General features: G+C 38.6%; 6 protein-coding genes across 8 annotated transcripts; 2 read left to right on the top strand and 4 right to left on the bottom strand.

The window, feature by feature from the left end:
• Positions 1-4342: 4342 nt before the first annotated feature.
• Positions 4343-31526, bottom strand: VWA3A (von Willebrand factor A domain containing 3A; the record flags this gene model as incomplete). Its single annotated transcript, XM_084296311.1, has 31 exons — positions 4343-4444; positions 5032-5158; positions 6289-6440; positions 7484-7628; positions 8053-8197; positions 9503-9611; positions 10317-10469; positions 10617-10714; positions 11189-11299; positions 12406-12496; positions 13279-13437; positions 14382-14452; positions 14869-15067; positions 16057-16201; positions 16897-16971; positions 17851-17970; positions 19445-19539; positions 21399-21475; positions 21713-21820; positions 21910-22048; positions 23459-23584; positions 24047-24112; positions 24754-24862; positions 26167-26292; positions 26582-26688; positions 27728-27826; positions 28574-28628; positions 30021-30095; positions 30170-30294; positions 31109-31229; positions 31462-31526. The coding sequence occupies 31 exons, from the start codon at positions 31524-31526 to the stop codon at positions 4343-4345; spliced, it is 3495 nt and encodes a 1164-aa protein (XP_084152437.1).
• Positions 31527-32567: 1041 nt separating this feature from the next.
• Positions 32568-63527, bottom strand: MOSMO (modulator of smoothened). 3 transcript variants are annotated; one of them, XR_014618873.1, is made up of 5 exons: positions 63276-63527; positions 44857-45069; positions 41670-41827; positions 40653-40701; positions 36301-36381 (listed from the first exon to the last, which is right to left on the bottom strand). XR_014618873.1 is itself a non-coding variant. In XM_084295681.1 (3 exons), exons 1-3 carry the CDS (start codon positions 63379-63381, stop codon positions 36197-36199), a joined length of 504 nt encoding a protein of 167 aa, XP_084151807.1. In that variant the 5' UTR covers positions 63382-63527; the 3' UTR covers positions 32568-36196. The 3 variants fall into 3 exon arrangements, 2 of the variants coding, with proteins under 2 accessions (XP_084151807.1, XP_084151808.1); XM_084295681.1 differs by lacking the exons at positions 40653-40701; positions 41670-41827 and having other exon boundaries at positions 32568-36381; XM_084295682.1 differs by lacking the exons at positions 36301-36381; positions 40653-40701 and having other exon boundaries at positions 41661-41827.
• A 3423-nt stretch (positions 63528-66950) lies between these two features.
• Positions 66951-70845, top strand: PDZD9 (PDZ domain containing 9; the record flags this gene model as incomplete). Its single annotated transcript, XM_084296165.1, has 4 exons — positions 66951-67062; positions 67501-67677; positions 69202-69397; positions 70527-70845. The coding sequence occupies 4 exons, from the start codon at positions 66951-66953 to the stop codon at positions 70843-70845; spliced, it is 804 nt and encodes a 267-aa protein (XP_084152291.1).
• Positions 70846-71406: 561 nt separating this feature from the next.
• UQCRC2 (ubiquinol-cytochrome c reductase core protein 2) lies at positions 71407-81880 on the bottom strand. The gene is made up of 14 exons (XM_084296351.1): positions 81725-81880; positions 80241-80333; positions 79983-80132; positions 79026-79090; positions 77988-78044; positions 77492-77616; positions 76876-76973; positions 76395-76452; positions 76137-76232; positions 75080-75279; positions 74732-74812; positions 74101-74177; positions 72471-72624; positions 71407-71648 (listed from the first exon to the last, which is right to left on the bottom strand). The coding sequence occupies exons 1-14, from the start codon at positions 81758-81760 to the stop codon at positions 71565-71567; spliced, it is 1374 nt and encodes a 457-aa protein (XP_084152477.1). The 5' UTR covers positions 81761-81880; the 3' UTR covers positions 71407-71564.
• Positions 81881-82406: 526 nt separating this feature from the next.
• On the top strand, positions 82407-93109 carry CRYM (crystallin mu; the record flags this gene model as incomplete). The annotated part of the gene is made up of 8 exons (XM_084296259.1): positions 82407-82579; positions 82823-82973; positions 84030-84092; positions 86400-86501; positions 87031-87214; positions 89360-89481; positions 90172-90256; positions 90922-93109. The coding sequence occupies 8 exons, from the start codon at positions 82407-82409 to the stop codon at positions 90984-90986; spliced, it is 945 nt and encodes a 314-aa protein (XP_084152385.1). The 3' UTR covers positions 90987-93109.
• A 3522-nt stretch (positions 93110-96631) lies between these two features.
• ANKS4B (ankyrin repeat and sterile alpha motif domain containing 4B) lies at positions 96632-101056 on the bottom strand (the record flags this gene model as incomplete). Its single annotated transcript, XM_084296296.1, has 2 exons — positions 96632-97682; positions 100893-101056. The coding sequence occupies 2 exons, from the start codon at positions 101054-101056 to the stop codon at positions 96632-96634; spliced, it is 1215 nt and encodes a 404-aa protein (XP_084152422.1).
• Positions 101057-104340: the final 3284 nt, after the last annotated feature.

The following is a 104340-nucleotide window of genomic DNA, read 5'->3' as shown; positions in this document are numbered from 1 at the left end:
ACAAATGACTAGTCTAAACTACTGCAAACAAACAAGAGATGAGATGAGTATTAGTATATGTTGTACTGAACTGAAGATTACATAGATCCATTGATGATCAGTCTATGAGACACTGTTTAAACCTCATTGTTTTGAATTAGTAAAATCTACAAAAATTAACAAATACCATACAGAAAAAAGGCTGTGAATGAGAGGTGTGACAGACTGCAATCTAACACAACACACGGAAATGCTCTGATTCGCAAAATTTGTCATATGCATTACTATCTTACTTCATAGAGAGTCTATGATATCACTTAACATAGCTGCACAAGTGTATTACCTTTTAAAGCTCTGTATAACAATATCAGAATATATGCTACAGCATTGTGACACTTCTTAAATACTCCAAGGAATAAATAAGCATCTTTCCATCCCTTTTGTCATTAATCATCATCTAACATTTAAATACATTCAATAAAAATGTAATCAGTCCTATTGATTTACAGCCAAGATTTTCATATCAAAGCATCCTAGTAGTTACACATACACCAACACATATAAAATATACTAATAAAAATTACAGACAGTGATACTTAGCATAAGGCACCTTGATAACTGCAGTATTCCACAGTAGGTTGGTACTAACAAGGAAGGCAGAAAGCAGGTGGTGCAGAGCATACAAGGCTAAAAAGAGACTTTTATGATAGAAATAAGTTTTAATTCTTTACGGAGACAAAACAGATAAAGGAAAAGAAAAGAGAGTATCTCCCATATTAAGTCATTCCCCTCAGCTGGCACTGAGGACATGTGAATAGCTCCTGAATAAATTCAGACCGTGTATCTGTATTTTGCATACTGGATTATTTTTCATTAAATATTACATATACGAAAACCTGAGATGAATTCCTAGCCCTCTGAAGACAACAGTAAACACCTACAAAATGCTACTGAAGTGTCATCACTGAATTCCTCATTACAAAAACGTATATTTCATAAATAAATTGGAAAAAAAATGTGAATACTGTAGTTATTTTAAATTGGATTTTCTTGTAATGGTACTGGAAAAATTTTTAATCTTTCTATGACAGGAAACATGTAAGAATTTAATAGAATTAGTTAGAAGATGGGCAGTGTCTGGTTATACAAACATAACCATGCTTTAAGAATATCAAGATATTTCTTGTTTGCATGTCTGAAGATTTCTGAATCATCCACTTTAATTCCTTCTCTACTGCCAACATAAAATGAAAAAAGTAGAAATACCCATTAGCAAACTTCTTTTGGCAAAAACATTTGTTCCAAGCTTTGTTTTCTACACTAAGGTTATTTCTTGGACTTCCTATTCAAAATTGGAGTAAAGAATTCCCTTTCTAGTATCATAACCATCTGTCACATCTGTTAGGTATAAGAGCACCAGCCAACAAGTCTCAAAAAAACTGCCAAAAAAGACATCTTTGACATAACCACCAATTGATTGAAGCAATTACAAGGATGATGCAGTAAAATATTCTTTCCCTGCCTGAGGAGACACAAGAGTTGTGATCCCTGTATAACTACTATATATAAATTCACTGTGTTTTCTAAAATTTGTATTAACCACATTGGAAACTATCCTTTGCTTTTGGCTAGACTTTGGTTTACTTCAAGTCCTGCAAAACCTGCAAGTGAAGTAAATTAGTATCACTTATCATCTGTAATCTCTTCTCTGCCAGAAGTTTAGAGACAACAGAGTACATCTTTCCTCCTTCTGCTTGAGGCTGGAAGCTTTACGCATACAATTAAAGAGAAGCAGGCTAGTGGTACCACTCCAATCATATTCAGCATCCTTTGTTGGTATAAAATTTAATCCTACAAGTCAAGAACATGAATAATTTTTAAAATACAAAATCAAAATACATGAATCACATAAGCTCACCATCACAACTGAAAAAATGGCATTGGAAATACAATATGAATTAACTTGAGTAACTTTAAATCTTCCTTATTTATGTGTTTAATTGTTCTACAATGTTATGTAGTTTCTGAAGTACATTAACAGGAATGGCTTCCTATACACTTTACTATCAGTAGTTTACCTCAGAAGGCTGAAAGACAAATGATAGCTGTGGGACACTAGCCTGTGCCTCACCCAATCCTTGACGAACATCTCATCAGGCCTGAGTTTTTTACTACAACTCTCTCTGTAGTTGTTTGCCTGTCCATTTTTCCCCTCAAACAGCTCTGTGACAAATGCTTCTGTCAGCTCTTGCTTTTCTTGTTTAACCCTGAGAAAGCACTGTTGCATGCACAACCAGCAATTTCTCTTTTCCTGTATTTTTAATTTGCTAATTTAGAAGTAGCGGGTTGGCTCTGTGAGTGGTTTGGTTTGTCCAGCTGCCTCTCCTACAATCTTGTAATAATAGTTCTGTGTTTGTTGAGGTTGTCTTTACTATTAATGCAGTCTTTTTCCGATCAGTCTTGCTCATTTAGCTGATAAAACGTGCAGCCCATGTAGCACTTCTTATTACAGCCATTATATCTGGTCCTAACTCTCTCTGTAACGTGCTTAGCTGCTTATTCTTAGAAGAAACTAAACCATTAATAATAAATACACATCTGCCTAGCTTCACTCACCCCAAACAACATACTTCTCTTTGAAGTGTTCTTTGTGTACTAGGTTATACTGTGGAACTATTTCAGTTAAGCACTAAAATCATTACAATGTTTTTAGGTTTGGAAGTGTCACTCCTGCAACTTAATACACTTCGTATTAACTTTACAAAACGTTATCCTTCTATTGAAATACTTAAACTATATGTAAGATATGATCTATTGTGGTGACTGTTTACCTGAGCACTTTTTTTAAAGACAGAATTGTCCTTTCGGTTCATATTCCAATTTTCTAGTAATAACCTGTTTGAAAGAAAAAATAAAAAACAAATAATTACAGCAGCTTTTCATGAAGATACACAGTAGCTTTGTATGTCTGCTTAGCCATGTCCTTGTGTGACAGAAAATCTTTTTATTGTAGAGGCATAATGCATTTGAAAGCTCTTTAGAAATACTTTTGCTTGCTATTACTAACAAAGTGGTGCTTTCTGATTCTGAACTGGCAGTTAAGAAGCATTAATCATGAAGGAACGTAAGGATCAATAAAATTTAATTGTCCTTCCCTTTTTGTTTCTAGGCAGGTATCAAACCTAGCTCTAAATGACACTAGAAACAGCAGGGAATGGTGTGTCACCTGAGCCAATTCAGTCTACTGAGATACAGTTGGCATGCAGTGCTAACACAGTTATATTGCTCCAAGGAACTGACTTAGCTCATTTGGAGTCCACAGGGATACCTCTGCCTAACATCCCATTGTACTGTTATCTGTTACATTACTGTTAACAGAAAAAGGTAAAAGAAACTCCATGCTAAGGGAAGATAAGGAAGAGAAAACAAAGAAAAAACCTGAAGAGTGCTTGGCAGGACATGCAGAGAGATAAGATAATTGAAAATTAGAGTAAAGAAGACACAGGACAAATTCTGGCATGTCCAAGACTTAAAGGGGAAAGGAAAAAGTTTGAGTCTTATTATTTAGGAAAGCAGAAAAAAGACAGATTAGGAGGTGAGATCTTTGAGAGAACAACTTTGCAAATCCTTTGGTAATTCAGGACATGTAAGAGTGAAGAAGGTGGTTTAGGTAATCCTGCCAGGAAAAGGTTAGTGGAAACTTCACAGGTCTTTAGAAGCAAAGAGAAAAGGAAATGGATGGTAACTTGAAAAGTAGATGGGTTGAGATGGGATTATTTCAGAACAGAAGATGTTACATAATTTCATGCGACAACACAATTCTAGCAGACAGAGAATGGATGATGATGCAGTTAGAAAAGTTAGGGTAAGGTAGGATAGAAGGAGTCCATGCAGATTTCAGAAAATAAAAAATAATTTGTATTTCAGAATAAGAGGTCAGACTAAAGGAAGAGGTACTAAAAAGGATATTTTATTTTTTCATAATATATACAAAGAGAAATACAAAGATTTGGTAGGTGATAGAACTCAGCAAGGAGATGAACAACTTCATGTCATTTCCCTTTGACATAGGAGATGGAGGAACCACAACTGAGAAAAAAACAATAGCCTGTAAGTTTAACACACTGTTACACCACTGCTCAGATCCTTTACTATGATGGTTGCTAATACTATAAGATTGCAAAACTAAATCTCTCTAAAGCAGACAATTCATTTGTATGTCCTTTCCCAAGCCTCAAAAAAACCTCTAAAACTGACAGTACAGGAAACAGCATTTCTTTTGCAAATAGCTGATACTGACAGTCAGATATTCTTGCCTCTACTTTGTGAATTAAAAATGTAATTATTGAGAGATTCTTGATACTCACCTCAAAGATTTTGCCTGCTTTAAAAAACTTCTAGCTTTTGCTACTTCTTCAGTAAGTTTCTTTAAATCATCTCCTTCAAAGTAAGGGAAAACTGGATCCTAAAAATAGAATTAAAATATTCTGCTTTATCATGCAACTACTTATTATTTTCAATGTCTACCAATTTAATTAATTGAGCTAAAGCTCTACACCTCCTTGTCCCTGTCTACTTGCAGAGTCCTTCGAATTACAAGTGGGAGGGGCAGAGCAACTCTGGATTCTCACTAATACTCTTTCCTACCGTGGCAATCACTAAGGCCTCTTAAGGTGTAGCATTAATGTGCTATGTAAGGATTTTACAGTGACAAATGAAACAGAAGATAGTGAGGATAAAAAGGCACAGTAAAAGCTAAAGCTAGCTTAAAAACAGCGTCCAGAGATAGGATGATTTTGCTTCTTTTTCAAAAACTAAGTTGCATTATATACTTCTTTCAAAGGTTAAGCCACCTGGCCAAGGCAGCTTATAGACATACAAAACCAGATATTAGGATTTCTCCTTTTGGTTGCAATATAACATATCTTAAGCTGAGTCCTGTATTACTACTTCTAGTGATTTTTCTTTTTTAAAATGCAGTTTTACTACAGATGAAGATTAAGTTGGAGAGAAACAAAACCAAGCCTAACAAAACCAAACCACTTAACATACATCTTCATCATCAAACCCCTCCATCAACATTCGGTGTGCTGCTAGTTGGCCATCCACATCTCCAAAACTGCAGTGGTAGCGCCCTCCTGTTTGGGACGCAAGCTTCTTCAGAAATTCATTAGCTTCTCTGTTAACAACAAAGCAGTAAGTGACTCATGAAAATTATTTCTCTGAAAGCAGCAACAATTAAAAAAAAAAAAAAAAAAAACAATTTCTAAGCATTCCTCAAAAAGTATGATAACTAAACAAGCAGTTTGGAGGACATGATTATATATTTCGGTATCATTTCTAATCTTCAAGAGCTAATGAAGAATATACTCTACCTAGTTATCATAACCTCCAAAGACAGGTTATTTTTGAACATGAGGTTTAGTGTAATAACAGAATCAAAAAAAAAAAAGAAAACAGGTTGGCAAGGAAAAGGCAGCAATATTTCACACAGGGTAAGAAAGCCAAAAGCTGGGAGACTCCATAAGGGGAAGTAACATTTTTGCATGCCCCATAACTTGTTCTCTTGTCTAAGCCCCTATTGCTTGCCATTGTCCAACATGTCCAATGGCTAATACAGTTGCTATTGTATTCTTATTACAAGTATGCTAAATAACACACTTTTACTGCTGTGTCATTTTAGAGTCCTTTCTAGAGTCCTGAAGCACTAGCATTATAATAGTCTCAATTTAAGACCACAACGGCTGAGTTCTTTAAGACCTGCAACAACTGCTGCATTTTGAGGTGGTGGAATGTACCTTGTAGAAGTGGTCTGTTTGGCTGTCTGCTCCCTGCATCATACAGCCACCATGAAGGTGAATGTAGAAGAGCACACACTTCGTGGTATTGTTGCATGGTCTCCAATTCTGGACCATGCAAAGATCCCTCCAGAAGAGTAACCACCAATGTATTTTCAACCCAGACTCCATCACGGCTGGCACTAACACTTTCCCAGTGCTCCTTATTCCAATTCAGCCTAGTCTATTATTTTTCTGCTGCAGACTAGGGATGCATATCACAACTCCATGTGTGTGAAGGCGGTTCTCTCAAGGACAAGCTGTGGGAGATACAGGCCATGTGGCAATTACCTGTGTCAGAACAGCTTGCCCAGTTCCCACCTGAATGAATGCCTAGCTCAAACCTGTTGTTCAGTGAACTGAGCATATGGCATGCCCTGAGAATGCAGCCCTCTGACAATAAATAAACTAATAATTTTCATGATTGTTTTGATCTTGTATCACATGATTGTTTTGATCAAGTATCACATACCTGTCCGCACAGCTAAATGAAATGGTGTGGATTTTAGTATCTTGTTTTTTTCTCAAACTTTCAATTTCTTTCAAAATCAGACTGCAACTGGTATCTGGTTTTCCATCAGTCAATACATACAGTGCCTCTATGTCTTGGAAACTGAGAGCTTTCTGAAAAGCAGAAAACAAGCTAAAATAATTAGAACATTTATATGAAAAGTAATTCTTTAAAATGAAAACACTATTCCAATGATTTAAGACAGCTGTATATTTACCACTTCATTATGAAAGTTAGTATTGTCTTTTTCTTTTCACCAAATATGAGAGATCAAGGATATAACTTTGTAAAAATAAACAAGTAGATAATTTGTAGCATAAGGCACTTTAATCACAAAAGCAGGGCACCACCAAAAACTGACTCCTTTAAATAAGCTAAATAGCTTCAAGTAAATAGATTCAGTTAACTGTTGTGGGAGTAAAAGATGCTTAATGTCTGAAAATCAGGCTCACTCTAACCCGGCCATTTTATATTATGAAAACTTGCTATGATAATTAGCTCAGTGGACATTTCTGCAATATAAACATGTCTTCTAATTCTACTGCACTTGATTTGCCAAGAATTCCAGAAAATTTATATGAAGATTCTGTAAAGGTATCTAGAACAAGAATCACTCATTTAGGGCACAATTTCTCTACTGATTTAAATTTAAAATCTCATGAAATTGCAAGTTCTTTCAGCCTCTGTTTTAAATTGTTATTACTAGTTAATTTCTACACCAAGAATTTTTATGGAAGAAAAGTTCCTTCACCTGTTACTGAAGTCCAAGAATCACACTCAATGCTCATTTGATTCTAACCACCATTGCTTCTTTAAAATTCATGTTTGGTTCATACCAAATATATCATAACCACAATTGTACACAACCATCATTTTGAGGAATTAGCTATTTTTTCTCTCCATGGCTCCTTAAATGCAAAGATTGATGAAACTATTGACATTTCACATTTTTCCTAAACTCAGTATGAACAATGAACATTGTATTTTTGAGCCTTGTGGGCAGGAACAGTGGCTTAATTCCAGATCCATTTGGTGTTTTGAATACAAGAAGTGTTGTATAGTATGTTTTACCTAAATGTTTTATAGTACATTATCAATCATATGATCAGCACAAGACACTCTTTCTTCTCCAGACTATAGTATATAATTTACTAACCTGTAAAGCCATAAGGATACATGTATTACCATGAGCGTGGAATTTGGACACCCACTGTACAGCATCATGACATGTTTTATCAGTTGCCTCTACAAGATATTCCCTCCAGCTCTCTGTATTTTCTGAAAATCTCAGCAGGTTAAACCTGAGGAGAAAAATGGCCAAAATATTTAAACCTAATCAATACCAATCAATAACAATCTCATTGGATAAGCTAGTTTTGAAACAGAAACAAAACCAAAAAACAAACAACCAAAAACAATCAAGAACCTATTATTGGAATAAGAAAGTGTCAGAAAGTTTAACTCATTCTGCATCAACAGAAAGTCAATTGGAATGCTAAACCCAAACGTTAAACAGCATCAGCCTATGGCAAACATGGCACAAATCTTAGAGCTGAGAATTCCAAGCTGCTTAAAATGAAAAACAAAAAAAAAATCATTTATGCCATGTGCATACTATGCACTAACATACTGTGTTTCAGTACTGATTTTTAGTAATTACTAAATAATCTTATTACATAAGAATAAGTAGTGCAGGTTTCAGCCTGTATCAGTAGTCTATCATACCTGACTTCATTTTTTCTCAGCTGTTCCCAGATAAGGGATGCAAGTTCTTTTGTGATATGTGGCAAATATGGGTCCATGGAACCAGACGTATCAATTAAAACACAGACATTTGCTTCTAAAATGGTACCAAACAATCTTCGGCTTCCTGCACCAGATCATTCAAATGTCGTGTCATTACATAAGCTTATTTTGTTGAACATTAAGATTTTATTGAGCATACAGTAAAACCTTCAGTCTTTAGGAGTTATTCTGGACACACCTCTACATAATAAATTCTAACCTGTGTGGAAACTAAGCAGTTCAAGGGTTAGTGATAGAAAAGTTTTCTGCTATTACAAATCTAGTACTATCAACCATTAATTACTAGCCAATTGTTACAACTTGCATTAAAAATGCGTAGCTCCTACTTTGCAACACAGAAAAAAATGAACTATTTCCTAACAAACATACTTATGAGCAACAGAGGGATCAAAATACTTTTCACCAGCAGCGATGCTAAACTTCTAAATATGGCGTGTTCTTAGTAAAAGAACCAAAAAAGCTATTTTTCGTATGTACATGATTGTGTTTCTTCTGTTGATGGAAAGCTTCTAACACTACAGACATCTACCTTGTATTCATGAACACAATGTGTAAAAATTAAAATTTTGCATCATAGCCATAATTATTTCACTGCAAGCTGGATGTATATCTACTGCATAGGTGTTGAATTCTCTTATAGTCTTATTTTATCATCATAAAAACACTTTTTAAAAACAGTTCAACAAAATAATAAGTTAATTATAACAATAAAACAGAACTTAAATTATTTTGATGACAAACTTACTTTTACCTTTACATTTCTTGTGCAATTACAGTGTACAGACCTTTTTTATGATGACTGTCATAAACTGCACTAAAGAACTTGCTAACTTTGGCCTACCCTGTGTTAGATACTTTGTCTTGCCCTGCTCCTAGTGTTGGACACTAAATGCCAAAGACTTCTAGTGCAAAGGAGTCAAGAGGAAATGATTTGCAATTACGACATTAAGTTATTAAACATGTATTAGAAGGTTAAATAATTAGCACCATCATTTAACCTACCACATTTGGGTTTGAGGTTAACAACTCATGTTAAAGGAGGCAGCTGGCATAACTCAAATTTATTGTTTAAAGCTGTGTGTCAAGCTCACACTTCATTAATATTTTGTCCACAAACAAAGGCTCACTGCTAAAATATACATTTTTTAAAGAAACAGAAAACTTAGTTTCCAATGCATAGTTTGAAACTACAAGCAAACAAATGGAATTTTAGAATTATGCAGTTACAAATCACAGAATAGGCACAATAGCTCTTTGAACCTCATGTCTGAGGTCCACATGTATTCAGAATTAACCTCACTGAAATAGTAGACAAGAAGATTTTATAAATGTTTAAATTCTGTTTTACAATAAAGATGCACAGCACTACCTGACAGAAGCCACTGTATTCTTTGTAGATAGCGTTGCAACACCTTCTCCATTTGTTCAGTGTAGATTTCCAGTTCTTTAGATTGAACCTGCAGATGTTTCACAACCCCCTGGAAAATTCAGTTTGTACAAAAGCATCTTACGTCAACAGGTATGAGCTCTGTGGCTATATATGCAGTATCAGCAACAGAAATCAGGGTGATTAGTTGTTTGCCTTTTTTTTTTTTGTCTTTAACTCTATGAAATAGTGTAAGAAAATTTCTGTGGCTCTGTCACTACTAAATAACTGGTATACCCAAATTAGGAAAGCCTAGTTCTAATCTCAGCCAGGTGCATCGAGCAACAAAATTATATAACATGGCTGGACAGGTGCTTATGTTGCATTCCTTCTGACATTTTTTGTAGATATAATAGACCAATAATACCCTGGACTTAACTTGCTATGTTTCTCTGGTAATTGCACAAACCAAACCAATCAATATCAATTAGTTTCCTAGTTTCCACTCTCATGATATTCCAAAGCCTTACGTACAAAGAAATTTTAAAATTATTATTCATGCTGGATGAGCAGAAGAGTTGCCATACATTCCAAAGATCCCATGTAGTTTGCATTTCAAATATACTAAATATTTTTGTGGTGAACAGAAAGCTAGAGAAAGTCTTCTATTAGCAAGGTGGTTTAGAACAGAAAATAATGGAGGAAAGTGGAAAACACACATTACATTCGCATTCCACAAACACTGATTATCATGTACTATCTTTAGCAAATATAAAACATTTCAGCAATGTAGGTATATGACATCTGCAAAACTTACATTGACTTCTACACTAGGGAAGATAGTGCAGTATTTTGCTGATACTTTCTTGTGCAGAGACTCCACAATTTTCTTTCGGTGAGTACAGCTTGGACCAAACATCAGTCTGGGCAACTCCAGTTTAAGTTTTTTAATACTGTACTTATTCAGCCACTTGTAAGAAAAACAAATGGAGCAATTGTTTTTTTGTAAATATTAAAACTGCTTAAATAACATGTTGTACATAATCACAATTAACACATTCAAATAATTCATGTTAAGAATTCTAAAATGGCTATTTATTGATAAGGAACAAAATACCTCTTTGCTTGAACAGATTTCCTCTTTTTTTGGCAATGTAACAGAAGGAACACTCTTTCTTGTGCACATTGTCTTTGGATACTTTCGGTATACTGTACCTAGCAAGAAAATGAACAAAGTAGTATTGGGAACCTTAGGTTACCTCTTCATAGCCCTTCATACATGACTTCATAGCCCTTTTGAAGTTACATATTGGTAAAACAAAACAAAACAAACAGCCAAACAAAAAGACACCTACTATTTCACACACAGTTTTTCATTTTACAAAAATGGAAAGTTTCTATAAAAAAGTGACTTCTAAAGAAGCCATTTAGCTTTAAAAATTACCTTAAAAAGTAAAATCTTCTATTCACCTAACTCGTGGCATTTTTTCTTAAAACATCTTTGACCAGAAGATCTCAAAGTACTTTACAAAAAACGATTAAAACACTCACTACTATTTGATAAATGAAACTCAATTCCATTCACTATTTAAAGCTCACTGATCATATGTGACTTTGCATCCAAACTGTTTGATAATACAAAGACTGATAATAAAAAGGCTTCACCAATAATATCATGGTAACACATACCCACATTTCTTCCTTTATCAGTATAGAATACTGACACAGAACACTCTGTCTGTTTCCTTGATTTATGTTTTCTTTTATTCTCAGTCTGAGGCCATTTTTTTATTGTTTGTACTACAAATAAAAAAAATACAAATTCTCATTTAATTTAGCAAAGTGTAAAACTGACATGTAACCCAGTTCTTCAGTTCATAACTTCCTATTGCCACAATTATACATACTTAATTTTCTTAGATACTGGTCAAGAAAAATCCATATTATAGAACTAGTCATGCTCATTTCATACAAATGGAACCGTAATCTTTACAACTTATAAATTAGCATCAGGAGGAATGTCACATGGTATAACCTGAAAAGATTAGGGGCTCAGAAGAAGTATAGTATGTATTAGAAAAGCCAGTCGTCGTTGCACACAGTAGCTCATATGCAAATATGAATCCAGATTTGTAAACACTGCTGTTTAGCAATGAATCAATAGATATCAAGGCCCAAATTTAGTGCAAAAATTAAAAACAAAACAAACAACAAGAAAAACACCTCTGCAGATGTTAACAAAGATGCAAAGAACAAAGAGTGGGAAAATTATAAAAATAGGGGAGGAAGGAATTGGACTTTAATTAACCAACAGTGACTGGAATAAATTTAAGAACTGTTCTATACACCAGTAGTAGCTGCAAGAGAGAGCACTGAGGATAACCTGATGTTTGTGTTGGAGTTTTCTTTCATTGCTGGATCATAAAGAGAGCAGCATATTAAGAACAATTGGCTACAACAACACTAACAGAAATATTATATATTGAACTAGTAACATAAATCTCTGAATTGTTGAGCCTTTGATAAGAATGGAGTGTGAATTAAAAACCAAGATAAGTGAGGTTTTAATTGTCTTCAAAGTTATGACAAAAGGGGGGCTCTACTTTCTGCCACACACACATTTCCTGCTACAGGATGAACATTCAATCAAAGAACCTGGAAATAGTTATGTATGTGGGCACTGTTCCTTCCTCTCCCAACCTATATGTAATCTAGATACATTACAACTAAAACTCATACAGAATTATTTCAAAAACAACTCCAATGTCTCCTGTCACTCTGACTACAGGTTAAAATTGCTAATGTTTCTAAAAGTTTAAAATAAAATCTCTCAATTCTAATTTAATACTTTCTTCTAAGCAAAACCCAAACAAACTAAAGACAAAAAGCTCCTAATCCATACAGACCTGGTGGAATTTCTGCTTTTGCACTAGTAGGACGCCATGCCAATACTCTTATGGAAGAAGATTTCTCTGCACTGTGGTTTTCTTTAATATACTACATAAGCATAGATAATAAAAAATAAAAAGTATTTCAACCATATCGTAATTACATAAATTATTAAAAACTGGAACTATCCTTCATAATTAATTCTAATTCTTGTTTCATTCTGTCTCTTCTGACTAGTCAGTAGTAATTTACACTCCCAAGTGGTAAGCACTGGCCAGATTTGCCCACTCTTTCAAAACAGATACATACATGTACATGTACGCTGTCAAAATTAATGAGGAAAGCAACAGCAAAGCCCAAGGGTCTCAGAAGTAGTATAACTCAATGGAAATAAGCACAGGGAGCAGGAAACAAATCCCAAATCCTATTTCTTGCTTTTTATTACCTCTCTGTGTGGCCAAAGACACGCTACTCAACTGCAGCTGTCTCATGTATACATGAACAGGATACCACAAAATTCAGTACTTCCTAGAAGGTCTTGCTAAATAAAAGTAACTTGGTAAAACACATTTCTGCTTTGCCTTTGCTTGTATTAAACACTAATTTTTTAAGGTCAGAGGAGGAATTATTTAGATAATTGTAGATACTACAGTATTGTTTAATTACTACAATTCTATTTAATTAGCAGGATTTATTAAGATGTACTTGTCTGTTTATGTAGCACCTTGAATGCAAATTAAAATGTAAATTCAGAGTAGTATCACTGTACTGTTTTTACTTCCTTCAAATTTTCAGCTTAAGCACTTCTTTCACAAAGACCAGCATGAGCTGGGCAGAGTCATTAATTAAAACAGACAATCTTAAAAATAAGACTTTGAAGAATTTCAAACCATTCTAGCCAGGCTCAGAGCTGTGGGTTTTGGAGATAGCAGCTTCTGTGACTTTCTTTTCTCTTTTGTCACAAGCATGCTTGAGCTTGCTTCTGGTACAAATGGGTTAGCAGACTGATTTCCTGAACGTTGCTTTAAGGATTCCACTAAGAATGCACACTGAAATGGAAGTTCACACTGTTCAGTAATTCATATACATGAAATTTAAGTAAATGACATTTCAAGGACAGACACCCTGTGTTTATTATTTTTATAGTAAATAATACAAATAGAAAAAGTACTAATCTGGTAATGCTTAACGCCTCTAACTTCTTTGTACTGTGTTTGCTCAAACACACAGGAGGAAAAACCTCTGTGGTCTGAGCAAACATTCTAATAGAAAATGCAATGCTATATGCATCAAAACCAGAACAAATAGGAGGAAGATGAACCTAATACATTCAACTATTAAACTATAATATCAAATATGTCAAGATCCTATTAAATATCCATTAACTTTTCTTTAAAAACAGAACCAAACAAAACAACAACAGATTTTTGTCTCAGACTTGCATTCAACAAATTGCTATGACCTCTAGACAGATAATCTCACTGTGTATACCTTTCTCATCACACTTTTATAAGAAACAGCTGTCATAATGCCAGTCTGGCTGCACCACCTCAGCAAATGTGTTGGATAACTTTAGAAAAAGTACATTTAATATTGAGAGAGGTTGTCTAGTTCTACACCTTTAGTACACTTTTGTGCCAATAACGCAATAACACTCCCTCTGCTGTGCTTTGTAGGAGTAAATGAACAATTAATTCTACTTGAGAAGAACTCATCATAGGGCTAGCCACAAAGATGAGAATTGCTTCAGTCGTCAACTCCTTGTATTTGCTAGGAAACCACAGACAGTCCAACATCATTCACTGCAGTGCTACTGTATAACTGCTTTCTACTCCATGTTGGCTCTACAGTGACAATTCTCACATTCTAGAGCATTCCTCCCCATCTTACAAGGGTTTTCATTTTGTCCAATCTTCTGCAATGACAGCTACACGAACACTGTGGATTTTTTTTCTGAAGAAAAACAGAATTTAAAAAGATATATAATTCATACCTTTTGGGAGTAGTTGTTTGCTTTTTCAATTTCAGACACAATAACAGTGATATCATCACTTTCAAAAATACCTGATAACCAAATATATGCTAATCAGCATTTTAAAATGTTATATATATAAAGTATACAACAATTTGTAGAACATGTCAAATATCAATGAAAAGAACCAGAAAGCCTTCTTTTCCAGTAGGTCCAGGCAGTTTGGACCTACTACATTAGTAAATACATTTTAATTGTATACCTTAAAATATCTAGCAGAAAATAGTGAATTTTAATAGAAAAAAACAAATTCCTGCATTAATGATGCATTATAATATTCTGCAAGACAGCTAAAAGCCTTAATCAAACTAAGACCTGTTTATATCTCAATACTACTGTAGTATTATCACATCCTAAAAACTAAACAACTTGTTTGGGGGAAAATACATTAATGTATATTATTTGCTTAATGAAAAAGAACTAAGTGCTGGCTTTCTTTTTCACATACCTGCTTCTCCAAACCAATGAAATCTCCCATTGGCTGCATGTACTATTTCTTTAAAAGCGATGGCAGTTTCAGTTGGGTTAGCATAGCGGGCTGGAATAATCCCACTGGAGTCAACATCTTCCATTACACTGAACAGACAGACATGAAGCTGCAAATCAAAACCTCTGCAAGCCTCAGCCATATAGGTACTGATTAAGTGCTGCAAAGCAAAAAAAAAAAAAATAAAAATCAGTAGCAACCCTGTACCTCAGATGAGCTTCCATCTATTCCACTGTTTTCTGAACTGATGAACAAACAGTGCCCAGCATGTGCAATTCAGTGCAGGAATACACCCTGAGTAGCTGAATGCATCCTTAAATCATGTATATATGCAAAAGCTAATGCTGTTATTACTAGTGACAACACCAACTGCACTGCTGCAGCCAAGAATTGAGTTGGGGTAGTTATAAGAATCAAAACCACAAGGTGATGGTCTTCAAGCTACCCATGCACTGTAGCAAAGAAGTAGGGATGGAAATTATTCATTTGGACTTTCTGTATGCATCTGTCATTCTCTTGTTTTCTCCATAGGCTTTTAACAATTTCTTGTGTTTGCCCAGAATTTCCAGAAGTTTAGTAACAAAGGCAAGACAGGCCTACGGTACACACATAGTTAAGCCAATTGGACTACTCTGAGTTCCAAAGTTCTAGGCAGTGCAAGTGGCTCAACAGCAACAGAGCACACACACTGTGAAAATACAACCAAACAGCTGACTATTGTTATTAAAAATAGAAGCTGTTTCTATATAGTGTACTATGAAATTTCACTGTAAAATTATCTGTGGCTTTTATATCATTTTATCATAAGGAAATGATATAATACAAAAATCTGAGTGGGCTTCTTCAAATTAAGAAATATGCAGTGAAATGATAGCCACAGCTGGAGTGAGACAAAGAGCTTAAAAACACTTCTAGAGTTTTCTGATTCACATACTATTAATAGTTACTACCTCCAACACATAAATAGTGACTGCAGAAAGAAGGGTCTGAGATACCAACATTTGTGCTGGCTTAGATAAGTAAAGAAGTATTCCACCAACAAGCTATAGTAAGTAGCCAAAAAAAAAAAGAAAAAAAAAGATAAATACAGTTGAGATTAATTCTGATAGGAACTTTCAGAAGAGCTGTAAAACCTGTGATGATACTTACTGTTTCCTGATCAGGTATTCCAGTAGTCAAGAGGTAAAGTCCTTGTGATTTGTGTTTATCTTTATATTTGAAGTTTACTTCAACAGCTTGCCTGAGAGCACTCATGAAATTTCTACTCCCTCTGCATTGCAAGCTCAACACCCACCTAAGAATAAGTTTACAGTTCAAAGAATTAATCTAGAAAAGCTTTTGTTTCTGCATAAAGCAGTAAGAAAACTAAGAATCTTTACTAACACTGCTCTGGAGTCTGAAATTTTTGACAATGACATCCAGTAAAACCAGATTATACAAGGATCCAAATCACTTGTTCTAGTTTCTGTATTAGAACCATGACAAAGTAGTTTTTAAGATAAGATTCGAAGCACAGAGATGAAGACAAAATGTAAGAGAAGAACTGACAGGAATAAAAGAAAACCACAGATGTATAATGAAATCACTGAAGATATAATTCCACAGAGAAATGTGGGATTTGGTTCCAGTGTATGAGGGGAAAAACATGGTTTAAATTCCAGATCTCAACTGAATTTGAAATAGTTTTAAATTCTTCATGTAACCTGTGCATTTCTTAAAAACTTCTCTAGTCATGTACATAGGTATTCTGGATACACATGAAATACAAAGTCACTAGGACATACTGAACTTTATGACACTGCTTTCACAACAAACCATCATAAACAATCACTGTAGAACAGTTCATGTCAAATTATTTTTGTGATATGGTAAACATGACAATTTTCTAAACTGTTTGCAATACCAATTAATTATGTTTCTCTGTTACATCTGTTTTATGATATCTATGTTCACTTAATTCAGAAGTATAAGAAAGTTATTTCATCCTACCTCCAAGCTTTTTGTAAGTTTTCTGGTTGAGAAGGAACTAGTTCCAGCTGCCAAGGCACAATGTCACTCCCAAATCTTTTACAGAAATATAATAGCAATTAATTTTCATAGAACAAAGAAAAGGATTGAATAAATTCTTAAAAAAATAATAATAATGGTTTGGGTTATTAAGAGGTAAAATTTTCTGTTTCAAATCATTTAGTTATTCCAATTTATCCATCACTCAGGGGTTGTCAGAATTTCAAAGCAGCAGGCCAGATTGCATTTTTCTTTCTTGAACAGGATGCTAATGAGCTAGTAAAAGTTCAGAAGAAGACAGAAAGGCTTGCAATTAAAAAAAAAAAAAAAAAAAAGAACACCCACAAAACCAAACACCCCCAATACCCCAAACCAGTAACACTGAGACGCTGCCTTCATTACTCTGCTCTCCTCTCCTACCAAATTTGGAACTCCACGAGTTGTTGTCTCTTTTTTACCTGTTATTCAGGAACCTGCCCAGCTGCTGTTCAGCAGTTGTGCCATATATTTCTCACTACCAACATGAGTATGGATTTTTAGTACTATTAAACAGTAAAGAAGTGTTGGAGTTACTGTAAAATTTAAAGGGCACTCTCAATAATACTGAGACACTTCCAAAACCCTCATCCAGTAAAAGTTTCTGCCATGTGAATTGATACTGTTGTTATGAACAAAATAACAGAAAGAGAATTTGATTCAATCAGTTTCCGTGCCCCCCCACCCCCCGCAAATGATTTTTAATTACTAATTTGGTCTCTGTACATCTGGTCCATAAATCTATTCAATAAAGTTATATCAGTGTTCCTCTCGCAATTACTTCATCATAAAATCTGAAATACTACCAGTAATCTAAAACATGCCCATTAGTAATGAGTCTATCAGCATCCTTCTTTCATTGCAAAGTATTTTAAAAGACAGTCTTAAGTAGCTGCTTACGCTATAATATTGAAGTAATCCTTATCTGACATTTGTTCCTCAAGTAAAAGTCGCAAATAATGTTGGATATGGATGATGTACATAGAGTTTGTCGCTGATATATCAACAAGTATAACCACCCTGTGTAAGAAACATGTTATTCGTCAAAAGAACTTAATTACATTTTTTAAATCTTCACTGCACTCTTTAGCTCACCAAGAAAAGCATCTTCTAGCTATGTATAAAAATAAAGACGATCTATGTAAGAAAAAATAACCTGCAGAACATCAGGTGAGTTTTTTTTTAAAAACAATAACAAAAAAATTTGTCTTCCTTAAGCTGTACAGTAATCAGGGTACTGGCACATGTAGTGCTATATTGGCTGTTGAACCCTGAACAGCTCCTCTTTCTTCTCTGTAATTGAATATCCAGAACATGGCTGAAACATGTGGGTGTTATCCAACAAGAAGAGTTGTTGGATAGTTCATTTTTCTTTCTCCAACCATCATTCAACAAACATATAATATCATTCCAAAGATAAATGGAATGTTTTCTCCCAGTAATTCCATGATAGACAGGCTGCTCAGGTATCGACTGATTGATGTTATCTGGTACACGTTACCTATTTTGAAGAAAAGTGTTAATGATGATCACCTTCAGTATGGTCACATATGAGATTGTGCTTGTAAACACAATGCAGGATGGTCAGTGTTAACAGACAGGAGATACCTTGGGAGCAGTGGTTATGAAAAGAATCACAGATGTGATAGACAGTCAGTGGGACAAGAGTTCCCAACACAATACAATCACCAGATGGACCAGAAGGGCTAATTCAGTCCTTAATGAATGAATGAGGAGATCTCTAGTAACAGAGGCCTCAGCTATCTTGTCTGAAATTTCATATTCAAAGTTTGTAAACCAAACAATAAGAGCATTTATGCAACTGATGTTGGATGGGAGACCTCTGGTAAAGACTCAGACACAATGTAAATAAAAATAAATGTTGTTATTATTATTGAGGATGATCCTCAAACAAAGTTAGGTACAGATCTCAAAACACATTCAGAGAAAACTCTTTTTTTTTTTTTTTTTTTTTAATTGGTATATCTACACTGACATTTGTCATCTGGCACTTGAATGCACCTTACTAAGTGGTGGAGGCAGAAGGTATTTGGCAAGTTGAAATTCATTTTCTGATAAGAATCCATAAGAGGATGTGAAGAAATACTCTGGTATAAATACTAATAGCATGGGTTGAAACCTGATGTAAAAACTACATTTGTCCAGAAACAGCAGTTTCTGTTTGTACATGTGTGTGATTTAAGACAGAAGATGTCCCTAGATAACTCAAATTTAAGAGCCTCATCCTGTTTCTTGGAAATTGCACAGTTTTCTTAACTGACAATCATTGGATTCAGTAAATTCACTACATTATTAAATACAAGAGTATCAGCATCAGTTGTCAAACATGGATTGCTTGCACTGGTTGTATCTGCAATTACCACTTCTGCATATGATTTTTTTCTGCCCTGCAGTGCTCACTTACACAAAAAGGAAAGGTTGACAAATGAGAATTATCACCAATATACAGAATACAACTGTCAGAATACCATACCTCTTTTCATAAACACTTCCCCATATTCTTCTGCTAGCAACGGACAGCCAGTTGATTCGTTTTTCATAGATTCTTACCATTTTGGCAAGGAGTTTCTGTGAATAAATATAGAAAGCTTACGATTTCTTCAACAGCATTTTAAGTAGTTTGTTAACAGATCATTTCAACTAAAAACATATAATTCTTTAACACAATATCAATTTGAAGACATTAGGGCAGTTTAACCAAACTCTACAGAGTATGAACTTTTCAAGCATATGCATGCACTACATGCATGAGGTCAAATCAATCTAGAAAAGGACATGAAATTCAGAAAACAACTACAACATAGCACTGTTTTGGTGCACAAAATACGAATATCTACCAGGAATCAAAAAATCAGATGCTGCTTTCACGTCAGCCAGTTAGACTTTACAGTCAGACCACAAAATGGAGTTCTACAGATTTCTTATCCCTCCTCCCTTTTAAAGGAATATTTGTCCTGCCTGGCAGCATTCTCATAGCCCTTCCTCAGCAGAGTAGTATGGAAGAGAGCAAAGAGAAAAGAACAAACCACTATATAACATCTTGACTACCAATATCCCCAGGCAGCTTCTATTTCATTAAACTTCTACTCTCTGATACTCTGCATTCTTACCAAGGAGGAAATGCTCAAGAATCACTACTGCCTGTAAGAATTCCATCTGCCTTCACTGTGTTACCTGTATATATAATCTCCACTTCTTCCACACTCACAGGAGTACTCAAAGATCTTCAATATCCCATACAGTGTAAAAGTTCTCCTGGCATGACAGTAGTTTTAAGACTACCTATACAGTAATATTGTCAGTGGCAAATATCTAAAAATCCTAATCTAAATCTAAAACTCCCTAACCTAATAATGTTCTTAATTCATATACAAGCTTGAACAGAAAACTCTAGTAACGGCCTTGGTATCCTCTTGAAGAAAGTCTGGCAACTGCCAACCAGGCTGAAGGCAAATGCAAAACTGGATAAGTTTGTGCAGCCAGTTCAGAAACTTAAGGTGAATGTGAGGGATGTCGGAAAACAATGTGTAATGCAGCTGGAAGGAGGCAGAAGGAAAATAGTAAGAAGACATGTTAGAGCATTGTCTTAGACATCAATCTTATCTGTTCTTCAGACTGAACACAATTCCAGTTGTGCTTAACACAAATGAAGAACACCTTTTGGAATAAAGAGCTGCTCTAACCTGAGGCAATGCAATCAGTAATTAAATATTTGGTGTCATTCTAGAGGGAAGCTTTAGAAGAGAGCTTCACAAACAGTGCTGTACATGGTGTCGCTGGTGAATTCAATAAGAACAGGGAAATTCCTGATTAAATCTTGTTTGCCGCTATAAATGCCTTTGTGCATAATTTTTCATACCATGCAACAACTTTTATTTCATGTAACAATCATCCACACTTGCTGCTACAGTACTTCCTAGAATGCTCTTCTTGTATGCCTCGAGTCCTTCGTGGCCTAGCCAGTAACAATTAGCCATTCTTTTTCATAAGACTTGTTTGACCTCCAAAGAGATAAAATAGAAATTTATTTTTTAATGATTAAACTAAGATAAAATGGGATAGTTTTGTTAAAGCAAGGAAGAGTCCTCTATTCCACTATATCCTTTCAATGTACAGGTTAAAAGATTCATATATACGGTATGGGTAAAATAATGTAAATACACCCTTATACACAAATCACAAAATGCACGTTGCTATATTTATGAGTAATAAATAAATTATGAGTTCACTGATGAACTTCTTCTCTCACTTACCCTTCTTCCTCACTACATCAAGCTAGGTCCCAAATCCAGCCAGATGGCTGCAGACTCTCATGGACAGCTGTCTGCATGTGAATCCCTGCAGTACTTATGTATCATGAAAATTCACATGAAATAATTAGATAGTAATCCAGCCCTGATGAAGCCATGTCACTACAGACAACTCACCTGATAGTTGTATAATACTGGCAGGTCAACATGGATATTTTTCACAGTTCCATCATGCCATTCAAACTGCATCATCACTTTCTAGAAAGATAAATAATATTTTACATGTTTACAGAAACCTATAGGCTGCACTAGCATGGAATTCCTTCCTGGGTTATTTTTGAGAATAATATAAGCATCTGGTTTGAATACACAACTCCAATTTCAGTTAAAGCCTGCAGGATTTCATTATCTCATAAAGCACCAATTTAGTTGGAAAAATGTAGCAGTACAAAGAAAAAAAAAAAAAAAAAGAAGAAACAGGTCCCCATCACTTGCCTCATGCAGAGTTGATGATACTGTTTTTTGAAGAATTGGTACAAATTCTTCCACAGGAGAGAAAGCACTGGGAGCCAAAACTTGATAAAGGTTTAACTTCTTAGCTATAGCAAGGAACAAAGACATTAAATAAAACATGTTTTCCATCTTTAATTCCTGTTTCATACCTGTTAAGCTTTCCTTTCTGTGCTACCTTTCAATCCATTTGTCTTTAACCAGTCTGTTGAAGTTTCGGCCAGGAAGCATGGTGTTTGAATAACTAATGGTCCTTCATGCTTTGGAGGCTTTGGTAGGAAGCTGGAAGTTGCTGTATTTGCAAATTCTGTGGAAACCTAAAATGGATTTTAAGAAAAACTCTTACAAGTTTTAGTATACTTTTTTCTCCACCTTAATCCTAAATATCCAGCATAGAATATTTGTTTTACTTATGCTCACTGGAGTGCTGAGATCTCAATAATCAAAATACTTCAAAAATTGCTACCATTGGTTCTCCAACAAATAGGTTTTGTGGAACAGTGCTCCATTAAATTGACTGTATTGGCCACAATGCAAAAATCAGCAGGGGAAATGAAAACATCATGGTCATATGTACTGGCTGGAAAATAGCCAGTTGTTTCTCTAAGACAAGGCAGAAAAAGATCTTCGTTGTACACACACCAAATCATTCTCCATTTCCTACTCATCCAAGCATAGAGTCAAAATGAAACACATTCTACTTCCATTCACACCAATGGAAACAAGTCAACAAACTCCTGTGAGACATTATAACTCTTACTTAAAAATGGGTAAGAGACCTTGCTTTTATGAGTGGATGGAAGTTTGTGGAGATGCTTTTTCATACAGAAGGCTTGACTAGTAAGTTTCTGAAATGATGTGCTTTTATTTGGGGATATAGGATCTTCTAAGTTTTTTCTAGATAACTTCTGTTCCCTGTTTAGTCTATATGGTCTTTAGTAATTATGAGGTTGGAAGAGAGATAAGTCTATGCACTTTCACTATATACACCCAAAAGGCAGGATGAGAGGGAACAGAGCTAGAAATATTATTCACAGACGACACGTATGCCTCCAACCTGGAGGCATAGAGACATACAAGGGCACCTGATGGAAAATTTCACTCCCTATTTAAAAGTAAACGTCCACTTCACACAATTGCTTTCACACAGTAGTGACAGAGTAGTGATAGAGACTATTTGTTGATATAAAAATTCCTCCACAGCCATAGATTTGTAGAACAGTGCTGCCAAATTTTTAGCATGAAAGATTGTCAATCATATGTGAACTCAGCAAATTTCTAAAATTCGAGGCTTACGGATGTGCAAAGATGAGAGTAAGGCAAAAGAGAGATGCATATTTCCATTTAAGACCATCTGCCCAGGGTCAAAGAAAAATACAAATAAATAACCTATCAAAACAAAACAGAACTAGAAATTCACCAAACACTCCATAAAAAGAGGAAAAATCACAGGAGATTCTTTTACTTTCTCATCCAAAGTTCATCAAGAGCACTTTGAATTTATTTTATTGAAGAAAAGACATTTTGGAGAACATCTAGCAAAATGGCTCCTTTGCTAGTTTTGGCCTTATTTTGCTCTTCCAATGGATGGCCAAAATACAATATCCAGGCTTTACTTATCACAATATCCAAGTAATCACATTCATTTTTTTTTAATATTGTGAATGCTAAGAAATTCTACCTCTAATACTTCAAAGTACATTTGAAAACAAAATATATACACATACATCTGCTATTCTACTGGTAAGTGAGCCACCAATTCGCCTTTGAAAATTTTGTTTGATACTCTTGAGCAGATCCTTAGCCTTCTGGCATTCTTGAAGTAGCAGATAAAGATCACTACTATCAGAAATCTGTATATATGAAAAAAAGGGGGAGAAAATAAGTTAACTGCTATTCAAATACCAGCTAAGCACAGCTTTCTTATTTGATGGATATGCATTCATATAAGACTGCCTGGCATTGCAGAATAGAACATAAATGTACCCAACACACTACATATAGAAGTTATTCAAAAAAATATATAATTTGATTATTGTTTTGAGTCAGTGTACAATAAATTCATCACTAGTTTCATCTTATTCATCAGCTTTGAGTCAGTGAGAAGTATTTGCAATTTACAAAAACACTTTTAGTCACAGAAAGAATTAACCACAGGTTTATTGACCACATCCTCAGCACTTGTCAGACCAAGAACTTTAGAACCAGGTATTGCCATAAACTTCTATGAAGATGATAAGTAGTTTACCTTCTAAGAGTAAAGAATCATCAAATAGATGGGAGAAAAATCCTTTACCTCTCTGGCTGTCACCTACCTCCCCCTTTGAAGAGTAGCAATGATAACGGCCTCTTACATGTTCTGCAAGGTTCTTTAGAACTGCCTACATATATAAACAGGAAGAAAAATAATTACTCCAATTTGGTAATCTCTTTTGATAACATGGGTTGTTAGTATTCAATTCTCAACTAGAGATAGAGAAGAAATCTTTTAAGATACATGTAGCAAGAAAGCCAAAGAAGTAAGATGTTTCCATTGTTTTTTAAAATAGGAGATGTTTTCACTTCTACTTTAAGAGCATGGCTGAAAAACTCAGTAAAGACATTTACAAAACAGGTAATAAGGGGCAATTTCATTCAGTGTGTTTATTAATAAGTTTATTCGTTGCATTAAAATGCCAGTTACTTCCTGTGAAGGCAGGCTTGTGCTAGTCAGATCAAAAGTATATCACTGAAGTCAAGAAGTATAAATATTAGGCTCTGCTTCCCCAGCCCACATTTACTTCTAAATTGTATGCTGTTTTTCCACATCATGGTTTTGTACGAACCAAGATGAATAAACAGATGCTCCAAACAAGTTACTTCATTTGTGCAAATCTGCTCTGAAGAAAATACAACTCTACATCAGGAAGTCTTTAATGAGTAGTTTAGCATCTCCACAAAGTATATGAGAGAAGACATTGCAGCTGGATAGGAAATAAATGAAAGGACACCGGAGGAAGTGAGTATCAACACAATTACTTACAAGAGCAGCAGGACTGCTGCAATCATATATAACAACATGAGCCAGAAGTTTTCTCCCCAGCATACATTGCTGAGCATAGTCAGCCAGTATTTCCAAAGGCTGATCAGTGCTGATGTTGATAAATAAATAAACAAGGAGGAAAAAAAGAAAAAGATCTTAGCAATGACAGCAATCAAACAGTGTGGGGGGAAAGGCCATACTGTAGAAGAAAGGGAAGACAACAGTAAGGAGAAAGAAATTTGACCTCCCCTTCCCCTTTCAACAATTACTGAGGTACAACTACTGGAGTTTGAGTCTGTCCTGAAAGTCTGAATGTTAATAAGAGCACTAGGATTCTGTTTTGCTTCATAATGACCTGTGGATGAAGTGAGTTCTAAGTTGTTCATTGCTAGCCATGGAAGCTAAAAATCAGGAATTATGTTTTTGCCCCTTCAACAAACTTCAATAGAAAAGTCTTCAACACAGATGTTCAAGTGTATTTACTTAAGTGTATGTCCACTGCTTTCCAAAGGCACCAAATAAAGCAAAACTTTTGCTTTGTGATTAGAATTTACTGACCCCCACAGCTTTCATTCCTGGAATTTTGGTGGCTCTCCATGGCTCATAAAAGGCTTTCCTTCCAGCTACATTTCTGCCAGGGACAGAAATTACTGAAATTTTCACTTGTACATACTATAAACTTCTGCTTTTTGTTCAAAGCAGACCCAAGCAAAACTTGGAACCTTTTAAATGAGCACTTTGTATTCAATAAATTAGCTGAAATGTAATCTCAATAAACTCTTAAATATCCAACTTGCCAAGCTTACACCATCCCTTTTTTGCACTTTTAAAATGAATACAATATATAAATACAGAGTACAGTAAAAATCCCAGAGCCCTTACTGCAGCCTTTTTCTTGTATCATGGTAAGGCAAGTTTTCAAATGACAACAGTAGAACTGAAGAATTCAGTCCATAATTTATCTAATCTCAGCAGGGCTTGTTGACTGGTTTGTTGTAATCAATCACACATTTCAAGTTTTCCACCAGCACCACTAAGACCACAGAGTGAAGACTGCCTTCCAAAGTTTAATGCTATTTTACAGCAAAATCTAGCTACTCATCTAATCTTCCCAGAAATGTGGACCCTTTCAGTTAGATCCACTGAAGAATTTTTATTGATGTAACACTAGAGCTAACAAACGCTCGCAAGATTACTGCATTAGCTGATCTGCAAATGAAAACAGTGACTTTACAGTAGAAGAGATCAGATTTATAAATAGCAAAAGTGGGAAGAATTATTAAAGAAATTCAGTGGTACCAACTTAAAAGATGTAAGACTTGAAACTTAAATTTTCTATTTATTTTTGTATCAAGTTCATATTCTTGTACTGATTCTGTTAAAACTGGTTGTTAGAACAAATAATGGACTTACCAGCTTCCTACAATAATAACCAGAGAATTCAGCTTTTTCATTGTAAGGACATGTTTTAAGGCTTTCAGTAAATTGCAGCCTCCACCAGGGGCCAGCTGCTGTACCCACTGTCTTGCTTCATGTAGCCTATAGGAGAGAAAAAAAAAAAAAAAGAATATGCACACTCTATCTGCAGATACTGAATAAAATGGACCATGAAGATTACTATAAACCACAGGGGCTGCTAAGATATTTTATATATGAACAATCAGTGTGAAATCACTAACTGCACTTAAAATTCATTTTTTTTTCCCTCTTACGAATCACAACAGGCACAAGATGATGAACAGTAATTATTATCTCCAGGAGATTGCTTTAATTACACGAAGACATTGTCTGAAACACCTTTATTTTATAGAGAAACTAAATTACTTACACATGAACATTGATGGGTTTTGGACTCTCCCACAGAGGTGAAATTTCTGTACCAAATGAGAGGCAATACAATTGCTTCTTATAACACAGCTGTTCATCTATTAAACACTAATGAATACAAAGTTTATTAATACATTACTATCCATGCTGCTACTAGTAGTTATTATGTAAAAGAATAAAAACAGAAATTTACTAAGAGTAGTTGCAGTAATGTTTTCAGCTCTCGCAGAGAAAAGCTTCTACAGGAAGTCATACAGATTAAAGTATTTCCTAAGGAGTACTCAAACAAAACCTGCAAACTTATGATAAACTAGCCAATTTGTTAATGAAGGCAGGGAATACTTGTTCTACTGGTATTTTTTTCTCTTCAGTTGATGTCCATATAAAATAGAACATACTGATCTAGAAGGGGCATGTTCACCCACCAATAAATTACAGAAAATGTTGAATATAATATATTCATGGATAGGGCTAAACAACAGATCAGGCATTAGGGCTAAGCCAACCAAATTTGAGTTTTCTTAAAGCAGCTTTATTTAAAATGCACAAGTGAAAAATGCAGAAAATACAAATCAATTTTAAATAATTTCTGATTGCAGTACATGAAGTTCTACAGACAAAGTTTCAAAATTAGAGTAAAACAGCTACATGATACATTCCTTACTGTAAAACATTTATAAAAGAAAAAGGCACAATAAAGGATAAGTTTGTTTGGGGACTTTGGGAAGCAATTAACTCACCAAATTTTTGACCAAAATTGTGATGTGCATCTTGTTTCGACAAAACATACAGGCATAAAAAACCTACATTTAATATACATAGCTTTGTGTACATCTTGGTTCTCACTCTGAAGTTGTTTCTGTTAGTCAAGTTTAGAATGTTAGAGAATGCTGGTACAAGCACTGAGAAACTTATAAAAATTGATATTATTATTATAGTAGGCAATGTCTAGATCCAAACAAACTCCAGTAACAAAACCTGTAATTCCAAAGACATTTAAAAAATACTTCTTACTACAGAAAAGTTCCACTGTATTATACTCTATGAATTCAAGCAGATTTTTCCTCCCCTTAGTTCTTTACCTGTAGTTATTCCGAGGCTTGATTATCATGTTACAATAGCCAAAGTCTGCTTTGCTATTACTTACCAAAAGGTCTTTCTGAAAATCCAGTAGTCGAGGTCTGTAGTTCATATCAGACACATCAACCACAAGTCCAACTTTGGTACCTTTTACAAGGCCAAACACCTTCAACAAGAAAAGTCACTGTAAATACTAAGCTTACCTAAAGTTCAAAAATGTTTCTGTTTGTTCTGTACAATGCCATGGTAAATTCAAATACTACGTATTTACTTTCAGTTTAGGCTCTCTAGCACAAAAATGAGACAGTGACAAAGACAAGAAAACAGGAGAGGACTACCGCCTCACAGTTTATCCTTATCAGTGAGTCACATTGCCTCCCTTCCAAGACAATGTATTCATCGTTTGGGACAATAAAATCACAACTTCGTGTATAGCTTCTTGGTCAGGTTAAATCAAGCCATGTTGTGGAAGCTGGATTTTGGGATGCTGCTCATTTCCCTGTCCTCTCTGAGAGGGAGTTATGTCTTTACCCATTTTTGACCATTAGAACTGCTAGGCACAGTAAGTGATTAACCAGCAACAGAGGGCCCACTTGACTGAAAGACAGCTGCGTTCCAGTCAGAAGTTAAGCTCCCCTTTGTCTGCTTCTGTTTAAGTGGCACTGAGAGGCCCCGATTAAGATTGCTAAAAAAAACGATCAAATCTAGAAAGCAAAAAACTCACATACCAATGAAAGATCACCAAAAGTAATAAATTGTCAAGATAAGGAGCGCTGCATATAACGTGAAGCAGTAAATAATGAAAATACATAACCTTTCTGGAGGCCACTTTTTACTAGCATTCAAAGGTTAATTTATTCTTTAATACTATAAAGAGTTCCCTTCTAAAAATATCCTGCAAAGTTAAAGTTACCTTTCTGCTGTCCTTCAACAGCCACTGAATTCGCTGCTGATAAAGTTCAATCACCCTGACAAAAGGCATAGCACAGCTTTAGCCAAGACATTTTTTTGCATTCTGTATCAATGTAGTATTGCACAATCTGTCTTTATCATGTCCTTTTTCTTGCAGATGCAAAATCACGTTTTAAAAATACTGTTTTCAGCATTTATATAAATAGTGGTTGCAGGGCTAACCATTTAAATACCTCTTCCCCTTAAATTGTTTAATTGACTAACTAGCTGGCTGAAAAAATGGATCACTGAAATGTTTTCTTCTCAGTTTTATTATTTATTTATTTATGTATTTATTTATTTTTCTACTGAGAGGAAGGAGAGGCGTGTTCACCATGTGTATGCATGAAGAAAAAAAAGTTCAGGCAAAATTGAGCTAGTTCATCACACATAGCTTATTGCCAGGAGATATATTTAATGTAAACTACACAATTGTTTAAATTGTTTAAGACACTCATGAAATACAACTTTGTGATTGGAAGGCAGCACATTCACTGAAGTTTTGGACTAGTTGCAGCACAACTTTCAACAATTTAATTTTAAAATAGGTATAAACTGAGGTAAAACAAAATACTTGCTGTCCCCAAACATTGCTTTATGTTAACCAACTTATTTTTAACACCCAGTGCTTTGTTTTTACTGTTTGGAGGTTTTAATCAGCACTTCAAAGTAGGAAAAAATCTTTGCCTTGAAACATGAAAGCTACTTTTTTTAACCAGATTTGCTGAGACTTTGTTTAGATGGCAGAGTACTGAAAAGGGACCTTCTGAAGATTCTGGATCTTCATGGCTGACATGGTGAGGTATGCTGAAGTAACAGCACTTCTAGGAACAGTCTAACAAATATTGTGAAGACCAGCAAAATTATTACTGTACAGATTATTGAACCTATTCATTAAATGTCTTCCTCAGTTTAAGTTTTCTTCATTTTATACATTTAAAATTCATTTGGTAGTTAACAGTTTTCTATATATCTGCTATACAGGCTTTTTCCCTCCTGGTTCCAATTCAAACTACTTTCAACATTCCATTCCTTGAACAGAAAACCGAGCAATACTGTCTTTTGTAACTGGACACATGATTTGAAACTACTGTAAGTTGCAATAAACACAACTCACATATATTAGTATTACCTGCAAAAAAACAATTCATTATCTGCCTTACAAAAATCAGCTTATTGCTTCATTTCAAAACTTGGTTGATAGGCATCTTCCCCTTCTCAAATAAAAAACCTCAGCTATACTGACACATAATCATCGCCTGCCTTGAATCTCGACAGAAAGGATTTAATACTGATTTAATTCACAGAGATTACAAATTAGGATTGAAGAAAGCATTTGTAAACACCTAAAGAAGGACAGGGATATGGTATCATTTAGTATCAAAATTATCAACAAGATCAAAACTTACTCAGAAAGTCTGGACTCAAAATCGGTAACAGTCTCCTCTGTAAACTCTACCTCTTCAACACCGTTTCTTGAATCCCTGGAACACTATGCATAATTAGCATCAGAGACACACACAAATCAGGACTAATTAAAGGGCAACATTATACTTACGAAATAACATTGCCTTCTTTCATCAGATGTTTTAATGTTAATTTCAAGGATTCTAAACTGTAGTTTCTTAGCCATTCTTCTGTGGTTTGTACCTTTTCTGACTGTATTTTCTTCATTTCAACTTTCTATAGATCAATTAAGAAAAAAATAAATGCAGTATAAAAAATGAAATGTGCTGTTCAAATGCAACAAACATCTAAGTCCCAAGAATGGCTGCTGTGAGGCTGTACATATTCAAAAACAATGTAATTTTAGGTACTGCTACATAGCTACATTCAACAACCAGTAAATTTTAGGACAGGGGATAGAAAAAAATACTCTGCAGTTGGGATAGACCTACTAACTTATTTGTATGAAATGTACACTAAGAAAAATAGTGCTGGAAAGCTCAGTATTATCAGCATGACTGAGTCAACATAGTCCAATATAATGCAGTTAGTACACTATCTTGAATTTGGGATACAAAGTAAAAAAAGGTTTCAGAATACTCCAGATAGAGAGCTAAAGGAAAGAAAGAGAGAGCTTAGTTTGGAGGAGGTAAAAAGGAAGACAACAAATAGTTCAGTAAAAGAAATAAAATAATATACCCCTGTGATTAACAAGAAAGGGAGAAAAATAAAGCATCTCCAACACTTGCCTCACAGATTCTGAAGGGGTATATACTGTATTCCATTTTTCTAAAGAAAAACACAGCAGCAATTTCCAATTTACTTTTATCATTTTGCCTGACCTGTTCACATACTGATTTATCTCTGCAGAAAAACTTTATGTGGATTCATGACTTTTGTGATTTTATCTATCACATTATCTGTATATATATATGCCAATATATTTAAGGAGACTTATCAGTTGTATGTCAGCTTATTTATTCCACACTCTGTATTTACAGTGCGTGTGTTACTTCTCTAGTTGCTCCATTTAGCAGGAAAACTTGCCTACCAGGAGATCTTGTGTCTCGTTAATATGCATTACCAGCAATCCATTGTCCGGTCCTAGATCAGACAGAGTAAAATCTTGCCATGGTGGATGATCACTCTGTACACTGGATTTTGTGGTCACACTACAAGACAATGAATTTTATGGGATGACTTAATTGCCAAGAATATTCCTGTACTGTCAAATAAAATTTTTAATGAGGGAAGTGTTTTTATATTTTGCCATTTGTTTACACACTCCATTTGGTATCTGATAAGTGTTTTGGAGGGACATATTGCATAGTTTATACAAGCTACAGTTATTTACTTTATATATACTTATGAAGTCCCAATAGAATTTTGTAACAGTACCCTTACCCAACTTTTTCCAAAAACTGATCATTGTCCAGCAATTGTGCCGTTTTCCTGACATGTGTATCCATTATATGAACAGACTTAGCCTTCAAAAAAAAAGTGACAAGTGACAGTATTACAGCAAACTGCTTAAAATATACTATTCACAAAAACATTAAAATTGACATCAACTTTTATATGATAATTACATTGCATGTAGGACATCAGAAAATTAAAAAGCAGTTGCAAAGAGGAGTTACAATTAACCATCTATAGAAAATGCATTTAGAAATTACTCTGGAATAGTTATTTGTTCAGGGACTTTATGAAGCTAATTATATATATGCACAGCTGCTGGGAGATAAGTGACAGAGCTCAAGCAGAAAAAAATTACCAAAAGCAAAATCCAGGGCTCTGAGGGTGAGCGTGAGCTGCAGGGACAAGGGGCAAGGAGTGGGCTGTGAGGCACAGAGGTGAGTTGGGAGGGTTAGGTTGACAAAACCGGCACAGGACAGTCCACCATAAAACCATCTAGGCTGGAAGAGGTCTTCGTGATCACCAAGTCCTACCATCAGGCTGACCTGTTGAGTCCTATTGCCGTTCCTTCACTTCACCGGGCTCTTCCAGCTCGCCCCGTCCCAGCAGGTTCCAGAGAGCCCCCTCCCCAACACCTCCTCTCACCACAGGCGGCAGAAAGACCCCCTCAGCGCCCTCACCGGCCCGTTCCCTCCAGCGCCTCCCCTCACCTCACGGGGAAGGTTCCCCAGCCCCTTATCCCTCCTCAGCACCCCCGAACAGCCCGCATCCCCTCCACGCCGCAGCCAAGAACCCCCCGCGCCCCCTCAGCAGCAGCACCCCGAGGCGCCTCCCGGCCCTCACCCGCCCGTTCCTCCGTCAGGCTCAGGTGCCTGCGGCGCGGAGCGGCCGGGAGCACCCGCCCCCCGGCCCCAGCGGCAGCTCCGCGTTACGGCGTTGCCTGTGGAGACGGGGCGGGCCCGGCGGGGCCGCTGCCGGCCGCCAGAGGGCGGCGATGGGCGGGAAGCGCCCGCGCGTGAGGGGAAGGCACCCGCGCGCGAGGCGCTCGTTCCAGTCAGGGCAGCCGGGGCCGATGGCTTTAGTAGACAATTTATTTTGATAAACTTGCTCAATAACAAAAATACAAGTGAAGAAAATTATGTTCATTTTATACAGTTTGTATTAACATTTGTTCAGATATCATTAATTGGAAAAAAAAATAAAAGTGTTCTAACCGATTAGAAAACAATCCTCGGTAAGGGTGGTGCGGGGTGGACGGAGGACTCAGACGGCCAGGCCTCGAGCGGGACAAGCGGCTGGCAGACACTCTTTCCTTCATTATTGTCATCCTTCACAAAGCTTTTAAAGGACAGCTTTCAATTCCCCCCCCCTTCATTTGTTGGGGCACACAGTACTCTACAGGTGTGTTCTGGAGTGGTTAAACAACAGCTCTAAACACAGGTGTTACAGAAGGGCCCTCATCTGGCCACAGTGACAGCAGCCAGGGGGTCAGGCTCAGGTGATGCTGCACCCTGCCAGCAGCTCCAGTAACACAGGTAGCGCTTGCCAGCAAGGTAACAACTGAGTGCAGAATATTAAATGGTTAGACTCATGTACTCGAGCATCCCACCCTCCTCTGAGAGGAATGGCTTCCAGCTTCCAAAGGCTTCCAGCTGAGCTCAACCATAACATTTATGCAGACAAATTAACTAGTTTCCCTTCTGAAGGTATTTTAAGCTTCTGATTTCACATGTTGTTAGGCAAATAAGTGACAAAGTGTGCACAGTGTGATGGGACATGAAATGTTTTAGAGAATTTTGAAGCGTAAGACTAGTCTAGTGATGCATGAAATGAGCTGTCCTTCAAGAAGTTAAATATAATGGCTGACAGAATTAGAAAAGTTTATGTAAACACTCAACATAAATATGGGATTACCTTTGGAGAAGAGTCATATGGAAACATTTGCTTTTCATGAACTGAAAAAGTCTACAGATGTTTAGGCATGTTCAATACGAACTTCTTGTAGTTTAAAATTAAACCTTGTGCAAATAAAACCTATAAATAGTATTCAGCAGATTTTACAGTGATGCTCTTAGGTATGAAAAAGAATGCACACATCTTTCAAACAAAAGTAACAGACAAAAGTTTGACAAATGATTGCACCATAAGACAGTGTTTTATATACAGCTTACAAGATATGATTTTCTGCTATAAATTAATACTGTACTACATAGTACTTAGTGACTTCATTAGAAGCAACTGTTGATAGCTGTCTCTTCATTTACTGAGGGAAGGTTTTTTATTATAATTTATTTATTTATTTACAATGCAGATGGCTGTATCTATTTCTGGACATGAAATGCTCAAATATTTAATCAAACAGCCAGCAAGTTAAATCTCCACTATTTAATAATTCAAAGCAATAGCATTGGCAGATCAGAAAAATTTCCAGCCAGCCAGCCACAGACTGGCTATGCTCCAAGATAAGTGTTCATGTTTTTTATTGCATGAGGATCCATTTACTCAAAGCCTAAATCAACTGTGTACATGATGTTACTATATCCAAAATAGGTAAGAAGGAAGAATCTTAGAGGTTGAGAAACCTGACCCCTTCACTCATGTTCTAGTTAAAAAACCTCCTAGAACTATTTATAGGAGTGACATTCCTGAAAACAGAAGAGCTTTTCTGCATCAGAATTCCTATGTTTTAGTCAATACTTCAGCTTTTGCTACACCACCAATAACACTGAAAATTTAGACACATCCGGCATCTTAACCTGGCATTTTATCTGTCTTCCACAACACTGCTAGAGGGAATTAGAATATCTATGCAGATGAAGGCTTAAGGAACCAAATTATCTTTAAAGCATCAGCTCTAAGTAAGTGCCTGGCTGTACTTACAGATTAGTTGAGAAAAAAATTAGCATTCTATGAACACTTCCTTTTCTTTGTGAGTGAACTAACTGGAAAAAAAAATAATCACGTATAGACCATTAAAGTAGCAAATGTGTTCAAAACCACCAAAATGTGAACTATGAACTGTTTAATACAGCAGAGTCAGGAAGAAGTTAGAGGACCAGAACCCCGTAGGGTTTGAATGGCACTGAGTTTCAAATAATTGTGCAAACTGTCTTATCACCTTAAGTGTCTGAAGATAAGTGATTATTTTGGAAGCTTCTGATTATTTCACTAACATTTTTTAACAGTGCCTAGTAATGTAGCTCAAATAAGCTCCATAAAACAGAACTTGAGACATACAATTTTTTGTTTGCTTTCATAATGGACCTCAAATAAACCATGAGTTAACTGGAAAATGAATGTAGACAGTGGCCCAGGAAAGCTCCCTGCACTAAGAAAAATCTTAATTTCTGCAAGTTTAGATTGAGTAGTAAATTATGACAATACCTATGGAGTTGTAATGGAAAGTAAAACTGCTTTTCATGAATAATACTTCAAATTTGGATGGTCCTTAAATCCACATTTATAATTGCAGTGAACAAGGCATATACTATTTAAACAATTATACTGCTTTTTTAGTAAAGGTGAATTAATAAGTTCATCCATCTTTGCAGTGAAATAGCATTTGCATTACTTTAAACACTGCATTTTACACGCGCTAGAGAAATGTTTATCTCTGCTGTAAACTGCAGTGCTTGAACTCATATGAATATCAATAATAACAATGTTGTAGAAAAAGAGACTTTCTATGCAACAGTTGCTAATAATTTAAATAGTGTCAGTTTCCCCAAATTAGGATTTTAACTTTAAGGTATGACATGATCTCACCTTCTACCCTCATATACAAATAAATTACCATAAAAAGAATTTTAGCTTAACTTAAAATTGCACCTAGAAAGGCATGGGATCGTTTGTACCTATTACAAAAACTGTTAAAATCAAGGGCTGCTACAAAGAATGAGGTAAACTGAAGACTCTCAGCTATGTGGCCTTCAGAGAAATGGCTTTTTTTCTATTGAGTTCTAGTTTTGCACACCACAGTGTTTTGCTAGCAAAGCGTTCTGGGTTCTTTTCCAGGAACCATTTGTGTATATATACATATATATATATGTATATACACACCCACACATACACACACACACTGTATACTGCATCAGCAAAATATATATATATTTATATATATATATTTATATAAATATAAGGAAGAAATCCCCCTCTGAAATGTTCCGTAGTGTTTTTCTAGAGCTTATGGGAGAGGAGGGGATGTACGTCTTCTTGCTGTTATGTATCTTTTGGAGAACAAGTGATCTATTGGCTTCTTGGTGCAGCAATGCAAGATCGATCCATATTGGTGCCAAAGGCTTTGCGCATTAGAAGGATGTAAAATACTAATTTCCTAATCAGTGAGGCCAGCCTCACTTGAATTCCTCTGCAACCCTCTGGTCTACAACAAAGTTCATAAATACTTTGACTTCCAAATTGTTAGACGTTAAAAATGGGAACAGTACAGTAAGACGGGGCATTATGCTTCTCAGTGTAAAGCATTCTTCACTAGTTCCTATCACAGTGCAGACCTGACTGCATTAAATATGCTCAGGAGATTAGTCAACGTTGTCTGTATTTGGTTATGGGAAAGGCTCTCCTTTTTTCAATCCAAAGTGCATAGTGAGAATAAGTCAAAGCATTCCTTTTTCAGTAAGTGTTTGATAGTCATATCTAGGCATCCTCCTGAGAATGCAGTTCTGTGTCTCTTTTCCAAAATAAAGTCCCGCAGTCCAGACATTCATCAGCCAGGTAAACAAACTTTGCCAGCAAATAGAAGTCCAACTATTGTAAAGAAAATAGATAAAACAAACAGTACATACGAAGACCCAACCACTGTATTATTGGGTAACTTGTATGGTTGACCTCCAACTTCGTTGATGTAAAATCCAATTGGAAATATTAGGGCTGCCATACAGAATAGAATCACTGCAAAGAAAAGAGAAAAAAAAGTCATTGCTGTGAGTCAGAAGAGTCAAAATATTTACAAGTCCATAGAGCAGTATAGGAAAGCAAGACACGTATTCTGACCAAGCCCAAGATCTGAGATATTCCCATACATAACTAGCTTGAAATGACTGAGTAGGCTCTACCTTGCATTTAAAAGATCCCTTGTCTATTTCCAAGACAGACTAAAAGATCCCTTTTTAACAGTAATTTCAGCCTTGCTCAATGGATCATGAACTCTTTACATAAATACATTTAAAGTATGTACTTCTACCACTACCCATGAGTCTAATCATAGAGCACATTACTCCTAATTAATTTAGAAATTCCCTCCCCCAAAGTCAAGATAAACTAATATTCAACATTGAAGAAACTTTTTTTTTTTTTATCACTTGTCTTTTTCCAACTGTAGCTGCCGTCTCCCATTCTTCCAAGTTCTTTTTCTATCCAAGCTTTGTTAAAAATAGGAAACATTGTCATTATGGTTTCTTTTAGACTAAAATACAGCAGTTTCCTAAATTTATTTCTTAAGAAAATATTCATATATCCTTAAGATTTTCCAGTGGAGTTTAAAGAAAGTTTTCTGATTCAATTTAATCTAAGCTTCTTAGCAAGAAACTTCAAGTTCAGACTCCATGAACTTAGAGAACCAAGCAATGACACTTCTTTTTTCACTTTAATAGTTGGACTTAGGTACATGTTTCATGTTTACAACTGTCTCTGTGTAGATATACAAAAAATAGAACTCCTATTAAAGCCATTCATTAAAATTACACTATGGATTTCACAGGCCTTCAGATATTAAGTGACCCTCATTTCTCACAGCACACTTCAGTGCTCTGATCAAATCCAGTAAAGGATATCCAGTGTTGTAATCTTTCCCAGATGAGAACCCCAGTGTTCCTATAAGATACCTCTGGATAAATAATCTTATAGAATTTGAACATACAAAATGCAGGGTTGTACAGTCTCAATGAAGGGAATGACTTCTCAAAGAGAGAAGAGATTCTTCACAAGAAAAAGGATTAGCTTTTAAGTTGGTTTGACTGCATATTCGTAAATATAGCATTAGTTATTTTTTTCTTTAAATCAGTATTAGCACAACAGATTTTTTTCTACAACTTAAGTCAACATTTAGTGCCTTACTGTTATTTCATGTATACGTATTTCAATGTTATTTCAAATATTTATTTGGGGTACCATGTTCTACTCACAATACTCATTCAAGCAAATCTAAATTATATCTGAGGGACATGTTCCACCAACCATACACATACTCATCCCACATGATGCACAGTTCTCTCAGTTCTCAACAACGCACACTACATACTAGTTCATTGAGTTTCCTCTCACTTAACACACACTGATGCTTTTTATTTGTTAATAAGAAACATAGGTGCTGTCCTTGTCAGTACGCTCTTCTCTACCACTAAGAGATGAAACTCTAGGGGTGCTGTTCCCTACTTGGGAACAAAAAAAGCAACATTCTAGTAATAGCCATCACCTTAATTACTGGCTCCTATGCAAGTCAGCATTGCTCCATATCTTTTTGTTTCCAAAAGGTACCTTAAATTCAGCAGCTCATCTGTCCTTACCAGGACAGTCTCTATTCTTTCCAAACGAAGAGATGATGGCCTAGAGCAGCCTTAATAGTTCGTCAAACAACTTCATTACTCTTCTTCCTGCCTAAATACACGTGCTCCAGTCCTTCCAGCTTTACAATGTTTCATGCCCATACTAAAAACTTTATCAACTCCATGTTTATTCAAGGACCAACAGCTTATGTCTTTATGTATATCAGGTCTTAATGCTTAATTCTTGTAATTTGCATAGCACAGGTCTCAGCTTTGAGGAAAAATACTCATGCTCTGTAGAAGAGACTAGTTATGGGCATGAAGAACCTGAATTCAAGAAATGTCCATGAAGAATTATGGACATGAACAAAAAAAGGACTGTTTCATCACATGATGCACATCAGACCTTCAGCTGATCCTTGCATTCCTAAACATGAAGCTGCTTACACAATACCTTGAGTTGAATGCTGCTAACACAAGAATCAGCCTCTCCGCTTACTTATTTATTCCCCAGTAAGCATTTTAGTAAATAAAAATAAAGTAATATGTATATACACATTCCACTAGAGGGAGCATGTGACTTGATTTTAATATAACCACACCAGCAGATTATGGAAGAAAAAGCACAAACAAATCTGGCAACTGCAGTTACTGAATTGTTGCTCAGTGCTACCACGTTAGACCATCTGTTAAAAAAACAAAACACAGAAACCAGACATTAAACATCACACACTTTAAACATTAATCTAAAAGTATTTATCTATTTTATTGGTCCACATAATCAAATCCTTAGAAAATTGTTTCCTCTTTTTTAATTGTATCTTAACCAGTAAATGGTCCATCTGACGAGAGAAAGATCAGGTATATGTTTCCTGAGCAGATCTGTGTAAGCACAGAAGAGCTCTGTATGTAAGTGGTCCAGAAAACAGTGGTCGATAATGCATACTTATTAACGCAACACATAATTAGTAACAGTTTCAACAATACTCTGAGGATGAGTCACATTATCATAACTCAGCATGTTTTCTATTACATCCAGTTTGTCCCTGAGGAGCATTCCAGTTATTTACCAAATTTCTATTGCATTTTTAACAAAAATGCGCTTATAGGAAATAGCTTTATGACTCTGACACAACCACCTCCACTTCCAGGATTAAATCCCCTTTATTGCTTTCAAGAACTACATAGCTGGAAAAGTTCTGCTGGCCTCTTGGATAAGGCTTAAGAATGTATCTTTATTCTCTCCTCTACTGACCAATTTTATTTGAGGTACATTGTACATACCTGCACCCACAAGCACTCACTCCTAGGTCTGAGACCTGTTACTGGCAAGCCAAAAATTTGCCCAGTATCTCATGTTCTTGTGGGAGGATAACATAGGCAGGTACCTCAACCCTCCCTCAGTTTGCAAGAGGAGAAAAAATAAATTCTGCAAACGCAGACTGAGAAGAATGCTAATTTACATACACACTTCAAATGTTTGTTACAGAAGTAACCAGCAGTCTTTTTTTTTTCCAAATAACAGCACACATGTTCCGCTGTGAGGGTTTCCAAGCAATTTTCCTTAGCGTGGTCTAAGAATTTTTAATCTACTGAAAAACAGATTTCAAAGTTTGTCAGATAAGGAAATCTAAGTTATCATCTCAAAAAAATGACATATTAAGATGCATGATTACTTAATTAAAAAGACAAAATCCAACAAAGGAAGCACTGAGTTAACTTAGTGTATATTGTTCTAGAATGAGAATTGCTGGCTAGAGCTGTGACACAAAACACAGCTTTCCACATCTGGTCGTATCAGCTCAGCGAATTTCCAGCAAAATCCCCAGCAACCCATAAAGAACTTCTTCCTCAGGAGTACGTACTTACGATTTCAGGGAAAGTTTGCAGAAAGACACAATCATTACAGTTGGTATTAACAAAAATATTTAGGTAACAGAACACAATTTCTAGTCTGCTTCTGAATGTTGTCTGTCAAAAAAAGTCTAGATCCTTTAATTCTTAAGCTTGAAATTGTTTTCAGCATCCAGTGACAGTAACTTCAAAGAATCCAAGATAAAGTGTATTGAAAGAAGAAAAAGGATATGGTCTAGTCTTTAGGGGAGTATGGTACTACCTGCTTGTCTATTTGGAGATGCATAACATAGAAAGCAGAAGCTGGTACAAATCCTTTGTAACCCAAGAAGCCCTTTATTCACTCAAACACCAGGAACAAGTATTTGCAAGATAGCTAATACTAGTTAAGAATATGATTGTCCTACTGTGTTTCTACTTGTGTTCCACAAATCAAGTCTGTTACGCTTATGAACATTTAAATCCTAATACAAATCAGTAACAGACTCTCTTGTAAATGCTAGGAAAAAAAAAAGGTAAATTATGATTTTCTATTCAGCATCTCTTCCTGTGATATATCTCAGAGAAGCACCTACACTTCAGTGGTGGTAACAGAATTAGTTCCTTTTCTAACTGTAGCAGATGGTAGAGACCTGAATTTGTTTAAGATGTAAACAGACCTTGTAGGCTATTCTACGAATTCCTGCAACATCCCAGATTGTTATAATATACAGAATACCACATACGTGGCCTCCACAGAGGATAAGCTCTGGATATAGTTCCTAATTATAGATCTTAACAGTATCTGTCCCAAGGACCACAAGAATTACAGCTTTAAGGATTTACCATAGGTTCGCCACATCCTATCTTCTAAAACAGAAGATGGCATAATGACCTGTAAAGGAAAGGGATTTAGATTAATTTGAAGTAGGACTAGCAAGAAAGGAGTAGTTTCAGAGATACATAGAACAATACCAAAGCCAGGTTTCTTGCCTGCTACCAACTTATGCCTCCCTGTCACAGGGCAAAATTAGTGATGAAGCAGTACAGAAGCTGGGATGGTAACAGTTAGCTCACACTTGAGCAAAAGGTAAACAATACCATGCAATGAATAGCTGACAGATCTTTGGTTGCCATCAACAGATGAGGCACAGCTGTGTGTCTGCAACTCCTCTTTTATTGAAGAAGCACACAGAAACCTGGGCAGTACAGTAATGAACACCAAGAAGGAATTTACTCTTCATTACATTGTGTGAATTCAGCACTACAGCTAATGGGACTCAGAACAACAATAGTTTTGATAGTGTCTACCCCCAGGGTGACAATACCTATCACATCAGTAGGAATACTATGATTTTTGAAAGAATCTTCTCTACAGGAAGCATAGGAAAACTTTTGCATTTGCCTTTAGAAGACTTTTGTCAAGTGTGCAGCATGATTTGGAAGACTGAAATCTCTCTTCTGTATGCGTAGACAGTTTGCAGAGAAGCCTGAAAGACAAGTTTCTACATAGTAAAGTCACCAATGGCTGAGGAAGGATGCAAATGCTGTGCTAGCAAATACTCTCGGGTGCATCCCTTTAAAAGTGTATACAGGAAAGCATACACATGAAATAAAAATTAAAATTTGGTCCTTCACATGTCCCTTAGCTAAGGCAGACAAGATCACTTGGCAATAATTCATATTTAGTAGATGCACTATTGAAAAGCGTGTTATCCAAGATGACAAGACTATAAGCAAAAATTCCAGTAAAGATAAGGTACATAATATGTTTAATTTTTCTCCAAGCCTAATTTCTCAATATGATTAAGACATCAAGGAGAGACACAGGTTTTTGCTGAGGAAAAAGGTTCTGATTCTTACTTCATCAGAGCTACTCCTCCTGTAACCTTTGCTGGATACAACAACAAAAGCAAGCAGGTTTCTCTAACATAATTGGTAGTGCCAACAAACTGCTGAATACAGAGGGATGTGTGTGATGGGTCACCCAAGAACCTGTAGATCCCATCTACAGCCATAACCTGGGTAAAACATGAAAATGAAAATCAGACTGCAATAAAAGGTGATACCAACAGCCTGGATAAAGTCACCACAATCCAAAACAATGTCCAAAAATCCATCTAATACTATCTTAATCTTTTAGTTGTAGCAGAAAAACTCTATCCTACCTTTGCTTCTCTTTGAAGGGGTTGGTATAGGCATGCCAAGCAACCAGCACTAGTTTATGACCTGGACTCTTCTTCCCTGAATTATCATACTGTGCTCTGTAAAGTGAGCAAAGGAATGAAGCGCTGAGGATGTTTGCACCAGTTTGCTCTACAGACTTCTATCAGTTGAGAAAAACATTAAACAGTCCCTTAGGGTCTTTCACATGATTATCACAAAATCAAAACAAAGAAATCAGGAAGCTTCTCTTTCCCTGCACAATGTTGTTAAACAGCTACAGGGAGCTGAGCTTCCACGACTTTTCTCTTCTGCAAGGGAGATCTTAATTCTCTTCCTCAAAACGAGAGGATATTTCAGATAGTTATCCAGGAATAAGAGTGAGACTCTCATCACTTCTCTGGATAGCATTCCACCCCCTTGGACAGAAGGGTATTTACACTGGATCTGGAAACAAACGGACTCAACCCATCAGGGTCAAATTCCAGCATGAACCGGGCAAGACTGACCTCTTACCAGACCCTCCTTGCTACTGGCAGAGTTGCAAGGAAACGGCTGAACAAAAGGATTCCTCTGCTGTTACATGATTTAATTTAGACCCCCCTTGCATTTGAAGGGAACAGAGCTGCCAGTCCCCGGGTGGCCTTTAGCAACCCTAGCAAACTTTGCTGCCACCTAGGACATCACATACTCTGTCACATTTAGAAAGCTCTGTAAGAACAATATCTGCTAGTTGCCTGTGCTGTGGAGTCTTGAAATCACCTGCAGAAGATATGTAATACAATTATGAAGTTTTCTCTATCCCCTTCTAATGAGTTACCCATCTTTTCATAACACGGTACTCTGGCACTTCACAGGAAGGACCTGTTCATTGTAGTCCAAGTTAATTCCACATGTCGCCTAATACCAATCTACATATAGATTACTAATTTGTGTTGCCATTCAATGAACGAGAGAATTTGTTCTCGTCTACCTCCTGGAAAGTAAAGAACTCTGCCTTCCATTTACTTCTTTTCCCAAAGTGACTTTTATTACAAGTGAGTCAAGCAATACAATTTCCCATCATCATTGTTAACAGGAACAGAAAGGTCACAGAGTCATACGTATTGGAGATGAATATCAAAGATGCTGAATTTCAGCAACACAATCAGATCTTAATAGAATCATAAGAAATTCTGAGTTGCAAGAGAAAAAAGTTAATATGCTTCATTATTAAACATCTCCTAACAAAGGCAAGTGCAGACCCTTCTATATTTAGACCTTAATAATGGACCAGTTGCAAGCCCAAAGGAATCTACAGAAAAAAAGAGCTTTAGGTTACCAGAATTTTCAGCTGAACCACGCAAAGTTATAGAAAACTAAAGATGCAAGATTTGGATTAATGGAGATATTTTAAAACACTAAAATATGTAAACCCCAAAATGCAAGTTGTAATTTAAAGAAAAAACCTCAGTAAATAAACATATAGTACTAAAAAAACCACCATAAAACAAGCTTTGACTTCAGCTCACTGTAAGCATTCTAATCTTACATAGCATTCTGAGCTCAAACCCTCCCTGCATACATCAGATGCACATGAAATATGTATAGATATACAATGACAACTGGAAGTTGGGATTTAATATTCAGTAATACTCATGTCTATTTTAGTCATTCACTTGAAAATAGAAGTCAATCACAATGAATACAGCATTTCAACAGCTCCCCTGTCTGCAAAAGCTGCACTACCAATTTAATATGCTATGTAGCAAAGTTGTCAGAAGGATGGCTTTGATTGTACAAGTGCCTCAGCAAAGTGCCTCTGTTGAAGCTCAGTGCTTTTTTACATTATTCCCTCCCCCAAACAAACTTCAATCTCATTCATATTAGATGTCATAGAGTTCCATTAAACCTTATTTATGTCTGTGTAAACCACAAACTTGCATCTTCTAGTTAGTGTTCACACTACCTTTAGTGGTATGTCATAATTCAAGTCAATTTAAAAGCCCTCAGGTTTTGAGTTTTTTCATGCTGTCATCCCCACCATTAAGGCATCATTTCACAGTTGGCATAAGCCTGTAACACACACCAAGAAAAGGAAGTTTGAAAGTTACTCCCCTTACTTGTTATAACTATTTTTCATTTGCAATGAAGGAGCCACAGCATGTTTCCCCATGCAGAAACACAGGGCTGCTAGAGGAGGCTCAGCCAGTACTTTATTATGCCCGTACTTGTGCAGAGCAGAACAACACTGGTACTAGTCCCTCTGCTAAAGCACTGCTGCAGGTCACAGGAAGCAAAAGTCTCAGTGCTGTGAAGCACAGCAGATGCTCTGCAGTGGGCAACCCTCCTGCATAGCCAATTAGGATGCAGATATTCCAAATAAAAAACCCGTTGTGAGCATCAAGCAGGACTGAACCAGCATCAACCCTGAATGAGGTATTCATGAGACATGAGACACCTGAAATAGGGATGGATTTCAAACTGTAGTAAGTCTTAGATGCATCAACTGCTTCCTCTACCTAGGGGAAGGAATTTCCAGTCATTCCATTTTGCTAGGAGTAAGACTGGAGATAAGGGCATGGGGAAGACACAATCTGGGACTGTCCTCTTCCATCTCTGCTCATTCTCTTCAGCCAATTAACGGCACTCCTCAAGGAAGGTAAAGGGATCAGGGAATGCAATGACTTCCTATACTCTCACCTTGGGCCAACAGGTGATTAATCCCTCTCAGTTATCAATCCCTCAATTTTTGAAGAATTTCTTTTTTCTCTCAGATGTGGTATTTGAAGAGAAAGAACGTTTTATATAGTAGGAGCCCTACACATTGTTCCCTGACAACAGTATTATTTTAGACTCCACCAGTTTATCCTGTGTACAGGTCAACTGTGTAGTTGAGGTCACTTACTTCCAGTGAAAGCTATCCAGCGGGCATATTTAGTAGCTTCTCTTCGCCAGTGTGAAGCCACCAGCAAACCACATGTGACAGTTAGTGAAATGATTCCCATAATGATGAAAAATAACGTAGTGACCCACTCAGGAGGCAGCCGTGGAGGAATACAGGTCCTGTCACGTCCATGGATGGTTTGACACTGTCGCACAAGGCCAACTGTGAGAGCACCTGAAAATACATAGCAGAGAGGCAAGTAAACTTTCAAAATCCTCTCTGAGGGGCGCTCAGCTGCAAACTGAATCTCAGATTTGTCTAGGTATAAGGGATTCTTTGATGAGCCTTAGTAAGTCTTTCAAAGACAGAGGATAGGAGGGACATCTATCTTCATGTTCTTTCATCAAACCTTTGCACAAATTGAAGTGAGATGGCTACAGGCTATACAAGCTGGTTCTTGAGTGGCAGTCGAGATCTAATCAAAGGGATAAAGCAGTCCTATGAAGCCTACCACTATCAGCTAAAATGGTATTGGAGTTGTAGAGGGGACTCTCACTCATCTTTGGAAGAAAAAATACTTTTATAATCTGATAAAACAGGATGCAGCCCCCTAACAAGTCTTGGTCTAATGTCTTTTTCTCTCATCTGTAAACACAGCTTTAATCCTCAAAGTCTTGCTGTAGAATCTCCATTTAGTTCATATGAAGATTTTAAGAATGTTTCCCAAATAATCCACTTATTGACAATAACTGTCTAAGAGTCAATTGACTTAGGTCAATTATTTTGTCAGCTAACAAGAGTTACAACACACACCACCTGGGATATCTATACTACTAGCCAAAGAGATCCTAGGAAGAGAACAAGGCTGGTACAGGAACCATATTGTTTTGTCACAGTCCACCAGAGGAAAAAAAAACAATCAAATCATTTTAAAATTGCCATCAACTGTTTGCAGTAACAAACTGCAGTTTGCAGTAGCAAACTGCAATGCAACAAACAGGCTGAGCCTAAGACATATCACAACAAGCAGAATTCTGTAAGTGACAGAAAATCAGATGTTTTCAATTAGATCCAAGTAAATCTGATTTAATATCTATTTCAGTGCATCTGAGACTCATACATAAAGCAGCTTTTAGTAAGCTTTAATACTGAAGTTCTTTACCTGGAAAATTTTAATGCAACGTTAACATGTAATGTTAAAATCTATTTCTTCCTGTATCACTTAAGTCCTATATTTCTCAATTCTTCACAATTTCTCTTCTTCTGATCTACGTCCTTAAATAATCACAATTGTTCTTTATCTAAAACAAAGTCATCAATGGATAGCATTAGAGTCAACATCTTCCTCCACAAATTATTTTAAACAGGCCAACTATAACATTATTTACTTAAAATAAAGAGTGCAACTCAGAAAAAATGAAAGATTCACTGGAAGATTCAGAGACGTATTTTCAACTTGAGTAAAAGTTTGAGTAAAATCCTTAAAAATGCATCAGTTACAAAACCCACTACTGCAAAACTGGCATTTTCTACTCCAGATATACAGCAATCACACCATGACTGCACACCGGGATTAAACAGAACTCAGCCAGAATTATACAAGCAGACTTGCACAGCCCACATGCCTATACACTACAGTTCTGCATGCAGTGCTTCTCAGTTGCTTTTGTGCTGCCTGCAATGTTTTCATTTTACATCAGCTGCCAGGACAGAAGGGAGATGTGCATGTGTCCTTGATAGTCAAGCTCCCTGAAACACACACGTATTGCAGAACCTCATATAAAACACTAAGTAGCTTGGGGATAAAGAGGCTATTCACTGCAGCCTGACAGAACAATAAACTAATCCCAATCGCTCTGCAAGAATAGGACTTAACAACAATTTTGCTGCCTTTATAGCAAAAGTCAGTTCTGTCTAAACTGAAGTATAACTTTTAAAAGTGTGAAAATTACATCATGCACTCAGATATTTCCTGAATTCATGGACAATAATTGAGCACATTTTTAACTTTGACAAAAGCAACAGCAATAGGGCTTTGAACCCTAAGCCTACAGACTCTTTGGAGGTCAAATGAGGATAAGAAAAGGTTTGTGAACTATTTCCAAAGGTTCCATAAAAGTAACTAGGAGAAACAACCTCACTCATAAATTTCAAGTTCCAGATTAAGTTCACAATACCAGGATATCTCACATAAACTGAGGCAGCAGGAAGTTAAACTTCATAGCCTGGTCCCAGTGACAGATCTCCTGTTGAATGCAGATTTCAAAAGAAGAGCAGGTACAGAATGAATCAACATTTGAGGCCACAAAACCTCATGCAAGCCAGACAGGATTACTCTGCTGGGTGTATTCATACCTACACAGACATAAAATTTGATTCCATAAATAAGACTTCTTTTTGGTGTGCAAAAGGAGTATTTACTTGCCATAGAACTCTACAGAAGAGTGGGTTTACGTGGTATTTGATTATGTAGGTCCTGCTCTAAAGCCAGCAAGCAGACAGTTGCTAGGCAGCTTCCAATGATACATCTAGGTATAGAAAATCTTGGTTACCCTTATCTGATTTACCACTGAAAGTAGGGACAGAGATACTGAATTGGACAGTCTCCTCCTGCCCACAGTTATAGAACAGCCCAATAGTCCGTCTCAAGCCGGTCATCAAGTTCCACCCTTATCCCTAGGAAAAAGGGGCTTTTAGTCATTCCTTCAGAATAATGCCAACATAACTGCTGAAAATCTAAGCACCAAATGCAGCAGTAAAACAAACAGCAGAGGTAATGCTAGTAGATAAGGCAGCTTAAACAGATACACTCTACAGCCCTAAAACACGTGCAGCAGAGTTAGCACACCTGCTCACCCTCCAAAGCCCCAGGCCTGCCGTGAGCTAGGACAGCATGGGGATGCCCAGGGCTGGTCCCCTCCCCTCACGTCCTCCCCCTCCATAGCCTCCCAGTCTGGCACTGTGCAACTCAGTACAGCCAGTGCAAGGAGTGATCAGTACATGCACTCAGAGTTACTAAAAATGAGGCTCGGCCTTGATCAAAGCAAAGGATGAGCAAATGTACGTGAAGTGGTCCTTAGTCTTTTCCAGTAAATCTATTCCCTAAAGCACCAGGGTAAAGTACCAGGGCATTTCAAGCATGTGAAACCTTCTTCCAATAGTGAGTCTGATTATAACCAGGACTCCACATTTTACCACTGAGAGATTTCATGATCACATTCCCACACTACCTTACCTCATTCCTCCAGTAATGCTTATTCTGACACTGCCTTTTTTTTCTTTTAGCAGGATCACTAATAAAAAGGCTATTTAACAAATGCACTAAGATTTGGGAGCATCATCTATTTTATAATTAAGTTTCACAAAACCATAGAGAGACAGAGGGAGGGAGAAGGCACCCCACCAAGGGCAGGCGAGCCCTAGGCTTTCCCATTTGTGCAGATGTGCCGCTGCACTGAGCAGACCCACGAGTCCCACGCCAGCCCTGCCGGTGCTGTGCCATCCCTCTCCTGTTTCCGTGGTAACTACAGAGCCACCAAGGAGGAAGCACACACTGCGGAGAGAAACAAAGATTGCTGCAGCCCTTTCACTCCCCCACCTCTCCATTACTTCTGAATTATTAACAGTGGCACAGCGAAACCACGGCTGGAAAGCAGGGGCATAAGAACAGCTGTTCAGATGTTTGCTGTTCATCTATTATTTGATTGCGAGAATGTGCAGGATCAAGCATGCCACATGGACACAGCAGAGATGCCAGTGCCCTGCAGAGCTAACTGTGGCACAAGAAGCAATTAATATGATAAAAGCATGATGCAGTGAACAAGATGTGGCTCAAACATTGCAAAGTCAGAGTTCAGCGGCTACACCGTCACACGAATATACAAAGCACAAATCCTCAGATCTGCTTTTCCTCATAAAGCTTGGGATACCTGCCTGTCCTCTGCACTTCCCTCACTTGCAAACACTTTCCCCTTGTTTTAGAGAAAACGCTATTCCTTGGGTTTAAATGTATCTGCAACCTTCTATATTCCCTGACAACAGATTCTTCACTTTTACCTTCCATATATTAACCACATCCCAAGCAACATGCTTATTACTAACATTAAATTAATATTATGGACCAATATGCCTACTGAGGAAGTTAAAACAGTCAATTGCTCCAAAACAGCCCACCCACCTGCACTCCCTCCTTTGCAGTCCTGATGAGATGGAGTGCTTCTGCTAGAAACCCCAGTTGTGTCTGCCTGACAATTTCTTCTCAAACTTCTTTTTAGTGTACAGGAGATTTGTTATATCATCTTTGCTAAGCAAAGAACATAGTTTACAGGGCTTCTAATGAGCCACTGGTGATGTAAATCTTAGAGCACTGCCAATGTGGCAAGGACACTGAAAAGTTTTATGTTTTAGTAATGAGCACAGTACATGGAGCTATGTTATTTGGGCACACTAAAACATTCATAGCTGCTGGTTAGGTAACAGTCACATGCCAGACAATGACATGTAAAATAAGGGCAGCTCAGTTAAGCCGTTTCCTGCAACTTAACTGGGCCACAGACAGGGACAGGAGGAAATGAGATTATTCTTGGAAAGTTTCTAAGTTCTGTCCAATTAATAAACTCGAATGGAAAAGGGGCCAGGTCCATTTAAGAGGAGGAACAGACTGCAGCTGTCTAGGCACAGACACAGCTCACTACTTGATCCAAGCAGAAACTTGAAAAGTCTAAAGAGAATGCAGTGATTTGTTCATCACAAACTAATTCCCTGTATCAAGTTCAGGTTAACCATCAAGTTGACTTTGGCCATCTTGCCTTTAACATGTCTGCTGCTCCTTGCCTGCAACCAAGCCTCTCTGACAGGAGAACGTTTTCAAAGTGAGCGAAGCATAGCCGAGGAATTCCTGAGAGGAACAAACAACAAAATAAGGTAAGAATGGTTCCAACACAACTGCCCATAACAGCAAACAAGGAGGAAGTGTTTCCAAGAAGATTTATTTTTCCCCCCCAAGTAATTAAAAGAACTCTGCTTTTTTTTTTTTTTTAAGTGGGATGTTTCCCAGTCTTACATACCAAAATCATTTTCCTGCAATGGAAATTGTCACATTGGAGCATTTGTAAATTACTGTACACACACGATTAACTGCAGCTAAGTAACTCTAAATGGAATAACACCTTTTTCTACACTTCTTCGCTTAAGCCAGTGTTGTAGGACAATAATATCTGGATTACCTAGATAAATATAAAGACTACTGTAAAAGGATCAAATATAAGAATGTAAGATAGGATCAAATGCCAATTTCCAATCAAGCATGAGAAAACCACATCTGCTACTGTTCCAACATAAATAATTACTTCTTTTGTGAGGGATGGGGCATAGTTTGAAGAGATGCTGTTTGGCACTTACACCACTAAAATAACTTCAAGGTTACCATGCAAGTCCTGTATTCACCATGTGGTATGACAGATTGATTCTTTTACTGCAGATGATCCACTGTGTTGTTCAGTTAGTAGATAAAAGGCAACCAAGTTCTGACTCACTAAAATAAGATTTATGAATGTTAAATGATGATTTAGAGAAAGCGTTAAAAGAACAACAGAGGATTAACTGCAAAGGCACAGAATACAGAGGAACGCAAAACAAAATGGATTATGAGTTATCATTCCTGTACTTTGTATGCCAGATCTTAGGTTTTTGACTCTGTCTCTTGAATTACCTAACAGTTATAGTAACCCTGGAAGAAAAGTTTTAAGAGTTTATCACTTTGAAGCAGACCAGTATTATTTTATCATTTGACCTTGCTTCTGGTCATTTGATACGTCCCGTAGATATTTATTGGTTCAAAACCCACATCTAACAAGTATTTTTTTACAATGTTGAAAAATCAGTTTTGATAAGGACCTAGATTTACTTGCAAAGTCCTTGCTATACCTAGACTGAATCTTTTAAGAGCAAGTCAACATTGCAAGGTACGTTATATAAGCTGCTATTTCTCTTCTACTCCATTTATCCCCTTCTCAGAACTCAGAATGTTCTTTACTTCTCAAACCAACTTTGAAACGCGCTATTCTTCTTCTTGCACTAGAGATACAAAAGGTGTTCCTTTGTCAGAAACTAAGTGACTCTCTTGTGAAAAAACACTCACATTGGCAATAATAGATGAGGTAGCTTCCCTAGCTTCAAACAGTTTACTAGCTATGATGAACCTATTAATTGAATTCTATTTAACAATCCAATACCCAGACAACTTAACTTATTAGGTACCATTTTTGACATTCTTTAGAAATCCAAAGCTTAATGGCTTTTAAACAGAAGAATTCTCATTTTAAAAATCTAGTCAACGTTAAAGGGTCATGGTTTATCAAGCAGCCTTGCTGCTGAAGACCATCTGGTGCCTGAATTGTCTCAGAAGTTTTCAATTCAGTATTTGTATGATGCCTAATTCAAACCAAATCCCGCTTCCACAAAAAGCAGCCTTTTCCCTCCCTCCCACCACCCCCAGAGAGAAAAAAATAGGGGCCATATATTGGGAAAGATCCTTATGACTTAGTAGTAGTAGAGAAGTTTATTACTGCAGATGAAAATCATTATGATATAGGAGTTGTAAGTGGTGTTTAAATTGCAGACATTTGGACTAATAAGCCATAAGTTTATTTCTGAATTCCAACATACAAGGCTTTCAGTGCCAGGCATTTTTTTATTATTTAGTTTAAAAAGAAAAAAAAGAAAAAAACAAAAACGAGATGGACCACCACACATTGAAAGAGTTATCCTCAGGCAACAACACAGGAACAACTCTCCTGAGGACATAACAAAAGCTCTGTGCATTCTCACATATCAGAGACAAGAAATCTGCCCACGCCAAAGGTATTCTTTGCTACTTCGGAATGCAGCATTAATTAAATGTCGGTAAACAGGATCTCTAATAAGTTGCATCCTTCTGGTTGTTTTCTGACACTATAAGCATTTGCACAATAGGACAGTGTTGTCAGGGAGGACTGGAATCTTTAGTTTTTCAAGTGGCAAGGGCCTGGCAAAAAGATCTTGCTTCGTTTTAAAACAAATCAACAAAAAGCTTAAGGTTTTAACTTAAAAATAAAAAAATAAAATGAATCTATAGCTATTTTCAGTCTTCCCCCAACCAAAATAGAGCTACTCAAATTTGACAAAATTGTGCCAAAAAAAAAAAAAAAAAAAAAAAAAAAAGATCAAAGGCAGTGCCAATATTTAAGTGTTCTTCCCAGTCAGCTCTGCTAGTTTCATGCCATATGTTCAGGAGAAAGCCAGAAGCTGTGACACCTACAGCTGTTCTGCCGTTTAGCATCTGATGAGCGTGTGTGCTTTTGAACAGCGTTATATTTGGCCTGGAACCCAATCCCTCTCCTCCAGCACGCCTCGCAGTCCTACCCAGCCTCCTCAGAGCCCTCTGAAGCGGCGCGGGCAGGCAGCTGAGCTGGGGGCTCCCCGAGGCCGGCCAGCACTCAGAAGAGCCAGCAGCAGGCAGTGGCCACAGCCACGGGGCAGCACCACAGCCAGCACAGGAATTCTCAGTCAGCACTTCCTAGGGGATCACCTCCCACACTGGTGTCTTACACTGACCTTGTGTCTTACACAGACTGAGATGTCCATGTGGATCAGGCCAGATGTACCACAACCCCCAAATCACACCAAGTAAACCACCCCATTGTTCTCTCTTTCCTTATTCAAGAAGGAGGAACATCTGTCAACCTTCCTGTTCACAACCTAAAGCAATTTCACTGGCCTTGTGACAAGGGCATCCAAGGGGAGGATGAAAAATCAAGTTCTGGCCCTGCCCTCAAGACCACACATTTTAAGAAGTGAAAACTGGGAGGAAAAAGGATCATTTTCCTGTCAGCCATAGCTGCTGCTGATCTCAGCTCATGTCAGACAAGCTCTGAGAACACCCACTGGTCTGGCTCCTGCATGGTCTGACGAGCCTCCCCGTAGTGCAAGGTGAAAAGAGAAGTGTTGAAACTTATTTGCAAATTTTAGGTGTCTGCTCCTCAGAGGTTACAGGTCCAATGAAGAACATCTCCAATGTAGAATTTATTCTCTATAAGTAAAGCCTCGTGCTGAAAGACAGACTGACACACAGCTTAACTCCATACAATCTATCCTCAAGGACAGCCAGCCGTTTTCTAGCTGATAAACATTTTAAGCACTCCTAATTTAAAGGGTAGCTTTAACTTCTCTGGCAAATAAAAAAAAAAAGCTTATTTTGTAGTAAAAATTCTCAAATTTAGGCATTTCCTCATTGCTCCCATCAGAACAGAAACATTAAGAACAGTAGAGAACAGGAAGGCAGGAAGCATAGGCAGGATTTATCCCATAAGTTATGTTTTTCTTTATCCATTTTCCTATGGGAAGTCCTTGTTTTTAGAAACCTGCTGAATTTAAGGCTGGATTATTTAGGCAATTCGCGCGTGTTGTCTGTGTGGTGATAACAATTTCCCTTATCACAGATCATCATCTACAAATATAGACTGGAAGAGCCTGGAGACTTTCTTGGATAGGATAAGAGAAGACAGACTACTTCTGAACAGTTCACCTTGCACTTGACTGAGATAAAATGTGAGCCTCTGAACAGCAGGGCTCAGTCCCTTCTGAACAAGTGGGACTACTCTTAAAAAGCAATCAGATATTATATTGTGCTCCAAAAAGCCTATCTGCTCACATATGTTTATACAGTTGTTACGCTGCCATTCTGAAACAGAAGCCTCTCTAATTTTAGATTCAAAGCAGGCAAGAAATGCTCTATCTTTATCATTAACTTCATCTTACCAAACACACAGAGCATTTAGTTCAGATTACATTGGGCATGTGTCAACAGACTTCTGTTTGTAAAAGAGCAGCTACTGCTTCTAGCTTTTACTCTACTTCACCCTTTTCACCCCTATTTCACATTTTTTCATGTATTAAGCTTCAGGGTGCTTTTTGTAATTGCTGAATAATCCAATAGTATTCCACTGAAGATTTTGAGGCCACATTAGAAATCCTTGGCCAATCGATCTTTCCAGGTTTCCTGCACAATCTCAATTCAGTTTTAAAACCATGTAACAAGTGTGGGTTTAAAAAACAAAGTGAAACATGCTTCTTCCCACCTGAGTTTTTGCAGTGAAGAACTACATCATTAACATATGAATTTAGGTGCGTGATTAGTTTCAGAATCGAATTCAACCTAAGGAAAAAAAGGTTTTCCTTCACCCTTGTGGCTTCTCTTCCCCCACAGCATGCTACGCCTACAGCTCCTTGTATTAACAGGCGCAGAAGCTGCAGTGCATTTTCTCCTGTGTAAGAACAGCGATCAGATTCCTCCACTGTGGCAATTTTGGAGCTGATGCTTCCACTACCACAGACTATGGGAATAAATTTGGTTGCTATGTGTGCTTTGGAAAAAATGAAAAAGGTAGCTCTAAATGCTGCAATTTAGAATATTTCTATTCTGTACAGAGAAGACAGGGGAGTTTTAGGTTAGATGTTAGGAAGAACTTCTTCACTGAAAGGGTTGTTAGACATTGGAACAGGCTGCCCAGGGAAGTGGTGGAGTCACCATCCCTGGAAGTCTTCAAAAGACGTTTAGATGTAGAGCTTAGGGATATGGTTTAGTGGAGGGCTGTTAGCGTTAGGTTGGAGGTTGGACTCGATGACCTTGAGGTCTCTTCCAACCTAGAAATTCTGTGATTCTGTGAAGACTGAACAGAACAGTAAAAGCTTTGGGGATGCAAGCTAAAAAAATATTTGCAAATCAAACAAGTTGCTTTCTGTACAAAAGTCAGCTTTCAGGAAGCTTGAGGTCCATGACAACCTCTTATTTCCATTGTTTTCACTTGCATTTGGAATAAGGATGTCACAATTAAAGGCTGCATGTTTGACACATTAAGCTCACACTGACAAAGTTACAGATAAAATTGTTCCCCCTTGTACATTTGCTGTGCCTATCAAGGAGATCAAAGTCCACCTCACTTCAGATGTTTACAAAGATTATTACTGCAGAAAGCAAACCATTCCATTTAAATATCTAAATAACATTAACATGTGTGCCATCAGTTAGAAAAGCGTAAAAATAACCTAGACTCAAAACAATTGTTTTGATGTTCTCACAGCAAAGCAGTTCTGAGGAACACTAGACAACCAGCTTGTCCCATTCTTTGTTATTCTGATCTCGTAACTACTCCCTAAAATACAACTAAATTACATGACTGGGGAGCAGGATGATAGCGGTAGGAGAGCAGGCAAGCTTCAAATCCAGATCCATAGCTAGTGTCATAAGTAAACAGTGTCCCCAAGTCTACTCTTTGTCATCAACAGTAATTAAATTAAGAAACAGACGTGCACAAATCTGTAAAAACAAGAATGTCACTTAGTTTTTCTAACAAAGTTGCTAAGGTGACCAGTTTTTTGGAGGGGCTCTTTCTAAAATGGGATTATTCCTTTTTTCATAAAATAATATTTTTACGACACCCAGTACTATTTTTCCCCTTCTCAAGCCTCACTGTTTCTTGGGACTATCCATACATTACTTTAAGTTATGCTGTAACATTAAAGTATAATCCTATGCCACAAGGTTCTGCAAGGTTATGAAGAACCTACTGATTATCTATCTATAAATCATCCCTTGTAGGAGACTAAAATTATCATTGATGTTCCAGCTATCCAGTACGATGTTCCAGTAGTATCACTTCTGTTGCTCTAAAACATTATTTGCTACTTGTGAAGGATTTTCAGAAATTCTTTAGGAACAAATCTTACTGCAAGCGTGCAAGCCTCATGCTCCTGCACGCATTAAATTGGTTAGAAATAAGTTAAACTTAAAACTAGCTTGGATTTCCTCTTTTAGGAAGCCTGCATGTTAAAGGGCACTGCTTATTTTCACAAAAACAGCAACAGCTTCTTTCCAAGACATACCAGAACAGCTAACTTTATGGCAGTCCAGGAGGATAACTGTGGTTCCAACCTGTAGATATAGCCAGTAAGCATCAGCTGGTGTAACACCATTTTGAAAACAAACATCTTTCAGTTCTTACTGAATTTGCATGTCAGATTTTGTCAGTTCACTTCCCACAAGCCACTACTTCTCGATGGCCACTCCACTGGTTTAAGCCAAGCACAAAGCTGAGCCCTGCAGCGTCATGGATGAGAATGAAAGACCCCTGGTCTTCTGACACACTGTCAGGAGGGGAACTGGCTTCGTCTCAGGAGTGAAGGCCACGCTGGTTATTTGGTTTCCATTACAAGTGCTTCCACTGAAGTTTCTGCATTTTTTTTTTTCTTAAAATAATCAACACTTCTTGTGTATCACAGGCTGCCAAGAGCTGGAAGCAGTCACAGCAAGAGAAGAGGAAACCAGGCAAGAAGAAAACGTGGGCAATGACTGGAGAGCAACAAAACAGAAAACACAGGGATGAGAAAGCTATAAACAGGGAAGTCAACTCAATGATGAGCACTACAAAGGTAAACAACTTGACTTTACTGCCTAAGAACACCGTAAGTGATTAGTTTTTTTTGGAAACACCTAGCTCAGAGACAGCTCAACCCTACTAATGTAATGCCCCAGTATCCACACAAAGAATGGCTTGTGGTCAAGTTCAAGGCATAACGTGAGATGTATTCAACTGGAAAAATATTTATACTTAAGTGGATTATTAGCCATTACACCTTGAGAAACTGTCATCCTTAATAATCCCAAAGTGCTTTGGGAACTCCAGCACAGAACTGCACCTACCGTGAGGCTCCTGGGTAGCAGCCAGCTGTTGCTTATCACACAGCATTGCACAGATAGGAAATGATGGCCTCTAATATTGCAGTAGCTCCCTGGGAGGCTTTAGATGCCAACACAAGGGAACATTTCAGTTCATCCCAAGGATGTAGACATAATCGACTATGTCTTGCTCGAAGAGAGGAAGCAACTCTAGATGCTCTGAAATTCTGAACCTCTGACTAGTGTTTCAGTGTGCTAGTGCTTCATATTTGATTAGCTTGCCCGGCAGACAAACCATCAGACTACGCTCCCTAAGGTACCTGAGAACGCCCAACCTCTTGCTATCAATCCTACTTACAAGATTTAAAAAACATATACAAACACGATAATGCATAAATAGGAAATATAATGCAATAAAATAGGAAGAAGCCAAGAACTTCACCTTCAGAAAGGCTCTAACCTACAGCTTATTTCCATATCAATTCATACAGAATTAGATAAATTTAAGTGTTTTGCCACCCAAATGCTCTAGCACGTTTTCCCTCTCCTTAAAACAGGCACGTACCCTGCACAGATCCTCTTCTTGGCCATATCTCCATTTTTTTTTCTGATCTGTGTATATCTCCATCAGTCAGAGGCTTGGGGAAGAGAAGTGAGATTGAGAAGGGCAGCTGGAGCACACAACAGGGGACTGCAGCAAAGTTACCATTGAAATTTTTTCCCCCACATATAGTTCCCAATAAAAAGAGATGATATCCATTAATAAATTTGTAGGCACTGTAAACTACAATAACAACTTTTAATTAAGCAATAATAAATTTATTTTAAAATTTGAAGTTTCATAAACCATGAATTTATAATAATTTACCACTCCCATATTACTTTGTACAAGAATTAAAAACAGCCTCCATATCGTATTTGTTCCACCATACTACAAATATCATTTTCTATTTAATTCTAAAGCAGAAAGCAGCATTTAACCTCCACAAAGGTTAATACTCTTCCTTATCCATGAATTATTCTGGTTACATTTTTCTCTGAAATATGCAGATGTCAACAAATTCTGGAAAAGGATACTAGATCCAGGTGGAGAAGAACTCCTGCATAAGGTGTAGATCCTAAATACCATACTACAGCAGGCAAGAAAAGTTAGTTCTCTCTAGTTCGTTTCAAGACAATTAAAAAAAGAGAATGGAAAAAGTTGAGCTTGTGAGATACGTATTAAAAAATGTAGGTCAGGCTTAGAAGTTTGACCTACTGATCTTCTTTGCTTTGGCAGAAGTACAAATTGAGTTTACATAATGCTACTCGCATCTAAGTGCTGGCTGGGAACTAAATGATACAAATGTTTTTAATAAGCCTAAGTCTTTAACAGGATTCCATTTTTCAGATTTCAAACAGTTTTAAATCCTTATTTTGTGGTACAAAAAGAGTCAAAGCTTTGCTGATAGTGCTCACAGGCATTTCTGAGATAAAGAATACCACCTCAGTTTTACTGAGGAAAGAATTGCAGCACTACCACGACAACTTTCCAACATCCAAAGTCAGTCATGCCAGCTGCTAGATTTGAAAGGAAAATACACATTATTGGCTCCCAGATCTGCACTCCACAAATTATGTTTTTTTCAGCACTAGAGGAATTCCACAGGATTTGGTGACACACAAACTAACGGTTTTGTATGTTCAGACACTACAGAGAAAACAGAACATTCACCTAACAGACAGAGTTAATTTGTATTTGTTAAAATGCAAATGTAAAACATCAGTTCCTCCATGGACAAAACCAACCAGATCTCTTCATCCCGGCCCTGGCAAGCTCAAATAACCAGGCTGACACAGCTCTCTTTCAGGAGATTCTTCCTACACATAAAACAGTTCCATATGTTTAAATGTTGAGCAAGCACAACATTAATTCATTACAACAATGCCTTGCTATTAATTTTTCTCGTGCCCTAAGGCCTGGTCAGTTGCAGAACCCAAACACAATTCAAGCCCTCTGCTTTGTCAGATTTTTACATCCACTTGAAAAACATCTAGAGACATGGAATGGAAATGTTAAGGACAGCACCGCACTCCCAGCGGAGGCACATCTACTATCAGGCTGCTCTTGTCTTCAGACCATTTGGTTTCTACATTCTTTACCAGGCCTTACCAGTTCTTATTCGGTTTTGTTTGTGGTTTTTAGAGGCACTGGCAGCATCGCTAAACCGCAAGCACTGGTAGCAGTGCCTACATCTTATGGCAGGTCCTGATTCCCTCGCTGCCCAGATCAGAAACGTACCACAGAGCACCACCTCTCCGCCTCTGCCTCCTGCACTAACGCCTGGGACACCTAAAGGCAAGTGTATTATTGGAAATTATATTCCAGAACCTGACTTCAAACACCTCTGATGTTCACAACGGCTTTGCAGATTGCTTTTTAGTAGTTGCCTATTTCTAAGCCATGACAGCATGTAACTCTTCATTCTCTGTATCATCAGAGCATTCTTCCATATTTGCAGTACACATTCCAAACAAGTCAGTGAAGGGCAAATAACTTGTCACAGTGACTGCGTGGTATAGTGCAAAAGAATCAGAAAAAAGGCATTTCAAGGAATTACGTCCTATCACGCCACATCATTTTCTGTTAAGAGATGGGACAAGCATGTTGTGGCTTGAGTATATTGCAAGGTATTTAACAGATGATCACCACAACCCTTCTGAGAAGTCAGTTACACATAAATCAAAGAAAACAAAGCAGTATCTACTTCAGCACATACCACAGTAATTGCTCTGTGGTACAGTTCCTCCACAGAGCAGCACGACACATTACCAGGTTCTCAGCACAGACCCTGAAGGGCCATACTGATTTTTAAATATCTTATCGCTACATTTTCCAGCAGACAACTGCTGTTAGAACAATGATACCAGCTGGAACTCAAGTTTGTACCCTTTTTAAGTTGTTGATGCTTTATTTAGCAATACCGGTTGACTCAAGTACCTTCATGTGGCCTTGGGCTTGTTTCATGCATAGCCAGAGCTCCAATTAGAGAAAAAACATTTCCATAGCAGTTTGATCTGAAGCCCAGCAGGAGCTGAAAATCACTGCCAGGTCATATCACCTGCAATACCTCATAAGCTGATCCCAACAAAGCAACTGTTTGAAGTGTGGGGAGAAATTCCTCAGGAGGAGGTATCAAAAGTGGTGTAATAACACTGAACGGCAATCATCTCCTACATGGGGTTAGAGCACTTACTGCACAAGAGGAGCGAGTTAATGCCTCATTAACTGCGGAGTTTCCATTGGGCATAGCTTGCTCCGTGGATGCCGCTGACTCTGGATTCATACCTCACAAATAACACCGCAACCGAGTATTCAAAACCAAGAGTTACACAGAACATTTTTGGAAGATACACAGAAAGTCAGCATTTGTAAATGAAACAGAGACAAGTGAAAGCCACAACTTACTGTCATACTGTTACCACCCAGCATGCTACAGAAAACTACAGGACTTAAGTATTTGCTTTAGAAGCATCCACCAGAATTTAGCACCCTTAAATTCTGACACTGTTTTATTTAATGACTGCTACAGCAAAGGTACATTTTGTACTATAAATTGGAATCAAATGCACAATCACGCTACACAGAAAGGGATGACTAAGTCACATAAACAAATGGATAGCTTAACTTTCTGAAGGAGGATTTTGTTTGATTAAATTCCTTCAAATTATTTGATCTATTTTAAAAGCATTTCAAATCAACCCCCCACATGTACAGCTTTTAACATGTCTAACTTGAACCATACGTGCTATTCATATCCTTTTACCTATAAAGGGATCAAGTGCTGATGCTAGAATAACTTGTATCCCCCTTCCTCCCCTACTGAAGGCAAAATATCAAAATCATTAAAGAGCATCCCACACAAAAAGGGAACATATGGAGATAAAACTATCAGCTTTTGAAATTCATTGCTGAAGTATACAGATACAAGAGCAAAATTAATTACTACTGAAATCAGTGGGAGTTTTGGCACTGACTTAACTTAAAGCCAACTCTGCCCTTACTTCTTGCACAGAGCATCAGGTCAGAAAGAAAAGGATGCCTGTGCAAGAAGACCGAGGTTTCCACATGGGAGTTGTCAGTACTCTGTGCCTGTGCTAAACCTCACTGAGAACTCTGAAATTTCATTTCCATCTTTCCTTTACAATCTTAAAGACATACTTGAAGCCACGTGAAGGAACAAGTCTTTCAAAAATACATAGAGAAAGAGCACCAAATGAAGGCTTGGACACACATCCAGGAAGGTGTATTTCCTCTCTGGCCTAACGACAGATAAGCATCTGAAACCTTCAGTGCTCTCACTTGTACTCAATCCTCATAATTACAACACTGGAGAGGAATTTATACAGATAACATTTTTCAACTGACTACAAAGCTTTTTCTTAAGAGTAAGATTTAGGAGACAAATCAGCCCTGGTCTCTGCATAACATAGGCTCCTTAAAACAAAATACTTAATCTAGATTTACCATAAAAGTATTAAAGCAGAAAATCAGTATTTCCACTGGAGTAAGATGTACATGCTGTTTAGCATTTGAATCAGAGTAGGTTTTTTTTTTTTTTTTTTTTTTTTTAACCTGAGACATAAGCCCAGGTTTCCAATCTTAATGGCTGTAAACAGCTCCAAACGAGCTGATGCAGTGCTGTCAGCCCGGATTTGCCAGACCTCTGCTACATGCAACACTCAAAGAGCTGCAGTACCGAGCAGCCCAGGCTGCTTCACGCTGCCTTTCAGAACTCCGAGGACAGCATTACTCTCCTTTCTCCTTGGCACTAGGCTGACTTGTAGAAGCAGACTCTAGAATTATTCCCGTAGGAGATGAACCCAGGGATACAGAGGTTAAGTAAAGAAATAGTTTCTTTCACCAGCTGAGAGCACAACGCTTCAAAACAGTACTTAGCTGTACGGATGGAAGTCGGAGGGACTGAATGCAGTTCAAGTGTGGTATTCTGCTAAGTGTCCCTGGATCTCGCTAGCAGCTGCGACAGGGTTTACGGTCAGGGCAGCGTCTTCCTGGGCCCTCCTTCACAGCAGCCTCTGGCTACTGAATGGCACTCAGAAACATTCCCCTCGTAAATCAATACTACAGTGTTTACTACAGGAAGTCCTTGATTCAATGGGCATCCCTGCACTTCCTTGCTTTGCCGTTTGGGCAGAAGGCTCATTTGCAAAGCTCTAAGTACCAGGAATAAACATTTACATTGCTTTTAACCTGCAGTCTCATGATAGAGGGCATCAAATCCCACATCAATAAAAATCTACAAAATGGTCATTAAGGAAGCAGTCATATGACAGCTAGCTCTCCTCTGTGACTTTTAAAAGCCATCAGCTTGTTTGGCTTCAAAACACATCAAAAGAGCCAGTCTTAGGTCCATCAAAACATGATTTAAAAAGTCAAGTGCTTCAAAAAAATCCCTACTGATTTTGTGTTTGCCAGCTTAATTAAAACCAAAACTTCTTTGTACCCCTAAAAGCAGTATGGGATAGGAATGGCACATGATTCTCAAGTAATCATCCATCAAGTGACTCAGAATTAGTGATTTCTGGGAACAATACATCAAGAAGCTATTTTTGTTTTATGAGTAGATATTAAACAGTTTTCTTTAACAAATATATAAGTGGCCTGTACTTAGCTCCCCAAAGACCTTTTTTCTCCTCCCCATGAGCAATTCCTTCAAAACAGTTTTTATTATCTCACTTCTGTACAGGCCGAGAGAATCCAACATTTTCAACACTGCATAGGGTCTATCAACAAGAGGAATGACTTAAGACAGATGTATTTAAACATTTCAAATGATGATTATTTTATTTGACTTTAGGCCCCTAAGGAAGGGCTCCTTGCTGCAGCACTGCTGCTAGGTGGACCTGTAAGAGGAAAGAACCAACTACTTTATGTAGCCATAGGCAGAAAGATCACCAGAATTAGGTATAGGGAGGAGTGAAAGCATCTAGGGAGATCCTGAATGCCGAACTTTGGGAAGGGAAGGGACTCGTTCCTCTTCTCCAGACCAGGCAGGGAAAGCCAGGTTCTGTCCTAGGCAACTAGAAGCTGGTCAAGCAAGTCACAAAGATGAAGAACGCCTGGTCAGAGGGAATGCCCAGTCACCTGTCTCTAGCTGCCAACGTTTTAAATATGCTACTTCATCAGAAGAAAGGCAATACAACCCCACTGAAAACAGCTCCGTCCCCTCATGGACAACAAACATCAGGCAAGATGCAAGACGGAGGGAGAAAGTCTCTAAAGCCCTCTGTAAGAATTTACCACAGAGAGCTTTACCCCAGCACCCTTTTTCCCTTCACCTGCGGTTTGCCTGGAGATCAGAAGCGTAAAGCCAGCTTGACGTGCAGCACACCAGCCTGCTTTGCCTCCCTGACGAGGGCACCGGGCTCCTCGCGGGCAGGACGGCCAGGAGCGGCTCCCCTCCGGCACCACGCGTGCCCTCCCCGCGGGCTGCGCTGCTGGCAGCCACCAGCAGGACGAGCAGAGCCCCGCTCTTCAGGGAGCGCAACGCCGAGCTCCAAACTAACGCCGGGCGAGCTGCAGGCTCAGAAGCTGGCAGAAGCCAGCCGGCACGGCACGTCCTGCGCGGGGTTTGCGCCTCCCCGCACCGGGCACGGCGGCAGGACCCGACCCGCCGCTCCCAGAGGACCGGGCACCGGCAGCCCCCAGCCCCCGGCGCCCCCTCACCCGCGGACTCCCCGGTGTTGATCCAGTCGGGGTTGGCCAGGCTGGCGATGGCGAAGATGTCGGCGGCCAGGAAGAGGCATCCTGAGATGATGGTCAGTTTGTCCATCTCCGGCGGCTCCCGGCTCCGCCCGGCTCCCCCCCGCAGCGGGCCCGGGCCGGGGGCGCCTCACAGCCGCGGCTCCATCGGCCCCGCGCTCCCCGCGGCTGCGGCGCCACGAACGGGGCCCCCGGGCCGAGCCGGAAGCGAACCCGGCGGGCGGGGGGGGGGGGCGGGCGGCTGCTCCGGAAGGGAACCCCCCCCGCCTTCGGGCCGCGCCGGGCCGGGCGGGGCTCACCGGGGAGGCGGGGCTTCGCATGGGGGCGGGGCCTGCCGCGGCCATACCGGGAGCGGCGATCGGGGAGGGGCGTGGCCTCGGGGGTGGGCGTGGTCTGCCCCGGGCAGCTGCCTGAGGCGCGGCCCACCCCCTGAGGGGGTCGTGTCCTGAGGCGCCCCAATTCCGCCCGACGCTCTCCAGTCCCCACCAGTTTGTTTTTCACTTTTCAGCCCGTCCTTTTTCCTGCCCCGAGCTGAAATTGCTGTCCCTGTACTGGGTTGAGGAAAAAGAACTAACTAATCTTGTCCAGAACTCGTTTAAATACCTCAGCTTTTCATGACAGGCTTCTCTGTGGGTTAACCCATACCGGAGAGGGAAATGCTTGGAGGCAATAAAGGATGCCCCAAAGGTGGGGAGGCAGCCCAGCTTCGGTCACAGTGACTGCCTGGTTGGTATTCTGAGTGGCATGGCAATATGAAACAATGGGCATTTATCAGACAGCCCCCACATCCACAGGTGCTTATAAAATACCTGATTGCAGTAATGTTTTCTCCTGCCAGCAGCAAACACCCACCTGTTCGTACAGAGGAGTGGAACTGGACGTATACGAAAGTCTGAACTGACCCAGAAGCCAAGCAGGCAACTGTGCTGTTTGTTTTTGTCTCTAATGCAGACGGAACGCTGTACCAACAAAAAGGAGATGTTAGGAAAGTAAACTTAAAGTGTTCAACAGCAATCAGTGAGCCTTACTATTTGGAGAACAATACTTGTATTTATTCTCCTAGCCTTGACAGATTTTCATAAGGGTGGAGAACATAATAGGGCTTTTGATGAAAAACAGCTGAAATTGTTTCCTTCTAACAGGGAACAATTGGTGTGTGGCAGAAGAGGGAGAACTGAGATTTCGTTTAGAATACTTTAAAATCACATTGCACTAACAATGGGAATCCAGCAGTCTTGAAAAGAAGTTATTTCCAAGAATCATCTGTAACTATCCTTTAGTTAAACCAGCTTTAAATGGTGTTTAAATAATTTCAGTGCAAGCATTATGTAAAAGTCTGCCTCAAAATTAGTTTATCATTAAATAACTCAGCTTCACGGCAAAGGGAGTAAAGGAAGGAGGGGTAGAGAGGACACAGAAAAGGATGATTTATTTCACTGGCTTCTGACACACAAATCTGAAGTCAGAAATAGTGACAGAATACAGTCTTCATACCTTGCAGACTGTGTGGTCAGTTACTTAATTTTTCTCAGGTGTATTCAGAGGCAAACACATGCCAAAGGATGCTGTGTGAAGTACACAGATTCTCTGGGAAGTCTTGAGGCCCCGTGCAGGGTTGAGATAGTGACAGACAGGCAACCTAAGTTGCCTTGAGTAACTCTTGAGTAACTCCTCCAGACTGCAGCAGCCCCCTGGGTGCAGCCACATCCTTGGCTCATGCCACATGTCCCTGTGCTTGCGTCTCTGGCCAGCAGACTCCTGCTCACCCATTGCAGGGGGCTTGGAATCTGCCCGCCCCAGCATTCTGAGCAGTTAGTGGGCGTTGTGGTGGCCTCCTTGTCTGCCGGTACACTTTTCCTCTACAGGTCATCATGGAGGCATAGTGCATTTCCAAGAGGCTCACCGAAGACATGCCTGCCCAGTGACTTCGACTGCATAGAAACATCTCTGCCTGGATTCAATAGAACATAAACAGTCTTGGGCTACAGGTGGGGATGAAACTAAGGATGTTTCAATCTCTCTCTGTTTCTTTTTCCTCTTCATTTCCAACTCCTTAATCCTGCCTTGATACTGTTCTTCCAGTCCTAAATTTCAGTTGTCTGAATCTTCTGTCAGTCCTCCTAGCAGTCCTTCTATCAGTTTATCTCCTTCACAGAGTCCCGTTGCCCCACATTTTCATAGTATCAAGAGATATTCCTGCTCTTGAGGTTGAGTATTTGAAGTGGAATCATAGGCAAATGACAAAAGGAAATGAAAACTCTTCAGCAGAAGAGGGCTGGATAAGATCCTGTGCTACTGCCTGCAGAAACTGCAGAATTTAAGGATGACCTTGAAGAAAATCAGTACAATGTTAGGGGAACTGTAATGTAAATTCTGTGACAGAACAATGACTAAATCCAGATAATTCCCATAGAGACTAAGTAGACTGATACTGTGTATGGTTAAAGGAAGAAAAGTCTGAAAGTGAATTCACAGCCTTGTCTTTAAATGTTTTGTGGGCTTTGAATTAGACACAGCTTTTATGGCTTTAAAACTATTATGCCCAGCAAGATAACTTACATGAAAATAAACTTAAAATCAGGATTCTGGCTTCATATTAGAGTTACCTGGATTTGTTACTAGCATTTTTTTTACCCAGTGGTGATCGTTTGCAGACCTACAACTCTTCAAGAACTTTAATAGAATTTGCTGAAAAGTTGTGGATAGAAATTGATATAAAGCAGCCCTGCATCCTAATATCATCTGTTTACCTTCATTGGCCTAGGAGTTAAGTACTCATCCTGGAAGCAGGAAATGAGCATTCAGTTCCCCCTTCTGGCTGAAGGAGACTGAAACACATTTATTGAAGAGAGCAAGAACACCCTGGGAAAGGCTTAAATCCCTTCCATTAATACTGCGCCACTTTACATAAATTCCTGAGCTGGTGAAAGAGTATTAGGCCAGACATCTGACATCTCAGAATTTTGAGACTGTGTTCCAGTGTCACTGTTCCTTTGCTTTTCTTAAGCAGCCGTGAAAATTAAATACTTCATTCAAATCAGATGTAGTACTCTGCTCATCAACAACAAAAATCCTGCATTTGTCATGGGGAAGGAAAAGAAAATTTGAACTGTTTCTGCTTCCTTCTCTGTTTTTCTGTTCAGCAGCCAAACTGACAAATCACACATTCACATTACTATACTTTTAATCCTAATTTCATATATTCGATGCTGTCAATTAGAGCCTGATCCAAAGATTTACAGAAGACACTGGAAAGGCGATGAAGGTTCCATATTTTACAAAAGAGAAAAATAGTGGGAATTTTCATTAAGTGATTTCAGACAGCTGGAGACAGACATCTCCAGCAGTTCAAGTTATTACCGTAAGAAGTAATATTTAGAGATTACTTAAAACGGAGTATTTTATAACTAATTTTTAACAGAAGATGACTTATTTTAGGAATCTCAAGCATTTGTGTGTAAGTCTTAACTTTTCCTTGTTATTGATGAGGAGAACAGGCTTGAGAGAATGTAGTTTATTACTCTATTATATTTCTTGGTGGAGATGCTAGGATAATGTTGTTTATATTGTATTACCCGTATTATGCATTTTAACGGATAGTGGATGCTCAAGAGTATTTTATTTTTGCAGGTGCTAAATATGGCAATTGCAGTTGCTGCTCTCACGTTGGCAGTAGGGTGTGAAACCAATCTGCTGGAAATTCAGAAATCAATCTCCTCCGTAAATATTGATACGAAAAATTCCATTTTTGGTAAGAAGTCAATCCTTTCTTCAAATTCTTAACAGCTGACAGCTCCTCTGCTCTGTTATTCTGTACCCTGTTCTCTACTTTCTCTGAATATATTAGCCTTTGTAATGAATATTTAAGTAAGAAAAGTATTAGATTTTTTTTCTTGTCAAAAATGTGTGACTTTTAAGAAATAAGTTTCTAAATAAAAAATACTTTCAAGATATTTATTTGCAGAGAGATAGTGTATGGAATAAACTGACTTTTTTGAGTGTTGTCATTATAGCTTTTTGTCAGCTACTCAGCAGGCAATGCTTCTAAGAGAAGCAGTTAAGGATGAGGGACTTAACTGTTTAGACAATCAAGAACAGGTGCAGCTTCTGCTAAATGTCTCCTTAAACATTTTATTGAATAACGATATCACAGTTTAAACTATTCAAATTTTCCCCTCACTTTTCAAAGGACAATCACCAGCACTGGGAAACATTACTCAGCACAGACGGAGTACAGAATTAAGGGCAAATATTAGGACGGGCAAACAAGGATTAGGTCTTATAATCATACAGAATGGACCATACCTCCAGATAATGTGCCTTGTTGAGAAAAGCTCTGCAGCTAAAGATGGAAAGCTGAAACCAGGTAAACCAACCGAACAGTAATATTCAAATTTAACAGCATTAAAAATATTGCCATTCTGCATTTGTGCTTCAGGCCTGTCTCTGATTTATCTAGACTTACATAGATCAAAAGAAACTCAATTTAAAAATACAGAGCAAAGAAACTAGCATAAACTGTATAAAGCTCAGTGCCAACACGTCACCATAATGGAATACCTGTGATCTTAAAATAGCTGATAAAGATGACTATTTCATAATCAGATCAAGGTTTAAATCTTTATATTATTCTGCAGATAAAACAGATTTCCTATTCATCAGCAGGTTTGTTCAAAAATAGTTTGCCTGTTACCGTTATATAGCAATGAAACTTTAATAATTTCTTTCTTTGTTCAGTGCATTGTTGTTCAAATAATTTCATTCTACAAGTAATGCAAAACTTCCTGAGGGCTGCTTAGTATAGGTGCTTCCTCAGAATACCTTCATGCTGCAAGAGGTTATCCCAACACAAATTTTTAGTGGCCACTGAAGGATATTATTTAGCACAAAACTGAGAGGTGAACTGAAAAGATAGGTAGTGTATCAGACTATAGATGCTGAAGCAGAGGCAAAACTATCTTATGTCTGCAATTCAGAGATAACACTGCTGTGGCAAATCAAAGGTATCAGCATAGTATGGGCAGAAAATCAGAATTCTGGTGTTTAATAGATTATTTCAGTAGTTTCTTGGAGATGTTTTAAAATATATGGACATTTACGGCTATGTATTTTGAAACAAGTAACTCACATGATTTACCTTTCTGATTAAGTGAAGCTGAGAACTTACATACCACTGTTGGTAAAAAGTTTTCTGTTGCTTTTTTGGTATCTGATATCTTGGTATTTGTTCCAGAAATTCTTGTGTGTGCCCCAGTAGAACCAGTATCTTGCATCAAGCTAGAGTGGAGAGAAAGTGTGATGATAATGGAGCAGGAGTAGCAGTTAATGGAAAAAGTAAATGAAAATATGGTTCAAATACAGACATTTGTAACCCAAAAATAGTTAAAGAAAAGAGAGCAGAGGGAGAGAAGCTCCTTGATCTGCCTATTATGGTAGCAGACAGCTCTACTGCTTATTTAAATCCCCTATGTTGCTCTGTTGCAGTTCAATACATGTTTATCGATAACTGCCCCTCTTCACAACAGGTAATGTTACTGATCAGAGAATTCACCATGGTACCTTTGTCTTCCCTAATAAAATACCACAGAAATGCAAGGTAACGCTGAATAGGCAATCTAAAGTATGGTACATTGACTCAGAAACAGCCCAAAGCATGTAACTCAACTGCAGCTTTCCTTAGCGTTGTAAAAAAGTTCTTGACAGAGCTGTTAAAGAACTTTTCTTTCATTAAAAAAAGAAAGCAAAAGTAAAGTTGCATCCAGTTGAGGAGCTGCTAAACACGCTTTTAAAAAAAGTAAAAATATGTCAATTAAGACTATTTTGTAATATGGACAGAAAACCCTTGAAAAAGTCTTTAAAACTGATTGCTGTCAATTTTCTTCCTTGGCAGGTGATGTTCTAATAAAGATTGGACATGCTGATGTTTTAGGATGTACTCTGCAAGAGCTTCGGAAAATCCTGCGCAATATTCCTGTAGGGACTACTCTACAAATCAGGGTTTACAGAAATTTTATTGAAGTACCTCAACACTGGCAGAGTGCAGTTGAATTAATTCCTGAAGTAAAGCTTCCTGTGATGACAGAAGAGTAAGAAACAAGTGTTGTACATAATTAGAATTTCATACCTTGCTTATTATTCTAGCAAGAAAGAGTATTAGCGTTTTAATTTCAGGGGTCTGTAAAGATTTTTACTTTCTCTCATGGAGAATTGTAATTTGAAATATCAAATACCAAGAGAGATGTTTACTTCTGTAGTTTCATTCAAGACAGGGTCAAAATACATATTATTTTAGACATGTCCTTTTCTCCATAGAAACCATAAAAATTCTGGTTGCCAATAATTCCCCTGAAGTCCATGAGGGGACTGTTAGCGTTAGGTCAGAGGTTGGACTCGATGATCTTGAGGTCTCTTCCAACCTAGAAATTCTGTGATTCCGTAATAGCCAAGGATGTAGATGCTTACAAGTAACCAATGATCTCAAGATGGAGGTCTTGCTAGAACCATGTTAAAAGCTAAACTGTTTCTTAATAACTCAAACTACTGACAGCAGCAAATAACATTAAATTCACTGTGAGGGGAAAAGCACCTATCTTGGGAGAACCACTACATAAATACAGCAGCTTTTAAAACTGTATTGCTCGCAATCCTAAAGGTGGTTCATATAGCAAGTGTAATTAATCTAGATAGGATACATGGCAGTTACAAGTTTTCCTGAGGCACAAAGTTACAATAGAAAACCTCAGAGATAAGGAAAGGAACATAAGTATGAAAAACAGATAATTAGGCTGGAACAGCCTAACAATGAGACAGAGAGGAAGCTCATGCAGCAAAAGGGTTTCTAAAAGATTAAACCTCTAGGCTTATGTTTAAATAAATCAAAGCATTTACTATTCCAAAAGAGCAGGAAAAGGATAGCTTTCTTTTTTGACCAAATGACAGCTTAGCCAGAGTCCAAAAGAAACACTGTGCAAACGGTAATGGACAATAGTATTACTTTGGTATTAGAGCATCTACAGAACTAATGAATTTGTCTCTGGAACAAAAAAAAAAAAAAAAAAAAAAAAGTCTTTTGGAGTCTTTTTTGGAGTCATGGAGTCTTTTTTATTTGCAAGAAAAAAAAAAAAAAAACAAAAAAAAACCTCCATGATTAGGCAAGGTAACTAAATGACTAAGGGAATTACTACATCTGAGTAATTCCACATTGTATCCTTTCAGCACAAGTGAAGACACTGAGGATGAAGACATTGGGACCAGTAGTGATGATGATACAGACTTGGAAACTTTTCGGTATACATCTTCCCAGTCATCCTGTTCTGAGTTTACTCGTGAATTATCATCAATATACAAGAGTTGGCATGTATCTGATACAATCCAGACACTTACAGAAGGGAGAGACGGTGGATGTGACATTGTTCTTCATAATTATTTTGACGCACTGTGCAATTCTGAGTTTGATGCTAGTGGTGTTGGACCTCCTTCATATCGGACTGTGGAAAACAGTGAGACCAGTTCCTCTTCTCACTCTTCTGTATAAGACACAACCTGTCTGAAGGAACTTGCCTTTGCTTTGGAATAAAACTTCAAAACTTTGACTTCTTCAGAAGTTGTATTTTTTTTAATACATGCCTAGACTTCCAAAAACACAGAAGTCCTAGCATATTTAAAATTATATGATAGCTATACAGATCTGTTTTAGCAGTGCCCTCCCACCTCTCAAAGGTGTCTGTCAATGCTAGTTGTGGACACAACACTACAAAACACTGCTACCTCTGCAACTCTATTCATCTGGAACTAGTAATCTCTAAGAAGCTATAATATAGTTATTTTTGAAAGTAAGTTTCTTCATTTATGCAACACAAGGGTGGTGCAGATACAAAGTTCTGCTAGAGCTTTTCCTGTTCCTATACAAGAATACATAGACAACCAGTAATGATTACAAGGTTCATCTGGATCACAAGGATCATTTTTGACATACATATTTTTTACATCAACTAAAAGTTACCTTATTTTCTCACAGCAGTTTTAGCTTAAACATACAGGGCCAGACTTGCCAGCATTTTAGATACCACTTTCAGTGAAAAAAATCAACACAATGTATGAACTCAGCACTTTATTTGATGAGTGCAAGCCCACAATTACACCAGGTTAATTTCCTGAAAGAACTGAATTCATAAATAACAATGTAGTAATTTATTTAGAACACAGGTGATTTATAGTTCAGGTCCATCATGAAACTGTATCCCAGCTTTGTTTTTACAACTCATCAAGAAAAGGAGTATTTCCCAAATCACCACTAGCTGCCATGGATTTCTTCCCACTGACAAACTTCTTCGCAGCCTGAAAACACATCAGAAAAATTGATGTAAGGATATATTCACTACAACAGAGTTTCCTGCCACTCATAGCCTCAACCTCAAGTCATTAAAAGAAATAAGTGACTCCATGACCTACTATAGTAGGTCATTGAGTCTACAGTTTTCATTTGGCTGTCTAAGCTTACTTGCTCCTAATTCAGCTCCTCATTACTTTAAAGGGGAATGACAGAATGACAGCTAGCTATAAAAGGCATAAAATCTTTGGAAGTGGATATTCCCAGAATTCTACTTACACCACCACAAGATACAGTGGTTCTGTCCTTATTGCTAAAGCTATTGCTAGTTACTACTGCAACACAAATAAGTGATGACTAGAAAAATAAGTTTTGTCTTAAAACATCTCTCTGATGGATTTTTGGATGGAATTTGCTTCAAGTATAAACTACATTGCTATTCTGAATTACCTTGCTGCTATATCAGCTTATCACTGAAAGCCTAGTTGTTTTATTAAGCGCACCAAGTATTCTAAGCTCAGGAATCCTAGAAGTCTTGACACAGAGCTGCCCATACTGAAACTCATAGCACATTTTCCTTTAATACTGGTTGGCAGTTTGATCCTCTCAGCTACACTGGCTTTATATAAATAAATATATAGTCTTTTAAATTGAATTAAAGGGCCTTCTGTTAATAAAGGCCTCAAAAGATAGACAACTGGTATATGTAAGCTAATTGCTTAAAAGAAAAGACGTGTGTGTTTTATAAACAAACACAAATGAACACCACTTTTGTATTAAAATCTTACACAGTGATTAAGAAACACCTGTAAATGCTGACACATACTTACATTCATAACATCAGCAGTGGATACTGAGTCAATTTTTTGAGCAACAACAGATGGTGATGTGTGTGTGCCAGAAACCAATGACTCGGAGCCAATTTCATTCAGCAAACCTTCTGCAGATTCCACTGACATCAAATAGGCAGCTTTCAGCTGATTTCTGCCAAACAAAGCATTAAGCAAGTGAGCACATGGGTTCTGTTATTACCACCCCTTGCAAGTGCAATGAGTTTTTAGCATTTTAACTTTTCAAGACTTTGATAGATTTTCCTAACCATAGAAACCTTTCATGCTTGAAAAAGGCACCACAAATAGTCAAAGCATGAAATCAACAGGGTAATGGAATACCACCTGCCTTGGAATGATCAGCCACCCCACGCAATCAGGAGATCTCTAGCTCAAAATTTGTTTCTGTTTGAAGTAACTAATACAAGTACTTCACAAATTAGACAAAACCTATTAAGTTAAAAAATCAGGTTTGAAATTGATGCCTACATCTTATCAAGAACTGATGTGTGTAGAGCAATTTTATGGTAAAGCAGCAGTGATTGTAAATGTTCCTTGTAGAATAGTTCAATTTTCTGGGAAAAGACACCAGATTCATACTGTGATTTTTTTTCCTGGTATAGACAGTCTTACTGCTACTCAAGAAAATCTTAATTAAAAAAGGGTTAGTGGCAGAAAATAGTTTATTTCAATAGAATAGGACTAGGTACCTTGCTATTTTTGACTGAATTGCGATATTCTACAAACATCACTGACCTTGAGAATTTTTTGTCACTCATGTAAAACAAATATAAAACAGAATGTGTACCATTTAGCTACAAGTGACTATGGCACAACTAGTCATGTCTAGCTTATGTATTCTGTAATCAAGATTTACATGGAGTCCTATAAGCATTTCACATACACAGCAGACAGCATTTTTGTTTTTCTACTTGAGTGAATCTGTACCATATTGTATTGTACAATTACAGCTTTAGAGGCTCAGTGCAGTTTAAACTCTGAGTAGCATTAAACGCCATCTCACTAAATGTGTATAGCCCTCTATAAATCATGAACTCCAAAACTCTGCTATTATTACACCTCTGACAGCAATTTTCACCTTCTCAAAGGTTCCTAAGGGAAAAATATATTTAGAGCACCTGGATGTAATATCACTAATTCAGTGCTTTCCATTTGTAAATCCTCATTACTGCTATTCTTAGAAGATTCAGAAGGGCGTAGTTGCTTAATATGACTGTTTCAGGAATTACTGCAGTGTGACTGTACAGGGAATTACCTAAATAATGTATTTTAGAATTCTAATTTAAGTGCCTTAGTACAAGGGAGTATGATTAAAACAACATCATCTGTTGATGCTTGCAAATTCCTTACACTGGAACAGTTAGTTGAAAATATTAACATTTATTGAACAAGTTTTTATGAGGACATACCGCTAACAGAGAATCAGTGTAGCTTCAGGGGAAATAAAGTCTATTGATAGTGCTTCAATTTTAACACAGAAAAGGAAGCATTTCACAATAGAAATAGTTACAGCACTATACAAGCCCTGCTGTACAGAACAGCCCAAGTGCTTGACAAGTGGCTGCACGTTAAGGAACCTCTCTATCACATTAGATGGTCCTTTACTCACTTTGCCTTTGTGACATCTTCATCTGTGACACCGCCTTGAGCAATTGCCTTCATCTGGTTCAAAGCAGCTTTAATGACCTGAGAAAAATTAAATCACATAAGATTTCTTCCAGCATTTAATTTAAACATGTTATTCCTATTATCTGATATTTAGAAAGACTTCAGGGGAAAGCAGCTGATAGTAGTAGGATTGTTAGGTCAGCCTCAATATTGAACAGCTTTAGAACAAAACTAAAAACACCCATAAATGCCAAAACATGATTAAAAAAGAGCTGTCTGGATCTGAATTGCAACACCATGTTAATTTGTATGGCCTCACCATTTTTCAGAGTATTTAGTTCTGTCAGCTTAATGAGCTGGCATGCTCATCACAATCTACTTAGGTTTAAAAATTTCAAGTTCTACAATCAACAATCCATGGTACTTTACTAGCTCTAGTTCATATTACATATTTGTACTTTTGAGAAAGTAAGTCTCATTGCCAGCCTACAGAAATGTTGTAACCGAACACGCAGCACTGTCATACAAGAAGGCAGATCAATTGTATTTAAGAAAAATTAGTCTCTGCCTCAAGCCAAAGCACTATTTTGTCAGTTAGGTTGTTAATACTTAAATTCTTATCGGCAACTCACCTGCCCAGCATCTTGAGCCTGGGATATGGTATAAAACCCGAATAGACCAGAATCAGAGTAATTAACATTAAATGCGGAAGCCTGAAAAACAAACATCATCATCTATTGTTTCAAGTAGCAGAACAACTCGGTATTGAGCATAGGGAAATTACTATAAGGATCCAAAATACTGGAATTCAGGAAGCTAGACTCCACCTGTGCAAAGGAAAGATCACATTGGAATGCCTCCTCTGAAATATTTTACCTTATGCGAGAATTAACTAATGAAGACTCTAGCTGGAAAGAGTAACCTCTCAAAGGATAGCATGCATTTTGCTTAAAACATGTGTAGTGACTTTCTGAACTTACATCAAATGGCTGAGTAGTTGCTTTAGCAACACTCTGGTACAGTTTGCTGGTAACATTGCTTCCCCTCTTGATAAGGGGTCCAGCACCCAAAACATGCTGAAGGACACTGAATGCATTTGCTTCCTCACTTCCAACAGCAGCTCCTTCTATTACAACAGCAGCATGGACAAGGCTATCACCATTCTGTTCTCTGATTTCTCCTAAAAATACAGTAACAGAATAAAAAATTATGCAGCATTCAGTTAAAAACTGCTACACATTCAGAGGTATGGAAAGGAAACACTTCTGCCCGGGGTTATTTTTGTGATGGAGAAGTCAGGTTGTGAAGTTATTGCATACATAGTCAGGAAAGACAGAAAGAAGCTGTTAGTAAGCTGTAGGTCATCATGTAGCTTCCTAATCATTAAACCCCCTTACAACCCTAAGACGCTGCTCTTAACACTTATTAAAACAAATACATTCCTTTGAAAAAAGCATTTAATGAGATCCCCTGCGTTCAAAAAAATGTCTTGCAAGCATAAAACCAAGTACATTACTACACCTAATTTGAGCCTGATCCTAAAAGTATAAGATGATAAAACTGAGTCTCCAGATAACAAATATATAAAAGTACTGTACCCTCTGTTCATAATTCTGACAAAGCCTTGCTTTGTCTTTTATGAAACACTTAACACAGTCTAACATATCTTCCCTAACAGACAGTCTCCAACTGATTCTAGACATTCTTAAACTACTCTCTACCTTTCCCAATTTTTAAGGGAATCTTCCCAGATATGCCAAGAAAAAATATATGCCAGCCTGTTTTTCCACTTCACAGAACAAATGATCATGCAGGTAAAGCTTTATTGAAGACACAGGTTCTGTTTTATCCCAGGACCTTCCATGGTGGGGAGAAGGAAAATCCTCTGTTTATCTAGGTGGGAGATACCACTCAATTGTTATTTCCCATGCAGAACGCTTAGCACATCTACATAGTTTTCATCTGTAACTTTAAATAATACTACATTTATAGTAATCCCCCCAAATCATTCAGAACAGGTACAGAAGACTTACTTACCCCCTCGGTAGACAGCCTTTACACTAGAAGTACCAGCTCCACTTCGGATATTTAGAAACTGCTCTGCAACTTGCTTTAAGGTAGAATGCTTTACACCTGCAATGCAATAGATTATTCCAAGTAATGTCACTGTTACGTAACTGCTATAGTTTTTCAGTAACATAAGTGTTATCATAACAATCTTCTTCTCCAGAGAACTCAGATTTCTATAGTAGTTTTCCCTTATGAATTGCAGTGTCCATTAAAGAACATACGTACCTATTCCTACAAGAGCCATTCTCGCACTTGTGAAATTGTTCTGCACAAAATGGTGAAGCTGCAACAGTAAAGTCACATTTTAAGGTATTTGGCATAAAGAACAAAAATGAAAAGCAAGTTCCTGACATTCACTGTTCAGACCTTATACTTCCTAAAGCAACCAACTCCAATGTTTCCAAGAACTGTCTGTAGAACAGCATTTTACATGCTTTCCAGTGACAGCCACAAAACCCTTTTATACAAGACACATTTCATTGACAGCCTTACTATCAACAGAAAGCCGCTGATGTTAACAACCCTTTTAAATGTGAATATGAGTTCTAAACTCAATACTAAAAGCATCAAGGCTACAAATTAGTTTAGCACCAGACTAATAAGATAATAAATACTTACTATATATTTGCTAAATTAATTTTCTCTGTCAAGTATCAACTATTCTTATTAAGGAAACTAAGACAGACTTATAACACAAGAATCCTACCTGCTCAGATGTAATTTTTCCAATTCTGTAATCTGGACAATATAAGGGGTTTGCCAGAGCAGTCTTGTAAGCTGCAGCATGCAAGTTTTCCAGCACTCCTAAGAGGAACAAAGTTTATGACTAACATAATAGCTACTTTTAATGAACATTATGAATGAATCTAAATGTTACACCAGTGACTGAGCTATGGTCCACTTCCACACTAAGGCATTCATCCACAAGATCTGCAGTAGCAGGACTGTAATAAGCTAAAACTCAGTATTGGACAAGTCCTTAAGCAACAGTCTGCAGACTTCTACCTTTTAAAAACACTAAACACTTGTAAATGCTCAATGCTTTTTGAGCCTCATCAGCAAGCTGCAGATACAGTTGTTTTTTGTTTGTTCATTTTTCTTTTGGGATGGAGAGTGGTAAAAAACAGTAACATTGTTATATATGAGCTGGAAAAAAAAAACATGGATTTGCTAAGAAATTCCATAGCAACAGAAAGACAATACCTATCAACAGGGAAAGGGTGAAAAATGGAATAACCAGGTGACTAAGCAAAGTTTTCCAAAGTTTGTCATTTTGAAGATACTCCCATGAAGCCAATACATTGATCAGAAAATACACCTACCAACTTGAGGATTCTGAAATGCAATTGCTTTGTCAACTTTTAATTGTGGCTGAAGATCAGATACTTCCCATCGCCTGAACTCTGGAGCTGTGGTGACATTTAGAAGGTACTCCATTACTGTGTCACTAGAGAAAAAAGTTACAAAGGGATTAAACACAACAAAAGTAGCATGTATTTCTTTCCTAGTTGAAAGCAACTCAAACCACCCAATAAGAAGCACATTAACAGAGTATGTCACTAAAGCCAGAGTAGTTATTAGCACAGCTGTATGACAGATGAGAGTTCTAATTCAGTTCTGCCGCATTCATATGCTTGTAAGAGAAAAACAGAAGCTAAATATTAATGCAGTACAGAAGCTAAATATTAATGCAGTAATTTACTGATTTATTACCACGACATTAAAACTAGAGTAACACCTACCCTTTAAAATGGTAAGTCTCTGCTTTACTACAGAGCAATTACAATTATTTGGTTTACAGTTTATCTGGATACCTACACATAGTCACGCAGGCATTCAACAGAGTAAGTCATTTTCTCTCTCGTTGAGTACACGCTAAACAAGAAAAAATACAAAAGCCATTTTAGCAGAGAGCATACGAAGACGTTGACTTTTACACATATTCCCCTATAGTCTGAAGCTTTCAGCAAGGTATTGACTAGAATACAAGTTCAGGTTAACTCTGTTCCAGATGAATGTTTAAAGGAATGGTAATAGGAGCATTTTGATACACACAGTCCTATAGGAGAAATAGATATACCTAAAACCCATGTCTTAGGTATTCAGGTAATAGCAAGTATATTCAGGTTATAACAAGTGCCTTGTGACTATCCAAATATAGGATACCATCATAATTCAAGATAAAAAAAAAAAAAAGCCAAAACATGAAAAGCCAAACACGAAAAACATGTATAAATAGCAAGCAAGGTAATTTAGAAATAATTCTCTTTGGGCAGAGAACAGTCTGTCTTTTTCATTTGCCTCAACATATTTTTTTGCTTAACAAAAAGGGTAAAGTTTAGATTTATCTAAATCTGTCTTTAACCAAATTCTACATAAAATAATCTTACTGGTTAATTTCCAAGAAACAATGCAAGAAAGCAGGTACAGCTAGATCCCTCTTTTCTCTCTTAGGTTTTGTTTTCTACGCTTTAAACTCTCAAGTCCCAAAATCCAGCAACTGCTTGAATTGTTCCCAAAACTGCAGTATGAGTGTTATCTATTCACAAAAGAAGGGAAAAAATAATAAAAATATCAGCAGACCTCAGCAAGTTTAATCTTGAAGACTTAAACTGCAGAAAGCACATTAAGCTTTCTGTACAAATCATAAAACTATTATTTAAAATGCAAATCATGTGTGCACTCTTGAACCTTAGTGAAAGGAGAGTACAAAAGTCATTCCTTGTCAATGTGCACCATTCCCACGCTGAGCTTATCCACCTACATATTTTAATGCTTATTGTTTTAAGTTTCCCTTTGTCATGTAGCTTGTTTTTATCTTACCAAAATAGATTAGGTTTATGTGCGGTTACAAACCTTAGGCTACCCCCAACAGCTTCAATGCCACGAGTTATCCTGAAGCAAGATGCTCCCTTAGTAGTCTATTAAAAACGAAATAGGAAAAAAAATTAATAAAATTATAGCTATTTTAAGAACAAATTTGCCAGAGGTGGTTCAGCACTCAGGCAGATTTGAAACAGTATCTGTTTATTCATTTATACAGAAAACATTATATATGTAAGAAAAGTTAAGCCAACTTACTGCATCCTTGCTATCATTTCTATCATCTGCTCTGATTTTCTAATGTAATTGCTCACATAGTTGCTCCCCAGTCCCATTCCATGAGAATAAACCAAATTTCATCAAACATTTAATAGGATTTTTAACTTAAATAACCTTAACACAACCAGGACAACAGATGCCTACACATACTGTTAGGCTACAAGCTGTCTGGGGAAAGTGACTTCTGGCATTGGTTAGGAAGGAGGTAATAGGCAGCTAGGACATTATTTTTTTCTGCCTGAAACTGAAGTAGATTGAGAATACATTTCACAGCAGTCACTAGTGCTGAGTAACTCTGTCACAATCCGGCTGGTGTGCAAGCATCCGCAGCTACAGCCAGATAACAACTGAGAAAAGCATAGAACAACTATTTGGAAACATTCTACACATACAGGCGAGTTTCTATCAGACATCTGAATTATCTTTTATTGCAGCTTAAGTTACATGCGAAGTTTATTATAGTTGAATTGTGTACATAATTTAAGACACTATGAAAAAGTACAGAGCCAAATAAATAACATTGTCATCCAGGAAGTAATGGCATTTTTCTTGCATTTAAGCCCAGTAACCAACTATCAACGTACATTGTTTTCTGCGCTGTATGATAACGTATGCTACATGTTACCATATCACCTCTTTTTGAACTCATACATGTAAGCTTCCCACCATTTAATCTATCGCCAAAAACAGTAACAGAGAATAAAAATTTACCAAAGTAGATGCAAGCCGAAGCAAGTGAGCAGTTCCCAAGTTACCAGTGGTTTCATATCTGCTGCCCGCTTTAATGAACACACCAATTCTTGAAGCTGGAGAAAAGTTTTCCAGAGATGCAATAACTAAGCCATTTGGTAATTTTGTGATCTGCATTAAAATAAAATTTGGTTTATTGATCCATTAGAAATACTGTCACAGGTCTTCTCTGACTGACTTATAAATAAAAAGATAAAAAATACCAGTATTCATACTGACCTCCAGATCCTCAGACTCTGGAGATAATTTCACTCGTTCAGCAGTTGCTGATGGTGCAACTTTAGGAGCTACTTTAAGTGAGTACAGTCTCTTCTAGAGGACAAAGCATAAAAGAAAGGATTTTCTGAATTAGTTCATCACGTTACATTGCATACTGAAGAAGCAAATTAATTTAAAGTTGAAATGCAACAAACAACTTCAAGTCCCACAATAAAAACAGTTATTTCCTGTTAAGTCCTCCAGTCATTTTTACATCACTGTTGAAATCTGTACAATGATTTATAAAAGGTTTTTGGAAGTTCAATGAGTAGTACTTAGGAAAGCTTATTTTTCTTTTTGTTGTCCCATAGCATGAATCTCTGTTGACATTATATAGTCTGTAAAACTACTGCATAGGATTTAACTGAACAAATAGCTAAGTAAACCCCATGAACACAGGATAACTTCATAGATAACTTTATGTGGTACAGGCAGTTCAACTCAGAGTCAGAATATCAACCTATCTACACTGATTACTGAGCACAAATAGGACACAGAAGCAAGTCCCCAAACTGCAGAGCAATAATTAGAAGTAGGCCTTCAAATTGAACCACTTTCCCTTTCAGTAGGTGGCAACTGAAGTGACATTAATGTTGATTTCAAATCTTAAATGCTATTCCCTTCCACATTTTTTTCCTCTGTGAAGTAAGCGTATTTATTGCTCTTCTCAAATCAAAAACCCTCACCCCCTTACATCTCAAAGTAAAAAACTGAGTGACAGGCACACCACTGCAGTCAGCAGTAGGGACAGCAATACTGGTACTGCCCTTACTTCACCATAGGCACCATTTAACATATTGCGAGTCCAGAAAAAACTCCTTTCTCCCCTCACCACAAATTCGTTAAGATATCTAATCTTAACCTCTAAGCCTTCTTATTTATTAACTAGTAGTGTATACCTACAACTGACTTCGAAGCATTCTGACACAGAATCCCCTGAGGGCATTTCCAGCAGGCAGCTCCCCCAGGACGTGCCCCGGCCTCACCGGGACGTTTTCCAGCACCACCCCGCCGCCAGGCCCCGCTCGCCAAGGGCATCACCTTGGCAAAAGCGCCCCTGGCGAGCCGCACCGCCGGGAGGCCGCTCACCCCCCTCCCCGCCGAACCGAGCCCCGGGGGAGCCCCGGGAGAAGCCCCCGGCCCAGCAGGAGCTGCCCTGAGGCCCTCCCGAGCCGTGCCCGCGGCCTGCCTGACCTTGAGCCGCCCCCTCCCGCTCCCGCTCCGCCACTCGCCCTCTGCCGGCCCCGTCCTCCTGCCCCTGCCCCCTCACTCGCAGCCCCACAGCTCTGCCCGCTCCGCCCGCCCAGAGCCCACCGACGCGGCCCGGCCGGGCTCACCGCCCTGAGGCCGGCTTTCACCAGCCACCAGGACCCTGACAACCGCCCTGGCATCCTCCTCCTCCGCCTGCCCGCCGCCACACGCCGCACCCCTCAGCCCGCGCTCACCGACAGAGCCGGCGCGACCCCCGCGAAGCCCCTCATCCTGCCGCGCCCGCTGAGGAGAACAAGATGGCTGCCCCGGGGGAAGACTCTGCCTTCCCGGCAAGCCCTGCGCCGCCGCGACTTTCTAGCGAGCCGAGAGCGACAACTCTACTGCTCGCGGGTAAAAGTCCTCCTCAGGCGGGGGCGGCTGCGCGCATGCGCGAGGCGCGTCTGCCCGGCCTGTGCGGGCCGTATCTGCCCGGCCTGCGCGGGGCGCTGTGGGGCGCGCCGCCATCTTGGGGCTGGGGGTCTCTGGGCGCGCCGCCATTTTGTGGCTGTGGGGGCCCGAAGCGAGCCATGGCGCGGCTCTTCGGTGGCGCTCGCAGCCGCCCCGTCTCTTGGCAGTGTCTGAGGGGGACCAGCGGCCGTTCTCGGGGTTCTGGAGCTCGCTTAAGCCCCAGCGGGGCCGTTTCACCGCCCGCTGTTTCTATGTGTGGGGTGCGAAGCGCCTCTGCAGCGGGCGAGGACTACGGGACGCGCGACCGGGCGCGGGGGGCTGAGGGAGGGGGAGGCCGGGCCCGCGGGGCGGCGCTGCTGAGGGGCGGGGGGCGGTGGCAGCCGCCGGGTACTTAGCGGCGGCCGTGGGGATAGAGCCCGGTGCTTCAGCCCCGTGTCTCTGCCTGGTGCTTCGGCCCCACCGCTCGCCATGGGCTCGGCTCCGCCCGTCTTCATCGGCAGCGACGAGGTGGAGAAGCACCTGCACCGCGCCAGCCTCCTGCTGCCGGCGCTGGAGGCCGCCCTGGGCAACTTCTCGGCCGGAGCAGCCGGGGGCGTCGTGCAGCCGGTGCGCGCCGTGGTGCCGGTGCGGCCTCACGGCGGGTGAGGAGAGCGGGGCGGCTTCCCCGGGCTGCCAGGGGAGCGGGCCGGGCAGGGGGTGATGCTTCCCGTGGCCGCTGTCAGAGGGAGGAGGTCGGATCCACCGCGGGGAAGGAGAGGGATGGGTGAAATCAAAGTGTCGGGGAAAGGTGGTGGTACCCAGTTGTTGATTAACTTCCCCGTAAGCGCTTGATGTTAACCGTTTCGGTGACTCTGATGCTGAAATTAAGTAATCCTCTTTGAAAGGTACCTGGGAGTTATGCCTGCTTACAGCGCTGCAGACGATGCTCTGACAACCAAGCTGGTGACTTTTTATGAGCACAAGAAAGATTCTTCTGTTCCCTCTCACCAAGCGACTGTCCTCTTGTTTGACCCAACCAACGGCTCTTTAAAAGCTGTGAGTTGAGTGCAACACTTCTGCATCCTCCTCTGTGAATGTTCTGCCAGCTTTCCCTTTTAATTTGTAGACATTGAACTTCACTGGTGTAAACTGGTGTAAGTTTATCATTATTAAAATGTGTTTGTGCCTAATTGGAATTTGGCTGGAGGTCTTACATCTTTCATGCGTGTTAAACAGTACTCTGTGTCCTTTTGTTAGCTGTTTACTGTAATTTGTGATTTGAAGGGAGTCTGTTGGCTCTCAGGGTGACTAGAAGAGAGAGATGATCTGGAAATGTTTACCTTGAATTTTGAAGGAAAAAGGCTTGCTTATTGAAGAATCTTGCACCATCTTAAGCCTAAATCTAAAGAGAAATGCAATTGGTATCAAAGGGAATAGTATTCATGGTCTTTTTTTTTTTTTTTTTAATTAATAATTAAAATGGCCAACATTCTTAAAAATTACACTGTTGTAATGGTGATTATTAAAGGACAAAAACTGGTCATGAAAAGTATAATAGCTTTTCATTCTACACTGTATTGAAAAAACATCCTTTGTCTTAAAGGCCCAAAAATCATTTATACATAGCAGTTAATACACTTTGAGACTGGAATGTCCTCCCATGCATGATACACGCACAAGGAGTTCCATGGTTCTCTGTCACCCTTCTATTACAGGATAAAGCAGTGCAGCTCAAGAATTACTGCCAGCTTGAGCTGGTCCCTGATTGTACCAGAGTGCAGAGTATTGCAGTTGTATCAGTCCCTATACTGGAAACCAAGGAAGTGAAGTGCACCTGCATGTGAGTTAGGAGTAGCTCAGATTTGACCATTTTTCACTCAATTTGTGCTGGTGGAAGGGCATGAAAGAACTGGAATAAGCAGGCGATCTGCCCACTTTGTACATGGGCTTCATGTGCTTTGTGGTTGCTGTAGTACTAATTACTGACCTTTATATTTTTGTCTATGCCCTTAATATAACTTAATGCATATAATTCACAACTTGGTGAAAATATTGGGCCTTTATACATGTTTTCACTGTTTGTTTCAGTCTCATTTTGTTTTTTTTTAAAAGGTTCTAGATGGCAGTGTTATTACAGCAAAACGAACCGCAGCAGTTTCTGCAATAGCTACCAAGGTATGTCTTCTATTTCCTAAATCAGAATGGACTTGGTTTGTGGTGTTATCACCACCATATATATATATATATGTACACACACACACACATTTATTTATATATATCAAGTAACTAGAGAGAGTGACGTGTCTTTCACTGTGTGTCAGTTTACTTCAAGTTAGAAATAATGTACGTACCTTCAGGGAAAACTTAAAGCACTATTTTCTCGTTTAATTGTGAGTTGTGTTTGGCTTTAAAATTTTGTATGTGATGGCACGAGGAATCTGTGCTGTGTTTTTGTGCTTCATTCTGCATTCTTCAGGGAGTTTGCTTTGGTTTCCTCTGATTTTTTGTTTCTCCTGTGCTTGTCTTAACATGCTTCTTATGGCATTGGGTGATAAAGCTGTGGTAACGTATTCAGTTTTGTTTAGATGTGTATTTTCTGCTATGAGGCCAGTACAGGTGAGTTTCATTGGACCTGGAGAAAGAAGAAAAAGGGGGGCAGTGTGGGTCCTCTTAAGACAGGTGATGTCTATAATAGTTGGTGGACTTGTCCAGAGGTATCTGTTGGTCAATTTCTCTGTCACTGTAAGATGTCCAGATGACTAGCCCTGACTACAACCATAAACTTCAGTGTCTGAAAGACAGGTGATGTAAATCTTAGTGTATGTTGCTTTACATTGTTTCAGTTGGAAATTGTTGCTGTCAAATTCTTTTTTAAAACAATATTTGGCTGTGCCCCTAGCACTGGGTAGAGAGCAAGTCACCTTCCATTGTATAGCAGTATTTTAGTGTTCACCTCAGAGAACGAGGCAGTAAGAAGAGGGCCAGAGCTGAAAGGTACTTTTGTTTTTCACCTGTCAGCTTTACATCAGACCAAAGGCTGACCTCACCACTTCGTTAGTGGCTGTCTTCATGCCAGCCTAAATCTATCCATGGCAATAGAACTAAACTGACATAAAATTGGAGTGAAGAACCTGTCCCCAAGAGCTTCCCAAGGGACAGAACAATTTACAATGGATTCCTCAAACATTAGGTTAGAGGACCTCATTCATTTCATCTATTCTCTACTTAGACGGTTCTAACAGTTTTTACACAGTCAGGGCTCTGCTGGCCTCAAAGGAGTTTGGCTGCTAAAGGGACTTCACGATCAGACCCTTCATTATTGTCTGCTGTTTTGGGAATTATTCAGGAGTGTTTGAGTTTAGCTCATAGTTGTCATCTTGTCCCCTTTATGGCATTCACTTTTTAAAGACCCAGTGCTTTTATGCAAGGAACCTTTGAAATAAGTGCTTCTGTGTCTTTGAAAGAAACATTAAAAAGAGTTCTTGCTACTGAAAAATGTGATCAATGAGATTTTTTTCAATTTTCTTACAGCAGAATAAGTGTTGAGAGCCTACACAGTTCAAAAGCTTTTTATACAGAAGTGAGTGGCCACAGCAAATGCATAAACAAGACACAAGGATAGCTTAGGGCTGGACTCCAGCAGCCCTCTCTTCTCCCTTGCCAAATAGTGGTGAATCACAGGCAAAAACTAAACCAGAAAACCAAAACCAGCCATAAGTCTGCATTTCAATCTTGTTTTTCACATTGCTGTTTTTGCAGTACATGGTGCATAGATACAGTTTTTAAGAAAATTCCTTTCTCAGACTTGTAAATCAGGAGTTTCACCATCTGTTGTGTCTAGATCTAGAGATCGTTGTGTTTTGGGATACAGAATAAATACATGTAGCAGTACAGGGTATCTGGGGACATATTTTATGTATGAGGAAAAACGTTGAAAGGGCCCACTGCTTTCACAACTTCAAATGTGGACATGGGCAGTGTAGGAGAAAAGACAAAAAACAAGGGGTGAGAGGAACCTGAAAGTAATGCTTGTTTTCAGCCAGTACAGAACATCAACACTACAGTTTTACACTTGATTAATCCCAAAGATGTGATACGTTATACTAATAGTAGTGTGTGCTAAGGCCCCAGAATCTACGTTGGTTCACGCTGTTGGATGTTAAGTCTGAATTTCGGACTTAACAAACCTGAACAATTAAAATCCAGAATCAAGCCAAAGGATACTTTGGTGCTATTGACGCTAGCTTTTGCATTACTGTATGTATCTGTGTGCATATAGATATATATATATACATATATAGTGGTTATTGAATATTGATTTCTATTACTAGGAATTTAATACTAGCTTTTGCATAAAACCATTTTTTGTTGTTTAAATGGATTAAGATTACTGCTTTCTTTTTGTAGTATATTGATACCTATTTCTTATCTGTTAATATATTGTCTTACCTATGCTTTTTTTGTATGTTTGATACCGCTCAGTTGTTAATGCCGGCTTTTGCAGAAGTGCTGTGTATTTTGGGAGCTGGTGTTCAAGCATATAGCCATTATGAAATCTTCATGGAGTTGTTTACATTTAAAGAGGTAATGGACACAGCAGGGCATGTTCTTTTTTGTCCGTGATATTTCAGGAGGATATTGTATAAATAAAACATGCTACAGACAAAGTTTCACTTCAGAGATTAACGGTGTTTTTGATCCTGTTTACGCAGAACACAATAATACTCTGAACACCTGTAAAATTTCTTGCTCAAATGTTGGTCCAAGTGTGTTGGAAACAAAGTCATGTTTCAGGTGGTGTTTTTTTCCCTGAGAAAATCTTACTATGTATGCCATGTTTGGGTGAGCTTTCTGTGACTTTCCATTAAATGTATTTATTGGAAATCCTTGTGTTTTATAAATACGTTTTGACAAGGAGCTGTTACTCTGGCATTGCAAAAAAGCCAATTCAAATGTAGCTGCCCACCCATGGAATTTTCTCACTTATATGGTGGCAATGTTAAAGGGGAAAAAAAAAGTTTAGGATTGATGTGACTGAAAACTGAAACAAAGTCTATTCTGTTTCAACAAGGAGAAACTCTCCAGGCTGATCTGTTTTTTTTCTTCCTTGAAGGTCAGGATATGGAATCGCACAAAAGAGAATGCCGTGAAGTTTGCTAACTCAGTTAATGGTCCGGTGCAGGTCTGCTCTTCTGCTCAGGAGGCAGTTACAGGGGCTGATGTGATTATAACAGTCACCATGGCAACAACACCAATTTTATTTGGAGAGTGGGTAAAACCAGGTGCCCATATCAATGGTATGCTATGTTCTCATCATTTAAGGACATATTTATTATCATGTATGTTCACATACACCATTTGTGCTGCTGTGTTGTTATTTCACGTTCACTTGCTCTCCATTTAAATAGCCCATACAAAAATGTTATTTCCTAAGTGATTCCTGCTCAGTCTGTTGTTTTGCTGGTAGCACTCATCCTTCCTTCATCCACTTTCATAAGCTCCTCTATTTGTTCATTTTGGGGCTGATCACATTGATTTTTACTGGAGTTTAAAAAAATAATAATAAATGCAATAACCAAGTAAGAACCTCATAGTTTGACCTCTCATTATAGGGAGGTTTTGTTTTTTTTTTTTTCCTGTCTTTTTGTGATGTTATCACCTTATTGTTCAGAGTTTCTGGATGCGGTGAGATTTGTTTATTTTTTTAATTGTGCGCCTGATTCAGATGACCTTGTGAACTTTCCAAATGGCACGGTAATGAGACAAAAGCGACTTGTCAAAGGGGACGATTTAAAGTAAGTTCCCACATTCTAGCAGCATCCTACCAATTTTTCAAACTCAGTTTAGTCCTTTATCATTGAATGCTGTCTGTGTTATGTCACGGCATGGTAGTCAGAAGTACAACCAAAATCAATTAAGATCTACAGTCACTGAAGAGACACATACACGAAAAACCTTTTCCTTTCTTTGTCTTCTTTTTCTTTCTCCATTTAGGCATTCAGGCAACATGGAATCTGTTATTCCGTAACGGTCAGACACTTCTAGAAAACGTTTGACTACAGTAAAACTTTCATTAACCTATGAAAAGTTTGTAATGATCTTTCTGTACTTAAGACAAATCAAGCAGTTTAACTTCTTTAGTTTCTCTAGCTGTGTATAACCTGCTCTTTTTGTACTACTTACAGTGTAACAAGGAGATGATAGAAGCTGTAAGTTTAAAAATCTTGGTTAGTAAAATTCAGCTGTCTACTTGTTCAGGTCTTTGCTGCAAACTACTTTGTTTCTGATCTGTTAAGGATAAATGAGGGATTGTTCAAATCTTATTTGTCTCTATAGACATGTAACATGAATGCAGTCTGGATCAAATTGAAGGACGATAAAATTCAGGTCATTTGGCAATGATCTGATGAAAGAGGAGGAGGGTGCAAAAGATAATGGACAAAGGGAGATGGTTTTCTTATGCCTCAGCTACCCAGAGTGTCTGGCCAAGGATAATCTTCTGGCAAATATAAAATGTTTTAGAGAAGCTTTGTTAGTTAACTTAGTTTTGGTGTGACACATAAACAGCCACCATCGTTTAAGTTGGCAGTCACGGAAACTGAGGCCACTGTCTGCAGAAGAGATGTAGTCTGTTTAACCTTAAGATTATCTTCCCTGAGTTGCTTTGCCAAATGATTGTGGTCTGTTCTGATGGTGCCTTCTGTAAGCAGAAAAGAGTAATTATGTCACAGTTAAGTACTGGTGCCATGCTCAGTGCTGCTAACAAAGGCTTGTTTGTTTTGTACTTACACGTACAGTTTCACATCCATACAAGAAATATATGTGATGAGGAAGGGCTAAGAGTGCTATCTCCCCTTTGTCTTCTTAGCATTACTTGGTAGGAGCAGTTTGACCATTCTACCAAAGAGATGGAAACAGTGCCAGCGAAGAACCTCAGTTCTGTGAGATTTGCTTCACAGAGAGTTGCAGCTTAATGCTTCAGCAGGTTGAAGTGCAATGACTTACTGGTTCCAGTAGTCCAGGGTTTGCTTACGAGGATTACAAGACCTTTGTCAGCAGCAGCATCTATCTGACTAGAGGTCAAGGTTGCTGTACGTTTTAATAACGGTAATGCTTTTGGAGGGTTGGATGCAATGTAATCTTTAACTGACACTAATGAAAATTTAAGGAGTCAGCACGTTACAGAAATGGGCCATATACACGTCGGCATTACAGCTGAGGCCAGGTTGAGAGAAATTCCAGCCTTTACCAGTTGTTCAGGTGCATCTTTATTTGTTTGTTTGTTTTTTAAACCAATGAGCATGTCATCAGTGACAATGTGAGACTGTATATTATATTTCCACAGTAATGTCCATTGTTAGTTCACACATGTCTTTTGGACAAAACATGTTTTGAATTCACTTTAAACGTTCTTCCCAAGTTCATTACTTTTATTGTCTCAGCTGTTGGAGCAAGCAGACCAGACTGGCGAGAACTGGATGATGAACTGATGAAGAATTCTGTTCTGTTTGTGGATTCCAGAGAGGCTGCTCTTACTGAATCAGGAGATGTTATATTATCAAAGGTGAGGCTTTTTTAAATGAGGGACTTTCTCTGACAGAACCATGTGCATTCATTATTAACCATTACATGGCACCATATGGCGTTAGCATATTTTCAGCATTGGTCTTTGTGTACAAAGTATTGTTTTGAAAGCTGGACATTTCCTGCACCATTTGGTGGTAGTTGCATATTTTTCAAATCTTCTTGTTAAAACCTGTAACTTTCGCATAAGATTTCAGTGTGACTGACACAAATCTGGCCCCTAGAGACTGGATGACAGAAGCCAAGCAGGCAGTTACTGATTTGCAGAAATTTGATGGGAAGAGACTATTTTAGGTTTATTGGAGTTTTCTTCTTCTCTTTTAATATTTGTACAGAACAAATATGGTTTCACTTCTGAGGGTCAGATCAAGTAAGGTATGTGAAGCCCCATCTCTTTTGTTGGATAGGTAACAAGCTATCCACTCTGAAAAGCTTATTTACTGAGGAAACTGACAAATGGTCTTTCTCTGAAAAGCATTCCACTTTCCTGAGATTTCTTTCCAGTTTCTGTATTATTGATATGAATACTGGTCTGCTTTTCAACAGGAAGGAATCAGTTATGGGATAGCAGAACTGGAGGGGTTTCATTTGAAGTCACTCAGGAAAAAAAAAGTTTTAATGTACATATGAATATTACATTTCTGTATAAATATGTATTTTTTTTTCACAGGCGGAGATTTTTGCTGAGCTGGGAGAGGTACTGAAAGGTACAAAACCAGCCTTGCCTGAGAAAACAACGGTCTTTAAATCACTAGGTAAGCCCCTCCTGTGTGCAAGCCTGACAGAAGACAATGCCTTGTTATTTATTAGGTCCCCAATGCGTGGGAAAACTGCTGATCATCTTTAAAACTGCAGTGGCAACACGTTCTACAAAAGGAACTAGACTGTGATTTGCATTTTCTCTTTTTATTGATTTAGCAGGACTGATGTAATGAAAAGAGATAAGAAAGCAAGCAAACAATAGGAAAAGTACCTTTTCCATTTCACAGTTATTCAAAAATGAATGCAATGTTTATTAAGGCAGCCCCAACATGAATGTCCTGTTGTCATGCCTCTGAAGTCTGTCCAACCTACAGATAATGTGACAGTGCACTGTAGTGTTGTGGCTGCTGTTTGGGGAAAGGAACAGGAGTGGTGATGAGTTACCATGTTCTGAGCTGTATGATGTATCTGAAAGGGTCAAACTGTGATGTGAACACTGAATCAGAAAATGAGATTCCTGCTATTACATTAACTTCATATCAGACACACAATTACATGGTGGCAATAACTTTGAACATAACACTGCAGGTGTTTGGGTTGGGGAGTTAATCCTGTTCCTGTCCAATTAGATAACTTTTTAAGTCTTTCTCTTTCCTTCTGAAGCTGTATTATTTAATACAGCTGAAGCACTGTTTGAAGATGACTAATTCTCTTTCAGGGATGGCGGTTGAAGATACAGTAGCAGCAAAATTTGTTTATGATTCCTGGTCAGCTGCTAACTAAAGAGGAAAGTCTACGATGCCAACGAGGCCATAAAATATGAAGAAAATCATTTGCACTTAGTTTCCTTGGATTTTTTGTTAACAAGAAGGGCAGCAATCCTGTCTGAATGCAGCCCTTCTACAACTTTCAAGAATGAAAAGTAAACTGTCACGTGTTTTCCAATGACAAGTGTTAGATACCTTCAGTATTATTAGTAAATATATCTCATGTAAATGCCAAGTGTTAGATATTTGCATTGACATTAACAGGTATTTATGTATTTTGGTATAATTCTGGAATCAGTGCATTTCCTCTTTAATTATTTCTGTAGCAGGAACCTGGGGGTAGATTTCATGCTTCTAGAGGGGTAATTCCTACAGGGTAGAAGACAGCAGTTCAGAGAACAGAGTTTGACGTTTAACTGTGATGGTACTTCAAATACCACCGTGGTTTTGTTATTGCATGGGCAGTTACCTAGTCTTCAGTCTCTCCTGGGGACACAGCCCACCTAGGCTCAAGCATGCATCTTCCCTTCCAGCTCAGGCTGGGGTCTAGAAGTCACCATCCTTACTTCCAGCCCCCGACAGCCCTCACTTCCTGCCCTCAGATACAATTGATTTCCATTTAAGAGCACGCTACTGAGTGGGACTTTTTTATGAAGAATGATGGTTAAAATCTTCCAAATCTTCCCTATGGTTAGATTTGCTTCTGTAAAAGACCTGGCTCAGGAAGGCTCAAAGAGTGCAAAATTGGAGCTGCTGTTATGTACATCTTAACTGTGAGAAAACTGTATGCAGTACCTTTTTTAGTACATTCATGTTTGGAGTTTTGCACTTTTCTTGTTGCAAGGAGTCATCCAAAATGTGAGCACTAAAAATGTTTTTTGACTGAACTTTTATCTGTATTCTCTTGGGAGATTTTCCTGTTAATCTATTGTGTTTGTAAGTTGTTTTCTAAGTTTCTTGAAGGTTGAAACAATGCTGAGTTCAGTGGGATAAACTTCAAGCATACAGGCAAATATTTTCATCTTGGCCGTACCATGCATCATTTGGTAATTGTTCTTTCATGCCAGTGGGTATTTGCTGGAGCAGGAATTTCAATGATCCTTTCTTGAAAGAGGAGCCCAGGGACGTTCTACAGAAGTTCCAGTTCTGTGCTGTTATGCAACTGCCTTATGAAAGACTGAGCATCTGAAAAATAGCCATTGCCCTGGAAACAAATTCCTGTCTCAAGCTAGAGTTGTGCCTTGTGAAATTTTATTTCATCTTGCATATTATTTCATGTAGGCTATTCTTTCCTTCTGTGGAAGGATTAGATGACATAGAATAAATGGAGCAAGAGGAAGGCGGTTCAGAAGCAGTTAGTGTTACAGCCTCTGATGGTGCTCAAGTAAGTGTAGAAGATGTTAATGAGTACAGTGCAGATGTGGCATAAGTAATACTCCAAATTATAAGCTTGGCGTAAATTAGTTGGAAAAGCTAGTAAGTGGCAGAGTTTGTAATGTATACAACTTCAGGATGGAAGGATACCAGACCAGTAAGTGAATGGGGCTAAAGGATGTGTTCACGAGGATAAAAATGTAATTCCACTGATCTTGTTTATATCAGTGGAAACAAGAACAGATATTTCTCTACTATATTTTACACTTTTTAATTATAGCAAAGTTACCTGTGTATTTTTAGACATGTCTTTTTCTTTGTGTCATTCATGAAGCATTCAGAAATGTGTGTTGGCTGAGCCTGTTACTTCAGTGACGGAGAACTCCACTAGCATGAGGCAAATGTGACAGCCTTAGGTGTTCTATCTTCAGGAACTGTATGGACACTTGCACTTACTATTTGTAAGAATATTGTCCAAGTTCTGTGCCTGTATGGATAAAAATTTGTAATTTCAGATGAGGTACCGTGTTTGGGAAGCAGACATACGGTTTATATTCACATGTACTCATCTACAGACTATGCACTTTAAAAAGTAGATGGAGCCAGTCCAAAGACCTGAGTCTGAAAACAGTGTTCCCAGCTTTCCTTGGCAATAGGAGGGTCTGGGAGCCTGGTTTCAGCATTTTACTTCTGAATTCTTGAAGAGGATTCAATTCAATTATAATGGAAGTTGCTTGTATGTTGTCTTAGATTTTTGGGGGTGGGGTAAGGGTAAAAAATAGTCTTAATTTCCATGTTTTCTTCTCTTACAGATTACTGTCTCAAGATTTGTGTAACTTGGATTTATGTTAAAAATAAATAGCTACTGCCATTCGACTTTCGTTTTTTTATCCATTGTTTGTCTGTTCTGGGTAGTGTTTGTTGTGAAGATCAGGAGGAAAGTAAGCTGTTGCGCTGACTGCTGTTACAGTAAATGTGATCACAATGTAAAGGGAAAAACAGACAGACTGCTCTGCTCTATTGTGATACTCAGTTTTGCAGTCATTGTCCTGCATTGTACATTCCCTCCTCTGCACTGGACAGACATCAGGAGTAATAAATCCTTAAGGAAATAAATTCTTGTAGTTGGCAGAGCTGTGTTTGTGTGAGATCCCATGGTTTTACAATTTGGTTTTGGACTGGACCATAAGATCACACGTGATGCACATCTCTCATTAAATGTGCTGTATTAATGTTACTAAGGAGTGAGATCTAGGATTCACTAATTTAAATGCTTCCAAATTATAGAAGAAACAAAGAGGGTGGTGAAAAACACTAGGGAAACAGCAGAACATGGTTGGGGGGGGGGGGAATGAAATGTGAGTATTCTTACTGTTTTTTCCCCTCTATTGTTCAACATGACTGTTCTCTGCCAGAAGCCAATTTCCAAGACCACCCTGCAAGAAAAGGGCAGGGAGTATTTTAGTTGAGTTTAAAATGGCTGCTATGTTGGGGCTTACTCAGTTGCCTAAAAATCCAGGGGGGGTTCTCAGGGACTTCAGCTTCTACATGCAGCTCTAGAAGGACAAAGGTCTTCTGTAGATCTTGTGCTCTATCTGCTGGCTCTGTAGTTACTGCAGGTGCCTAAGGACACACTGAAACACACTGCATGCTTGTGACAACTGCATCAACCAAGTTATGTGCAGGTAGTCTCAGCCATTCGCTCTGACTGTCAGGGTTCTCAGCAGTTAAGCAGGTTTACAGATGAATATGCAGAGAAATTTTTCAGTGCAATTCAGAGATTCTCCCCATCTGGTATTCCTAAAATGTAATTTCTCCAGGTGCCTTTATGGGTACTCCATTTGACTCTGATCAGCCACAGGCACCTGCATACTTAACAGAATCTTGGAAAATATTTCCCTGGAGGATCCAATGCAGTTTAAAGTCTGGCTTTAAGGGTGCGTTATGCTCACCACCTTGTACTAGTGACAAGCCTTCAGAGCAGTGCGGATGTAGTCTCAACCTTGTGTCAGGGGAGCTGCAGAGCAGTGAGGCTGGGCTTGCTGCTTCTGTGGCTGCTGGGAGGAATAGGAGGGATCTCCCCCCTGCTCTGCTGAGGCTGGCAGCAGGGTGGGGACAGGGCTGGCTTCCCAGCAGTGACACAGATGTCCTAGCACTGAGGCTGTGGCTCTTGCACTGTCCTCAGTCACCCACACCTGCGAGGAGTGGCTTGTTTTACCTTTGCCACAAAGTAATTCTGCCTTGCACTCTGGCCAGCAGTGCAGGGGCTGCCTTAGAACTGCACAGAACAGTTCAAAGACCGTTTTCTTGTTTCCGCACTAGTCCCTGACAGAATAGCAGTGGTGGCTCCCCAGGGGTGGAGCTGCTCTGTTGTAAGGGCAGCCACTAACCAGGTCCTCCGTGAGCGACACCTTTCAGTGATGGTGAGTTGTAGGAAGGTCACAAACTTTTGTTTAGGCAGCTAAATGGAGGGGCTGACTGTGGGGGAGAGTGCCTATCCTGAATGATACAAAATAAATGGCTGTATAGCTTATGGGGTAGAGCAGGATGGGGAATGGGGTTGTAGGCCTAGTCGAGCAAACCGCCCTGCACTTTTACTGCAGTTGTGTGAGTGAGAATGATAGGGTTTGACCCTTCAAAATCCACTTGTCACATACCCATGAATACAAAAAGTTCGTCATTTGCTTCTTGTTTTGTTAAAAATCTGGGTGTTTCATAGCCAAAACCAAAACACCCCAGCAGGTTAATAACACAGAGGCTGAGGGATGCTGTCTGCTTTAATTACTGTGCTGAACACAGCAGTCACTTGAGGTTGCACAGCATAAGATTTTGATGTGACTGCTTAATAGGAGAAAATATCAATGTGCTGAAGTACAGGAATCCAAGGAGAAAAGAATGCAGAATAAAGTCCAGCCAAGAAAAGTAATCACAGTGAACAAATTAAAGAAATGAGATGTGGAAAGAAGGAACCATGAGAAATAGATAAATGATAAATAAATGTCCATAAATTGAGTGCACTCTGAAGGAAGAAATCATAGATAGATATATACGATAGAAAGATATAAAAGGAGATTTAAAGGTAAAAGTCCTCTTAATAATTGTGCTTCTAAAATGTGAGATGTTAGCCAGAGCATGGCTACTACAAAAGCCTTATTAGATTCACAAGACAACAGGAATGATTAATTCATGTCAGATAGTGCTGGCTTCCCAAGGGAATAGGTCCAAGACAGATGAAGAGAAGCCTGATCTGGGTGCCTCCAGATGGACTGTAAAGAACAGGAGCTTCCACAGAAGCAGTGTATTGTTTTCTTTCTCTTTCCCTTTATTTAGGCTCAGTGTATATGTACCCAGTTACATGCCATTTTCAGGCTGAGGCTGAAAATGACCAACAGAAAATGCTGGATGAAAAAGCCCTCATTTCTGTGACTTTGCATGACAAAAGCACCCTGTACGAGCCAAGCTGAGGACATAGAAAAGATCAAAAATATTGAAAATAAAACCTCAGATTATTGTAGTTAAATGGATTGCATCTTGATGTCACTTAGGACATGATGGATGCTGGCAAATGGGTCCAGTGTAGTGATACAAGAGAAAAGAACATGCAACTCACACCAAACATCTCTTGGCAAGGTACTTCATATATTTTTAAATTAATATAAATGCAGTAGCAAGAAGCCTGACTGACAAGAACACAAAACTTGCTGTAAATTACTCATATTTATATTAATTCAGCAGTTATAAGAGTCAATAAGCCACAGCTGAAATCAAGGTTCAGATTCGCCTTCTAGCATACCATCACTACCAGGAAAGGCAGTTTGTAGCAACCTAACAGAAGTGAATGAGTGAATGGAGAAAACTCTAAACTCTAAGCTCTCGAGCTTTGGGAATTCTTTTTTTTTTTTTTTTTTTTTTTTTTTTTTTTTTTTTTTGTGGTTTTGGAGAAGAAAGAAAGGGTTTTAATAAAGAATGTGCTATGTCTGGCCTTCAATAATATTTTAAGTTATTCAGACAAAAAGAAATCCAATCTCCATAAGAAGGGAGAAAAAGCTTTGAATCTAAAGCTTTTAGTTTTTTTTTTTACCTTCACATTGGTTCTTTTTGGTAGAATGTGCTTGAATTAAAATCCTGTGTACCATAGCCATCTATGTCTTTGACCTTGCTATACCACCTAAAGCAATTGGTAACCTCTTTGCCTTCCATTTTAGCAGATGTTTGAAAAGAACTGCATTCTATTTTGAATCAGGAAAAGATAATCAGTGTGCAGGTTACAGCAACAGGTACATTAATTTATAAGCAAGTATCTACAGTCTTTCCAGGGTTCTTGAGAGCCTGTTTTCTTTTATTCACAGCATTCAAAACCTTCTTTCTTGGCCCCAGCTCTATCTGAATGCTTTGTAGATCTTCATCAGAACATAGCATCAGGGTGTCTAAATCAATTTTTTCCCTCATGAAGACTGGAAGAAACTCATCCAGCATCTGGGATGCCAGAAATACCTCAAGGGGTGTGTTTTCTGCTTCCTCATCATCCCAAATGCCTTCCTCCTCCTGCCAAGGGATATCAGCACCATTTTCAACATCATCTTCCCTGTCATTCTCAGCACTTTCATTCTGAAAGAGTTCACTGGACATTTTAAAGCTTATGACTTCTTTCTCAGGAAACATGATTCCAGGATTTACATCTGCAGCCAAATTCCTTCCAAATACGATCTTGCCAAGACCTGGCCTCTGGAAAATAGAGAGCCGACTGTCATTGTCATTTAGTAATTCATCCTCTTCTTTCTCATCAAATAGATGCATCACACTTCTCCTATCCTTCTCATCTGCTTGGCCATTGCTTTGTGTTTCCTGGCTTCTTGTGCTACCAGCTGTCTTTTTTGTCCTCAGTTTGAAGGTGTCTTTCAGATTTTTGGAGAAAGGAGTTGTTGTATTTGAAGTGAAGAGACTGGGTATCTTTACCCTCGAGTGTGTCCCTTTGGAAGAGGTTACTGTGCCAACATTTTCTTTCATATAATTCCTGTTCATTTCATGTTGGTGTTTCTCTTGTAGCTTCTCACATTCCTTAATTTGTTTCTCCACATTCCTCTGGGCCTGGGCTTTTTGTTTGGCTACCTTCTTTGGGTTCAGCAGGTTCTGCTCCGTGGCAGCTTTGTCCAGGATTCTGACACATTCATGGCGATCTCTGCTGGCAGCCACCTCAAGAGGAGTGCGGAGGTCATTGTCCAGAGCAAATATATTGGCACCGAAGTTGATCAGAAAGGAAACACAGTGGATGTGACCATTGCAAGCAGCATGGTGGAGAGGAGTGCTTCCCCAGATGTCACATTTGTCTGGATCACCTCTGAGAAGGAAAATAGCACAGAGTGAGCTGGACGTACCCAAGCATAACACTGCAGTGGAACTGAATAAATTGTAAATATTTACCTCAGCTTTGCTGTGAGGACTACAGCACAAACAAAATGAGTCAGTTTAGCTCCATCCTGGAGATCAGTGCTGCACCGATTGGTGCTACTTACCTCAAGCACTGGGTATACAGGCAAAAGGCTGCAGCCCTGCCTACTCTGCCACAGACTGCTGAAAGCAGGCTTTGACTTATACTCATTGGAACTGGTTGCAAAACTGTTTCAACCGCTCCTGGGCAGAATATTTTAGAGGCTTTTGGGTGACTCTTTCCTTTTGTTTGTCAAACACAAGGACAATATTAGGAGGATTCTTCAGTGATCGCAGTGATGCATACGTATTGTGTCCATACAGTCACTTCTTTGGTAGGTAATAGGTAAATGATTAGGAGTAAAGCCCTGATTACACATTTCTCTCCATTGCTGCTGGATTAAGCTGAGGCTGATGCTATTGTTTTTCTTCATCACTTTTGTTCTCCTTAAGCTTCTTTTACTCATGGGGTTTGGAAAGCAGAAGCTCATTTGAAAACAAAATACCATGACTTTTCAATAAAATTTAAAGCCAGAGAACTTTTTAACTCTTGCACTGACTTCACATTGAGCTACTGCTTGCAGGCTAGAATTGGCTTGAATCTGTTCATTCGTATTTGGTGGGATCAACATCAGCCATGGTTCTGATCAAAACTTGGGTCATCTGTGACCAACAGGTCAGGCAACCACAGTATCCCAAAGCCTTTAATAACCTTGGAAAATTTTGCAAAGTCTTGGATATCTGTTCCATGGCAGTTGTACCATGGATGAAATTGTACATACTATCACAAAATCTCCTTCAGGTGTTGGTCTCTGTCAATGAATGTCTCCAAAATTAAAAACACTAACATATTTGCTGAAGGCCAGTTCTGAGAACATCAGAATTGAGCTAAAATGCTACAGGCAAGTGGGGGATTAGGGGCCATGTAGAATTGAAGCACGCAGCTACTTGTGTTGAGAAACAAGAGCAAGCCTGAGCAGGCCAGGCTCTGAGAGTGCAGGCATTTCTACAGGGAGGTGGCAGCTGAGCATCAAAGTTTTCCCACTTAGACATGTGGAAACTATGTGTACAAATTTCTGCTTTTGTGGCTGTGCCCTGGAGAACTGCTGCAAAGTGTGCCAGATTCCTTCATTCCCACATTAGCAACTGTCTGCATTATCCTGGCCGTGGAAGGGCTGGGCCATCCATCCTCCCCTTCAGAGCTGTTTGAGGTCTGTTTTCCCTCTGGAGCCTGCCAACCTTTGAGTCTCAAACAATTCACAAACTAGAGTGTCAATTCCCAGCTCAGGGGGACTTTGGGCAAAGTTTTACATCTACTTTGGCATCTCTTACTCCTCTTCCACTGCTTTCTCAAGCATGAAGGAGGCTCACACAAAAGAGAGCAGATCTGCTACTTGGTCTTGCCTCCATTCATGTGCCTTCAAAGCAGGCAGAGAAAACATCTCTTAATGTCTGGAAGACAAACTCTTACAAGATGAAAGGGCTTATTTTTAGTATTGGTACATTTTCCAAGGGTTGAGTGTGTTGCAGGCTTCAGAGTCCTAAAATCTGCAACCACTAGAGGAAAAATATCCTGTATCTCAGTGCCTTTGTCAGGAAACCTTCTTTGCTTCAAGGAAAGGATGGCTTCATTAAAAAAATTAAAATACTTTTTCAGAAGACACTGCCTGACTGCAGAACAGATTGAACACCTTCCAAAGTTCAGCTTCTGCCAACAGAACTACTGAGACACAGCAATATCTCTGACAGCCTCAGCCTACTGATTGTGGCAAGAAATCTTAGATTAAAATAGAAGTGAATGTATATGTTTGATAATTTTGAGAGCAATACTATCCCAAAGTTGTCCTCTACTGAAAAAAAAAGTGAGTTAAAAATACATTAAGTAACAAACACGTAGAAATTTCTTATCTTTGTGTCACCTGCTGTGACTTCTATGAGCATATATAGTAGAAGACATTTTTAACTCACATATTGAAAAGATTACTTAGTTATTTGTTCATTAGGTAGTCATTCTGTCTTCTAGATGTTCAGAGACCTTTATTGACTCTAGGTATTTCCTTGGAGCTGCCTTTATACAAGTTGAAAAACTGTCAGTCTATTTTCGCTTTTCCTGGGGGACACAGCCATAGCTATAGAGTCCAAAGGTCTTTTTTATTGTACTATTACAGCCACACCTGAGTTCAATGAACCTTAAAGCAAGTCTATGACAAATCCCTTTTTATTTTATATTTTCAATTCTATTTTTTTAAGAAAAGAACATTAAATATATCCAAATAGTTTTTCAACTTTTCACTCCAATCTTCTTTAAACTATTATGATTGAAAATGCAGGTCGATCTTCATCTCATCCCAGATAGAATATTTTATTTACTGCATTTTCTTCTATTAAATCGTGCTAAATAATCACAGTTTAAAATGTAGACTCCAAGCAGAGAAAATACTGAGATGATATGTAGAGGTAATGGTCTTTTGTATAATACCTTTTAAATTAGTACATTTAAATGATAAAACGAGAACTGTTACTATTAGGAAAAAAAAAAAAAAAAAAGAAAAGAAAAAAATAAAAGAAAAAAGAAAAAAAAAAAACAGTAGAAAACCTTTTTTTTTTTTTTTCTTTTTCAGTTTGCAAGGACCCTACCCAAGTTCTGAAACAGTACTACAATTTTTAGTGTGATGGTAGTGGCTAATACTATAAAAAACAGAGAAATAACATTTTTAGATGTTACGGTCTCAAAACTATCAGTCATGACTTGCCTCTGTAAAGTACTAAATCTTCTGGTGGTACCTGCACTTTAGGAAGCAAAAGAGATAGATTTTTTTGCTAAAAATGTTTCAGACAAGGCATTTACCTTTAAAGCCAGTTCCAAAGATATATAACCACAAAAGGCTGTTGGCCCACTTCTCCATTAGAGAGAGCTTCACCAACCCCATGTACAGACCTGTTTGTAGGTTCTGGGCTTAAACCCATAAGAATGAGGAGAAACAGTTCTTGGCAATGCATTGAAAGAAATTACCAGGATTTTTTCAGCCTTTTGGGTCTGGTGTCACAGCAGCATTAGAAATACACAGTAATTATACTTTTGAGCCATAAGCTCACGAGAAATGGAGGCGGATTCACTCACCCTCTCCGGCATATGACCTCTAGAGCTTCTAGATACCCGTGGTATGCTGCCAGAAGGGTGGGCGTCATCCCATCTTCATCTGAAGTGTTAAGATCTTTTCTAGTGGCTTCTTTCAAGAGGTCCAGATTGCCATCAGCTGCTGCTTTGTGATACCTGCTCGACATTTTCAGGAACTTCTGGCTTCCCGAAGCAGCTCTGTCCGATATCCAGACAGTACAGCTACCTTTCCATTACAGAGATAGTCCATTAATGATTACAAGTTGAGACGTCACCTTGAGGATGAATATGAGGAGGCAAAGTTCACCCTAGCAAACAACTGGAGTTCTGCAATAAGGCAGTGGTGTGCTGAATGCTTTCATTTCGTGAGGGGTGGCTCTGCTGCTTACCTCTCAGTGCATATTTGTCTAAACACAGAGGGGATTCCTTCATCTTTTCCATGTCTCAGCTGCTTTTGCCAAACTTATTTGTTCTGGGAAAACTGTCTTTGAAAGAAGATTTAACATTGATGTCAACGTGACCAGATTTCACCCTAAGTAAAAACAAACCCTTGAGTTTTGATAGGCTGAAATACTGTGGAACCTTCACTGGACAAGCTGTTTGTAACCTATCATTTATTTGGGTTACTGCATTTGAAAACAAGCCTCTCCCCAGCAAAAACAGCCACATCCGTGAAGCCGTTTGGTGCACGCAGACGGATGTGTGGGTGGAAGCAGGCCTGTCAGGACCGGGAGGTGTTCGGCTAAGACTGGCCAGCTGGTCCACAAGGCACAGTAGGGAAAACCACAGTCTCTGATCTTAACACACTTGGCAAATGTAAAGTCATCTCACTGGTACTGTAATCTCTATGTTTGGATGCAGGTGAAAAAATCTGAATGATTTCCTCAAGACGGCACAGGGAATTCAAGAAATAGAAACATGATGTTCCCGAGCCCACTGCCCCACAGGCACTGCAGTCCTCGCCTTGGAACAGATTGGTCCAGTCCCATTTTCACACAAGCACTTCCTGCTTTAGAAGTTGTTTACATTGATTTCAGTAGAGTTAAGGGCTACATCTGTGAGTGAAAGCTCTTAGAGTTAGGCCACAATTCTAATTTTTCAGTTCAAAAGAATTGCTAAGAGAAAACCACATAAAAGGTCAGCTTTAAGACAGGAGCTCAGAAGGTATCAGTAGGTAAATAAAATGTCCCGGGCTGTCTGTTACTCTGGTCACGCTGACAACAGCTGCCAGCTCCGTGTTACTTTTTTCTCAAGCTGTTTTCCATGACTAACTGAATTAACCTGTATCTCAGAGAGAGTACTCTCAGCAATTAGCAGTGAGGTTCTGTTGCTTATTATGCCCCTGTTACAGAAGTGGTAGCAATTACAAACCAGCTCATTGTCTGAAATTGGTGCAATTACTGGATGGAGAGCCACCTCATTTACTTCCCATAATGCCACCCATGTAACGCACAGCAGACCTCTCCAAATGGGCTTTCTGTCATAATTATTTTCTCAGACAGGGACTGAAGAGCTCTTCAGGAACAAGCTTGTACCAACATTTTCCTCCACGTAGAGAAGAGCCTGTCAGGTCCTGTAACAGGTCTGAATCTCTGAATAAACAAGTCCAGCTAGGGGTAAGCTGAAGCTCTGGTTTTCCTTCATGCAGTCCACAGGCAGGGCTGCCCCACTGCTGCCCGGCCCCCGGGTTGGTGAGGAAGGGCTGTGCTTCACCCAGGCCCACCTCCGTCCTGCTGCAGGGGACAGTTACCCTCAGCTCTTGTCAGGTTCCTGGCACTGCTGATTATACCTTTCTAATAAAAACTTCAGTGATTTATTCTATTTTCTGTTTAACCAGGCTCAGCACTGAGTTAAATTTACAGCTACTAGGAAAAAAAAAAAAAAAGGTGCAGAACAAAGACAGATTTTATACACAGATTTTATTTATATACTAGATTAGCTGTTTCTCAGTGCCATTGCATTTTATTTCCTTAATAAAGAGTATTATAATTTCTTTTACTCTTTGTAGAATGATCACCCTGGCATGTATTGCCTATACCACCAGTGCCTGCTAGCAGAGAGGAGACAGCATTTTTTCTAGTATGTTGACATCTTATATTGTTGGCTACATCTATTGAAGCGAGTCAGTGGCAAAAAAGGCTGTTTTTGTTTTCTTTTGATTGTTGATTTCTACTATAGAATTATATTAATTAGCTTTTCTATTAACTAATTCATCACACAAAATATTGAACTCAGATTTTTATCATCTAACATCTCAAAATATTTACTTCAAAAGAAAGTTACTTTATATGATACTAAGTGGAAAACTATTGTTTCAAGTTTTAATTAGAGGTAAAACAAAACCCACTTCAATTGGAGGGAAGCTCTAGGACTTTTTCTTTATTTATGTCACAAAAGCAGGCATCACCAAAACAAATAAAAAAGAAAAAAAGAAAAGACCAAACAAAATCTCCATCTATTTCTAAACTCCTGGTATTTGTTTATTCTTGTCCCATCTAAAAACCTCAACTTAAAATGCAATAAATGATTCAATGTCAAATGAATTAAATTTCTCAGCCTGAATAGAGATGTGTCTTTGAGAGCAACGCTCAAAATTGAGAACTTTTTAAAGTCTCTAAGTAGTTAGAATGAAGCCTTTCATTTTGGGTCTGAAAAGAACTTCAAAACCATTGCATTTCCAATTGAAATGTCCTACCAGGCCCAGGAGAAACTCTGTTGTAATGGTACATGTTGTTGTAGACTAATGAATTATTTAACTAACAGTTCTCTTTTGTTATTGGGCTTTGCTACATCTATGATTATTGTTCTATTTCCTTCAAGGACTATCTCAAGAAAAATATTGCCAGTTAAACAAACTATTTATCTAGTAATACTACAGCATCACTAGTTACGTTGTTCTAGATAATTCAGAGCCCTGTATTACTTGCCTGGGAGAAAAACAGTGAAGTTGTGCCATCTGTTTTGCATGAGGTATTATCTAGCACAACATTGCCTCATTGCAACTTTTATGGGCAACAAATGCAGTATGGTAAAGGCCATACAAGGGGAGGGGGGAGGCAAGTAAACCTCTACTTGTCTAATGAGATCGCTGGAACAAATGGGCTTGGAGAAGAATGAGGTTGTTCACACAGGGTGACTGTGGCTACACAAACCAGAGATGATAGCAACATCTAAGCAACCATAAAAAGGTATTTTTCACTCCTCACACAGGCAAAGCTCCCACTGCTGTGTCCAAGAACACCGTTGCTGTATGCGCTGTTTCCACAGAGAGGTTGTGTGTCCCCCCTGCCAGCGCTGGCTAAGACCCCATCCTGCAGTCATCTTTGCTAGGGTTGTGGGCTCCAGCCCCCACCATCTGCCTGCACGCAGCATTTCAGCAGCAAGGCCTTAGTTTATCAGGAATGATGCATAAATTGGAAACATAGCAAACCCGGAAAATCAAAGCCCTGTC

Source organism: Netta rufina, assembly GCF_964035555.1.
Source record: "Netta rufina genome assembly, chromosome: 15".
In the NCBI taxonomy this organism is placed as follows: domain Eukaryota; kingdom Metazoa; phylum Chordata; class Aves; order Anseriformes; family Anatidae; genus Netta; species Netta rufina.
Note: the sequence above shows the minus strand (reverse complement) of the source record. Positions and strands in the feature narration are given on the sequence as shown.

Excerpts from the sequence above, each read along its gene's own strand:
- MOSMO (XM_084295681.1), bottom strand. The coding sequence starts at position 63,381 with ATGGACAAACTGACCATCATCTCAGGATGCCTCTTCCTGGCCGCCGAC. Across the intron at positions 45,070-63,275 it reads CAACACCGGGGAGTCCGCGG|GTGCTCTCACAGTTGGCCTT; the intron begins GTGAGGGGGCGC and ends ATGTATTTTCAG. Across the intron at positions 36,382-44,856 it reads CTGGATAGCTTTCACTGGAA|TGATTCTATTCTGTATGGCA; the intron begins GTAAGTGACCTC and ends TTTTCTTTGCAG.
- UQCRC2 (XM_084296351.1), bottom strand. The coding sequence starts at position 81,760 with ATGAGGGGCTTCGCGGGGGTCGCGCCGGCTCTGTCG. Across the intron at positions 80,334-81,724 it reads GGGTCGCGCCGGCTCTGTCG|AAGAGACTGTACTCACTTAA; the intron begins GTGAGCGCGGGC and ends TTTGTCCTCTAG. Across the intron at positions 75,280-76,136 it reads AAAGGCTGTCTACCGAGGGG|GAGAAATCAGAGAACAGAAT; the intron begins GTAAGTAAGTCT and ends CTGTATTTTTAG.